Genomic DNA, 119485 nt, shown 5'->3' on the forward strand with positions numbered 1-119485 from the left:
TCGTTTTCTTTTATGTGGCTAAATATAAGGGCCTTGTGTAAACTTCGCTAGCAAATTGAGTCTCTCCGTGTAAGTGACACCCCATAATATATTGATGTGTGATGAATCAACTTTATATATGAAGTTCGTCTATTAGACATTCGATATTATTAAATATTACATAGGTAATATTATCATCTAAAGATAGTCTGTAGTTATTTAGCTAGCATAAAACAGCGGGCCGTTCGTTCCTTGAATAATAACTAGAGGTACAGATCTAGTTAATGTTTTATGGGGTGGATATGTGAGAGTTTTATTTGAGTTACATTAAAATCTTTTTTATTTGGTAGTAGAGTCATAAAAATAATCTTCATCTTATACGTATCTTTTACTCTCCAAAAGGTTTCAAAATAGTTACAAGTATTTGAAAAAAATATGAAAAGTAAAGTACCCAATCTATTTCCATCACATTTGACGTAAAATTATTTAAACCAATATTTTTAATAAACATGAATATAAATGTTCCGCATAAATAAAATAATTAAAATATTTTTAGATTCATATGTATGTATATAAGTCAAAAACTCCAGAGTCGTCACTTTCTAACAAATCCTGAAAATATATACATATTTAGAGAAAGTTTAAAGATGGCAGTGAGCCAAGAATTTTAAATGGTACGTCGCTGGTTCAAATTTGAGAATTTATCCGTGAATTTATATATATTAAATGAAAAGACTGCTAGGAATTCTGACACCTTAATATGCCAATAAGTCGCGTTGATAAGGTTTTCTTACCTTCGTTATAACGAAGTCTTAAGCCTGTTATTGGACAAATGTGGTTTTCTTATTTTGTTTTAGTAAAATATGATCTTTGATGTCTGACTGTTTTCGGTCATATTCGTCCTATATTGGGATCTATGTTGTTTCTTCATTTTGTCTGTAATTACACTGGCTTACTCACTATTCCTGAAACACTGAATAACACAGAATATTGTTTGTTGTTTGAATAACCGATGATTGGATAACGTTTTGGTAAATGTCATACCTTCATATGACATTTACGAACAGCAATACTTGAAGAAACAACAAATCACAACAATTAAAACATTTTTGTTATTCACACTATTGAGTCCATATCTACGTATATAGATTATTTGTATATTCCTTGATATTCCTGTTGTATAAATATAATTTCTCATTAATGAATATAAAGCTAACTTACGAGTGTTATTTGGTTAAATGATTCAGAAAATAAAATCTCAAGTGAAAACGAAAACTTGCTCAATTTATTATTTCTAGTTGACAGAGCAAAAAGTTTAATATTTGACGAGAAAGCTCCAATATTCTCAGGATGAAAGTTATAACGGCTGTCAAATACTTTCGGCCCACGAAATAAAATATGAGCTCGGGATTTGTACCGGATGTTGAAGTTATATTATTAAGGGACCTTTTAAATCGCAGAATAAGAATATTAAATAAACATATAGTTCTTTTTTTCCATTGTTGTATAACATAGAACCGTAAAGTTCCAAAAGATGGATCACGTCCACTAAGGTTTCACGAGCTTTATTTATATTCGTCTAGTCCTTAACGATGAAGAAAAATAACGAAAGTGGATTTTTTTATTTAGAATGATATTCTAGTATATTTGTCAACTAATTGGCACTCAAAGTAAACCGAGATGGCCCAGTGGTTAGAACGCGTGCATTAACCATGATTACGGGTTCAAACCCAGGCAAGCACCACTGATTATTCATGTGCTTAATTTGTGTTTATAATTCATCTCTTGCTCGGCGGTGAAGGAAAATATCGTAAAGAAGCATGTGTCTAATTTCATAGAAATTTTGCCACATGTGAATTGCACCAACCCGCATTGGAACAGCATGGTGGAAAATGTTCCAAATCTTCTCCTCAAAGGGAGAATAGTAGCCTCTTCTAGTAGAGTCCTTTCTCTTAACCCAGCAATGGGAAATTTACAGGCTGTTGTTGTTAGCACTCAGATAGTGTGTTTGAGTAAATCACACAACATTTGCCCAGATGGTAAACTTCCTGGCATTTTTTTAACAGTACGAGTATATATTTTATAATATTGGTGAAATAATTGCACCTAATTGGAAACCAAAGAGCTGAAAGCTCCTATATTTGGTCAGCCTATGATTTTAACATTTTCTGGCATCAGGAGGGCCCATTTTTTCCCAGTGTCTCAGAACTGTGATTCAACGGAGAAATACTGCTAGCATTCCTGCTAGCATGAAACGCGGTCATGATTTATATACAGTAACTATTTTTAATTCTTGTTTATGTATAAGTAAGACATGCTGAAATTTTATTAGTAAGATAAGTGGCTGTATTATTTGTTTAGAGAAATTTTATCAAAAGAAATACATAACTTTAGATTCCTAATTCCAACTACGTTGTACTTTATGATTGACTTATCTCTAGTATATCTTACGAGAATATATTATGATGGTTTATAGGTATTATAAGTATTTCAAAGTCAGTCAGACAATTTATTGGACATTCAGTATCAAGGACAATACATGCAGTCGAATCTATTTTGTTAGTTGCTCAACTTCCAAGTTTCGGATAACGCTATAACGGACGAAGTTTTGAACTTGGTTTCAAGATCCTTTAAAGGACAGAACGTGAGCAAAGTTCTCTTAGATCGTTTGCGATATCAAAGTTATAAGTAAAATAAAATAAATTGTAAGGTTTTGGGTGGGATATTTTTTTAGAAATGTTATCATATGCATAATGGATTTAGTGATGAAACTATTTATGCTAATTATGTTTTTGAGTTTATTGAATGAGTTGTTGAATTTTTGAGTTTATGAGTATTTGAATGATATTTTTATGACTTTTTGAATTAGGTATAGTGTAGTATAGGCTGACAAGGAATGGGTAATATGATGATTAATTGTCACTACTGCCTATAAACAATTGACATGATTTTTTTAATATACTTATATACCTAATATTAACAGAAAAAGTACTACTTTTTTCTTTGTGTGCAATAAAGTAGAAAGTATCTGATGAGAGGATGGTACCAACGGGCGAAGGCGAGTTGCGAAGACTCTACCACCGAGACAATTAAACTTGTGTTTATTATTAATAATTTATTATTATTATTAATATATATTTAAATATATTTCAATTATATAAGATGAAATAATATTAAAAAAATTAGAGAAAAAAATATAGTATTAATTCTCTGATAAAGATGTGTCGAAAACGTGCAAACTCACGCTCGAAATGATAAAACTAGGTATGTCGTTTAGGGTTAATAAATAAAAACGTATTTTTCGTAACGAATTATTTTATTTGATCAGACACGTGACGCTCTTGAAATATAAATATTTTTAATATTCAAATTTGCACAACCCTAGTTCGCCCTTCAAAATTAGAATTTATTACCGGGGTCACCGAACTCTATATCAATACCAAATTTCATCTGTTTTCGTCCAATAGATTCGGATACTTCTCATGCATACATAAATGAACCTACATGTTTTTCTCCTGAGTATTTTCCCGGCAACTCGCCAGCATCTGTTTAACATTCTGGTCGAGCTCTGTCAGGTTTCTAGTATTTATGTGTAGCGATTGGCATTTGACCTCTGAGACATTTATGAGCGACCAACTACGTAAATTGAGATAGAGTAATGTTACTACTGACAAAAAACGATTAGATATCTTTTTTTTATGTTATAGGTTGGCGGACGAGCATATGGGCCACCTGATGGTAAGTGGTCACCATCGCCCATAGACAATGACGCTGTACGAAATATTAACTATTCCTTACATCGTCAATGTGCCACCAACCTTGGGAACTAACATGTTATGACCCTTGTACCTGTAGTTACACTGGCTAACTCACCCTTCAAACCAGAACACAACAATACTGAGTACTGTTGTTTGGTGGTAGAATAACTGATGAGTGGGTGGTACCTACCCAGAAGGGCTTGCACAAAGCCCTACCACCAAGTATTTATATTTTTTTTTTGTATTATCTTATATATAAAAATCGATATTGGTATATCTTTTTGTGCCGTGATAGTTCAAAAGTTAAGACGTGAATCTTAACCCATGAAGATTTGAGTTCAAAATCAAGTAAGCACTACTAAATTGTTATGAGCTTAATTTGTGTTTATAAATTCGTGCTCGGCGGTGAAGAAAATCACCGTGATTTAGAAAATGGTGAATGAGTTTACGCCACGCGTATTCACCAACCCGCTTTGTAATGGAGTATCACTATCACAGTTGTAAGTATAATGGGCAATAATTAATAAAAAAGTGTTATTGTTGATTTTTATTATAAACTATGAGATTTAATATTGTGATACGATATAAAGTTATTCAAATTACTTTTTTATTACATTTTCTGTCGAAACGCTTGGCCCTTGTAGTAGTGGTGCAAAAAGCTTCATCAAAAGTATAACACGTTTTTTGCCCAGAGGATCGGAATTGCGATTCAACGGGTAAATGCTGCTAGCATTCTTGCCACCATTCCACGCGGTCAAGATTTATACAGTAACTTACATACGTTTTAGTTCATATTTGTATGCATTTAAGCATTTAATGTCATTAATTCTAATGTTAATAAATTACTTTATTTGCAAGATTTTCTAATGTACTCTAAATAAGCCGATGAGCTAAAGTGATTCATAATGGGAATTAGTCACCTATATTGATACTGTCATGACGTACAAACCAATTTATAAGCCGTAATGTAAGAACTTATCTAACATACCCATACCTTAAAGTCTATATTTGCACTTGGTAACTTTTTCAGGTTAAACTGAAATATAGCTCCACAAGTGATTACCCAAGCGACCATTAAAGAGCTTAACACGCAATTTTTGTGTGAACACAACGATTTGCATAGCAATTTTAATCGCTTCATACCTGGCTGTTTAATGTTTTATGCAAATGAATGAATGAAGTTCACTCATTCAACACGGGACAAAAAATAACGAAATGATGTTCGATTAAACAGAAATTGAATGAAACCGGCTTCGCAAGGGTTATGTTCACGTACATACGTACGCTCTATTCTGAATCTAACAATATCATGTCCTTAATGGAATCGTTCATGGCAATGGCGGTCCCCTGCAATAAACGTCACAAACCTTTTAACTCTGTGCCATATTGCACGTATTCGCGCTGACTTACACTGAACATTTAGCGCTTAATTCGATTTATTTCTGAAAAAAAAAATGATTCCGACGAATTGAGAACCTCCTTTTTGTTGTTTAAAAAAACTATTGAACAATAGGAGCATAGCAAGCTTAATATATTTTTTTTTCTTGGACTTCGATAAACTTATTTGAAATATCATTTAAAAAAAAAGAGTGTTTATAAATGAATATGTAATTAACAAACAATATATGATAAACATGCTATGTAATTTACATGTTAATTTACTTTATTAGTATTTAGTATCGTATTTACACCGCAAGTAGAAAAAATGTAACGTACTGTATAATCAACAAAGCCGGACATCACATACTATTTTTGAGTAATCAAGATGCAAAAAGGAATGAGGTATTGAGGTTTTATTCAAATAAAATTTGGATGGCTTTGAATTTTTAACTACATATTCAGGCAAATAAAATATTGAACATACAAATAACATCGGTTATTAATTTAAATAGCCATGATGAGCCAATGTAGAATACGTGGATCTAAATTGAAGATATAACTAGATGTATGAGATAGATTCAACAAATGCAAGCCGGCCCTGCCACTGAGTTGCTTACAAATGCAGTTGTGGTTAAAATTCATCTCTTGCTTCGGTGAAAATATCGTGAGGGAAACTGCAGGCGTTGAATGAGATTCGACCATTATGTACAGCCACTGATCTGCCTTACAGCGACGTTGTGAAACACACTTCAAACCTTTGAAATAAGAGCTGATTACAAGTTCCAAACTTTTTCGTTAATAAAAATTTTAACATCGGTCACCGACTCCAAATATAACAATAATTATAACTACATGATATAATCGTTAATCGACTTTTAAGTAGTCTAATATTTTTCATTTCATTTAACTCAGGAAGACTGTAAAAAATATGTTGAATACGCAATTATTTTTATAACTTTTTCGTGCATATTCATTTGTTTTAAAATAGTGTTTTGTTTGAAGTCGGTTTTTCTTTTTGTTAAAATTTTTATTTATTTTTTGATTTTAAGTGAAGCTGATGTTGACTAACTAATTTTTTTTAATATGGATAGATTAAGCGTTCCATTTATATGAGTCAGAAACTACTTCGAGGACAATTTCAAAGGAAACTTGCGAATAAAGCAAAAATAGACTTTCGAAAATGCGGATTTAATACGTCACGCGGCGTAAACTACAAGAATCCCTCGAAAGCGCTGTAATCGAACTCAGCAAAAAAACTTTGAAAAAGACCAACTATATTTCGTACATCAAATGACATCACATCACATACACAAAATTTGATTAAAGATAGTAAGAAATTCTGCCCCATATCGCACCCTAACTGCGAGCCGTATAGGAGTTCCATCACTACATAGTATAAAACAAAGTCGCTTTCTCTGTCCCTATATCTTTAAATGTACGCAACGGATTTTGATGCGGTTTTTTTTAAAAGATAGTGTGATTCAAGGGGAAGGTTTGTGTATATAATACATGAACAATATAGTAAAGAAACACTGATAATTTTAGAAGTTTGCAATGTGATGTCGTAAATAAACAAATTCTGTAGTATATGTATTTAGTATCAGTATTGCACCCGTGCGAAGCCGGGGTGGGTAGCTAGTTGATTATAATATTCGACTATGATAATCACATAAACATAACCACATTACGGAAGGTGACTCAACTATCCAAATAACCTATAAATAAAAGATTCGACCGAGTATCGTTAACGTGCTCCTTAGAATTGTTCCGTTCCCTTCCGTTCCGTTACTTTGTCATGGATCCTATGCTTAGAACCTTACCAAACTTTCACGAAACTACCCTTGAAGTATATCCTGTATAATAAAAAAAGAATCATCAAAATTGGTTAACGTTATTTTCAGTTATTCACCTATTTGTCGCGCATATACATAATGCAAATTTAAGACTTATGTCGTTTTCATATAGATACCATCATCGGAAAAAAATAAAAAAAAAAATGGGACCCCACGGGAAGCACTACCTTTCAAACAAAAAAAAATTATCAAAATCGGTCCACCCAGTGAAAAGTTATGAGGTAACAAACATAAAAAAAAAAAAAAAAATACAGACGAATTGATAACCTCCTCCTTTTGGAAGTCGGTTGAAAAGGAGGACTCCGCTATATAAGTTGGACTGTTTTATTTAGTTTTGAAATTTTTTTCGCTTTGCTCGTATTACAAATCTTTACTCAACTATAAATCTACAGGTTATTTAGCTAAATTATAAATTTCAATGAAAATTACTTTAATAATTATTTTAGTTATCAGGGCAATATTTTTCGATTCATGTACGTTAAATGAGTTTTTGCCACTTTCTATATAATTTTACCAACATCCTGGGTCCAACCATCGTGTAAAGATAATAAAATAATTGAAGTTGGCGGATATTTAGTCTTATGCACCGAGAAGCAGTAAATTGTCTCGCTCCGGAATTTGCAGTCATGTTAAATTTCCAGATTCGGTTTTACCTGATTTTGAGAGTAGCACTCGGGCACTATAATATGTTGTATTCTATTATTAATTTCCTGGTAACATCTACAACTCAATTCAACAGTATCAAAGTACATATATTAACATAAACATTACATTTAGTTTAAATCGGCCTTCTATAGTTTACATGCTGACTTTGTTATTTTTTTTTTAAATATTTATGAAGAAATAATAAGCGTTCCTTACATCACAACAATGTGCCACCATCCTTGGGATGATACGTCCCTTGCGCTTGCAGTTACATTTGCTCACTCACCCTTCAAATCGGAACGCAACAGTAAAAAGTAATATTTTTTTCGGTGGAATATCCTGTGGTTTGCACAAAACCAAGTAGACCTTGATTGAGAATAGGAAGGCTTCGGGTTGGCTATACGATGTTATAGTAAAGCTTAGCTTTCAGTGTACATTCATTATACTGAACAATTATTTTCAGCACTGATTAGATCCTATTTACTTTTCCTTACATAGAGTTTAAGATAGAATTGAATTGAGATCAAGGTACGTTAATGTTACACGTTTTTAGAATTACTTTTTTATTATTCAGATAATTGTCGTTATATACAGTTTTCTACTGCCATGTTTTTGAAAAGTTTTTTTTTTTTTAGTATCAAATAATCGAATAGTAAATTGAGTAAAATAAAGTAACAGCCTGTACATTTCCCTCTGCTGAGATAAGGCCCCCTCTTCCATTAAGGAGAGGGTTTGGAACATATTCCCCCACGCTGGTCCAATGCGGGTTGGTGGAATGCACATGTGGCAGAATTTCGATAAAATTGGACACACGCAGGTTTCCTCGCGATGTTTTCCTTCACCGCCGAGTACGAGATGAATTATAAACACAAATTAAGCACATATATATAGTGGTGCTTGCCTGGGTTTGAACCCGCAACTCTATTTCTACTCTATTAAAACAGCTTTCGCCGGCTGATTAGATTCATTTTGACATAATGATCTATTATCACGTAACCTGGAACAGCCTTCCACGAAGTTACATAAGTAACGTTATGACAATAATAATTAATAGAATTTAATCAGTTAAGTGCAAACATTTTAAAAGTTAATTTTGCAAAATACATTCTTATTTATTAATTTACAATTATGCTTTAGTGTCTTATTTATGATCTGTATTATTATTATATTTCTATAAAGAAAGTTTAAAATAAAACAAAAAGTGTAAAACGTGTATTCGTTCGTATTGGACTTGTTTATTTCGTCAAGACAATGGTTGTATAAATGCATCGCTTGAGATACACGCATTCTAAGCATCTCACCTCTAATAATCGAATAGTCGTATTGTAATACATAAAACGTAATAAATATTTGAAAAGGAAAATTATATGCTTATCGGATATTAGTAGTTGCTACACAGACCTTTGCGATTACTTTGTATATTTAATAAAGTGACGTTTATAAAGAAGAAAGGAAACTTTCAGTTTTATCTGAAGTATTAAAAATGTAAAAGTTATAAAAAGTTTTAAGTGTCTTTTAATATTAGATAGCTGCTATAATCATTTCTACATAAAAAAACTTGCATTTTTATTTATAGATCAGATGGTGTTTAATGCGTTTTCATTATGTAATGGGTTTACTAATCAGCTTGGCACAGCTGCTGCTGCACTGCGGAGTATAACTATAACTTCATAAAATAGCCTTTGTGTGAGTCCGTCTGGGTAGGTGACACCTACTCATCAGTATTCCACCAAACACCAATACTTTCTATTGCTGTGTGTCGTTTGGAAGGATGAGTGAGCCAGTATAACTATAGGTGCAGATAGTAATCACCTTCACTCATAAAGTTGGTGGTGGATTGGCGATGTGAGTAATGGTTTATATTTCTTACAACACCAATTTTTATAAGCGTCTGTAACTAACTTACCATCAGATGACTTCGTCCCGCTTTGTAATGGAGTATCACTATCACAGTCGTAAGTATAATGGGCAATAATTAATAAAAAAGTGTTATTGTTGATTTTTATTATAAACTATGAGATTTAATATTGTGATACGATATAAAGTTATTCAAATTACTTTTTTATTACATTTTCTGTCGAAACGCTTGGCCCTTGTAGTAGTGGTGCAAAAAGCTTCATCAAAAGTATAACACGTTTTTTGCCCAGAGGATCGGAATTGCGATTCAACGGGTAAATGCTGCTAGCATTCTTGCCACCATTCCACGCGGTCAAGATTTATACAGTAACTTACATACGTTTTAGTTCATATTTGTATGCATTTAAGCATTTAATGTCATTAATTCTAATGTTAATAAATTACTTTATTTGCAAGATTTTCTAATGTACTCTAAATAAGCCGATGAGCTAAAGTGATTCATAATGGCAATTAGTCACCTATATTGATACTGTCATGACGTACAAACCAATTTATAAGCCGTAATGTAAGAACTTATCTAACATACCCATACCTTAAAGTCTATATTTGCACTTGGTAACTTTTTCAGGTTAAACTGAAATATAGCTCCACAAGTGATTACCCAAGCGACCATTAAAGAGCTTAACACGCAATTTTTGTGGGAACACAACGATTTGCATAGCAATTTTAATCGCTTCATACCTGGCTGTTTAATGTTTTATGCAAATGAATGAATGAGTTCACTCATTCAACACGGGACAAAAAATAACGAAATGATGTTCGATTAAACAGAAATTGAATGAAACCGGCTTCGCAAGGGTTATGTTCACGTACATACGTACGCTCTATTCTGAATCTAACAATATCATGTCCTTAATGGAATCGTTCATGGCAATGGCGGTCCCCTGCAATAAACGTCACAAACCTTTTAACTCTGTGCCATATTGCACGTATTCGCGCTGACTTACACTGAACATTTAGCGCTTAATTCGATTTATTTCTTTAAAAAAATGATACCGACGAAATGCGAACACTCTTTTTTAACGGTCAAAAATCTTTAGTAATTAATCTTTTTTATCAACAAAAAGAGGATAGCATAAATATTTTTTCTTGGATTGCGCGAAATAAATCAAAAATCAATTTAAAAACAGAGTAATTACAATAGCTATAATGAGCCAATGTAGAAAACGTGGATCTTAACTGAAGATATAACCAGATGTATGAGATAGATTCAACAAATGCAATCCGGCCCAGCCACTGAGTTGCTTACAAATGCAGTTGTGGTTAAAATTCATCTCTTGCTTCGGTGAAAATATCGTGAGCGAAACTGCAGGCGTTGAATGAGATTCGACCATTATGTACAGCCACTGATCTGCCTTACAGCGACGTTGTGAAACACACTTCAAACCTTTGAAATAAGAGCTGATTACAAGTTCCAAACTTCTTCGTTAAAAAGGAGGACTCCGCTATATAAGTTGGATTGTTTTATTTAGTTTTGAAATTTTTTTCGCTTTGCTCGTATTACAAATCTTTACTCAACTATAAATCTACAGGTTATTTAGCTAAATTATAAATTTCAATGAAAATTACTTTAATAATTATTTTAGTTATCAGGGCAATATTTTTCGATTAGTTAAACATAAAACTTATTATGAATCATGTACGTTAAATGAGTTTTTGCCACTTTCTATATCATTTTACCAACATCCTGGGTCCAACCATCGTGTAAAGATCATAAAAATTAAATAAGCTCTTGTCAAGAAATTCACAGTAACCTCTTAGAGTATTGAAGTTGGCGGATATTTAGTCTTATGCACCGAGAAGCAGTAAATTGTCTCGCTCCGGAATTTGCAGTCATGTTAAATTTCCAGATTCGGTTTTACCTGATTTTGAGAGTAGCACTCGGGCACTATAATATTTTGTATTCTATTATTAATTTCCTGGTAACATCTACAACTCAATCCAACAGTATCAAAGTACATATATTAACATAAACATTACATTTAGTTTAAATCGGCCTTCTATAGTTTACATGCTGACTTTGTTATTTTTTTTTTTTAATATTTATGAAGAAATAATAAGCGTTCCTTACATCACAACAATGTGCCACCATCCTTGGGATGATACGTCCATTGCGCTTGCAGTTACATTTGCTCACTCACCCTTCAAATCGGAACGCAACAGTAAAAAGTAATATTTTTTTCGGTGGAATATCCTGTGGTTTGCACAAAACCAAACAAGTAGACCTTGATTGAGAATAGGAAGGCTTTGGGTTGGCTATACGATGTTATAGTAAAGCTTAGCTTTCAGTGTACATTCATTATACTGAACAATTATTTTCAGCACTGATTAGATCCTATTTACTTTTCCTTACATAGAGTTTAAGATAGAATTGAATTGAGATCAAGGTACATTAATGTTACACGTTTTTAGAATTACTCTTTTATTATTCAGATAATTGTCGTTATATACAGTTTTCTACTGCCATGTTTTTGAAAAGTTTTTTTTTTTTTAGTATCAAATAATCGAATAGTAAATTGAGTAAAATAAAGTAACAGCCTGTACATTTCCCACTGCTGAGATAAGGCCCCCTCTTCCATTAAGGAGAGGGTTTGGAACATATTCGACCACGCTGGTCCAATGCGGGTTGGTGGAATGCACATGTGGCAGAATTTCGATCAAATTGGACACACGCAGGTTTCCACGCGATGTTTTCCTTCACCGCCGAGCACGAGATGAATTATAAACACAAATTAAGCACATATATATAGTGGTGCTTGCCTGGGTTTGAACCCGCAACTCTATTTCTACTCTATTAAAACAGCTTTCGCCGGCTGATTAGATTCATTTTGACATAATGATCTATTATCACGTAACCTGGAACAGCCTTCCACGAAGTTACATAAGTAACGTTATGACAATAATAATTAAAAGAATTTAATCAGTTAAGTGCAAAAATTTTAAAAGTTAATTTTGCAAAATACATTCTTATTTATTAATTTACAATTATGCTTTAGTGTCTTATTTATGATCTGTATTATTATTATGTTTCTATAAAGAAAGTTTAAAATAAAACAAAAAGTGTAAAACGTGTATTCGTTCGTATTGGACTTGTTTATTTCGTCAAGACAATGGTTGTATAAATGCATCGGTTGAGATACACGCTTTCTAAGCATCACAACTCTAATAATCGAATAGTCGTATTGTAATATATAAAACGTAATAAATATTTGAAAAGGAAAATTATATGCTTATCGGATATTAGTAGTTGCTACACAGACCTTTGCGATTACTTTGTATATTTAATAAAGTGACGTTTATAAAGAAGAAAGGAAACTTTCAGTTTTATCTGAAGTATTAAAAATGTAAAAGTTATAAAAAGTTTTAAGTGTCTTTTAATATTAGATAGCTGCTATAATCATTTCTACATAAAAAAAACTTGCATTTTTATTTATAGATCAGATGGTGTTTAATGCGTTTTCATTATGTAATGGGTTTACTCATCAGTATTCCACCAAACACCAATACTTTCTATTGCTGTGTGTCGTTTGGAAGGATGAGTGAGCCAGTATAACTATAGGTGCAGATAGTAATCACCTTCACTCATAAAGTTGGTGGTGGATTGGCGATGTGAGTAATGGTTTATATTTCTTACAACACCAATTTTTATAAGCGACTGTAACTAACTTACCATCAGATGACTTCGTCCGCATACATATATACTAAAATAATATAAACAAATAGGTAAATATAAAGAGTTCGCAACTAGGTACTTGAAAATTAAGTGGTTTTTTGAGCGCAGTGAAAGCGATCTTTGGTTTAAACATTTATATATTCAGATTAATTGTTAAGCCAACAAATGAGATACAAAATTACTGATTGACTTCTATTTTCAAAACGATTTTTTCTCATGCATGTTTCATTTCTCATTTGTCACTTATACAAATGTTTGATGTGACAACAGATAGGTTCTTACGATTTCCGTTGAACTTCTCTGACCTATTTCCTTTGATGTAATCTATGAAATGTATACAAATACAATTTTTTAGAATACATACAAATCTTATGTTATAATTGACGAGCTCATAGTTGGCTGATGAAATATTTTTGATTTTGAAATTTACATCGATTGGAAATAATACTCATCAATCAAGAATCAAGGGACTTCTACTGCTGTAATCTTTTTTTGATTAAGAAAAATTTAATTTGTAGTAACACATAACTAAAAATAATTTAAAACATTCCACTAACACAACTACAAAATAATTTAACCTAACGAGCGCCGGTACATTGATATATTCTCTTGAATTTCAACGTTTGGTTGGTGGTCTCATGCATTTTATATGAATCCATTCGCCCTACTTCTCACGATATGTTGTTTGTAGAAAACCTTAATCTTTGTCCATTTTCTAGGCGATACAACGAAAGAAAATACATTTTCAGGTACGTAATTATTTTTAATTCAATTTACTTTAAAGACGTAAATAAAACTTTATTTACTTAAAGTTTTCTTAATATTTATGTTTTGTCAAAATTTCAAATGTCATTCAAAAAGCCTCGATATCCGAAAATCGAAAATCCAAGAGTCATTTAAAGCATTTTCTACTCTACTAAAACAGCTTTCGCCGGCTGATTTAAGACATCTGAAAATCAGGATATTTGTCTTTTAGATTCATTTTGACATAATGATCTATTATCACGTAACCTGGAACAGCCTTCCATGAAGTTACATAAGTAACGTTATGACGATAATAATTAATAGAATTTAATCAGTTAAGTGTAAAGTTATTAGTTACTCTTGTATAAGTTTACATTTTAAAAGTTAATTTTGCAAAATACATTCTTATTTATTAATTTACAATTATGCTTTAGAGTGTCTTATTTATGATCTGTATTATTATTATATTTCTATAAATAAAGTTTAAAATGAAAAAAATATGTAAAACGTGTATTCGTTCGTATTGGACTTGTTTATTTCGTCAAGACAATGGTTGTATAAATGCTAATAGATCAATTACTCCTTACTAGTATGTCAGTGTTTATTATCTCAATGTATTGCAAGGTTTCAAACTACCAATTTCAATTAGACACATGTAAACTTAGCTATACAAAGTTGGAATTAGATAGCTAATGTAATTAGATTGTAATTAGTTCTTAGATCAATAAGTAGTTAATTAATAATATATTCTATGAATGTGTGCTGTTATATCACTTATTGTTTTGTTGACCATTAAATACAATACTGACAAGTCGTAAATGTATCACTGCTGAAAAAAAAGCTTCCATCCCAAGAAAATATGTTAAGTAATTTCAAAGATTTAAAATGAATGTAAAGTATATCTTTTATTAGAAACATGGATTATATGTTGTGGCACATCTTTAATCCTCGAGTGAAAAGTATTCCTTGATTGACATTATCTTATTAGGAGTTCTGTTTGATTCCTAAAATACGATCTATATTTTAAAAAGAGGTATTTAAAGATACCTAAAGACAAATCTTTTATTCTTATGTAACTATTGTTTAATGTTAAATTAAAATTTTTGCTACCGTACATCAGGTGAAGCATGCAAAACACTACAATTTCACAAATACTATGAGAAGATCATTTATAAACACTAAAAAAACAAAAGGTCATAAAATGTACCTTGTGGAACACCAATTTAATTATAGGTAGACTTTATTCTGTTAGTGAAAAATGTTGAATTCTTGGTTTTAAATTAAAAGTAATCATGCGAAGAATTATTCAATATTCAATTCAAGAAACCTTTAAGGAAATAAACCGAAATCCGTTTTACATTTTGTTCAATGTTTAGTAAAATACAAAAAAGGTTTTTTTTTATACAGACCAAGATTTACCCTGTATTAAATTACGTACTCATCTCTTAACGGTATCTGAAAATCTCATTACAATTTATCTCATGCTATACGATATCTTAGAAAGGAATTAAGAAAACCTAATGATTAAAACCTTTTTATAACCGAGTTATAAAAAGATACTGATCTTGTATACCGGAGATCTAAAAATGATCCCCTACGCTTCATTAATGTAAATCTTATTTACGCGCCATTTTAAAATATGAAACCAAGGAAAAAAGTTTATAAGTCTATATTAAATTAATATTACTTTACTTATTTATGGAATGAAAAGTAAGAGTATTGATGTTAACGAAAGAGAAATATTTTTTACCACATTTCTAGAAAAAATAAATAAGAATCCTGGTTATATAAAATCCTTCCTCTTACTTCCAATGACGAAAATCTTCCTTTATTTGGATCGCAATCCGGACTCATCAGAACTGTCAAACGCATCCTCAGAGTTGTCTGATACAGGAGATGCAACGCTTCATAATCAAGCGCAAGAGAACATAGTCATGTATCTCAAGACCAAGAAATATCTTAAGACTTCATACATACTCAAGTCTTTTTTTTAATATTTGATTTTAGGCTAGGCGTATGGATGATCGTCACGGTAGCATGCGTAAGCGATCCCGTGGCGCCCACCGAAAGACGGGGAGGATACCGCTGGTTTTTTAATGGGTAAACCCGGTGGACCTGGGCGCACTTGGCGTCCAGGGAACCGGGGAGTCACATACACCCCCCCCCACCTTCCATCACGTGGAGGAAGCGCGTAACGCGTTATTCCAGCGAGAAAAAAAAGGAGTATGGATGATAATCTCCAAAGCAATAGAATTTAATTCCATAACGCGGTTCGTTGTGATATTGAGATTCAAAACTTATTAAACATTACAATAAAACGAAACCGAAATAAATTTAAATATAATTTTGATTTGTATTACTATCTAAAAATCTTCCCTTACACACAAATTTGATGGATGATATATTTTAAAATATTGTGATCAGATTAATTACTTCCTTCAGAAAGACGTTAATTACATTATTAAACGATTATTTTATGTCATCAATCAACTTCATAAATTGTCTGAAAAGTCTATTTCAACTCAGACGTATAAACATTTTACATTCCCAAGATACAAAAATGATTTATTAAGGACTGTTCCCTTGCTATCTCTGTGACGTCATATTTAGGAATATGACAAGTTACGCACATAAATATTCATTTTATATTCTGTAACATGGAAGGATTAAAGTATTAATTTTAAATAAACACAGATGATTACTTTATGGACACTGATTACGTGAATAAACTAATTACCTAAAAACCTATTCGTTCTGAAATCGAAAAGTTTGTGATGCATCACTATTCCAAATTTTAAATAAATTTAAGATGTTGTTACATAATTAAAAAATAAACTAAAAAATTTTTTAAAATAGAAATTTGTTGATATAAAGATTATACTCTCTACTATAAGACTATTCTTCTTACATTGATATTTGGATATTTGGACAGTCAATGTAACTAGTCACCCAACTAGTTACATTGCCTAACTCATATGTTAAATTGAACTTCAAAATACTAATTAATACTGTGAAAGGGAATATATGTTGATTGGTGAAACCAGGCGGGCTTGCTATTACCTGATCTATCTATATTTTTCAAGCAAAGATTATTATTAAGAGTCGAGATGGCCCAGTGGTTAGAAGGCGTGCATCTTAACCGATGATTGCGGGTTCAAACCCAGGCAAGCACCGCTGATTCATGTGCTTAATTTGTCTTTATAATTCATCTCGTGCTCGGCGGTGAAGGAAAACATCTTGAGGAAACCTGCATGTGACAAATTTCATAAAAGTTCTGCCACATGTGTATTCTACCAACCCGCATTGGAACAGCGTGGTGGAATATATTCCAAACCGTCTCCTCAAAGGGAGAGGAGGCCTTTAGCCCAGCAGTGGGAATTTACAGGCTGTTGTTGTTGTTGTTTGTAATTGTTATTATTATTATTGGTTTAGCTGTTATGATAAGGTTTGTTATTATATTCGATAATTCGTGGATCGTGTAAGATAGCTGAGTTTCTTTCTCCGGTTTTCTCAGATCTCAGGTGCTTATTACCGAACCGATGGTAAATTTTGGAAATATAACAAACATGTTGGGCGATGAAGTATTATTGAATATAACGGTTGTTGAAATCGAATATATTCTAAATTTGAATCATAACAAGCGAGTAAATATTGTGGAATCGTTGTTGTCCTAAATATTAGTATTCAATTTTTTTCAAAACTCGCCGCTGGTACAATTTATTCAGAAAAACATCCCAGAGCGAGTTACTAACAATGCCTCGGGGTCGGACATACAATACATGCGCTTCAAATAAACAGAAAATGTATTGTATTTAATTTGAAATTGTTTGGATGAGACTGTTGTTCTCTTCGTGATATTCAAATGTTAAAACGTATTGAAAACTTTGAGTATATTTATTTTATCTCTATTTTGTTTTATTTCATTATTCCAATCATTATTTAAGTACAAACTCACAGAATTATTTATGGAAAACTGGGGTATAATATAATATAATGTTTGAATAAGATAACGGGTGTGTTGTGTAATAATAATAACTTTTTTTAATTCTCTTTTTTTAATCATTCCTATTACTTCCACACCTTATAACTATAACGTCACTAAATAAGAATTAAAACAACATTTTTATTTGTATTTGTGAGTTTATATCATTAAAATTATATCTAATATTATGTACATCATCTTTTAGGTTTTTAAGGTGCGTCGTCTCCTCTCAATGGAAGGTAATGGTGGCGTCTGCTGTACATAGGCCTCCGTTGTTGAATCGTTATTACTTCAGATGCTGATCTCGATTGAGCTACCTGGTTATTTGTTTGACCAACTGGTACGGGCGTTACTGAGTAGCCAGCAGCTAGCAAAGCAGCAAATTCCTCTGGAGTGTACGCTTTATTATTTCTTGGCGGAGGTAAGTGTGCTCTTTGCTCTTCTAGACTTTGAGCTTGTTGTTGCTCAACGTTGGCTTGTTCTGTTGCCTGATGTTGTTGTTGCTCTATCCTATAAGCTTGCTCTCTCTGAGCCTGCTCAACTTTCGATGATTGATCCACTCTTATGAGAGGCCTCAGAACTTTCTTTGGGGTTATATTCTTGCTGACATATATCGCGGATAGTGGTGTCTTTACTGTGTCAATGCTGCGAGATTGTTCCGTAGGTCTAATAGCCATACCTTGCAACTCATAACGTGATCTTTGATCATTTGTCCTATACACTGGGCGAAGGTAGTATTGCTCAGGAATTTGCGTGGGGCGCTGAACTGATGACAGACCTTCCTGAACATTTTGATCAGCAATGGCTCGCAATTTTTCTGGCTCTGGGAAGCGTTTCAAATAAGTAACTGGTCTTTCGTTCGAAGTTAAAAGTCGAGGCTGCTCTTGCCTAATAGGCTGAGGTCGAGGGCTTTCAATAATCCTATATTGCTTGGGCGATGCTTCTTGTTGATACTGAATCCTGTAATTGTATTGTGGGTTGAGCTGCTGAAGCTTAGGCGCAGGTACAATTTTAAGGCCTTGGGACTCTGGACGTTCATATAAGGTCTGTTGCAGAGCTGATGGAGCTGTTTGAATAGGAACGTAACGAAGAGTCTGCGGAACCCTCTGGTTTTGTGTAATAGGTCTAAATTGTTGTTGTTGTTGTTGTTGCTGCTGTTGTTGTTGATGATGTTGCTGTTGAACGTTTGTTGTTTCAATTAGATATTGTTGTGGTGCCGCTGAAGTTGGGGTTGGTGTCATTTGTACTTTAGGTCTAAGTTTAGTCGGTTTCTTACTGGGTTTGGGAACATATGGTATATCCACCTGTAAAGATCAAAACAATGATGTTATATGACAGACAATTATGTGTCATTATTTAACTTATTGGTTTCTAAAAAGGTCTGTTAAAAATATTGATTGGCTTTATGCCTAGGTTTTTATAGCTTTAATATATAATAATTTATACATCTTTACACAAAAAAGTTCCTAATTATATAAGGTGTTACCTGTTGATATTGAGGGATTGAATTTTGTGTTGTCAAATGAGGTTGCGGTGTCTGTTGTAGCTGAGCGAACGCTTGGGGACGGCCATCATCCTGTCTCAATTGGTGTCCCAATAGAGCCAATAATTCTTGATCCAATGATTCAGCTGAGTTAGCACCAGTATCACTAACTGCCAGGGCTGCGCCTACCGAAGCTTCACCTCCATTCGAGGAATAGCTTGGTCGAGCGATTACAGCATGAGATGGTTGAAAAGCTACCTGCAATCATAACAAGAATACTTTTATACAAAATCTAATTATTAATTTTTTTTTTTGAACTTATAATATGAGACAACATCACAAACATAACTCTGATCTCAATGTAAGTAGCTAAAGTACTTGTGTTGTATAAAATGAGCAGTAACGACGGTACCAAAACACCCAGACCCAAGACAACATAGACAACTAATGATAATCTATATCGAATTGTCTGCGAATCGAACCCGGGACCGGAGTGGCGTACCCATGAAAACCCGTGTACTCATTGCTTGACCACGAAAGTCGTCATAATCATAGTATATGTATACAAATAAAAGGTGGTGTGAATTACCTGACGACTTAACTGCGGTTCCAAATAATAGAACTGTTGTATATTCTGTCTTTGTTCCTGTTGAGGGCTGACGTATAGCTGTTGCAGCTGTTGGCTATTTGAAAGGGGTGCTTTTCTCTCTGGCTGTAGTTCCAATAGCTCCTGGGCGTTCACAGAGAACACTTGTCCAGGGCGGTATTCCTGAGGATCCCTATAAACAAAAAAAATGTGTTTTAAATATCGAACATATTTCTGACTGTCAAAATATTTGTCTTAAGCGGAAATTTGGCTGAATCAGAAAACGATACTAATGCAATTTAAATTCATAAAAAAGTTATGTATATCTAGAGGAAATATGTTTTCTCTGCAAAGTAAATTAATCGTCTAGTAAGTGGTGTACAAAACACGCAATTTTGATTCGGTTCGTTTGTTAGAGAAAGGTTCGTTTATTTCATAAGTGAAATTAATTGATGTTTCCCACACAATTTCTTTTTCGATATTATTTAGTCTAAAATCTATTAAATCTTCCTAAATTAATTCGTCTAATTATTTTACGCTTTGTATTTAGCACCACATTGAATAAATATTAATGTTATTGTATATATATTCACGAAATAATTATTTACAGATTGGTTAATTATGGCTTTGATTTGAAATATATTATGTATGTTTATTAATACATATTTATATTAAGATTGCTTTTTTACAGGTTTCTATAAGTTGTAAGCATATTGTAAACACAGATGTTACGTTAATGTTTATTAATAAAGACAATCTATAGGGTTGATTAAAACATTCAATTAAATGACTGACTAATTATATTTGTAAAAAATAATTAGTTTAATAATTTCCTGTAAAATCATATATTATAACATTTTCTCACGCTATTACGACTGACACTTCGTAAGTTAGTAATTTGCGTTAAAGATATATTATTAGTACCTGTACCCGCAACCTTGTACGCGTTTGAATTTAATAACAAAAATATTGTAGCCCAAGTTACTCCCTATTATATAATTTATCTGCCAGTGAAAGTCCCGTCAAAATCGGTCCAACCGTTCCAGAGATTAACCGACCGACTGACCGTCAAAAACTATAAAAAATGTTATTTTGGTATATGTACCGTGTTTATATATATGCATTGAGTAAAAAAGGGCTATTTTAATATTACAAACAGACACTCCATTATATACATATTATATGTATAGATAACTAACAAATTGACATGCGACGTGCACTTAATTATTTATTAAATAATTATGTCATATTATATATGCAATCTAATTCACTATTCACGTTGATAATATTATACCGGATAAACCAATCAGTCACAAGACAATAATAATTGTACAAAGTTTCAATTCGATCGGACAAAAAATGTGTATAAATGAAATTCGAATAATTAGAACTAATTTTTATATAAGACTAACATTTTCACAAAAATATTCTTCATACTCCAATGTATACAGATCGTTATGGCGACTGTTTGCACATTTTGATGAACTATTGATTGATGAGCATCATTTAGCGAAGAATTCCAACAAACCGGAGAGTAGAATCTTTTCCATGACAAAATAAATACCAGTATATGTTTCAATATTCATGGAAGTTTATGAATCTTTAAAAGGTATACCAAAATTCATTTTTATACATAAGGTATGTTTGATACGTAATATTGGAGTTTCAAACTCAATTTAAAATGTAAATTATCAAAATTAATATATAAGTCATCTTAAAAAAATTGCAGAAAGATTTTTTCATTTTTATAGATTCATAAATTTTTCTCTTCATTAGTGTAGTATACAGACTCTCAAGTGATTTGACCTATATTGTTATTAAAAAAACCGTATCGATATATTTCTCTCGTTCATCGTATGTTATTTTAATTTAACGAACTACCAGTAATTCATATTTTTAGAAGCCCGCCCTCATTGATGATCTAGAAGACAAAAGTGATAAGTCCAAAATTTTGCCATTGTAATTTCACATGTACTACACTGTAACATTTGGTTGCGTTTTTTGAATTATATCTCTTTCTATATCAATTTAAAGTGTACTATTGCTTACATATAACAACGGCAGTTATAACCTATCACAATATATAACAATCACGTAGAGCGTCTTCATACACAAGTGTCCAGAAACCAGCTTTAGATGTAGTCCAAGATTTTTAGATATCCGCTCTGCATAAAATCCTTCTACGTGATTTTTCGATTGGATTATGTCGGAGGATGCCCCCCAAGTATAAAACCGAGTTTCTGTCGCCCGAAACCGTGAGCGTTAGCCGGCATCTTGGAAAACGTTCTTTTTTTGCATATATCTCGGAAACGGTAAGTTTTACGTTAAAAACCGAAGCAATCTTTTTTGTAGAGAACGAAATTTCCCACCTTTTTCATACGAAACTTTTCCCCCTATTGTTGATATTCTTCGATATATTTAAGTAAAAAAAAAACATATTTTTTTTGTTTTTGTACTAATATGTCCCTTGTGCCTGTAGTTACACTGGCTCACTCCCCCCTCAAACCGGAACACAACAATACTGAGTACCGTTATTTGGCGGTAGAATAACTGATGAGTGGGTGTTACCTACCCAGGCGAGCTTGCACAAAGCCCTACCACCAAGAAAAAAAATACTAATGACTTTTGTTAAATAAAACATTACTATATGGCTTGTAATTTCGTGCACAGAATTTTATTAATTATGTATATTGTATACTTAAAGATGCATAAATTCAAACTGCTATCAAGTGATACATGTTTACATACGTATATGTGATACTTGGACATAGATCTCATCTACATATAGTTCTAGCCCAAAATCACTATCTAGGCATGAATTAACACACAAATGGTCTCAGAGCAGACCCAAATCCATTAGTAAGCAGGTGTACGTACGGAATAGCAACACACATGATAATAGATTACACGGTATGTTTAATAATTTAATATTAATAACTTAATTTAAAGACTATTCAATTTCATTGGATATTAAAAAATGTTTGAATTTTACTTGATAATTATATTGATTGGTATTTGTATAGTTAAGCATTAAAGTTAAAGTTGAACAAAAACACTAATTGGGAAGTTACTGGCCCCTAAGATCCGTATCTTAGGGGCTAGTAACTTATATGGCTTCTTTGAAATATGTAAGTTGATATAATAATAATAAATATATTTTGATTTTGATGTTAAACAGAGTTTAAATATTCTACTCATATTCTCCATGAAAAAATACTAAAATGTTATTTTTTATGTAATGTCATATTAATTAAACTATATTAATATTTATTATTGCAGAACTAACCTGAGTCCTTTATCATCTTCCTGATTTTCTTCAACCGGTGCAACTTGTTCCTGGAAAAAGAAATGTTTTCTTAGTAAAAGTTCATATTTAATCATTTTCAACATCTAACATTTCACATGCAAATATGACGTCATCGTGACAGATTTTAGAGAGGCTGGTCTAGCCTAATGTGCAGGTCATATACACAAGTACAGAAACACAGGTGAATTCCATCCCAATCGGAATAAATCAGGCGCTGTACCAACTTTACCTGCTGCTGCTACAAGTTCTAAACTCCAAGCAACTATTGAGATATTTTCGACCGAAAAACCAATGGCTTAGTATTGGCTTATTGGCCCAACACACAGTTTGAGAACAACAAACCAAAAAAATACAACATTTAATTATGGATACTATGAAAGCAAACTATTTATAAAATAACTTGCAATGTGTATAAATTGCTATATAATTTTTTACTTAAATGATGTCAACATTGCTAGATTTTTTCTTACAAAATACTTTTAATGAAATGTACAAAAATTATAAAAAAATCCGTATTTTGCAACGTAATGTTGTCGCCGTAACATAATATTAACAATAACAACAGTGCATGCAACGAATAATACAGTAATTATGTATTACATTAGATGCGCGTGCGCCGGTGAAAGGCTAGGAAAACGAAATAACGTTGGGACATTTGGAAATAGAAGGCGTTCCTTTGCATTTCCGTTACCATTAGAACAAAGGTAGTATTTATGTTGTTATACAAGGCATTTGGTCCAATTAAAGTATGCACAAAACCGCTTACTATGTAAATATGCTGTATCTAAAAATAAAATCTCTTGATTGAAGGCTCTTACAAGCTTTTTCTACTAAAGCTGAGAGAGAAGAATCGAGTAGATATTCAGATTAACTTTTTCTTGAAAATAAATATAGTGCAAATTTATTGCGATAGCCACATACGAACTCCAGGCTTTTAATAATAAAGTTATTTAATGTCATGTTATGTACGTATACGTAGGGTTTAGGTTTTTTTTTTTTTTTTTTTTTTTTTTTTTTTTTTTTTTTTTATGGTATAGGTTGGCGGACGAGCATATGGGCCACCTGATGGTAAGTGGTGACCATCGCCCATAGACATTAACGCTGTAAGAATTATTAACTATTCCTTACATCGTCAATGTGCCACCAACCTTGGGAACTAAGATGTTATGTCCCTTGTGCCTGTAGTTACACTGGCTCATTCACCCTTCAGACCGGAACACAACAATACTGAGTACTGTTGTTTGGCGGTAGAATAACTGATGAGTGGGTGGTACCTACCCAGACATATTTGCACAAAGCCGTACCACCAAGAAAAAAAATACTAATGACTTTTGTTAAATAAAACATTACTATATGGCTTGTAATTTCGTGCATAGTTTAATAAGCAAATTAAAAAATATGTGCTGATTTTATTTACAGTGATTTAAGCAAAAAAAATTAAAAGCATTTTGTCTCTGCAATACATATGCTAATAAGAAAAGATAAAATAAAAGATATTTTTTTGTTTTACTTTTCTAATTTGCATCATAAAAATACGTATTTATTTATTGCTACAAAACTATTTCTTATTTTTATTTTACAAATTATATTTATCTGCTTCTATATATATATTTAAAAAATACAGTAAGCGATTTGTCTTTGATAAGACAAATTGCTTTCGATTTTTAAAAATATATTTTCGAATGTCATAAAAATTGTTTATAATAAACTTGGCACATAATACAAAAGTAGTTACAGCTTAAATATTTATCTGCAGCTTAAACCTGACAAACGCAACATGCCGGCCACGTTATAAATGCGATGGCTTATCCACGATATTTTTATGAAAATTATGATAATACTTGCAACATTATGCCAAGGTCTAGTGTATTTTATATTTATAGACTGACCACTGCAACCATTAAATTTGAATATGGAATATAATATCGGAACTCGTCGTATCTTGCGGTTTCATCTGCACAGATCTGATTACATACAATAGAACAATTACGATATTAATTATTTATCTGAAACAGCTTAAAACAACAATGGTAAGTACACAATACGTTATGTGTAGTATTGCAAGTATTACCCTAGCACACTCATTCTAAAGATTTAAACAACCACTGCTAAGCACTGCTTAGCAATATAGTTTGTGTTATTTGAAGTAAACAAGCCAATGTTATTACTGGCACAAGAAACATATTCCAAGGTTGGTGGAGATGTAAGGAATTATTTATATTTAAGCAGCGCCATATCTATGGACGGCGGGGTCACCATTTATGAGTGTATGTTAAAATATGTATAAATAAATAATATGATTATATTTATTATTTATATTCATCCCTTGATCCATAAGCTGAGATGGCCCAGCGGTTAGAACGCGTGCATCTTAATCGATGATTGCGGGTTCAAACCCAGGCAAGCACCACTATTTATATGTGCTTAATATTGTGTTTATAATTTTATAATCTCGTGCTCGGCGGTGAAGGAAAACATCGTGAGTAAACCTGCGTGTGACTAAAAATTTCATCGAAATTCTGCCACATGTGCATTCCACCAACTCGCATTGGAACAGCGTGGTGGAATATGTTACAAACCCTCTCCTTAAAGGAAGAGAAGACCTTATCTGACCAATGGGAAATATACAGGCTGTTACTTTATTTTACTTTTACTTAATCCAAAAATAAACATGATAAACGAAACAAAACAAAATGGTAGTTGTTATCACTAGCTTTAGCCCTTGCGATAGTTCTCTTGGGTGACTCATCATCATCCAAGTATTGAGACGGAGTATAATCTAGTTACACTTAATATAACGACAAGTGCTTAGATTCAATGGCTTATTGATGTTAGAAATTGTAATAGGTGTTGTTTTTTTAAATTAAAATTGGTCATATTTACTTTTCCTCCATTGTTCTTTGATGACAAAATAATGCGGTATATTGTTTCACGAATTAAGTGAATCAGATACTGTGACATTGGTTTTATAGAGTATATATAAGTTGTTGAAATCAAAATCTACAGTACTGACGTCAAATATGTACACACCTTGTAAATAAATATTTGTTTTAAAACAATTTCCATATAAAAAAAATATGCTATAGGTTGGCGGACGAGTATATGGGCCACCTGATGGTAAGTGGCCACCATTACTCATAAACAATGACGCTGTTAGAAATATTAAGTATTCCTTACATCGTCAATGTGCCACCAACCTTAAGAACTATCCCTTGTGCCTGTAGTTACACTATGGATTATATTTTGAAGTAAATAATAGTCAAACTTGAAGATTGGTTTTCTAGTACCGGCCTGTATAATTGTATATGCTTGAAAATTAAGTTAAGACAACCACGCTTGTATTTTCTAGAAGTTTTCAAACTTGTATACTTTACTGAACTGAACGCTAGGTCTCCCAATAAGGGCGTTTATTTATATTAATAAGTTTTATGTATAAGTGTCAAAGTACAAAATCATTACTTTTCAATAGAGCCTCTCAAAGTTTCGATCTTATTAATAATATAAATGCGAAAGTTGTATGAATGGATGTTTGTTTCTTAATCACGTCAGAACGGATCTGAATGAAATTTAGCGCAAATATAAATTATAGTCTGGAAGAGAACATTTTATCGTTGAAAAAAGTATGTTCATGTAATGTTTATAAATATACATAGAACAAAATTCACGTATGTAAAAACATGTTAAATTTAATTAAATATTTGTTGCTAAGTACTTTTCTAAATACGCCTTACATATTCATAAGAAGACAAATTAGTTTGAAAATCTTTCGATATCTTGTAATATTATTTATTTTATTCATTACAATATATTAATATGTAAACATGATACCAAAATAACATGCTTTTAATTTCCCTCTGTCTGTTTGTCTATAGCTAAAAAAAATTCTAATTGACTTAGTTGTTTTAATAATGTCATTTCAATAATTGTTGACTTAATGAGAGATTTAATTACAAAATAACAAATGAATACTATGAAAATATACTCACATATATTTTAGTTAAATTATAGATTTGGTTGTGTCATTAGATTTGTTTTTTTTTTGTATTCAATATCGTTATCAGAGTTATTGAGAGCTGAGATGGTCCAGTGGTTAGAACGCGTGCATCTTAACCGATGATTGCGGGTTTAAACCCAGGCAAGCACCACTATATATACGTGCTTAATTTATGTTTATAATTCATCTCGTGCTCGGCAGTGAAGGAAAACATCGTGAGGAAACCTGCATGTGTCTAATTTCATCGAAATTCTGCCACATGTTCATTCCACTAACCCGCATTGGAATAGCGTGGTGGAATATGTTCCAAACCCTCTCCTTAATGGAAGAGGAGGCCTTATCCCAACAGTGGGAAATTTACAGGCTGTTACTTTTTAGTACTTTTTTTAGAGTTATCAGTCACTTTTAAATTGTATATTGATCCTGTGACGCAATATTTATAATATTTCGAATATTTTTTCCTTTGGGTCACTTAGTAAATCACAAATATTTTATCGTATTAGTAAACCAGATCTTTTATCGATATCTGTAGAAGTCGATAGTAGTATCTTGTACAATATTTATGTATAGGTAAATATCATACGGTCGTTAGCTTTGTAGCGACAGTCAAAGGAAGGTGATGAAATCTAGGTCGGAGTGAGAGGCGATAGAACAAAATATTAGCAAAATGAACATTAGGCTGAAAAACCAGTTAAAGTTAATAATATCTTGCCATACTTCATTAAGTCATATTTATAATCAACCTCAAATACACTACATTAATCAGTTACTTTAAATATCGATTTAAAATTTTATAATACATGCTAATATAAATCTCTATTAAAATTATAACAAAGTGATCATAATTATATATTTCGTCGATTACGAATTATTAACTCAGATGATTTTTTTGTATCTGTGAGATGTGAACGCCGTGATATAAAGAGTCACGTGATCGGAATCGTTTGAAGGGACAACTGTCACATTCTATTTATTCTTTTCGAGAGCGACGAGTCGGAAGCTAAATATTATTAGAAGGAGAGATACAGTTCGGGCCTTCCAAACGGGACCCTTGGTTCCCGCTACTGTGATAATTACTGCTAAAATGATATACCTACTTTATAATTTGTTACTGAATAGGAATTGTCATAATTGTCATACTGTATCGTTGTACTAAATTTGCCTGAGACCTGAACCTTGTACCAGAATATCCTAATCATGACGAGCCTGCCACTGATTTATCGCAGCCTCCATCATAGTTATTTTTTATTAAATAACTTTCGATTTCTTAGTGTAAAATGTCAAAAAATACATAAGTATTTAATTATTATTTAAATAGATAAAAAAAATCATACATACAACATATCTAGTTATACTACATACTAGTTGTTCCTTCCGACTTCACTCGCATTAAGGTTTGGCCGTGTAAGCATAACAAAGTTAAGAAACAGAACTACCATCGCATTTATAATGTTTGTTTAGATTAATTAATTTTGAGTTATTAATTATTAACAATGTATACAGTATCTCAATAGGGTCATTGGGTATTGTGTGATGCTCAGTCACGCAAAACTAATAGATTCTTACCTTGTGTGTAGCCCATTAGCCGTTGCTCTCAACCTTGTAGTTTATCTTATTGATGAAAATTCTGATTGAATCTAGAAAGGTCTCGGATTGGTCACGTTTTTAACCGACTTAAAATAGGAAGGTTCTCCATTCAACCCATACGGTATTTGTTTGTATTGCACAATTTACTCAAATACTACTTTTCGAATATGGATTACTTAACATACTCGAGGCGAAATTTCGCTTAAGTAGCACATGCTTATAAAATATTGAACCGCAAGTTTATACAATTGTATTACTGTTTTTCTATTTCAAATAGGAAGGTAGACTAGCCAATCCAACTGGTGGTAATTGGTAACCATCGCAAGTACACAATAGCACTATGTGATACTATATTGCAAAGCATCACCTCCATGCGAACTAAAATCCTAAATCCCTTGTGCCTATAGTTTTAACTAACTCACCCTTTCAACTGAAACTAAACAATACTTAATATTGTTGTTCGACATCAGAATATATAATGAGTAGCTAGAATCTACTCAGGCAGGCTTGCCACCAAGTTTATAATCACTTTATCATAAAGACTTTTAAAAAAATATTTTAAAGTTCTTAAATATACATTTTTTTCTTTACATTCTTAATTGAACATAACAATGGTGTACAACGTCTGCGAACATTTGCATTTTCAGCTCATTAACAAATGTTTTGTTTAACAAGCAGTTAGCTTATCAGTGAAAGCAATCTTTTGATTATCCAACACCATCGCTTATAGAAAGACATGGCATTTTAGGTGGAAGTACCTTGGACTGAGCTAATGCTTTCCTTCTGAGAAGTTTATAATTACTATAAATATGTTTTAAGGGCTCATCATATTGCTTCAATGAGTGATGGATAAATTGATAACTTATATAATATAAGTTATTACCTACTCGCGCCTTTGCTAGCGTTTTAGGAGTTGTTGTCAGAGGTTAGATATAAAAAAGTACTTCCTTCCCTGGAGTTCCTACATAGCCAACGTTATCTAATTCAATTCAGTGGTTTTGTCGTGAAACAGATAGAGAGTTATTTTCGCATTTATAATATTGGTATAGATTATTGGCGAAAATTTTGATATTTGTGTACAAAAACAACAGAAAATAAATGAATGATACACGATACAATTATCCTGACAAATTACATTGACATCGAGTTTTTTTTTGTTTCGAGAGACCTTTTAGGTTACGCATTTGCGAAAAAAGAAACAGTTACTAGTTATTATTCCTCACAGTGAATATATGGGCGCTTGTGACATGATGCCTCTGACCTATTTGCAGGTCAGCTTGCTTATTTTAAAAAGAACATAATATTTCCTACATGTATATAACATAATGACATTATCTTTTATCAGTTTAAGTTTTAGTATTAGTAAACACTCATCAATAAGATGGAATTTATCCGCTGCCGATATCTATTGCCGAATCTTCTCAGATGGTATGTTATTTCCGGGCGTGAGGAAGTATATAATTTATTGAATAATGGAAATTCGATTTGATTTTATAAGACATTGATATGTTATGACAACAATATAAGCGTCAATATAGCAGGATCGATCCTGACCTTTTGGACTATTATCGTCAACTCCCAAATGATAAACTTAAAAGGGAATAATAGGAATATTAGTAATTCTTTAATAATTAACATGAGGTATTGCTACTTATATAAAAAAAATCAATATCCTCAGACATTATTGTCGGCATATAATAATAGCATCTATAGTTAAAACTCACCTGTTTTCTAGCTGTTCTGTAAACAAGATGGGGAGCGCCTTCCTCGGTTTGTCTTTTGTCCTTGTTTTGAGTTTCAACTTTTTTGTTTGCGTCTTCAGAGCGAGCGCACAGGACGAGAGCTGTAACAAACCAAGTGAAACGTTGAATATTTATGTCTAGCTTTAGTTAAACTTTTGCAGTGGAGATGTGTTAGTAGTTTGAACAAGTCAATGATATTAACAAAACGGGTTGAAACCCGGGTAAGCACCATTTAATTTCAATGTGCTTAATTTGTATTATTATCCATCTCATGCTCACTGACGGAACAAATAATCGTTCGAAAATACTCGCTATAATTGAAAATCTGCCTCATTCATTTCCTCTAGTAGAGGAAATTCGGGCCAGTATTGAATTTTAAAATTGTTAATTCCTTTAAATTTCAATAGGTCCCAATGCGTACGTTAAGCGTTTTCAAATAACACTTTGTTTCGTCAGTCACAATCATAGGCAGCTTATACAGCTTAACTTAAAATTATTGTTTAATAGTACTTATTATAATGGGGTTTAAATTATATCGTTAAGAAGTATTTTATATCGTTTACATTTCTATCTTTTGATATTGATTTGTTGTAGTTCTTTTTCATATCGAAATCATTAAAATATATTTAATGATTTTAAACCTATGTACAAGAAACGCAAACCAGCATCCTTTAAGATTTAATTAACAATATTATATAAATACGTAAACGTAATAATAATTCGCTTCGTTCGGTTTCCGTTCCAGATAAAGTTTGTGCAAGCTTTGCTGTGGATATTTAATTTAAGTTACAAGAGCTTTTGCAATAAAACTAACTTGATATTTGTATTCATTTATTATTCATAAATACTGGTATTAAAAAGCAATAGATCTCATTTCGAAATCGGTTGTGGAACGTTATGCTGACTCATCTGAGTGGCTCCACCTACTCAGCGTGTTTTCCTGTCAAGCAACAATTGAATTTGTTGTGGTTTTAAGTGCATTTATTCGAAATTCAATTTTATCGATAATCGGCTAGTAATTACTCAGATAAAAGCATGTAATCTAAGTCAATATATACTTTATTCGAGTATTATTTTACAAGCACTTTTGATCGTCGTTTAACAATTATCTTAAGTGAAGCTACCAACCATTCGGAATGCAGATTATACCGAGAAGAACCGGCTACTCAGTAGTGACTCCTTTTCAGCAGTTAAAAATACAGAGTCAATTTATATATACCTATATGGAAAAAAATATTAGCCACACAAATATATTTATTATATATTTATATTATAAAATAATACATCTCATTCTACATTTTTTAAATAAAACAATCAATTTATTAATTTGTGAATTTATCTGTTATTCTTAATTATAGACTAAGACCTAATTACACTGCCACACGAAGGATGCATGAACTTCGCAGAGTCAGAAACTTGTTATAAGTTTATCTTTAGTTCTTGAGTTTGTGCAGTATTTTGTCCTTGTTTTATCAAAACTAATACTCCGTGACTCACTAGTAATGCGACTCTATAAATATTACGTAACGGTAACTCAGTAATAACTCAAAAGTGAGCATTGTTTAATATCTTTCACCATTCACTTGGTGGTAGGGATTTGTGCAAGACAAGCCTATCCATATCAAACAAAAAACCTTCTAACTATACTTTATCAAAAACATTCAGGAGTGAATTTTGAGGTTTTAATACAATATATTTATATGTATTCTTCATAAGACATTATAAGAAATGAAATTAGACTTATTATATTTACGGCTTATTGTCCGAAACTATAGATCCGTTTAACATAATATGTATGTACTTCTGGCTACAGTATCCCTGAGTGCTAAAGTGTCATCCGTACCGTATTAATGAATAAATCCGTGCGAAGCAGAGACGGAGAACATAAAATTAGCCAATAACTAACCAATCTGTTTAATTAATGTGATTTTTTTTGTTCATATAAAGCTTAAACATACTAATCATACAGGGGTATGAGGAGGCATTTTTATTTGTTTTTCGTCCGATTTACGTAAAACTGATTAGTCCGATTGTGATGAATCTTATATAATATTTTAGTTTATCGTTTCAGTTCGAATATAAGTTTCATAGCAAGTTGCATATTTTTGTTACATAGTCATGAAAATATATAAATGTGACTACATGCATTAATACAACAACAACAACAGCCTGTAAATTCCCACTGCTGGGCTAAAGGCCTCCTCTCCCTTTGAGGAGAAGGTTTGGAACATATTCCACCACGCTGTTCCAATGCGGGTTGGTGGAATACACATTTGGCAGAATTTCTATGAAATTTGTCACATGCAGGTTTCCTCACGATGTTTTCCTTCACCGCCGAGCACGAGATAAATTATAAAGACAAATTAAGCACATGAATCAGCGGTGCTTGCCTAGGTTTGAACCCGCAATCATCGGTTAAGATGCACGCGTTCTAACCACTGGGCCATCTCGACTCTCGACATGCATTAATGTGAGATGAATATCTAAATATATACGTAAGGAAGTGCCTCATCAAAGTACAGAGAAAATCGAATCAATTTACATCAAAATAGGAAGTTAATAATTTCCCTCCTATAAAGATGGCGTAATATTACATCACATGTGCCATAATTTGTGGCTAATTAAGTCTTATGCAAAGATGCAAAAAACGGTCACCATTAATGTTATATCACTAATGCGACATCGAGTAAATTCCACAAGGCAATGTTTTCAAAGCTATAAAGTTCAGGTAAACCTGTTACAGAAGGCTTACCTTAGACCTTTTAAACTAGGAAAGCATACACTACTTGTTAACTTTGTCCCACTAACATTTTACCCAACAAACACTGATATCATCTTTTTAATTGTAATACTTTTATACTAATAGCAGGAAGACGCTTATCTTTCATTGATTTATCTTTTGGCTGAGTAAACGCTTTTGACATTTAGACTGTGTTGTGAAAAAATGTTCTAAGTCACAAAAATACACAAATACACTGTTATGTAAAAAAAAACATTGTACAGTGTCACTACACTATGCAATATGTATGTATGTATACACGGTGATTATACTAAATTAACATATTGTTCAATTTATTTTTTGTATTTATGCCAGTCTGTTTGTTCGCCTAATCTCAGGAACGGCTGGACCGATTTTGACGGGACTCTCACTCTCACATGGCTGATATAATTAAGAGTAATTTAAGCTACAAAATTAACTTTTTTGTTAGATTCAAATGCGCACGAAGTGGAAGTATTAAGTAAGCTTGGTGATGTAATTAGACACATGCAGGTTTCCTCACTAGGTTTTCCTTCACCGCCGAGCACGAGAAGAATTACAAACAAAAATTAAGCCCATATATACAGTGGTGCATGCCTGGGTTTGAACAAGAAATTATCGGTTAAGATGCACGCGTTCTAACCACTGGACCATCTCAGCTCATATACCTATCCAGATGGGCTTGCACAAAGCCCTACCATTACGTACAACTCAAAAGGACTATATTGCATATAAAAGGTACTCCGATATTTACTGCATAAAGTCGTGTAACTATTACGTAAAATTTATAGCAAAAGTCAAACGTGCTGTAGCGTGACGTATACAATAGTAGGAACCGTATCTAAAGTATTTACTAGAGACAATTTTATTTCACAGAGCATAATTGACAGAACAACATGGGCACTTTGCCCAAAATATATGGTATCGTTTATGCTATGACGCATCCTTGCTTTAAATTTTCAAGGTCCAAATAAAAGTTATACTAAATAATACGTGCACTGAATTTCAAATGGAAATATAATACCCAAATACACTTAAATAAACACGATTGAATCATTATTTTTCTAGCCGCTATAACAAAGTCATGTCATGATACAAATAAATATTTGTTACGGGTTTTTGCTATAACAAAGAACGAGCAAATTTGCCACGTCACCCCGGAAGGATCCCTTGGAGTTGGAGGCCCGCATAGGCAGGCTGACTGTCAAGGCGTCACAATAGCATGTGAAAGCGATCCTGAGAGGTTACCGCTCGTTTTTTGGTGGGTATTCCGGTGTGACGGAGTGCATCCGACTCTTCATAGTGGGGGAAACGCCTAATGCGATTTTCCAGCGAGAAAAAATGTGAAGTGGTCGCCATCGTTTGTTGCAATTGACGCTGTAAGAAGTACATCGCCAATGTGTAACCCTACCAAGGGAACTAAGATGTTATATCCCTTGTGCCAGGTATGACTCATTCATCCTTCAAAACCAAAACAAAATAGTACACAGTATCGCCGCTTGATGGTAGAATAGTAGTGGGTACCTATCCAGTAGGTGGTACCCATCCAGACTTACATTCCCCATCAAATTACACTAGCCCTACACTAACGTCTTTTCGCGGTTAAAATGAAGTTAATTTTCCATAAATTCCCTATTGATGTTTTAATATCCTTTAAAACAATATTAAAACACTCGGAAAGCCCAGTATTTTAATCCTAGTTTAAAACCAACTATTTATGGTTATATCCAGTAAAATATCCCGTGCAATCATTTTACTAGAAGTGAAGGCACTTAATTTATCTTCAAGTTTTTTTACAAAAGCTTGTCGTAAGAAAATTCCTTGCGAAAGGAAATATAAATAAAGTCTTCACTACGGAAAAGAATCATAAATCAACAAGTACACTTGGCAACAAAATTGACTATCCGGTTAATTTTTCAACATTTTCAATTTGCTGCAAATTCTAAGAAATAATAAGTCATGATGTGCGATATGTACTTTTCATGACAATGGGTAATATTTGAGAACCGAGATGGCCCAGTGGTTAGAACGCGTGCATCTTTACAGATGATTGCGGGCTCAAATCCAGGCACTGCTGAATCTTCGTGTGCTTAATTTGTATTTATAATTCATTTCGTACTTAGCGGTGAAGGAAAACATCGTGAGGAAACCTGCATGTGTCTAATTTCATAGAAATTCTGCCACATGTGCATTTCACCAACCCGCATTGGAACAGCGTGGTGGAATGCATTCGAACTTTCTCCTCGAAGAGAGAGGAAGCCTTAGCCCAACAGTGGGAAATTTAGAGACTGTTGTTGGGTTATATTCGAATAATCTAGAAGAACTGTTCAAACCCTAAAGTTATGTATGAAGTCACGGATAATTTATAGTTTGTAGACATTTCAATATTTAACACGATCTTAATCAAATCATCTTATTCGTGTAATGAATTTAGCTGACCTTTAAATTCGAAGAACATTTTACATTTAAAATGGATAGGGCAACATTTTAGCCCGAGACCAGCTTAGAATTCTAATAGCCCGTTTCCTTACACCAAGGCCAGGAACTGTCTCTTACTTGGACGACTGAAATGATACCGAAAATATTAATCGTGGGAACTGATGCAATCGCTTCGTCAGTGGGAATGTGAAAAACAGTAGAACAGCTATATATTTTGAATGATACTTTATCAAAGTAGTTTCAACACTATTAATATTAGTAAAAGCGTGTGACAGTGTCAAATTCCGTGTGTTTGTTTTAATATAAATCTCGTTTGTTCTTAAATTTAGTAAATGAAGTAAAGACTTATTGTGGACATAAGATTTTTTTTTTTATATTTTTCATTTTAATTTATATATTTATGTTTCATGTCGGCATGTTTAACAACTGTCGTTATATTTCAACTTATTTACTCGTAAACTAAAACCTTAATTATAATTACACCTTCCTCATGAATCACTCTTAAAATAAGTGAAATCCAGAGTTTACCACGAACATAGAGTCAGACAGACAATCAAACTAGCCATAGAGTAGATATCTTGTGGAGTTTAGAACACCATTTAAAGAAAACATAAGTTGTCGTGTTAGGAAAGCACGTTTGTGTGTCTTAGCTTGTCATGACGTCACTCGTTTTGGTTCGTAACGATTTGTGTCACAACGAAACAGATCCCAGGTTAGTAAGGATCTCGAACTATAGCAACTTCGCTAGCGGAAAATTAAATGTTCCTTTTTTAGATCGACACGATGTCCATTCCCCAAAATAAGCGTGTATCAAAATCCTATTCCATCACTGAGCATGATAACACCTAACCGTGTCAATGTGTGTGTGTCTGTGCATGTAAATGTGATCATGTGTTCAAACACTTACAAAACAGAACATATAATAGATTAATTTGTTGAGATAAGATCGATAAAACTATTTCGAAAAGGTTTTTTTGAATTTGAATTTACAATGCTAATTAATTTCAAAATGACATTACGAATTTTATGACCAAGATCTTAATGGTAAATCGTCGTGGCCCGTTTCTCACGACTTTGCATAACGAAAAACATCACTTCGAACGACATATAATAATTTCACGTTCGCATAGTATGAAATACTTCTAAAATACACTAAGCTTGAAACAATTATCTGCTGAGTCATACATATATAAAAAAATTATGTATTAATTGATGTTCCTATAGTGCTAGTATATTGTACTTCTATTTTAATTTATTTGTATGTATATCTAAGTAGTATAATTGGGGCTTTATTTATTTTATTTTTATTTAATGTTTACAACTGAATTAAAACATTTTATTATATGAAAGAAAATACATCGATTGCTAATATTACTGATCTCTCTTGTATATCTAAATAAATATTCGAAGTTATTGCTTTGCAATAGTCGATAGCAAGCGTTCAAATCAGATATTGAGTTTTGTGATGGCGCACTAACAAAGTGAGTTAGCAATTGCAGGCGAGCGGAAGAGTTCAAAACCATCCATGACTTTCTGCAGATTCAATCTTAGTAAATTTCCACATCAATTTCAAGTTACAATGCAAAAATACCATATTTATTAAGTAAGCTTACAGATAACAAATTTCAGATTCAATATGAACATTTAAACAATTAAATAACATCGAATAATACAAACAACTGGAATGGAAATACAGATTAATTAAAATCAGAAACATAATTTTGTTGACCACTTTTATATGAATGTTTATATTATAAAACATAAATAAATTCTTAAAGCAACTCGCAAATAAAATTTAAGAGGCCATTTTATTTTATTTTTTTAACTAATGGAAATGATAGCAATGAATAGCAATTGCTTGTTTATTTTGTATTGCTATTGAGAAGTAAATATTTTAACTTAAATATTAAAGTGTACAGAACTGATAGAAGACGTCTCAATCACGGAACTCAAGTTTATTTGAATCTAAAAGCAATTATGTTGTACTTGGACGATATAAAAGTAATAGCATTCGCGTTCCGTGATCGCCCCAAGCACTCAAGGCTGCGAGTTGCAAGTTAAATGTTAAAGTGCAGTAAGCAGATGCGAGAGACGAACACAGTCATGACTTCGTAATTGCATTACTTTCCGCTGCAAGCAATTTGATTGTCTTCCCTTTTGAATATTTAGGTGATTCACCGGTTTTATTTTTTAAATATTCATGATGAGGTTGCCAGTATAAAATAATACTAATGTTTACATATACCGGAATAAAATTAAAAAATATAATAATAATAAATGTTTAATGTTTAATTGCAATTAAAGTCCCAAACGATAGTCAAACAACCGAATATATTAAACGCTAAAATTGATACGTCTTGACTCTTTAGTGCAATGGCTCGCTTATAAGCTTGATTCTAACGCTTGGTTCAAATCCTGGGTCGGACTGGAAATTAAAGCTCAGTAAAAGTTAGTATAAAAAAAATATAATCTGTTTAATTGGTACAGGTGGCGCTCTCAATCAATAAGCGTGTTTTATTTACAGAATGTTTAATTTTCGATAGTTCAAAGGTATCGTAGAAAAAAATAAAAATGCATAAAACGCTGAGGCCACATAATACAGTTATAGCTGGTTTTATTTGATTACTTCACTTTGCAATCAACAAACTCAATTTGCTTCACTTTAATGCCGTGAAACAAACAGCGCTTTTTCATAAGCTTTTTCATGCAGTCCATTTAGTAAATAGAATTTTGTTTACAAAATGCAGAAGGTTAGTTGATTTATATAATATTGTGTTAGACCTTTTGAAATAAAAAAAATTTAAGACCATGTAGCTTTTCTGCTTTACTATTTTAAAAATATGTTATTTCATTTGTACATTTGTTAAGTAAAGATTTGAAAATGACTGATGGCTTAGTAGTTTGAACACGTGAATCCCAAACGAAGGTTGCAGGTGCTTTTATGTATACGCCATTGTATTTTGATTACAATTTATATCATTCACAGCGTTGAAGAAAAGGTGGGGATAATGGATGAAAATCTGACTGACCTACTGACGCAGAATGTAACAACGTAAGTGTAATAAACTCTGACTCATACTTCCTAAAATGAAAGTGTTTTTTTTTTTTATTTAATTTTATATCATCCACGGGCTTACAGTTTCCCGTGTCTTATTTAAATGTTACCTTAATACAATTTAGCATTTTAATGTTTTCTTTTATTACTGAAGAACTTAAGAAGATAGACCATCGAGATGTAGATCCAGCAGAGAATACGTTACATTTTATGAAAACATTTGTCTGCTAAATCATATATTTAAAAAAAAGAATCACGGCAGTATATATGTATTTACGCGGGTAATAATTAATTCAAGTGGCTGATGTGAATATTTCACGGACACAGGTTTTGGCCAGAAAAGGTCATGGGTCACCTATAGTCTATAGATTCTGAGGAATAAGTTAGGTTTGCCCTTATCACTGTCTCCCTTCCGCTAAAGAGAAAGGCGAAACCAAAACATTGTTTTACTGCTACTCAAGATATCAATATGCAGATATATATATATATATATATATATATATATATATTTATTATTCTAATCTTTTTAAAGGTGTGTAGATTTATTCATGATATTTTTATTCATTCGCGTATTGGCACGATTCCGATTGCATGAAAACTTTAGAACTACTAAAAATTCAATTGCCTGTACTTGAAATTCTGACAGTTACCCAAGCTGTATAATTTATTCTCTTAAATATAACAATAATATAAATTTTAAAACTTATTTTCTTTTCTATTATAATGACCCATATACTAATGACGATAAGAATCAAAATTCAATAGAAATGATTAAATGCATTCCTCAGTCCGAAGATATTCACAGATAAAAACGTCATGTCGTGTCCACACTAGCGCAGAAAGTCGAAAGTGTTGCGTGCATCGTCGTCGCGTTCCTCGCCAGTAAAAGTAAACTTCCTAAAGGCGTATCATACACAATTGTACACTTAGTCACGAGTATTTGGTACACTATGTCAGTTTTGATGGTCAAGGCGTTCTCTAGTGATGCTCTTACAATGTCGCACTATTTTTTTTATATAAATATTGAACTCGTTACAGTTTTATGTTCAACTATTAATATTTAAATTGTGTTATTTATAGTCTGATACTTTGATTAATGTATAATTGTGGAGATAATTTGCATGTGTCATTGATTATCACTACATAGTATTAGTACAGTAACTTTGAAACTACGAAACTGATTTTGACATTTTAGGGATACTAGCCATAATAAAAATAAATTTATCTGATACTTTATTTTAAAAATAATGTCTTTTATACTCTGCGATTAAATATTAAAGAAAGTATCTTAAATACACGATGTATCTTAAATGCCCTTCATACACATAAATATGACCCTAAACTGATTGAAAAGCCGTGAATATTTTACAAAAAAGATTCTATAGTATCTGTCAATATCATAATTCGTTCGTGCAAAAACGGAGCGGGTTGCTAGTGTAAGTATAATATGAATCAACATTTAATTAAAACTTTCGTCGTTTCGAACGCGATAATTTCTTATTGTCTTTACTGTAATGGAATTTCTGAGTACAAAAAAGTATACCAGATTTGTAAAATGATATCAAGGCAATACTAATGCTCTTATACATATATGTCTTCCAAAAATACTTAAGGCTTGTACTAGAAGTGTGAATGACCTTGAACCTTTAAATATCAGGATCCAATTTGCTAATTTTAATCGCTGAGGGGTCAAAAACTACGTATAATTTATACATATTAAAATTATGTCAACTGAATAATATATCAGCGAATTCCGAAGATTTAACATTACCTTAAAAACCAATTAATTACATTTAAAACCAAAATATTGGTATAATTAGAAGGACGATTTGAATACATCCGATTTACCAAAAACAGTCGTTCTAGTTTCCCAATTATGTTTGGTATTTCCATATTTTAATTCACTTAACATTATTAGGAACTGTTTTTAGTGAGTCATTGCTTTTCGCATCTGCTTCCTATCAATCAGAGAGGTCATCAGCACCTCTTAAGCGCAATCTACCATCATATGAGAACTAGGTCAATGACTTGCGAATTGTTAAATCTCCTTTTCTATTCTTTATATTGAAGAATATTACGAAAATCGGAAAACGTCAGATTTATAACGTCTTATGCGCATTAAATATACACATGGTATATTTACGTTTTGGTTTTGAAATAAATAAAATTCAAATGACATTTACTGAGGAACTACATCAAAGTCATTTATTGTTTGAAGACAGTTCACGCTCAATTATTGGAAAATAATATAGGTTAAAGTAGTATAATGTTTGAGTTAGCGTGACCCAAGCTAGAAGTCGTTTTTATGAGCTTAATTTAATATATAATTTGGTGCTATTTTTTGAAGGGAAACACGAGGAAACCTGCACGTGTCGCTGGAAATTGTCTCGCTAGTGTAACCAACGAACCGCATTGGAATAGCGTGGAATAAGTTCAGAAACGTCTCCTCAAGAAAGTAGTCCTTAGTGCAGCTGTGATATATAAATCATTAAGTAGTTATTATTTTTAACTTTCTAAACTATATTATAATAACCTAAATTTAAATATTGACTAATAAAACCTAATTTTCATCAGACTCGTTAAAATTTACGTAATCATTTCTCCAGACCAAAAGTTTATTTCTCAGAAATTTATATCGATGATAATTATTTTCTTAATATTTAATAATTATAAATAAGAAGCACATACAGTTTTCGTATACGTATATATGTATATATGCAAGTAACGTTTATCACTCAGAACTTCGTGTAACATAATGTTAATCTAGTTTGCATGTAATTTCAAAATTGCTACATGATCTGTTTAGGAGGCATGTTCAGGATTATATTGTTAAATGTAATCTGTTTAGTGCTTTGTGTTAATATTATTTTTTATCTAATCCTAGTAGGATGTTTTAAATTACTTGGCCGTTTTTTAGGTTTGACGACCTCGTTTTACTCAAGGTTCCGATTTGAAATCACAATGATATGTTATTGGGTTTTGTTGAAAAATTCACAATAGCAGTCTGGAGTGTGAAAAGCCGTTGGGAGCGCTTGCACCTGAAATCTTTCAGATAGAGCCAGATTTGCCGTCCCATTGGATTATGATGTTATCTACGTTATAGTTTTACTATGCACACTTGTGTCGGTACTATAAAATGAAAGATGATTCTTTTGAAAACTGCTGTCATGGCCCACATCGTTTAGGATTCATCATCGTCATCATTATATTTTACGTCGCACATGCATTCAAAACAAGTGAGTGTGAAGGCTGAAGTTTGACAAGATTTTTTTCATTATTTTTTTTAAGATCTCACTATCGTATATAATACGAATAAACTTTTCACCGCACGTAACTGAGATAGAATTTGTTAATGTGATTTTTAAAGTGATGACTTGTTTTGGGGATAAACCGATTCGTTACGTAACGCGTTACGATCCCTTAGGTTTAAGTTATCACTTTTTTTGAGCGTTCGAGACGCTCACCTTTATTGTTTAAGATTTTAGACAAAAACAATGTGACCAGATGTTTAATAGTATTAAAAATTACATTTAGAATGTGCATATTCTGACTAGAGTGGAACCAACGTCTGGCTTACATCACATTACGCGGTCCCCCAGTGATACTGTCAAGACCAATCACGACAAGCACAACCGCGTTTCGAAAAAAAAAAAAACATTCCAAATATTTTCTTTATAATTATCATTAATAATCAAGGTGCTTTTTAATCTTGAAATTAACTTTTGAATCTCGTAATAATAATTTGTTTATCATTCTATCTCCTATTATCCGACTGCGGCGTCAAGATAGTTGTTTGCTAAGCATTCCCTCCCTCTTTAAAATTTACTCAATGATAAAATCTGTGACGTCATTTGATAAGTACCTTTTATGTACATATAATAATAATAATAATAATAATAATCTTTATAATAAATATATAATAAAGAGGTCAAATTTGTCTGTTTGTATGAAAGAATAGATCACCGGATCTAATGATACAATTGTAAAAAAACACTGGTTGAAAGCTAAATAGTAGACTATAATATATAATATATATAAGCTAAATACTAGAGTACTATAGAGTATACATTTTTTATATCAATGACATATTTGAGATAGTATAATTAATTAAAGCAGTAAAAAATTTAACTAAGGCATTTCGCTAAAGCATATATATGTATATCTTCATATGTGCCACTAACCATCGACATTGATTAATTATTTACTCTGTCCGGAAACCGTGAAAGCCTACATCGAATACCGAAACGTAATCTGATAACATTATTCCGTTAACAAAAGCGATTCATCAGACTAATTAGAACTAAACCAGTCATTGGTTACCATCCGATATCCAATCAGTTATGTAGGGCATAAGTAATCACTTAAAAACAATTACTTAATTTGATTTAATATATTGCGTCTACAGCCAATAATTATTTTCTGATATGCATAATTTTCATACTATTCATAAGTGAGAATTACAAAATGTATTTCACCAAATTATATATAAAAATATTCAGTGTATTAATCAAAATATATTCAATTATTGATATTTTAAAACAAAACACTAATGAAATTATCAATGACTATTAAAACGTTTACAATGTTTACATTCAATAAATTTTATAATACAATATAACTCCAATATATTTTATTATATTATGAATATATAATACAATTTTCTAACGCAATATTTTATATAATTATAATCATCTACTTAATTGTAACGTTTAATAACAATTGCTAACAATTGATTGTAATTTATATAATAAAGAAAATCAGTCGTTATTTATAAGCACTTCCTGAGTTTACTTCCGTGCGGGTTTACATAAACCATAAGCATGTAAAATTGAAACGCATGTAATGATAATTAGTACAAATTAAGATAACAATTCATTAAATCATTATAATGTAACGGTACGTAACGGTACAACGAATATCGCTCATCAGCCTATCTGAGCTTTGAGGTGTGTTATTTTGAGCTGATGTATATAAAAATTATGATGAATGTAAACATGACATATCATAACCATGATTATATAAAGATGTTGTCACTGTTTGACGTATTAGTACTAACCGAATATATGGCATTATATTATAGTACGACACAAATTAGATGTAGCATCGGAAAATGCAATGGAATGAAAATAAAACCGATTACTGCCGATTTACATGACCAATACAAATAGCTTCCTATCGCGCCATTCGACGCTATTCGTCGCTATAGATTCACGCGTCAGAGAAAGCAAGTGCATGTAAATCGACGCGTCAATTTGACGAATATATTAGGTCATATGATATTACAAGTTATTACGTTTGTGTAAAGATCATGTTCGCATTAGAAATAAATATTGATAATTTGGGATAGCGTACTCAATTCTGATGTGATCGGTTTTACGAATTTTGCCGATGCGACATCTGAGTTGTGTCGTACTAGTGAGAAATTACACTTAAACTATTAATTTCCAATTTTAAACTGTTGTGGGGCGAATGTAGGATAAAAAGTAGAATATTAATAATATTAGTAAGGACCTTGATATAGACCATCATTAAAAGAAATAAATTAGTAAAAATAATAGCGCATGTGTATCCAGCAGCATAATGCACTTGATATTGAACACATCCACTCGCTGGTTCAAAAATATAGAGTATTGAACGTGCGCATGCGCGCCTTAACTTAGGACGCACAGTAAATTGCACACCGTTGACAAATACCTCGACTTTCCTTATCGAGCAGTTTTGGAACTTAGCCCGCTACACTCTATTGTGGCTTGATAGACATATGGGGCAGGTACCACACTGTATTTATTGCCGAAAAGAAAAATCCATCACAAAAACCCACACACACAAAACTCACAATCATTGTTTAAGGTTCTGTGTACTGGAATAGCTAGCCTCTTACGCATAAGGTATATTACGTTAATTAAATGGGAGCTTTCCAGGTTCCAAGAGGCCATGAATTTAATTTAGACGTGCTTCCAACTGCTTTCACACAGGTTTGATACTAGTTTTAGAAAGGGTGAATCCGATCTGACCCTACAACCTTTAATATTAAAGTGTTTATCTGATTTCCTTGAAATCACCTAGGAACCTACAATTCGATCATATGATGCTCTTTTAGACGTAAAAGGGACTAGACTAGACTAGACTACTCGGTTGACGGTGAGTCCCACATTCCCGAAAGCTACTTACGGGAAAACGCTTACACGTTTTGCCAGAAAAAAAAGTAACTTTTACTTATGAATGAACTCTGTCACTAATACAATCTCAATATTGACGATCTATTTCTACTTAAATTAATGTATCTAAAGTTAGAATATATTATAGAAAGAATCTTTGTATATCGGTAAAATAGATTTTTTTGTGATTTCATATAGGGAGAAAAGATACTGTTAATGGATACAATGTTTTATAGATATTGTAAAAAATTTAATAAAAATATGTCACAACTTCGAATAACCAACAATCCCGACGTACTAACTGTTTATAATGGGCTTAGTTGAGCTGATCAGTAATATGTACAGACATACATGGTCTTGAAATAATCTTATCACGAAGAACAGTTCCCACGATTGATGGCGAATTGGTAATGTAAGGTATGTTTAATGTTTCTTACCATCAATCTCGCTCAATATCATGTAGTCCATATGATAGTCCACCAATCAATTTAAATAATTAAAAAATAATAATTCTATTAGAAGTTTTGGTCACTAGAAGTCAAAACCACTATTATCTCTGTGCCCTATTTTTCAACGACCCAGGATAAAATACCGATCAGGAACCAACTTAGAGAGGATGTTCACTGAAGGCTTTAATAATTTTACATTGTACGGTAGCGTAACTGTTGATTTCTTAGCATAATAACTATATACATTTTGGCCTGAGTCGATTAGCGGAACTACTAGAGCGACGAGGCAAACCGAAGCTAACAGAGGTAAGTGAATAAAACAATAGAAAGTACAATTAAATCTTATGACTAAAGTTATATCATTTTAATGTTAATGTAGTTCTAAGCTGGTTATAATATCATAAATTAATTATTTAGCAATATAGTTTGATCTTAATCGTTCATTTGTAATCCTGATTAATGGTTATCAAATAATAATTTCACAGAAGATAAATTAAAATAACGATTACACTGTCGTATAGGCTTATGTTATAAATAGATTTAAGCTATGATCAAAATTGCGAAAATTGTTTCATCCGTAAGCTATCATTACTTATGGTCAAAACGTCAAATTATGATTTAAGCACTAAATTTAATATCCGTCAATATTGATTTTATTACAGGTAATCATGTTTAATTTGAACTATTAATATTGCGGAGCATCTAAATTAAACATACTTTAAATACTAATATACTTTATATATTTGATTTTGTGTTGACATAAATATGTCATCATCAGCCCGTTCCCGTCCACTGCTAGACATAGGCCTCTCCAAGTGCACGCCACTCTGGTCTTTCTCCGGCTACTCGCATCCAGCTCCTGCCTGCCGCCTTGCGTCAAATATGTGATCCATACTAATATTATAAATACGAAAGTAACGATATCTGTCTGTCTGCTGTGGTGCTTTCACTGACAGACCACTGAGCTTAATAAAATTTGGTGTGAATCAAGTTAGAGCTTCATAGAAGGACATCTATTATCATGTATTATCAATCTAGCTTATATGTAAATTGTCTGTAAAAAATAATTCTTTTGTCTCGCTAAATTAAATTTATTATTTTAGTACTTATTCGTATATTCCGAGCCAACACTATTTTCATTTAATTCAACTGTCTCAAGGATAATTTTTTGAAGGCTAAATTAAAGTATCGCCCAGACTTTTGTCTCAATGACTATGTTCAGCTAAAAAAGACAGCCTACCATTCTTTATATCGTTCACATCCCAATATTTAAGTTATAACCGGTAAATTTTCGTCTTCATCAACTATAATTATATTTATGTAAATACATTCGTATATTTTTTTGGAGAGTAAAAGTTTTCGAAACGAAATATATAAATTTGGTACATATTTTAAATATTTTCTTGGAGAACGCAAATGGACAAACTGCACATCAGCATCCATAACATTCAACCGGTCGCCACGACAATTGTTAATATGTATGTACAGTCAGAGTAAGAAAAATATTTCTTTGACAAGTCGTAGACTCTTAGTACCTTTTGAAACTAAAACGCTAAACAGACAACTGCATATAAAGTTAAACTTACAATACGTGTCTTATAATGACAATGGGACGCAATATGTCATTCTCAATCGGTAAAGCAAGTTATCTCTCATACTGAGCACACGAAAATAGATCTTAAGGTGACGAACCTATTCTTACCCTGACTGTATATATATAGTATGGCCATCATTTGTTTGGTTCAAGTACTTTAACGGTGCAGGTGTGAATGGACTTGCGTTCACGCTGGATTAACTTAATGATGCTTTGGAACTTTTGATGTTTGAATAAGACTTAAGAACAGTCCACTTCTCACCTCCAAGCAAAGGTCATGGTTAGCAGAAGCTAATATATCAGTAACTATGTTCATTGAGCGTGTGAACTAAATCGAGCTGAAATTATGCACAATTAATAGTGCGACGATACATGTTTTTTTAACCACGTCGAGACATAATCGTTGAATTTACAACCTAACATACGCAAGTGTCTGGAACCCGCTTTATATGTGTTCATAGCGCGAGTGCGGAGCCCACATAAAAAAAGGTCACAGACATATCATTACGACGAGAATATAAATTGTTGTGTATATTTTGGCTATTGTATTGCGTGAATAATAAATGCGTGTCTGATTTTAAGTTTATAGCTACTGCAGATATATTTAGTTATAAAACCATTAGAGGACAAATGTCAAATAAAAGAATTTTGACGTCGAATTGACGCGATACCATTGGTCGAGAGCTTATTAGATCTATGATATTTATTATTGATTTGCTAAGAAAAAGCATTTAAATGTCGACAAAATTATTATAGAAATGTATAACAGAAGAGGGTATAAATTGTTTGATTTGGTGGATTATAAATGTTATCAGTGTACAATATATCTATTAGCAAAAAGTTACAGCCTGTAAATTTCCCACTGCTGGGCTAATCCCATTAAGGAGTGGGCTTTGAACATATTCCATCACGCTGTTCCAATGCGGGTTGGTGAAATACACATGTGACAGAATTTCAATGAAATTAGACACATGCAGGTGTCCTCACGATGTTTTCCTTCAAAGCCGAGCACGAGAAGAATTATAAACACAAATTAAGCACATTTATATAGTGGTGCTTGTCTGGGCTTGAACCCGTAATCATCGGTTAAGATGCACGTGTTCTAACCACTGGGCCATCTCGGCTCACACTATTAGCAAAAAGGTTTGTTTAATTTTCATTCTTTCATGGATTGAAGAAGCCTAAAGCCTTTGTACTTCGTATTTTATGAAACCTCAAATTCCATATGACTATCAATTTATCATATCCCTGTATCGTAAATTATATGAGTATATGAAAATATCAAAACCGTGACTAGTATTTTCTGTGTCAAACGATGCAAACCAGTTAACCATTTATCTGACTAACATACAGTGAACATATAGATGGAATATGCTAATTGATGCCATTTAATATTTTATATTATCATGTACAACTTATTATAATTATTTGTATCAAAGCAAAAAGGCCATAAGTGAGTTAGTTTGACTAGAAACACAATTACATCTTCGTTTCCAAGGTTAGTAGAGCATAAAGGGTTAGTATATCTTACAATATATGGGCGTTTGTGACCTATTGCCAATGGTTCAACTTTTTAATATTACTTATATGTATGAAAGTGTTTGTAAAAACCTTTTTTTATGGATCAAGGGACATTTGCCTGACGTATGAGTTCCAACTTGAAATGTTAAGCGCAGAATTTTCAGGGAAGCTTAAAAACTAAAGTGGGAGTTATATAAAAGCCGTGGACTTCTCACCGAGACTTAATTAAACACATTTGAAAGAGAGCCTTTTGAAAAGAAAAACATTTCGTAGTGTGGTTTGACGAAAAGGGCGACTCGCATGTGAGCGACCATTAAAACAGGTTTTACTCATTCAAACTTTATCAACGAAACAGCGTATTTGAGTCCATTTAATTTTAAAAATAAAACAGTCTTTTACATATGAAGAATTATTCTATTTTTTTTTAGGTTTTTTAATAGCATTTGATATTTAATTATATATATAATTAGCTTTATAATCTGTAATGAGCAAGTTACAGTAGACATAGTCTATATATACATAAGGATACGTTGATTTTTATCGAAGACGAAAGATTCAAATTTGAACTAGCAACAATGAGCACTTCGAATACCGAATTATAATTCATGGCATCTTTATTTGAATTGAATTGACACTTGATGTGAATTGGTGACTGTCAATATTGGCACTGTTAGAAATTTTAGTCAATGTAAAATGTGATTTATATTTTTTTTGTCAATATAAATGTGGATCACTTTTACGAAATATTGTTTTTCTAAAAACATATTAACACAAGTTAATATACGACGTTAGCACTGACAAAATAGATCATATATATTTATTGTTGAACGCTCAAAGAAATATTTTAGCTTATTTTCATTATGACGTGAATATTATTTTCTTCATTTATTTTCTGTTCTTTTATTCTGTTTTGTTTTTATTATCAAAATATAAGAACGAAGGTCATATAATCAGGGATGATTATATGTGACCGCCGGGGACACGAAAAGCCTTTTTTAGCCTTATTTGTAAAGATAATTTACTTTCCTTTTGACAGCCGACAAAATGTTTTTCGTATTTATTGTAGTGTATTTTGCTGGTTAAGTTAAAATATGTTGATAGCAAAAATAATGATACGTTTTAATATATTTCTATGTTTATATATCAAGTAATCTTACTAAGATTATCAAAGAAAGCCGTGATATAATATATAATTATCTGACAGATGTTTTCGAATCTAAATGATAATAAGGTTGTTATTGCCTTCATATTTTAATATACTTATGTTACAATATATTCTATATTTAATAAATTAAATTGTTTCAGTGCTGGGCAAAGGTTCTCCATCCAGTGTTGGGCAAATTTTAATTGCAGGAACAATTAAAGATTAACAATTAATTAATTGTTAATTGTTACTACTACAGTTAACAATTAATCAATTGTAATTGTGGAAAATCACAACTAACAATTATTTAATTGTTAACTGTATTATTAACAATTAACAATTAATTAATTTTTAGTTGTTTTGTTAATTTTAATTAAAATTAACAATTAAAAATACTGCTGTAAAATATAAAGACTTGAGCGAAGACGACGACTTGAAATGTTTTTGTTTTATACCTACGCTGAAGAAATATTTATCAATGCAACTTTATATTATATAATATAAAAATAAACACTTTTTTTAGTGGAAAGAGACATTTAGAAAAAATAAGCTTAAAACTTAGAGCCTTTGACCACATTTTTATTCGTCTGAAGTATAATACTTGTAGCTTAATTTTCCTAAATATTTACTAATTTCATTTTGATATATAAAGTTAATTGTTAGTTTTAATTGTTTTATAAAACAACTAAAAAAGTTAATTGCAATTATTTTAATTGTAAGCTGCAATTGATATACGTTAATCAAATTAATTTAATTGCAAGGTGCAATTAAAAATGTAATTGCGATTAATTTAATTGTAATTAATTTAATTGCAATTACTTTTTTAGTCAATTAATAAGATAATTGACAATTACTTGATTAATGCCCAAAACTGTCTCCATCATCTCTTCAGGACAGTCTAGTAATTGAATGAAGATGTCGTTAATTCGTCACGTGGGAGTTTCCTTACCTTATGTCTTTTACCGCAGTTCATGAAATCATTTTTAAGCATTTGAAATGTCAAAGAGGCTTGCTTTGGTTTGAAACTATTATGTATGGGTTAAGATTCACGATTATTATAATTAAGGGACCTGGCTCTACATTTTAGTATACAAGTTACATCGATGCTACAAATATTTTTAGGAGTTGTCAACTCGTTAAGCCTTCCATGTCAGGATCACCAACCATAAACATTGCAGCTGCGATAAAATTAACCAATATTTACGTCCCTAATGATAGAATCTATGATCTTACATCTCTTATGCTTTAATTGCCCTGGGTCGTCAAACTTTCGAACCGGAATGAAACAATGGTAAGTATTACAATTTGGCGGTAGTTGAGTGTGTGATTCCTATCTAGACGGTCTTATGCCAAATTAAGAGTAAATACGAATCAATTAGAAATATTATTCGAGTACCAATCAATAATGACCTTAATTTTTTTTTTGTATTTAATTTATCCATTTTTTATTAAAAAACAGTACGTTATACTCGAGCAGCCGATAATTTATAAGCGTGTTAAACATTTTCGTTATACAAAAATGTACGTGTTCAAACAATTTTACTAAAGAATTTTAATTACAATGAAAAAAATCTATTTAAAAGTTACCTTCCTTAATTGAGGAGAAGCGGGCGCATGAAGCCAGCGTGAAGCTCGTTCGTGCATATAACAAAGTCTGTTATCATATTTAGTGTGAACAGACGTTTTTGTTAATGACCCCTTAGAGATGAAAATTAAAAATTTATTTTGATTCATTTAGCTTCGATTAAATTTGAATGTTGTATTTTTCTTGCACGATTATATTCGAATTTTGAATTGAAAAAATAATTTTCACAGAAGCCAATATGCAATATTGTTGTGTTTCGTTTTGTAGGGTGAGTGAGCCAGTGAAATTGTCACAACATAACATCTTAGTTTGCAAAAAGGTGCCCTACGTACAATGTGTGATATTATATGTAATATTCCTTATAGGCCATTGTCTATTGGCGTTGGTGACGTAGCACTAACGATGGCTGACCATTAGGTGGCTGTTCCGCCTTACTATATTCCATAAAGTATATAAAAATAATTTTCCGTTTTAAATATTTATTATTTAAATTAAAACAAAAAACGTTTAATCATGTCTTTTCCTTATTATCCTAACAAAACAAATGAATGTCAAAAAAAAGTGGTATCTATCTCAAATATTTCGAAAACCCTTTAAAAATTAGTTTATCATAAAAATTCTTAAAAACGATTGCTTAGATTCAATTCTTGACCGTAAACATAGAATAGGATACGAATATCAAACTCATCAAACATAAATATCACTTATTTAATTATATAAGTTCCATTTATTAAAGAAAAATATCCACTATTATTATTAAAAAGTTAATTTTTAAATTCAGAATAAAAATATAATAACACAAAAGAGATATCAAGCTGTTCTAGGATGTGAACATCACTTTATATAATAACGGTGACAATCAAATGTAACCAGCATTACACTTTAAGCATAAAATTGCGCAAGTCATTTTACCTAATAGAAAAACTTTCTTCGTGGTAAAGATGTTATTTTTCCGTAAAACTGGCTACCACAAACAAACGTGTTTGAAATAAAAATACACAAATTGCATGATAACGTTCAAGATATTATAACCCTTGTTACTTATTAGTTAAGAGCTAAAATAGTGTAAAGAAACTTAGACTTCTATTAACAGGATTGCCATTCATATATCGTTGATCTAATGTCAAATTTGTAAGGTAGACCTAGGACTTCGAATTGTTTTTATTTATTACCAGTCACCCGCACGCATGAAATGCTGTCTTATACTGTTCTTAGCTTTTTTCTTATTAGACAATACAAACCGTTATGCCCCTGCATTTTAAAGCCGTAATATCTTCAAAAATATTCTTTCAAAATACACAGTACAAAAAGCCATATTGATCTGTATTAAATGCACAATGTTTTTTAATGTAGTGATTTGAATAAGGATTGATGCTGTATTACTTGAAATTGCTTCATAAATAAACCATTATTTCTCGTATAATACGTATTTAATATTACTTATATTTAATTAAAATAACATCTTTATGTATATTCAGTGTAAATGATTACACGATTAAATAAATAAACAGCAGTCAGAAGAGCAGTTGCCAGCGCCTAGTCTTGCTTATCGTGTCGTATCATATTGCTCACCAAACTTTCATGGGATTATAAAATTGAAAGTGTGTGTGTGTGTGAGTGTGTGTTAATTGCACAATAACGCATTATATACACAAACTTCTGCATCATATCTTAAACGAGTGTCAGGAGATGACAATTATTATTATTTATGTTAATTGTTCATGATTATTATAATGTGCAACATAAAATACCTCGAAAGTGGAAAACATTTATATTTTTGACCTTGTGTAGATTACTATGAGATATTACTGGGAAAGTGTCACAGCGGCTTCGTGAAATTTAATAGTATTTATATAACATGCTGTTTATATGAATAAGTATTACACGTACAATTTGTGTGGATTATTAAACGTATATGTTAACAAGGAATTGAGTTATGTTCTTTATTATGTTTAATTTAAGAGATTAACTTTTTTGCCTGATTATAATGGAAGGGCTGTGTTTTTCGCATTACTTTGTATATTTTTAATAGTTTTTATTACCTTTATACAATCATTGAGGTATTTTTAAACAAAAGTAACGTGATATTCATCTTACTACCCAAATATTAGCAAGAGAGGTTAAAAAATAGTAGTTAACAAGCTTTAAGAGAAGTGACGCGTTTTCATTTCTTTTATAATTCCCGATACCTTAAAAATCATCGATGCTAAATTGTATTATTTTAGCGAAGATAATTCAATCATATATAATAGTAACAGATTTAATTTTCCGCATTTTAATCCAATATGTTCACAATAATAATGTCTTTATACTGTATTGATAAAAACATTCCTAAACATTTAATAAGCACAATTAATAACAGCACTATTTTGATCTTAATTATTTCTTACATCGGTCTAATAATTTTGAAGGTTACCGGGTTTTAATTTATTTTATATATAAAAAATTCGTAACAACTTTTATAACAATTGCATCCATATAAAGTATTGTCATATTATTATGATAAAAAAATTATATTCTTATATAAATAATCGTTAGAATATATTCGGATTGGAGGGAGCTGGAATTGGTTCCAAACGTACTACTTTGCCAAACAATTGAATATGTATTATACTTAAGGTAATGATTACTAATATGTAAAACATATTATAAGATATATAACATATTTGATATGTCTTCCATTTAAAGAATGTCTTCAGAAAAGCAATTTATCGAACAAAACATTCTCACATCCGACAAATAATTATTTCTGTTAACAAGATGTCACTAGCAGAAATTTAATATGGCAATACAATGACATCAAATTAAACTCAAAGAATTCCATGCAGTTAAAACTTTGTATGCCGTAATTATGTTCAAACAAGCATGTGAAATATGTAGTTTGTCGTTAGCAAGCCGCTGCCATTATAAATGCGGTGAACAGTGAAAGCATTATTATATTGTAGGTTCGAATTTATTAGCGGAAATTATGGGCTCCGAGAGTAGTAATAATAATGAGATAGATAGATAGATACTTCGTAAATACTTTACGTATCTTTCTTTATTTCTGTCAATTTTCTCATTGTTCTTGTAACCATGTTATAAATTACAGGTTATGTCAATAAAATATATTTTTTGCCGTTTTTGATGAGCAGTCCAGTGTTGTGAAGTAGGCAACAAGTAGGCGTTATTTCCGTGGAAGTCTTACCGGTTTATTCTGCGCTTTATCTGATTTCTATCTTATCAGCGAATCTTTCTATTTGGCTTTCATTGTGAAGGAACAGTGAGAGCATCAGTAATATGAATACAACCTGTTTTGTTTCCCGTTATGGTTATTTACAATTAATCATAAATCGATACAAAACAGTATAATATATTCTCGATTATATTTTCTCGATTTTATACTCAGTATAGCAATGTATTTAGTACTTATTATACTAAAATTTATTTTAAAGATTAACCTGAAAAAAAATAATCGAGAGAAACAAAAAAATAATGGTCTCACATGAATTCACATATTTTACATTCAAAGCAGGACAGAATGCCGAAAAATATGACGTAAAACAAAATATAAATCCATTTTAATCCCAAAAATTTAAATTAAGAACACAAAACAAAATTTAAGCGCATCACATCACTACACTAGAGTACAATAAATGAGCTCAAACATTCACGATCTATTAATGAATTCTATACATTCATTTGTTCCATGTTCAAACAACAAATAGTCGGATTCTATTGAATTTCTAGAATGAATATGACCTAAATATACAAGTTTAAATCAAAGGATTCCATTCCATTCAGCAGCGGTATTGGCTTTCGAACGTAAGCAAATGGATAATGGACAGAGAATATTTGCATTTAATTGAATTTTCACCTTCCATTTGTTCATGGGAGTGATATTCTCTATAATATGTGTACGAGTACAAGCTTAGCATAGATTTCGTTCAGCTCGTTATACTATTAAGTTAAATGCAATCGTCTTTGCTAATATATCGAATGTGTGGTTTGTATTATGGTTTATGTGAGTTACTAATTTACTGTGTTTGTATTAAAATATTTTAAGGATTTGATAATAAATATACTATCCAAGTGCGAGTCAATCTCGCGTACGAAAGGTTCCGTACCACTGTATAAAAACGGTTAAAAAACTTTTGTTGGATGCCCTTAAATATAGCGGACAGACAATGGAGTCTTAATAATAGGGTCCCGTTTTACCCATTGCGTACGGAACCCTTAAACAATATTATTAGTCCATCATAACTATTTATGATATGAAACTGAACTAACATAGTAATTAAAAACCTACCTAACCTATTATCCTAATTTGAATTAGCGAATTTCAATTATAAAAACGTATTTTCTCTTAAAAATCTCTCTTTTGTTTATATACAAAAAAATGAAAGGAAATATAAAAAAACAAAGGCATAGTAGGGAAATCTCTCATTCATGTGTATAAATGAGCCGGTTTGTCTAGCCTTACGCTAAAATTATATTGCCATCAGACATTGAGAACGAATGAAGAATGACGTATTATAAGTATAAAGACGATTTTATAAGTGTGAAAGAAACTCTGTGTGACTGTGTATCTCTGTTCGTTACTCTTCACATTCTAAACCACTGAGCTTGGTATCAAATTCTAAATCCAATGGATATAAGCTACTTTTTAAGCTTACCATCTTACCGACCGCCAGCAAGCTAAGCCGCGTGCATCTACTTTTATATATGTACATTAATTATGATATTATATGATTTCATAACATGTTTAGTTTTATCAATATTACCTATGAGAAAAGCATGACCCTTTAGATTCTTAAGGAAATTAATTATCTTAAACGATTATCGTGTTAGATTTTATTTGTGTTATTCACCTTGTGTTAGTTAATGTCCGTTTTTCTTGATATACTATCTTCATAAACTACAAGACTCATAAATGTAATTTTATTATTCAAGTAAATTTTATTACATCCATCATTTACTACAACAACTATAATTTTATTTGAATGAGAATATTTATGCTTTTGACTTTCGGATCGATAGCTTTTACGGTTAGTTCTCGCTTAACGCATTTGATATTAATAGATATTCTAATCCATTAGCCTATAATATCTTGATCGAGAGAGCAGAAAGTTAAGCCTCTTTGATCCCGATTCGATCCTTAATATCAGAGAATGAGGTATCATTAAATAGAGTAAATAAAAAACTGACCTGTTTTTTCACTTAGATTTAGTAAGCAAAGTGGGTGCGTCTAAGTGATTAACCGCTATCGGCTTCTAACAAATGGATTCGTTTTACTCTTAATAAATTAGACCAGTTTGCCAAGGCACTGTAAATATAGTTCAGGCGCTCCAATTTTATTTCAACCCAGTCTCTAGAGATTTATTCAAGATAGTTGAGTATGAAGGAGAGTTTTGAAACAATATCCACGATCTAATGAGGTATTTGCAGCTAGTAAATAGTTCCAAATTTAAATTATATAGTTTAGAGACAAAGTTTGGCCAAAATGTTTCCAATGTTATATAGGATATATTGCATAGCTAACTCATTAGGTAAGTAGATACAACTTCACAGTTAGGTCAGGTTTTGGGTTCAAAAGTTTGGGTTGGTTCTAGGTCGTGTCATAAAATATGTTGAATTTGTTATAGATATTTTGACTGGTTTTATACTATGTAATTTCGAAAGGCACAACAAAGGTTGTCGTTGAAGCTGACCCATCTCCAGTCATTACATGGACACTTGGTGCTACATCTCTTATTAGATATTCTACCGTTAAGCAGCGATATTTAGTTGGGTTGCGTTCGGGTGTAAAAGTTGAATTAGTCAGTGTACTAAAGGCACAATTAACTTCTTTGCTCAAGGTTAATTGAGCATTGGCAATGTTAGGCATGGTTGATGTTTCCTACAGCGCCAATGTATATGGACATTGGTGATCACTGAATAATCAGGCTCAAACAAGTGTTTCTGTGTGTGCACACTCACACTCTCATTTACACTCGTGTATAACTAGACTAGAGTGAGTGCGTATGTGTCTTCTTTTGTAGTTGGGCAATATCCGTTGACAAAGGCCGCTGCGGCCAACGTCTGCAGGGCGTCGCATTACTCGTTATATACTGCATTGAAAGCAACGTCTAATAATACATTAAAGATGACTACTTATTAATGTTGACTAACTCATTACTAGTAAAATCTTCTTTAGATCGACAATCTGTGCATATTTTGAAGGAAAATATCGTAGGAAAACCTGCACGTGTGTTATAAAAAGTGAAAATTTTTATAAATAAAAAAAAACCGCCTTCAAAAATGAACTAAAAAGAAAAAAATAATCAGTTACATCCATATCCAATTTACGATTTTTTAATCACCTCTCAAAGTCGGTGCCAACATTGCTAATATAGGTACCTACATAATACACAATACATACATACAAAAACTAAATCTATTTATTGTATAGATGACACCATTAGACAAACCTTACTATCGATACAAATTAAATGATTTCAATATAGGAATTTTTTTTTACTTTATTGGCACCGACTTCAAAAGGTGATTAAAAAATCGTAAATTGGTTATGGATGTAACTGATTATTTTTTTCTTTTTAGTTCATTTTTGAAGGCGGTTTTTTTTTATTTATACAAATTTATTTACTGCTTTTCAGTGTTGTTTTGCTATTTATAATTACAATTGGTAGTGTTTGTCATTCACTTTATTATACTCAGTACATTTCGGCTTTCGACTCCAAACATAACTGAACGCCGTGTCAATACGATGTGGACTGCAACTCAAATTAAGCGTTACCTAAGTTATAATAGCCTAATGTTAACTGCTTATCGCCAATTAGGCAATACCATTTTTTCCCGATGCAATGCTGTTAATCATTGAGGAGTTCTCCTGGTAGTCCACCATCAGCTAGACTTTATCATAGGCATGTTTACTAACATCAATTGTTTGACGACTATCTTAAAGAAATAGAACTAAACCCGTAAAATAGTTACTTACTAATAGGTTCTGATTACCAGTTGTGGTCTTCATCATCAGTTCCACTTCATCAAATGTCACTTTTCGTGAGCATATGACTAAGGCACTTCGAATAAAACCGAAATCACTATAGGTTTGCCTATAAAATTTGAGGAGTTCCCTCGATTTCTCCAGGATCCCATCATCAGATCCTGATCTCCTGAAAATAGGACCACCTATAAAACATGCCCTTTCAAACAAAAAAAGAATTGTCAAAATCGGCCCAGCCATCTTCGAATATTCGGTAACATACATAAAATATAAAAAAAAAAAAAAAAAGGCCCCGACGAATTGAGAACCTCCTCCTTTTTTTGAAGTCGGTTAAAAAATGAAGTATTGGGAATTTGAAGTGGAATACCAGAATGTTCTTGAGACGAGAGCCTAAGCCATAAGCTGGCAGTAGAACATTTACAAATTGGTACTTTACTATGCCTTATATATTAATAGCGGTAGTCGATTTTTGTCCTGTCAATTATGGGATGATGATGATGCCTTAGATGTGCAGGAAAATATAGAGGAATCTCGATTGCAATTCACTACATTGTTGTGATTTAACAGATACATAATATTATAGAGCGGAAAAAAGTTACTGGCCGGACGGAAAGCGGAACTATATAAGAAAGAAATTGTTAAATGTGGCAAAATTAAAAAATAAATGTCATCGACAAACTCAAATTCTTTTGAATAAACGCAAAGTTTCGCGGGACACCGACTAATTTATAATAAATAACCAAAATTACCTAATGATTAATATAAATATATGAAGGTAAATTTTGGTATTAATATGATTGTTAAAATATCTGTAACAAGACAATGAACTGGGTCGTTCTCGTACCGCAAAACCGCAAATTAATTCCCACAAATTTAATATTATACAATATTAAGAAACGCGAACGAGAGAATACAAAAACAATACCGAGGTCACGGAACACTACCAACAGAACACATTGTTGGAACATTCTCACACCAGTTAACAGAAATTTGAAGGTCACGTGAACAATTGGCTCATATTGTGGTGTTTCTGTGCTAATTATGTTTCCTACAAACCTTATTATATATCACGTTTGATACGATGAAATCGCAAACAATTTTTAAATCCGTCACAATATTCTGTAAGTAGAATCTCGAAACTCACCTCAGATCACAAGAATTGAATTGTCAGAATTGATATTCGGCATTGTCTATAATAAATGTAAAATTTACAAGACATATGTGTATCAAAACGAAGAACTGTTGGCAATATTGCACGAGTGAGATACGAAGTAAGTACAGAATCGTATTAAAAACAACAATCAACAAAGAACGGGCAACAAATTCTATAGTATTAATTAGCACTTTCTTTTGTTTTTAATTAAATACACTTCTGTATTGATTGTTAAATATCAACTACCTTAAAATATAGACGGTGACGGGAATTCATCGGCATATTTTAGTCAAATATTTCTTTTTTGCTCACAGGGGTTATTTAAAAAGGCAAATTATTTAAAGATTATTTCCAAGCGATCGATTAACTCACAACTTCATTTTTGTTATTTTTTGTTATATTTATTGAAAGTCATGAAACGTTTTCCGGAAAAGCTTATGCATTGTCTCATAACCGTTATTGTACGTATTACATTTATTAGCATTTTATTAGTCTTATAAATGTAGTACTAGCATATTATATGTCTGACTTTTATTAAATATTCTATGATTAAGAACGTAATATTTTTGCCGCTATTTATTTAAAGGGTCATTGAACTAGAACTATTAATAGATACAAGAAACTTCACCCAAGATATTATAGTAATTATGAATGGGGATTGGTCAATGTTGACTTAATATTAAACGCCTATTTGCAAACCTTATTTCATAGTCCCACTGTGAATAACGAACGCCGTTTATCCTTACACTTGTACTAATGAAAATATCATATATATTAACATGAACGTACATTATACAGCATACAGACATTATATAAATGAGTGTGGTGAGAAAAAAATGCATTCTTAATTAAATTAATTGAGTGTTAATTATTATGAACTGATAACTACTATTTAATAGTTTGATTACATCTTACATCGTGGTTAATTGGTGATAGGGCTTTGTACAAGCCCATCTGGGTTGCTACCATCCTCTCATCAGATATTCTACCGCCAAACAACTCAGTATTGTTGTTCCGGTTTGAAGGGTGAGTGAGCGTGTGTAACGACAAGGCACAAGAGACATAACATCTTAGTTCCAATGGCGATGAAAGGAATAATTAATGTTTCTCAACGCCATTGTCTATGGGCGATGTACAATGGGTGGTGACCACTTACCATCAGGTGGCCTATATGCTAGTACGCCAACCAACAGCATAAAAATATAAGATGTTATATATATTTTTTATGTATGAAATTTATTTAAAAAAAATCCAAGATTTAACAATTATAATCGAATTAGCTGTTTCTTTATTTTGGCTTCATTTACCTTTATATAACGAAGCGTTAATTATATTACGTGTAATTATATTTTTAATGATTCAATTGAAGCGTGATATTAGCGTAATTAAGTTACCAAATTACGGAAGTTGAGTTTGATAATAGTTAATAGAGAATTATAATTATGAATATTAATCCCCTGAAATTGTATGATAATTAATTTACGTGTAAATACATAAACCTCCTCCTTATGCCTCAAACTGTAAATGCAAGATAAATCTGTAAAGTAGTATTGTATCAGAGAATAACCTTTCAACCTTTTAAGAAAAATATTGGGACTACACAAGTGGCATTTTATATGTTACATGCAAGCGAGATCAAAGAATTATTTCATCTTTCACTGAGCGACGAGTATATCAGCTTTTACTGCGTACTAGATGTCTTGTTGCAATTTTATTTGCTTCAGAGAATAACTAACAAACAAATTACTCGAAGCAGAGACATGTCTACTTATGACTTGATTGACACATTGGTGATGATGATGATGATGTCCTTTTGATTTACATTGGTCACGGTGGTCAATTTAAATGTGGGAGATATTATAGTACAAGGCTGTGACGTAACCGATTTCCTGTACTTTATAAAAGTAGTAAGTATTAATATGTGACTTGGCATCAAATAGATCTGGCCTAAAATGCATTCTAAAAAAAGATATCTTTATGCATTCGAATTTTAAATTTAAAAATTCCTTTATACTTAATCAACCCATCCTGGAACATTAACCTAACAAAATTTTATGATTATTTTTTGCATAAATCCCTCATAAACTGACCAGTCCAGTAAAAATAATTCCACAAAAATCTTTAATAAATACTTATATCATATCTTTTAATTTCTACAATGATGCATTCCAATAATTTTCAACCGACTTCAAAAGGGACGAGGTTATCAATTCGTCTGTATTTTTTTATCTTATTAGTTTTATAAATAAAATTTTATGTTAATTAGTTATGTAGATGCAATATAATATATACTATAAAATATAGACGTAACTGTTAAATCTTGTAATCCCAAAGCCACAATATTGCTGTACAGCTTTGGGAAATCCGTAATTCCAAAACAAGCAAAATTAATCAAATCAAGAAGGATATTCAGAGTAACCCGTGAACGCCTGTCTGTAGGGCTATTCTATAACAAGAAACTCGAATCTCACCTCAGAACACAATTTTAAAATATCGCAATGTTAAATGTGACATTGAATATAAAATTTATAATAATACGAATCAAAATGGCGTACCACATAAATTCAGCTGTCAAGATTTCACGAGTGATGATAACAAGTGATGTTTTACAGAATTGTACTGCTACTACCCTACTATTCCATTCATATTAATTAGTTTATATTTATTTTTACAATTACATTACTCGACTTAATAATGACTAATATCCATCAAAGTTTACTTCCACTGTTCCGTAATCTACCTAGATTATTGAGATCTCTATCATTAATCTAATAATAGGTACACCTACCTAGTTACCGACTCCGTAAAGATTTCTATTATAAGATACCAAATCTTCTTTAACTTCGCCTATAAAAATTATAAAGCTCATGTTAAAAAAATATTGATACTTAATACAAGATTTAGATTATGTTTAAGATAAAAAAGCGTAATTGTACTTTACTGACATACTCTGTAATTAAAACGATGGAAAAGAGTAAGTACTGAGTTTATTGGCGTTTCTTCTCGGTTGAATCTATTTTCCGAAACGATGGTAACTTCACTTGATATAATTGGTAAGTGACGATTCAAAAGTGCTTGTACTTTTACAAGCACTTTTAAATCGTACTTGAATAAAATATATTTTGACTTTGTTTATTTTGCCATTGGTAGGTTATATAGCCTCATATACGTATATACATATTGTATATATACATATTGTATTGAACAGGAAGCTTATTATTGACTTCTAAATGGCTTGGATGCCATTTAGAAGTTCAACCCGCAAACCGCTAATAAATGAGAATTTTACCGGTTTTTATGCGTGAAGGAATGGGGGATTATTATGTAAGCATTGGATAGCATTGCGTAATAACAAAGTACAGACGGACGACGATAATTCCTGGACCCCGGTGTTCGAGAGCTGCCTCTCCAACTGACACATCGCGTGAAATAGCATAGCACTGCTCAACATCGTATCGTTCATTACTCTGTGCTATCGAATGCTAGAATTAAATATTTTTATCTTAAATTTTCGCGATTTTTACACATTGAAATAAAACTAGTTATAACGGATTTGAATCGCGCATATTAATTATTTTTGACATATTGACGATTTAAAGAAATATTGACTTTTGACTTATCCGTTTGACTTAATATATTTCTTTTGTTCGTCAAATAGACAAATGCCACCTTAGTCTACCCGTGACCACGAACGCTGTAAAGTGCTCGAAACGTCGGGATGTCAAAAATAATTAATATACGCGATTCAAATCCGTTATAACTAGTTTTATTTTAAATATTTTTATTTGACAAATTATTTATTGTTGTAACTTTCTCCTAACTCCTAGCTATCTGCCAGTGAAATTTCCCATAAAATCTGTACAGCCGTTCCAGACACCAAAGCAAACAGACAGACAGACAGAAAAAAAAATGTACATTTACCGTGTATACCTTGTATTTTAATATGACAAACAGATAATCCAATTTTAATATATGTGCAGATTATATATTTCAAGGAATAGTTGTAATATCTGTTTTTGAAATGTTATTTGAACCAATTTCTCAATAACTATTCAACTTGTACCAGGAATAATATGGATACCGATCCATCGTTTTAACAACTATATTCCAATATCATACATACAATCCTTTTTATATATTTGGACGATATTATGTAATTAGAAAAGGTGAAATATTTTAAGTATGCCTAGTATTATAAAAATATTTATAAGATTGAGTTCTATATTTTAATCAGTATATTATTATATCATTGACATAAATTATTACTGACCTGTTTTTCTTAAAAATACATTAAATAAAAAAATATTACACTAGAAATTCACTTGGTAAACACCGACTGCCGTGAAAGAAAGCCCAAGCACAAAAACTACAAAAAGAAAATGCCATTTTTGTATTACCTACATATATCTTTACATCATCTTCGAGGTAGAGCATTATCTTAAACGCAGAAGATCCCAATCGTTACTAGTTGCACAGGATATTACTTTACTAACCTGTTATGTCTTATTCACTTACTTACTTAATAAGGAAGCTAGTAAGATATAGTTTATTAATTTTAAACATTTTTGCTTCAAAGTTCTAGTATGTGGTTATGATATTTAACATAAACAGTACCTTGTTAAGTAATTTATTATGATAATTTAATATACATACCTATTAATTACTAACATTTATGGATAGATAGAAGGAGAATCAGAAAAAGTTTATTTGTGAGACGATTTTTGTATGATTGAAAAATATATACATAATATATACATGCATGATAAAAAAATTGACAAAGTTTACATTACTTAATCTAAACAGAAATAAAACAATAAAAGAAAAGAAAACAGAAGCAATGACTTCAATCGTGTCAGATATATTTATTATATCTGACACGATTGACAATCGTGTCAGATATATTTATTATATCTGACACGATTGAAGTCATTGCTATAGATATATATATTAGGTTGGGGAAAAAGTCTTTTCGCATATAGTATGTATGAACTTGTAATAAAATCTCTTTGGCTATACCATTTGTATCTGGCTGGTTTTGGTATCATTAAAAAGTTTTAATTTTAAAGAAGGCACTTCCAAATTCAAATTAGTAATTTGTGTGATTTTCATTTGTTTTTGTTGTTGTTAAAATGAGTGAATCTAAAGAAGAAATTCGATACATTTTAAAATTTTACTATAAAAAAGGTAAAAATGCAACTCAAGCCGCGAAAAAAATTTGTGATGTTTATGGACCTAATGCAGTATCTGTGAGAGTAGCGCAAGTTTGGTTTAAGCGTTTTCAAGCCGGAAATTTTGATATCAAAGATGCATCTCGCTCTGGTCACCCTGTTACGGACAAATTTGATGCCATTTTTGAAAAAGTGGAGCAAGATCGGCATATTAGTAGTTACGATGTAGCTGAAGAACTGGCAATTGACCACAAAACGGTTTTGACTCATTTGAATAAAGCTGGGTACACAAAAAAGCTCGATATATGGGTGCCTCGTGAACTCACTGAAAGAAACCTAATGAAACGTGTACTCATTTGTGATTCTTTATTACGACGTAATGAAACCGAACCATTTTTGAAGAAGCTGATAACTGGTGATGAAAAGTGGATCACATACGACAAGAACGTGCGAAAAAGATCGTGGTCAAAGGCCGGTCAAGCTTCACAGACTGTGGCAAAACCCGGATTAACTCGCAACAAGGTAATACTGTGTGTATGGTGTGAATGGATTGGAAGGGCATCATTCTTTATGAGCTGTTACCGCCCGGCAGGACCATCGATTCAGAAATGTATTGCGAACAATTGATGAAATTGAAGCAAGAAATTGAGAGAAAGCGGCCAGAATTGATCAACAGAAGGGGTGTGGTTTTTCACCATGACAACGCTAGACCTCACACATCTTTAGCCACTCAAGAAAAATTACGAGAGTTTGGCTGGGAGGTATTAATGCATCCGCCGTATAGTCCTGACCTTGCACCTTCAGATTTTCATCTGTTTCAGTCTCTGCAGAATTCCTTAGGCAGTGTCAGGTTAACATCACGAGAGGACTGCCAAAACCAATTGTCGCAGTTTTTCGATCAGAAGCCCCAAAATTTTTACAGCAATGGGATCATGTCACTACCAACAAGATGGCAAAAAGTTATGGAACAAAATGGCACCTACATACTTTATTCAAATGTAAATAAACTATAAAAAAAACTTTTGAATTTTCATATAAAATACGAAGAAACTTTTTCCCCAACCTATTATGTACATAGGTGTTCCAATTAGTTTCGAATTAGGATTCTTTAATTGTACGCTGATAATCAATGTTCAAATGAGGTTTGACTATCATCTTTTAGTAAATATATAGTCACTCATTTTAGCTAAATATAAATCAATTACAATATTGAATCGAAATTTTAAATTCGAAAAAAAAATCTCGAACTCTATTTGAGTCAAAATGAAATTAAGTGATTGAATGATATGAAATAAGATCTTACATCTTATTCAATTTTATGTGGCATTTTTAAAACTAATTTCGCAAATGCAACGGAAATGTGCAACAGGACATATACAGAAATATGCGCTATTAAATTTAATAAATATGGTTGGTCGCGGTAATCAATTTCAAGGACAAACCATCTGCAAAGGAGGTTTTATAAGACACAATTTTGTATACATACAGATATACTTTAGTCTTGCAATCTTAAGGCATAGCGGGGTTGACACGTCCGGAAAGTGTTGAGTTACAGCATCAACGGATGTACGTGCTTTTCAAGACTGGGGGCTATTAGTTAGAGATTCTTGATAAAAAATGTAATCTATACATGAAGTAAAACTCGAGTGTCTGTTTGTAATATTATTATTTTAATTATAATATGTAATATGATTGTACGTAGAATTTGTAGCAGCAAGCGTGAGTTACATTAATATTATGCTAAAAATATATTCATACGCTGAAGCATGGTAAGCGTGTCTTGGAATATGTTTTGACATCCTCTCGCCTGAGGCGAGACTAAGGATAAGATTGTTTTTAAAAAAAATCCTTAAATATGTATACTTTCTTTTAATTTTGACAAGTATTTGATGTCTATAAAAACCAAATTGTATTCCATGGATATAAATAAAAAATACTAATCCCCGTGTTATATAGTTATTATAATTTACCAATTCGTAAAGTAAGACAATTTATTACAAAAAAATAATAAACAATTTTATTCTATATTCATTCTCTTTCATTCATCAATATTAATATTCATATTTTCATACCTCATTTAGTACATCTGAGGGTTTCTTCTTGCCACATAAACTTCGGTATTTTCTATTTATAGTTTTTTCCCATCTATAAGAGTAGCTAGTATGTTATACCTATGTATACAATTTTTTGTATATTAAATTTATTCCCAACGAAATATGATTCAATTTGAATTCCGTCTTATCGAATAGACGAAATTCCTCACGAAATATTTCACATCTTAGCAGCGTCTTGCAAAAATGTACGTCACGTCGTATCCCACGTAACACATTCCATGATATTTCTCATAACTTTCTTACATTTTTCACAAATTACGGGATATTAGCGTTTAAGTAACTATTTATCAAACTAAATTTATATTATACATTTTTATTCGAAATATAATATACACGAAAATTGACAACAAACACTGACCAAACGTAATTCAGAAAATTGTTAAAACCATATTAATTTTGAGCAGAGATGGCCTAGTGGTTAGAACGCGTGCATCTTAACCGATAATTGCGGGTTCAAACCCTGGAAAGTATCGCTGATTCATATGCTTAATTTGTCTTTATAATTCATCTCCTGCTCAGCGGTGAAGAAAAACATCATGTGGAAACCTGCATGTAACAAATTTCATAGAAATTCTGCCACATGTGTATTCCACCAACCCGCATTGGGACAGCGTGGTGGAATATGTTCCAAAGCTTCTCCTTAAAGGGAGAGGAGGCCTTTAGCCTAGCAGTGGGAATTTATTGTTGTTGTTGTATACTAATTTTAATCGCGATAGAAACATGAAATAGAATGTATCAGTAACTATTTACGCTTATTAGCATATTCTGCAAATTCTATGAAATTTATATATATAAATCTTCATACCACGAAGAATTCTGAATTTCATCAACCACAATACATACGTGGAAATACTAGGTAAACGCGCTTTAGAATTTCCAACGACAAATGCAGGAAATCCTCGCGATATATTCCTTCACCGCAAACCTGAGATAATAATGATAATTAAACATGTATGCTAAAACAATTATATAGGATTACATTATATACATATTCTCGGTAGAATCTTGATTACAAGTTTTGCTTTTTGAATCGTTAATATAATGATTCTAAAATCTTTTATGGGCTACTTGAATAAAGAACACTTTGTTTCGATTTGACCGGCTTGCTTTGGTTAGATAATGAGGCCGTAGCTTAAAAGTTTGTTTCAATTCTTATTAGCAATCCTGGGAACAAATATTTTGTATATGGAATTGTATAAGGAATTGGTTATACCACAATGCATCGAAGAGCACACAGAAAGCAAAGCCGTTTTTCCGTTAGCGTAAGTTTCACCGTCTCATTATTCTAAGAGTGAGTAAATAGACTGTGCTCTTGGGTAAATAGTGTGCAAACAATTGACTAGTTCATCTTGAAAATGGTCGCAGAAAATTAAGACAACATCATCATAAGTATCAAGATTACCTCAGCCAAGAATTAAAAGAGATAACGATGGACTGTTTCACTATTTTATAATGAAATTAATTAAAGCTTCAATTACAAAACCTCGACATAAATATACTAGCTACCCTAATCAGACCCGTTACCAAAACCTATTTGTATGTGTAATGTCCGTTTAGAATGTCAAGATCGAATATGCTCAAGGGAAACCAATAGGATCTTCAGTTCTTATAATATCAGCATTTCTATTTTTAAACCTGTTTAAATAAAAATATAATAGTGCTCGAAGCTTTCGCCGCAAATAAGTCGATTAATCTTTTAACCTAAAAGGATTTCAATACTGTAGGTATAGAACGAATGAATAAACTTGTATCAAACCTAGATTCATTATTTTACAAAGTACTTCTAAGTTCTTTGGCACTATATCATTCATTTAAATGTAGTCAAAAAGTACATAACAATTAATTTCATTCTTTTTATGACGGCTTATACTGCTTTTTATTTATATGAACTAAGGCTTTATTTTTTCATCTTCAATTAAAGTTAAAAATAAATATTTTATTATTTTAAAAAACAAACATACATTTTATTGTTCCTATTTGGAATAAAGGATTTCGAACAATAGTAAAATAAAGAAAAACAAAAATAACCGTTAACAATAATTGAAGGTTATATTTTATGAGTATTACTATTGTATATATTGAATATTGTGCATGCATCTGTCTGTCCAAGGATCACTAGATATCTGACATTGAAAGACTTAATAAAAAGCCGATTTATATTAACCGTGATATTTGTTTGTATTACAATTTATTCGATGCATCGTCATGAGCAATTATGCTATAATCAATTATTTACGTTCGAAGTTATTGATATGATGAATCTTTTAACAACTTCCCTGTCTAAATAACAGACACGATAGTTAAACAACAAACATGAGTCATGTTTCTCACGAATCGGGGAAATGGTTGAAATATTTATTTTAGGACGTTTTTAAAACTAGAATTATACTATTATACTAATATGTATAAAGTTATTTTCTGCTCACCGATTTCAGCCCTGATGACCATTCATTAAGATGAATAATGAACTGTGAGAGATATATAAATAAATCAATCTCAGTTCTCTCACTTTCTTCAGAATAGTTTTAAGTTTAAATCGAATAAAAATAGATTTTTTATGAATACTTTTTTGAGTTTTTTTTTTCTACACAAAACAAGCAGTTTCACATTTATTTATGTCAAACTGTGTTTCATTCATAAAACGCAAACGAAATTTATTGTTTTAATATTCCAAAAAATATAAATTACAAGTAAGTATAACTAATAGTTACTATATAAAAGGAAGCGTTAATTTATTAGCCTTCAAATAAAACATACAAAATCCTTTTGAAAGTACTGTAAGACCTTCAATCCGAAGGCATTTGGATTTCGTAAAACGTCGATGCTCTGTTGAATTGACAGCTGATTCGTATCAGATTAGGATACCCGTACAAGGTTGGCTTTGTGTATTTTCGGAATTATTATTTCGCAATTTGCTTCTACATATTATTTTCTTTGTTGTAGTTTTTTTTATATACACGCCATCTTTTACTGGACAAGAGACTAACCTACTCTTGAGGAGAAAATGTATGATGGATAGATGTGTGGTAGAATTTTACCCCACACATTATGAGATGAATTATTAATACTTCTTGATTCTTGCCTTGTTTTAAGAGCAATCTTGAGTGAGCCCTCAATTTTTTTTCTAATATTTTTATATATATATGGAATACATATAAATTTAACACATCCACTAAAGTTCAAACTACATATTTCTTTTGGTTTTACTATACTTTATCCAGTTAAATTTTTCAGCGTGTTTTTTAATTAATATCCTAATATAATAATTATATTGAATTACGTATCAATTTCGCCACTACTCAGAGATTAGGAAAATTTAGACATTTTTTAGAATCCTCCAGTATTCCCTTGAGCACATGATATACATATATACTATATTCCTCAATTCTTGGTTACGTTTAAACTAAATATCTCTGAACTAATTTTATCAATATTAAATTGTGAGCGTCAGTAAATTGTAGCGAAAATATAAAAACAAAGATCTAATGATTGGTTTAACCTAAAACATTGATCGAAAGAAAATTCAATTAAGAATTTCCTTAACCCTAGTGATTAGATAATAATACGGCCGATAATTATTTTCCAAACAAAAAGCAGGAATCTTGAACACGCATACAATACAAGGCCCGACATGAGAACGTGATCAGTATCTTTTAATTGTTACACTATTACTGACACTTGTGTATTGTTCTTTAAATCGTTAAGGAAATATAATTATTAACGATTGATAATCTCACCAATTTAGACAGCTTCCGTGCAACTTGCAACGCAATATTGAGAATTTATGAAACACGGTACAATTAATATTCCAGTACTTCAAATTTAATTGACAGGATAGTCTTGTCAAATTATTCTTCCAAAGTACTTATCGAAACATATTGAAGATATATATGTATACTCATTTCAATTAAAAATTACATCGATTGTTTATTATATTGCTATCTATATTTTGTTTGGAATAAATAATTTTCATACCTCGTTTTTCATTTGTTTTAGATGACCTATTTTTTGGTACCGATACCATCGTCGTTCCAATTATTTTCTAAAAATACTTATATAGTCAGTTTAGGGTTTCCCAGCGCCATGGTGATCCAATAGCTAGCAGATCTTAACAAATGATCTGTATGTGTATAACCAAAATTGGAGTAGCATGGTGGAGTAAGCTATATATCTTCTCCTAGAAAAAGATACGAGGAATTAGTCCATTTATTGGGAGATGCCTAAAACAATTGTCTTGGTTTCACGTCGTCTATATTTATTATTGTGCCATATCGTCTTAAATTATGATATATTACACATTATGTCCATCATCATATCTATTGCGGCGATCCAATTTAGACGGTGAAGAAATAAAGAGTCGACACATCTTTGAGTACTTACTTGTCCAGGATAATATATACATATTGCAGTCTCTTAATTTAAACTGTAAATAGTCCATGTCACCAAAATCTTTCAGGAGGACATCAACATCATCAGTAATGAAAACAAAATAGACCTTATAGAAACGAAAATAAAGGCAAAGCAGAAAAAACCCAAATTAAAATACACGGATTTTGTTTTTCGTAAAATACAATCTGATATGCTTATATTTTTAGAGTTGTGCCTAAGAACTATTCTCCGAAATATCTTCGATATATACGATACGGAAATATCGATATGTCGTATGAAAGCAAAATCGAATTTAGTAGGAAATTTCATATTTGTTCAAAGGAAATTGAAGTCGAAATGTTTTGGAGACGATTAATGAAAGGAACCAAATTCGGACTATTATATTTCGAATTTCGAATACGAACGTATCTCGAATATTCGTCTTGTATTTACACACCGTTAATAATCATCATATACTGAACCAGACCTGCATTGGTTTCGATTAAAACCAGGGCTGTACTTATTTCAATTTAGATTTGAATGTATGTGTGTGTGTGTTGGATGCTTATTTATTAAAGATTACGATTCCGAGCTTATTTCATAACGCTGAATTGGGAAAATATTTGATATCACATATTTTCGCAATGCCACAATCATACGAGTCAAATTATTACCACTAAAGTATATGAAAAATCCAATAACGCTTTCCAGGATAAAACCTTATGATATTTTAATTGAAAATTACGTTCTCTGTTTATTATACTGTGCTATCTTTATTTATATTACAATGATTTATGTGATAATTTAACTAGAATAGATCGTTTGTATTTTTCATCTGTTTTAGATGATCTTTTTTTTTAGTGATATAAGATCTTCGTCGATTAAATTATTCTTAATATTACTTTTATTCTATGTAAGTAGTTATATCGTTCTTATAAACAGTTACGCGTATGATTGCATTTCTATCCCACTTAATGTTATTTGCTTCAAATGAATTATTTACACGATCATTTTCTTCTCAATTTCGAGTTTCGATTATTCGCTGCAGTTTAAAGTTTTCTTTAAAAACGATTCAGAAATGTTTGTATTTATGGGCATTCAATTTGAATAAATCGTGCTTTGCATAAAATTTGTGTATACCTTAATTATCATTTATATAAATTTATAAGTTGCCGAAACTTGAAAACTATTAAGAATTACTACAAAACGTACAAAATTACACATGTAGATTTTCATTTATAATAAAGTATTCCAATATTCAGTGTTCGTTGTATCAAAATCCTTATATATAACCTTTTCAAAGTTACAAAAGTTTAAATATTATACGCTTAAAACAGTTTTTGTTATATTTAAAATTCCATCGGATAGTATATAAAGCGTCGTTTTGGGTGCATTCCTATTTTGAATTTCTTAGAATTTACTATACTTAATGATAATTTGAATAAAAACAAAACTTACATGAAAATCTTACGCGATTTAAGCTAACTGCTACTAAAATAATAAATAGATATAAATAGTTAGTCACCCTTGAAAAAGGATTTGACAGTTCAATAATATTGGCATTTTAAGAAGTATCATACATTGTCATCAACTTGATAACATCTGTTAGGAACTAAGATTATAAGTTCCTGCTGCCTGAACTTTATTTCCTTTTATAAAACGTCGTACCGTTGAAGCTTTATTTATAAATATTTGAGAACAAAACTTTGTATGTCCATTAAATATTTGACTTGATGTTCGTTAAAAGTTTTGCAGCCAGAGCATTCCGCCTGGAGCGTATTAATAATAAAATTAGTTTCATTTCATCAGTCAATGCTATTTATATTTTTAAAAAATGTATATAATATTTAATAAATGACAAAAGCAAATTGATAGTTTAAATGGAAGCGTCATGTTCAATAATTTAATCTTATATTTAATTTAGCTACGTTCAATAATGAAAAAAATTAAAATAAATCGATTTTATTTATTAAAAAAAATATATATTTCTTTAAAACAAATGCCACTAGAAAAATAATGAAATTTTTAAATTCATTACATATTTTAAAGTATATGTCGTTAACTTTTTTTAACAAAAACAATCCTACCATATTTCTATATCTACAAAATAATTTTTGACCATCCATAACTACCTTTCTTTTTTTTACATAAGTAGAGGATTTATTAACATAAGAATTAATAACATTTAATGCTTAAATATAAAAACTCATTTACTAGATAAAAAACAAATTATTTTCTTCGTTTAAGTATCAAGAACATATAAAAAATCCTTTCTTTTGAATTTTGTTTAAGAGAAGAAAATAGCATTTTAAAATAAACGTTATTTGACTAAAGTTTTCTTTTAAGATAACATGACAATACTTGTACATAACATGACACTATGAGTCTGAAGGCCTTTAAACTCATAGTGATGTCGAATAAGAAATCACTCGGTCAGCCATTGTTCGTGCGTAGTCGATAAAAAGCATGCGTTGTATTGTTCCGATGTTTCCTACATATAGTGTTTCTATTTTCATATTGTTAGGAAAATACCAGTACTAACATTGTACTTACAACCTTTGTATGCATGAGATTGGTAAATTATTATAAAATTAATCTTATAAGAATGGCAGATTTTATTATATTTCAAATTAAAAAAAAAAATAGGAATGGTTGGATTAGACTGCTTTGGTATATTAGCAATGATTGTTACACGTACTATCCGAAAAAAATCGATATCGAATATATTATTAACATTTTAATTTGACATATTGTAATTTTAGGTAGTCAGTTTTGGCTTCTGATATTTGTAACAGTAAAATAATACATAATATATTCTCTATTGCTTCAAGCGATTTTATTATTTCTCCCATTCGAATACATACTTTGATACAATTAAATATATTTTGAAAATACTTGTGACTAAAAAATTTTTAATCGCGATTTATATTGGACAATTTTATTTCATACTGGAGAACGTAAGAATTTAAAAATAAACTTATGTTGTTACACACAAGTATTTAGTAAAAACTCATTTGCTATAAATATTTAAAAACAAATTATTTTCTTCGTTTAAGTATCAAGAACATATAAAAAAATAATAATAAGATTTATGTGCGCTGAAACAAAATACTTGTGAAGATCTTTTAACGACAGACGCCTTCCAATTGTCGTAAAATGTACGATAAAACTCGTACTCGTACTAGTTAATGTGTTAATAGGAAAAAAGGACATAACTCCATACCTAAATTGCCCATTAAGTAGCTAATAAACATATAAGAATCAAATTACTTTTGCCTAAAATGCAATAAAATAAAATATATACCTACAACAATTGAAAGCAACAAATGAAAATATATATTTATTAGTACACTAGCAACCGGCCCTGATAACTCACGGGACAAAAGAAAATGACATGATAAAATAAAATTTAAACCTACTTAAAATTAATTTATCTACGAGTATTAACAGTGAAAAAAAAATAGAATTAGATCATTCGTTCAGGAGATTCCTCCTTACACTCAAAGGAACCACATTACCTCTTTGTAATATTTATATAGATAAAAAAATCCTTACTGAATTCGCTTATTTTTTTTTTTAATTTTTTAATGTGCATCCTGTGTCAACGTATTTAGGATGGATCTAAATTTCATTTAACAATTTTTCTAATTTAAAAAAAAAATCATAAATTTTATTATTCACGTATATATCCACGTATAATAAAAATAAGTAAAATCACGCTAATTTGTGAAAAATTAAAATGTATTTACTTATAAACATCCCAATTAATACATATAAAGTCTTATAATTGTTAAACACAGATAATAAATAAAAAGTTAAGAATTCCTTCAGCGGATCATAACACTTTCCCGCGCATTTTCCATTGAGTGACTACGCATTCAAGTGTACTGAGTCAAGTTCTTCTTAACTAATTGAATAACAAATATGACTTTTATTGATGTTGTTGTGCAATATTTTTATTTATTATTATAATATAATATATGTTAAGAAAAATATAGACCGATTTTTAATAAGTTCTAAAGTGTAAAAGTATAAGACTATTTTTTTTTTAATTCTAACTGAAAAGTCACAGGTCGCTCACAGTAGAGCCAAAAAAAAAAAGATAATAAAATTATATAACTTACCCAGGAGCAAGAAAACAGTCTTCATTTTTTTTCTTTGAAATGGAAACACTAGCACAAAATACTATGAAGATTTGAAATTAGGAATTCGTTATTAGCGGCGGCGTACGTCGCGCGTGACCGCCAATCCGCGTATGTTGCAGCCTCGCGTTTGCCTGCGCGGGCGCATTCACTTTCTACGTGGTGGGGTTGTCCTAGGAGACGACCGGGAAGCTAAGGGTTTGTTGACACTGTATGTGTGACCATTCATAATCGGTTGATTTAATAATAACTAAGAGACACGATTGTTTTATCATGATCAAATACATTCTAAATGCTTACTGGGATTTTAGCTAGAAGTGATTTTTATAATTTATTTTATTATTAGATGGTTTTAATATAATATGAGTGTCATGGTGACCTTACCCTTATTTTATACGAGGCGCTCTGTTCCTGGCAGTTATGACATTTGAATTTATAAAATAAATGGCCATGTAAATAATATTTTATACCAAGATATATAAATTAATATTGTTGAAATTGTATGCTGATATATTAGATTTATATTTCCGTTTTCATTCCAATATAAAACTTGAGAATGATATTTACCTAATGGACTACAATTACGTGCGACCTTATAATATCATTAATTCGTTTTTGAGGTCAACAAACATTATTATTTTTCATTAAATCAATAATTTGGGGGGAAGGACAGTCTGATTACAGTCAGCCTAATGTCAGTAAGTAATTATAAAGTTTTCTACACGTGATATTAATTACCAAAATGACGGGAAAAATAACGCGAATATTGCGTTTGCGTTTATTTGTCGCATGCAGATGTGCCCTTTTTAAAACGATTTTAAAATCGAAATATGTTTACAGACTACGAAAATACACACAGATTGATATGACAAAATAAAAAAGAAACCAGAACTGCAGAAACCACTAGAGAAATAACTTTTATACGGATTCAGCCGCAGTTCAATTTGCTTCTGACAGGTCTGTTACTGTCGTAAGTCTATACCAGCCATTGGTTTCGTTCATAATTTCATCTTTCAGATATAAATAGTTTTATCCTATTGCTATCAATTGTTTATTACGTATTAATCTTATGATTTTATTTATAATATCATTTTGTATTAGCCATGTAATATGTATTGGTATAATATTATTATGTCACACTAACGCGCCCAGTTTTTATAACATTCAATCATAAACAGTCCAACGACAAGCTACTATTAATAATCAACAAATTCATTCTTTCAACATAACCCTCTCCGAAAACGGCAAAAGTTTGAATAGATTGCAGTGCGCCCAGGGCATGCACCCGCTTGCATGACCTGGGCGATCCCGTTGCCTCACCACTCGGCGGCATGGTGGAAACCTGAGGATGGTTTTAGTGGGTAGGACAGGGCATTAGGCCCTGGCACGGGGCCCTCATGGCCTCCGTTGAGTCCCACATATCCGTCCCGGTCTCCCGACCGGGCGCCATACGTAAACGCATTTCCTCCTCGTTAAACAAATAATAAAGGACTCAGTACAAAACAGACGATTTTTTTCAAAAGAACCATCAAGTTGTAAACTGTATAGAGTACACGCATACAGACACGTAATTTCATACACACATACATGAAATTTTCGTCACAAACAAATGTGACGGTATTTTTATGACATTAATGTACTATCCTTCCGCGTTGCATCGTATCGCGTGAACATACTCATACTAGTAAAGAACATTACACTGTTGCTGAAACCTAAGATATGAATAAACAATGCCACATGATATACACCGTCTTGCGGATATTCGTGATTCATTAAAAATTAAGCCGTATATTGTAATGATATATCATTTAAAATACGGGTAATTTACACCGACAAAATAATAAGGCAGCTGTCAGGTGATGTCGTAGTGGATATGACGCCTTTACAAGAAAAAATCTCACCAACATTTTAGTTTTCCAATATTTGAATTATATACCTGAAGACAGCGACAGAAAATACCAATTATTTTTTAGAGTTTAAGATGACGGATTGATGGCCATAATCGTTATGCCTTTAAGAAATACTAATAATCCCTTGCATCGCCAATTGCCACCAACCATGGGAATTAAGATGTCCCTCGTACCTATAGTTCTGGCTCACTCACCCTTTAAGCCGGAACACTAAGTTTTAAGTATTGCTATTTGGTGATAGAAAATCTGATTTGTGGGTGGTACCTAACCGGACGGGCTGACACAGAGCCCTACCACTCAGTACAGTTTTTCAGTGGAATATTGAATGTAACAAAAATGGTCGTGATAACGCCTGTCATTGAAGTTTAAATATAGAACAATTAATAGAATACTTCGATTAAAATGCTATATGAATGTAATACATAAAGATTATTGTATTAAAAATAAGATCAGCAATTAGCGAGTGGGGTTTATAGGCGGCCATACTAATTAGCGGACGTTATATTTTGTGTTCGTGACAGCCTATATTTTTTTAATTAATAATTTTCGAAAAGTCACGAAAATCATTATACCAGGCCGTTCCGACAGTTCCTAATTGCCGCAGATTTATTAATATAAGAACATAATTTATTAGTTTAATTAAATATTAATCATAACACAAAAATAGTGTCAAATATTTTTTGACGCATTCCTGGCTATAAGTTCATCTAGACATATAATCAATCAAAGACCGATCTAGGTAACGAAAAACCAATATCCCTAAATGTATTACTTCGCCTTGAACAAAACAGTTTTTCAACCGACTTCCAAAAGGAGGAGGTTATCAATTCGTCTGTTTTTTTTTTTTTTTTTTTTTTTTTTTTTTTTTTATGTTTGTTACCTCATAACTTTTCACTGGGTGGACCGATTTTGATAATTTTTTTTTTGTTTGAGAGGTAGTGCTTCCCGTGGGGTCCCATTTTTTTTATTTTTTTTTCCGATGATGGTATCCATGCGAAAACGACATAAGTCTTAAATTTGCGTTATGTATATGCGCGACAAATAGGTGAATAACTGAAAATCACGTTAACCAATTTTGATAATTCTTTTTTTATTATAAAATATATACTTCAAGGGTAATTTGGTGAAAGTTTGGTAAGGTTCTGAGCACAGGATCCATGACAAAGTGACGGAACGGAAGGGAACGGAACAATTCTGAGGAGCACGTTAGCGATACTCGGTCGAATCTTTTATTTATAGGTTATTTGTATATTTGAGTCACCTTCCGTAATGTGGTTATGTTTATGTAATTATCATAGTCGAATATTATAATCAACTAGCTACCCACCCCGGCTTCGCACGGGTGCAATACTGATACTAAATATACTACAGAATTTGTTTATATACGACATCACATCGCAAACTTCTAAAATTATCAGTGTTTCTTTACTATATTGTTCATGTATTATATCATGTAGTTATAATTATTGTTATATTTGGAGTCGGTGTCAGCCAATAAAACCCTACAGTATATCTATCAAAAAACAATACGAGAATACTTTAACAAATATGTTTTTTACAAATTACCTTTTACACAATAATATACTGGATCAATCAAGGGGCTCGTATCGCTTCTTTCTTTTGATTGTTGGGGCAAGGGCACCGTGGCTGACACCGGCTCCAAATATACCAATAACTATAACTACATGATATAATCGTTAATCGACTTTTAAGTAGTCTAATATTTTTCATTTCATTTAACTTAGGAAGACTAAAAAATATGCTGAATACGCAATTATTTTTATTACTTTTTCGTGCATATTCATTTGTTTTAAAATAGTGTTTTGTTTGAAGTCGGTTTTTCTTTTTGTTAAAATTTTATTTATACAGTTACAGCCCTGTCTATATTCTGAGTAGTAACTTAGTGGAAATGTTGCCATCTCTTTGAGCACTTACCTAGATTCAAAATTCTCTAGGACATTATCCACGACTGCCTTGGTATTTCGTAAATAATGACAATTCAAAATTGCTCACAAACTGCTTAAGTATTATTTGTACTTCACACGGTTATAAAACTTTTTTTTATATGTAACGCAGTATGGAGACGTATATTTTACTATACTTAGTTGTAGTTTATTTAAAATATTCATTGCTAATGAAAATTTTAATTAATCCCATTTGTATCTAAAATAAATCACTCAGTTTACACTATAAGCGAATTGAGAGGAAATGACGCTGAAACTGTTTTTCGAAAGGCGTGATCATCCTTAAAATGGTCTTATTCGATTTGCATTAAACAACGGTAAATTATTATCATCGGAAAAAAAATGTGAGTTAATAATATTTGCGGCATGTCCCCATTTTCAAAATTGAAAAATCCAAAGTACATTCTGATATTTTTTTTAACGTTCGGATTTTATTTCATAATATTTTTTAAATCTTTCATTTTACATACATTTTTGCTCCTTGGATATGATGAAATGCAGGTATTTTAGATTACATAATTTATTATATCACCTATTTTTTTCATTTCATAATAACTATACGTCTATAAAAGAAAAATGAAATAATTTATTAATTGCAAGAAATCTTAAATATTGTAGACAAATCTTAATATACTTCCAGACAGAGCTGTTACAGCCATTGACGACAAATTATAAAGTAATTTAGATTGGAAGCTATTAACTTATGTAATAAATTTGCAAATGACTTTGAAATGAATGTAAGAAATATTCTAAACACTTCTGATGAGCTATTACTTGGCGAGACATTCTATGTGATTACGACTAACTTATCATAAGATTAAACAAAATTACCTAACAAAATGTAATGAAAAATATTACCCAAAACATTTTTTTTCCTATTTTTTTTTATGTGCCCTAGGCACGATATTTTATAGGATAATACATAAATTACATATTATGAAAATCTCAGTGGTCTTTGTTCAGCTTTCAAAGAAGAATCTTTAAAAAAGGTATAAACATATATAACTAAACTAGTATTAGTACTTTATTTTAAGTACTTTATTATATTACACACATTTTTTATGATATAGATAGGCGGGGTATCAGACAATGGCTATGAAAAAATATTAACCATTCCTTACATCGCCCATGTTCAACAGTCTCTTGTGTGAGTATATACTGCCTCGCTCGTGATTAAAAACCAGAATACAACACAACAGATTCATATAGCTGATTGGCGGTAGAATATCTGTTGAGTGGGTAACTACCCAAACGGGGTTATGAAGACAAGGCCTACAAACACAAGGCCTACAAACTAACACTTCATTTATACAATACAGTTACACAAAAAAAAACAACGAAAAAATTAAACCAGAAATGAGATTATTTAATTTTTCATTCATATTAAGCATATTTTTAACAAATTCAAACATTGGCATTTTATTAAATTCCATAATGACAGATAAAAAATTTTTTTTAATCAATTAGTACTGAAAACAATCAACGTAAAAGCTGTTTTATTCGGCACTAATTAATTAGTATTTCGTTGCGTATAGATTGGCATTTATGACAGCCATACACCGCGCAAGCATTGGGTCAACCAACTCCTGAATACGACCAACCGGGGTTTAGCTCCATTCAGTGCTTAATGTTTCGTATAAAACATCCTCATTTGAATAGATGTCACGTTTTAATTACCCTCCTTAAAAAAAACAAGCTACGGAGGTTTTATTGTGTTTAAATCTTTACTTCTTATATGCTTAAATTTATCACTGGCTGGAAATTGCAATTTTATCTTTAGTATTCTGTGGCATTTGATTTTCATATCAACACCTCTATTTTAATTAAATTTCGAACGACCTCCCACGTAATTCCATGTACTTACAAGCTGGCGAAAACGGAGAATTGCAACACCTGACTGCATCCCTGTTTTAGGGATGTTATAATGTTTTTTTAATTATAGATTTATTATTAGACAATAAAATATTCTTTACACTAAGTAAATCGGAAACAAATGATAATTGAATAATTATCAAAATACTTTTGAAAGTACGTTTATTGGAACACGTTAATTGGAATTCTTGGGAATTAAACGAACAAGTTCTAACTTGTTTTATATATTATTTACATATACATAAATTATATACGACAGCTAGGTAATAAAAAAACAAACATACCTAAATAATTACATAATTATATAACTATAAACGTACATATAGTTGTATAACATAACTAGAATCTAAACAATGGGACAAATTATCTGATTACAATCAATAAGAGGGAGAGGAAATCCCAAGTTCACTATCTCTGGTCATTATTCGAAGAGCTTCAAGTTAAGTATTCTATCCACATTTCTTAGCGAGATTTACTGTAATGGGTGAACATTAACAACAAAATACCCATTGATACGAATGCCTGGTTCCGTTTGATATTTAGATCTTGTTCTCTCTGAGGCTTCAAATTTGCATAGAATCGGATGTCCTAGAGAAATATTGTAATGGCAGCAACAGCGGTTGCTTACATTTAAAGATTTTAAATGAGTTAGTAACTTTAGTTCGTATTAAGTAATGTCCGGAAATTATAACAATATTTCCAATTGATAAATTCATTAAAATATTTGTCTAATATTTAATGCGGCAGGCATTTTAATGTATATATTAAAAATCCACGCTTCGATTATAGGGGTTGACTAGCTGTGCACGCGACTTCGTGCGCGTTTCAAATTAAAAAAAGCTATTATTGTAGCCTAAGTTACTCCTTATTACATCAGCTGTATGCTAGTGAAAGTCCCATCAAAATAGGTTCAGCCGTTTCAGAGATTAGCCAGAACACTAACTTTCTATAAAAAATTCCTTTAGTCCCGTATAAACTCTTTCCTATGCATGCTAGTCTCCTTTTAGAATCCTTTTAGAATCCTGATCGATATCAGTAATGTTGCCAACATTACTGATATCGATCAGTAGGACAACATCAATATAATAAAAACAAAACAAAAACGTAAGGATATCTGAAAATAACTAACTTTTGAAACATCTATTTTAATCAGTGATTGTTGTTAGCAGAACTTCTTACCACATTCAATTGAAAACAAAAAATAATTGCCTATATAATTATAATGTAAGGTTATGTAACACAGATGACACACCTTCTGGCGAAAATGTTCTTGAGACCTAGATTTGCAAAATATAAGCATAATTTTATTCAAGATAGATTCAATTTGCAAGTATACGAAATATTATAATCCAAGTAATCTCATGTTTAAACTTTTCACCGTCGTTTTCTATATTAAAAATAGCCTTTTGTGGTATTTAATGAATATTATAAAATGTACGTACTCCAATTCCAGCTTCCTTGTAACTAATATACTAAAACCTCATATAAATGCCATTAAGAATTAAAAGAATATTTTTATACGTTTTTTTTTTGTATTTAAAAATAAATACGTCTTAAAAATTACTGGTACCAGTAAATAGGGGAAATGTAAGTATTTCTCGACTTCTTTATGTTCTCGACGACTTTTATGTGACATTTATAGGACCTAAGAGCCCAGTAAATTTACTTTAGTCTTTACTGTTAAGGTAGAGTAAGTTGTAAAAAATTACGTTTTATTTGTAGACTGTTATGTATAGCAACGTCGATTCCGAGACTATAAACGCTCTCCAACGCTACGAACACACGGTATACTGTTTACGTTTTATGGTGTAGCAATTTCCTATGAAATCTTTATTAAGCTGTTAGGTTACTTGTTTATGAAACTCTATCGATCTTTGTGGTAGTTTGAGGTAAACTCTGTTAAGTATCATTTTGTTCATGATTAATCGATGTAGTTAAAAAAGTTTGATAACTGATTATGGTCTGTTCGAAAATGACCTCAGTATTATTAATTATGCGACATTATTTTTCCGTAGTTGTTTCAACTTTTGCTGAAAGTTTTTCTTGTAAGTCTTACAGATAAGAACAGAAATTTGAGAAACTATACCTGTTTTCTATGTTTTTTTATGGTATAGGTTGTAGGACGAGCATATGGGCCACCTGATGGTAAGTGTTCACCATCACCATAGCCACCAACTATACCTTACATCGTCAATGTGCCACCAACCTTGGGAACTAAGATGTTATGTCTTGTGCCTGTAGTTACACTGGCTCACTCACCCTTCAAACCGGAATAGAACAATACTGAGTACAGTTATTTGGCGGTAGAATAACTGATGAGTGGGTAGTACCTAACCAGACGGGCTTGCACAAGGCCCTGCCACCAAGTAAATGTATGTGTTAGGTACTCATAAGTGTGGTATTTTTACATTTAACCATCTCTCCAGAATTTTTCACAATTCAAAACGATAGTCATAAACATTACATTTCAAGTGCATTGCGTTATTTGTAAAAAAATTACATTCAAAGCATCTTGATAAATACCAGCGACAATTGTCTATTAATTAACGTTTCATACTAAATTCGTTCTTTATATGAAGAATGAACTAAATTTGCCTTTCCTATCTCAAGGTTGGAGATTGTCGATGTATCAAATGTGACTGCAAAGGCATTAAGCGATATTAAATTATATGGGGAGCCAGTCGTTGGTGCCGAGAAGTTTTGTAATGAATATGTTTACGTAGCGACCCGCGACGGCTCCGTTTTTTTTCTAGTAGAGTCTGTTGTTATATGTAATTTTTAAATAACAATGCAATGTTTTATGAAATTATTTCTAACATTTTTATATTCTCAAAGTCGAATTTATTGACTACATCTATACACATAATAAAATTGGAGTGTCTGTTTGTATTATTAAAATAGCCCTTTTTTACTCAATGCATATGTATACACGGCCCATATATCAAAATAACATTTTTGTCCGTTTGTGTCTCTGTCTGTTTGTTCCAGCTAATCTCTGGAACGGCTGGACCGATTTTGACGGGAGTTTCACTGACAGATAACTGGTATAATAAGGAGTAACTTAGGCTACAATATTATTTTTTTTGATAAACGCGTACAAGGTCGCGGTCACAGCTAGTTCAATTTATGATCATTACATTCGTATTGATTGTCAAAGAACTACCATTGATTCAGAACAAAACGCTATTTATCATTAAAAGAATTGGCAAAAACTAATCGAGCTATTTTCAATAGAAATAATGATTGAATGTTAATTTTTACTCATCTCAGATATAGTTGTTTTTTATGATTTTGGTTTTTTTAAAACATTCAATTGAAGTTCTTTCGAATCATTTTAATAAAGGCATTTCATCACGTAATTTTCGGATTCAGTTTAATTCTATTTAATATTTTAGCTTCATAGCGTATTTATTATTGATTGGGTCATTTAGTTTTATGAGATATATAGTAAATAGTACGATACATTCCTTTAATTAATCAGTTATTTGTCAACATTTAGGTTTTGAGTACGATTTAGTTTAACAGTTACTTCGCATCTTGCATTTAATTTCGAAATAATAAAATTGGCTCTAGAATCTTTATTTTGTAACAGAATGTTTCATAGTCTTCTTTTTTGTCATTGCCGGTGTTTATATTTTTTGTTCTTAGAAAAATCATTAAGTATGTTGATGATTACTGACACACACATTCGTACCGGCAAGACTAAGCGTATTTGTTTTGATCATTGACCTAAATTTTATAGTTATTAGAGAATTTATGTCAGATGATGTCTAGAGCGACGTATGTTTCAAGACCATGAGTATATCTATATCAGATGATGTCTAGAGCGACGTATGTTTCGAGCATGAGTGTAACTATATCAGACCATCTCTAGAGCGACGTATGTTTCAAGATCATGAGTATAACTAGATCAGATGATCTCTAGAGCAACGTATGTTTCAAGATCATGAGTATAACTAGATCAGATGATCTCTAGAGCGACGTATGTTTCAAGATCATGAGTATAACTAGATCAGATGATCTCTAGAGCGACGTATGTTTCAAGACCATGAGTATAACTATATCAGATGATGTCTAGAGAGATGTATGTTACAAGATCATTTGTATAACTGTATCAGATGATGTCTAGAGCGACGTATGTTTCAAGATCATGAGTATAACTAGATCAGATGATCTCTAGAGCAACGTATGTTTCAAGATCATGAGTATAACTAGATCAGATGATCTCTAGAGCGACGTATGTTTCAAGATCATGAGTATAACTATATCAGATGATGTCTAGAGCGACGTATGTTTCAAGACCATGAGTACAACTATATCAGATGATGTCTAGAGAGATGTATGTTACAAGATCATTTGTATAACTGTATCAGATGATGTCTAGAGCGACGTATGTTTCAAGACCATGAGTATAACTATATCAGATGATGTCTAGAGCGACGTATGTTACAAGACCATGAGTATATCTATATCAGACGATCTCTAGAGCGACGTATGTTTCGAGACCATCAGTTAATTTCAACCGCAAACGCATATGCTTGTATCTATTATTTAGACCTTTAACAAAGACTCGCCAAAAAATTAAAACAACAGAAAACATCATGAGCAATTTGAACATTTTAGTTTCCAGCGTCCTGCTATCGTCAGCGGCCTTCTAGTCGTAGATGTGGACTGCCTTTCCACCCGATTTGGAATTAAATTTTAGAATTTTTACCTCAATACTTAATAATTTTTTACATTAAAAAATCCATTTAGATTTATTTATATAATTTTTGGTTACTCAAGTCTTAAAAATAAGTGATGTTATATGTGCTATAGAAATATAATAGTTCATTAATACTATAAAATAAATTACATACAATAAAGAAGAAGACCAACATAAATAAACTATTAGTGTCTCACTTTTCCTTGCTTTACAGTTCAGTCAAGTTAATAATGTGACCACAAGGTGTGTTCACAACACTCTTTAAATGTCACACAATTGGGCTAAGTCCTCCTCTTCCTTTTGAGGAATTTTGTAGGCTACTCTGTTATACCATGCTGTTCCAATGCGTTTTGTTGGTATATACATGTGTCAGAATTTCATTTAAATTAGACACATGCAGGTTTCCTCATACTGTTATCCTTCACCGCCAAACACGAGATAAATTACAAACACTAATTATGCTTATAAAAATACGTGGTACGTGCCTGGATTTGAACCCGCGATCATCAAATTACTACAAAGGTTATAGTATAACATATATATTTAAATAAGTTTGATATTTACAAGCTGTTACTTTTGTGTAACGAAGAATTTTGTTCTTTTTTTTATTCATCTCAAGGTTCAAGAGATAATTAGTATCATTTATTCTAACTTTTCTGGGAATTTTAATACTATATTTAATTTAATTAAAATTTAGAAACATTTTTAGAAACAATGCCTTAATTAGAGCAATAATGTAAACGTTACTAAATTAACTTGAGCAATTTTGACAATAATTATGTAAACATTACATATAATTAGTTTTTGTTAATTATTTATTTATTAAAAAATGACGAGATGAGTCGTAATTTAATTACAAAATCATTATTACATATCCATTGTGTACTTTTCATAAATAATATTATTGGTTTCAAAAAGGAAAGTTTTATCAAAATCAATTAATTATTATTTTTCTACTTTCAAGGATGATATTTCTATCATTCAGTATACAATTAAACTAACTTTCAGAGGTCGAATCTTTGAGCTATAAACACTATTTAACACCAATAATTTCAATGTTTAACTTTTCGATGGCAGAAAATACTATCACATACCATTCCCATGATATAGAAGTGTATAGGCGAAGGCGAAACCATTTTGTATGTATCACCATTTCATAAGCAAAGATTTTGATAAATCGCTAGATTCATAGCGTCGCAAGTGTCATAAACTACAAGACACATGTGGAGTACATAATATGATGAATGGTATCCGTAATGCAATACTCGTGATGGGTATCTATAGAGCAACAAAAACTCATGAATCTAAATATTTATCATTTTGAAATATCATAGATGCTTTGTATAGTCGGATATATAAAGTTTTGTATATCAAATACAGTTATTTACAAATACGAAGGTCGACAAAAGTGGTCACCATTAAGAATATAACTGTATAAATTATTTACTATTTCTTATATCACCGATGTGCCACAAGCCTTGGGAACTAATATGTTCCCCTTGTGTCTGAAGTGATACTGGCTCAAGTAGCTAAATCACTTGTGTTTTGGGAAATCAGAAGTAACGAAGGTATCACAAACACCCAGACTCAAGACAACATAGAAAACTAATTAACTTTTTCTACATCGACTCGGCCTGAAAACGAACCTGGGACCTCAGAGAGGTGGCGTACCCATGAAAACCGCTGTACATACTACTTGACCACGGAGGTCGTGAGGTAATACCAAGTTCAGTATTAACATATTATATATAGCAGTTAGTAGTATGTAGTTATTAATTATAATATACATAAGTGATAAGTCATATGGCTAGAACAAATCAAAGGCACACATACAACACGCAAAGGTATACAATAAGATCAATAGGGATAATTAACTCTACAAACGAACAGTTGTGTCATATACAAGAGGTTGCCAAATTTTGGCGATTATAATATATTACAAAACAGATGTAATTAAGGAAGCAATCCGAGTCTAGGTATGCGAGGGTGGCCTCATTAGAATGTATGTACCTTGGGAATAGCGGACTTGTTACGATATTTAATAGCTAGTCACTTTATTTTAATAAACTGGGTTCGGTCTCATTTATAGCGTTTGGAAATACTTGCATTTTAATGCTGGTTTCATTAACAATATTTATTAAGTTATTACATTACTTACGAATGATTATTCATGATTAATTTAAGTATTAGTATCACGTGATTTTAATTTATAAATTTACTGTAATGTACATTTTGGTCGTTATGTAAAAAAGCACTTGACTATCAAAGTAATTGTTATGAGCAAGTCGTGAAAGAGCTGAGATGGCCCAGTGGTTAGAACGCGTCCATCTTAACCGATGATTGCGGGTTCAAACCCAGGCAAGCACCACTGTATATATGTGCTTAATTTATGTTTATAATTCATCTCGTGCTCAGCGGTGAAGGAAAACATCGTGAGGAAACCTGCATGTGACAAATTTCATAAAAATTCCGCCACATGTGTATTCCACCAACCCGCATTGGAACAGCGTGGTAGTATATGTTCCAAACCTTATCCTCAAAGGGAGAGGAGGCTTTAGCCCAGCAGTGGGAATTTACAGGCTGTTGTTGTTTTATTTTATAAATTTACTGTAATGTAACATTTTGGTCGTTATGTAAAAAAAGCACTTGACTATCAATGTAATTGTTATGAGCAAGTCGTGAACGCATGCTTAAGAATGTAATCTAGCTCAAAATTGTGTAAGTTCTCTTTTTACACATTCATTTATAAAGTTTATTACGAAATACCTTTTTATAATATATTTGTAGATATTTTATCTATATCTCGTAAATCTAGTGAATTTGATGTTCTATTGACAATATTTTTTAGTAGCTCCTCAAACTACTGCATAGTTTAACTAGCTGACTGGATAATAATGTCGTCCTGTCCGTTGTCGTAATATCTTTGTCCTGATGATAAAGAAAAGGTGGCCAATCTCAAAGAGACTAGTCAACTATGCAACACATAATTTAATACGCAAGTGTACAAAACTAGATTTACAGCCTGTCCCCTGTCTAATTCGTTATCTAGTGGAATAACGAATCCAACACGATCGGAAAGAGTGCAGTTTCAGCCTGCTTTGCGTGCCTGCCTTATAAACTCTAGACGATATAAAAAAAAGGAAAGTTACAAAATAAATGTAATAATCTTTAAGTAGATGCTACAAATAACACCATACCTTGTTTTTTAAAAAGGTTATATCGTGAACGTGAAAACAAAAGCGAGACCATTCTTTGCGAAATATTTACAAATGCGATTCGAGGTCCAAACACGTGGGCGTTAGATTAATCTTTATTTGTTTTCATTAACGAGTTTTTGCGCTCGATGTTTATTGTTAACATATGAAATTGTTGTTATATCAATTATTGTAAACATAAAATTATACACATCCCTATATTCGAAGTTGCGAATCAGCCGATTAGATGACCAAGCAGAATTACTTGCTGGTAGGGCTTTGTGCGTGTCTGTCTGAGTAGGTACCACCCACTCATCAGTTATTCTACCGCAAAATAACAGAACTCAGTATTGTTGTGTTCCGGTTTGAAGGGTGACTGAGCCAGTGTAACTACAAGCACAAGGGACATAACATCTTAGTTCCCAAGGTTGGTGGCACATTGACGATGTAAGGAATAGTTAATATTTCTTACAGCGTCATCGTCTATGGGTGATGTTGATCACTTACCATCAGGTGACCCATATGCTCGTCCGTTAACCTATACCAAAGAAAAAGAAAAGAAAAAATGCCTGCATGCATGCATGTGTACACCGGTTTTCATGGGTACGCCACTCCGAGGTCCCGGGTTCGATTCCCGGCCCAGTCGATGTAGATTACCATTACTTTTCTATGTTGTCTTGGGTCTGGGTGTTTGTGGTACCGCCGTTACTTCTGATTTTCCATAACACAAGTGCTTTAGCTACTTACATTGGGATCAGAGTAATGTATGTGATGTTGTCTCATATTTCTGTTTATTATATAAATCATGTTAAGTCAATAAAGATTTTGATAAAATTATACTCTTGTTCTAATAATAAGAATATGGATTATATGTAATGTTGACAACTCTACAATTATAAGATATTCCTCGATGAAATAGTAGTAAATATACAAGGTTACAGATACTGTGTTTAATAAGTTTGAATCATGGATCAAACCAAAAATGCGAATACATTTTCAATAACGGCACTGCGTCAGGATATAAAATCACATCCCGCCCGTCACAATCTTATTACAGCTGGTTTCTTTTCAATTGTGTCGGATTGCCATTCGATCATTAATTTAATAAAACAATGCACCTGCACCCAGCCTACCGTAATTCGAAATTTGTTTAACAGTTACTTTTTAAAGCATAACAAACTTCAACAAAACATAGGAAGGTTATGATGTAACGTCATACATAAAAATGTTTTAATATTATGACACTCGAGATTATACACAACGATATAAAAAGGGAATGTTGGTCTTGATATATTTTTAAAGAAATAAAACAATTACTTAACCGTGTAGGTGAATAATCTCGAAAGTCACGTTAACACGTAGAGTGAAGTGATCACGATTAGAAGTGGCTCATTAACAATGGAAGTTGAAGAAATTTCAAATGATTATTTATCATTATGACATATGGCTGGTTCCGCGTTTAAATAACATATCAGGTTAATTTTTTTTATGAAATAGGTTGGCAGTCGAGCATATGGGCCACCTGATGGTAAGTGGTCACCATCACACATAGACAATGACTCTGTAAGAAATATTTACTATTCCTTACATCGTCACTGTGCCACCAACCTTGGGAACTAAGATGTTATGTCCCTTCTGCCTGTAGTTACAATGGCTCACTCACCTTTCAAAATCGGAACACAACAATACTGAGTACTGTTGTTTGGCGGTAGAATAACTGATAAGTGACTGGTTCCTACCCAGACGGGCTTGCACAAAGCCCTACCACCAAATAGTCTCTTTATAAATATAATAAAAATAACACAATACACTACAATTGTAACCTGCGGTATGTTAAATTGATATTAGTATGTTTAAAACGTGACCAGCGTTGAATGCGGTTGATACTTTGAAGGATTGACCGCATTTACAGATTTTCCTCTTATTATTGCAATCGTCTTCATGCAGCATTAGAAAATGAAGCTCTCATTCAGATTAAAAACCTTTGTAAAAGTAGAAATCGTGCTCGTAATCAAATATTTCCTCGTTCGTTAATTCCTTTGTTTGTTCATTTGAACGCCCTTACAAATGAATGCAAAAAAAGCAGGTATGGCTGCGACAGATTTTTATTATTATAAAATTCAAACAAAACGAAAAAATCAAACAAAGAAAAAAGTCATATACAATTTCGATCGAATCGAATCATAATTTATAATAAAAAACAAATAACAACGTACCAGTAATACGCATCTGTTACGATTTTTTTTTCGTTTAATAATATTTCATCAACGACCTTTTTTAATTGGCAAGAACATTATTCGCGCTGTTGTGTTTTAGAATTTGCTTAAAATAATTTCATGTACTCTCCTCTATATTTGATAAATTTCATTAATTCAATTATATAAATATAAATTCTTTTTATAAATTAATTCTTTTTTTAAATTATTTTTTTTTTAATAAATTAATGATAGTCAATAATTTAGTAAATATACTAAGATTTCGATAGGTTTCGTCATTATTTTGTTTCTTAATATAATCGCTTTGACTCCCAATATAGAGCCCGAGTCATTTTGCAGCCACAATACTCTGAACAAGACAAGCCTGCATATACCTATAAATATATAAGGGTGATGGGTTTTTCAAATTAAGCAATTTGATTCATCTAAAATAGAGTTTAATTTTGTTAGTAACAAATAAATTTTACAATTAAAAAAAAATACAATAATAAAAGCTGAGTATTACAAACCTAAAATAGAGAATCGACAATTGCAATGTTCTTGCTTTAATTTTTAAACAACAGAGACCAAATGAACATTAATTAATAAAAATAAATACTTTTATAACATGATTGTCTTAAATCAATATTTTAAAATTAATTGACAATTCTTATGTCATTAAAAAAATATAATATCTTTTTTACTGAGTCAACCTCCTTCGACTCAACTATTAATTACTAACTACTAACACAAAGCTTACATCTCCCCCCTTCGAAATAATAAAAGAAAATATATTTAAATTTTCTTCCTCTTAAGTTAAATATTTATCTGTGAGAAAAAAAAAACTAAAAATCAGTATGTATAGGGATTAGCTTTGTGACATGATAAAGTCCAGTTGATCTTGTTCCACGACCAGTATTTAGTTTAAAAACTGAATCGGATATTTTCTTTTCTATTTCAAATGGACCAATTCTAATTTCATCCATCTTTTTTTTGTTTAATTTGTTCCCGTAGTCAACATATACCATATCTCCTTTTTTAAAATCATATTGTAATCTATTTTTGGCAAATAAAATTTTATTATAGTCGTGCGATTTTATTGACCTTTGGAGTGTTATTTTCCTGTCTTCTTCCAAATTGTTTGTTAATAACTGTTTTTCTTTTAATTCACGTGGTAACAAGTCTGTAGATTCCCCAGATAGCAAATATTTAGGAGAAAATCATGTTACAGAATGATTTGTTTCATTATATCTGTTTCTACATTCTTCAGCTATTTTTGACCAATTTCTTTTTTCCTTTGATTCATTCATTTTGCATCTTATTTTCTTTACAATAGTCTGATTTAGCCTTTCGTTTAAACCATTTGAGAACGGTGCATCTACCGCAGTAAATATTAATTGAATGTTTCGGTTCTTAAGATAATTTTTGAATTCAATCGAATTAAAAGCTGGATATTGATCAGAAAGTAAGATGTCTATTGTTTCTTCTTTAGGAATTTTTTCTATAAGTTTAATAAAGTCTCGAGCGTGTTGATTCTTAGAACATAAGATATATGCATATCTAGTAAAGTGGTCAACTAGTAGATGTAAATACTTTTTTGTTGATCTTTGCCCACCAAATCCTCCTATTGTATCCAGTGACATTATTTGAAAGGGTTTATTAGCTGGGCCTAATTGCGATATAAAGCCATATTTTCTATTTAACCTTGTTTTATTTTTTATACAAGTCTCACAGTTTTTGCATATATATTTAATATTTTCTGATAGATTCGGTGCAGTATAAAAGGGTTTCATTTTAGATTCTGTTTGATTTATTCCAGTATGACAATATTTTTCATGGGTTTTTTTTATTATAATTTTACTGTAACTTTCACTTAGAAGTATTTTTTTATTTCTCTTACCATTTTTTTATAATAAATTCCATCTTCTAACACAATATTCTTTTCGTGTTCTTTTATTTGCAAATTTTGTGCTTGATCACATTTTATATCATGAATATCAATAATATTAACCGTCCTTAAATTATCTTCATTATTAGCATCCATGTCCAATACTGGATTTCTGCTGAGACAATCAGCTTCTGTATTATTTTTTCCTGGGAAATATTTTATTTCACAATTATATTGTGACAGATAGTATGACATATCGCCTAATTCATCGTCAGGTCTGTTTCTTACATTTAACTTCTCTAAGGGTTTGTGATCTGTATAGACAGTAAAATAGTTTCCAATCAAACAATGTTGCCAAAATTTTATACTCTCTTTTATGGCTAAGCATTCCAAAAATATAGCTTTTTTATTTCTTTGTGATTCATTTATTTTTTTAGAAAAATATGCTACCGGCTTTTCTTCGCCGTTATGTTGAATTTGTTTTAAAACTGCTCCTATTCCCACAGCACAAGCATCTGTATAGATAAATATTGGTGCTTGTGGATTATAAATGGCTAGTATTGGTTTGGAACACAAATAATCTTTAATTTTCTGAAATGCATCCTCACATTGTTGTGTCCAATTAAATATCTGATCTTTTCTCAATAGTTTGTGTAAAGGGTCTAGAACGATTGAAACATTTAGAATGTATTTTCCATAAAAATTAATTTTTCCTAAAAATTGTCGTATTTGTTTTCTATTTTGAGGTGCAGGAAAATCTTTAATTGATTTTAAATTGTCTTTTAGAGGTGTAATTGTATTCTTTTGTAATATATGCCCTAAATACTTAACAGAATTACTTGCAAATTTGCATTTTATAACTTTCAACCTGAAACCTTCTTCTTGAATAGTATTCATCAATTTTTTTAAGTGTGTGATATGTTCATCAAATGTCTTAGAAAAAACCAGTATGTCATCAATAAAATTCACTGCAAATCCCGACAGGTCATTTTTCCTTATAATATTTCCCAAAATTCGTTGAAATATGGCTGGTGATGTTTTAAGGCCAAATGGTAAACAAGTCCACTGGTAATGACCTTCCTGTGTTACAAAACCAGTTTTGTATTTGTCTGTAATTTTTAATGGGATGGACCAAAAAGCTGAATTTATATCTAGAGTTGTAAAATAATTACAATTTATTGTTTTTGTTATTAAGTCTTCTATGAGGGGAAATGGTTGTGATTGAGGTATGATCAGTTTATTTAAATCCCTGAAGTCTATGCATAATCTACTTTTTTTTCCTTCGTCCCTTTTAAAAGCTAAGGTCACAGGTGACGCAAACGGACTGTATGATTCTTCAATCAATCCATGTTTTAAAAGTTGTGAGATTTGACTTTCTATTTCTAGCTTGTCTTGAACTGAACATCTGTATGGTCTTTTATAACAATATTTTTCAACTTGTAAATCTATACACGCTTCATAGTTTTTCACTTTTCCAGTGTCAAATTTATTTTTTGCAAAGATATCGGTGTAACTATCCAATAATATGTTTATCTGTTTTCTTTGATGAGTATTTAAGTGTTCTGTATCTATATTAAATTTGTTTGTGTCTATGCCTTCATTAAAGTTTACAGCATATTCTTTTTCTTCTATATTTATTCCCATTTTTTCAGTTTTGTCATCTTCAAAATTATTTTTATTTCGTATTTTGAAATTGTCTGTTTTTTGTATTTGGATATTTAAATTCTCATCATGAGTCAACCCAAATTTATGTATTGAATCTAACCCTAGTATTAAATCAAACTCAAAATATTCATTTTCAAAGATAAATGCATTTATTTTAATCTTCTTATGCATTACCTCCGCGTCTAACGTAATTAATCCTTTTGTTTTGCCCTCTCCACTTATTGTTTTTATTGTGTTGTAAAAATAATTTGTTTTCGTATTCATCACCTGAACTAGTTTTGAATTTATTAATGTTATTCGTGAACCAGGGTCATACAGTGCCTTGGTTTTTAATGTATTATTTAACGTCACTGTAATCTCAATAAGTGGAGGAAATTTTAGTTTTTTGGATCTTCATCACTTAGTTCAACTTTTAATATTGAATTAGAATTAAGTTTTTTATCATCTGTTGTTTTTTTTTATAGTTATACCAGCAAACACTCTCTGGATGTGATCTATTCATTTTTCCTTTATTTTCACAAATCCTGCATGATTTTTTTTCAGTTTATTTTATTTCTGGTTTATTGTATTTATTAACAGTGTTTAAGGTCTTCCTTGTGTCGTTTTTTCTTGTTAAACTTTCTAATCCTCTTATACAGTTAAAAAGGTCATTTACTTCTTTAAGGTTTTCCCTGTCAATTCTATCCGTTACAAAGTTCGGTAGACCGGTGGCAATTAAATATATTAAGGTTTGTATATCTATTGATTTGTTTATTTCTAGTAACAGTCTCTCCTTTTTTAGAGCGTATTCTAACATTGATCCTTGTATATATTTAAAGTTCATAGCGTACCTTATTGGTGACCAGCCTTTATCAGCAAATGTTTCACTTAAACTTTTCTTCCATACCGACCAATCTGAATCTACAGTATGTTTAATAATCATTGAGCTGTACCAATCTACACAAGTATCTTCCAATAGCAATCTTAGAATTTCTACTTTTTGTAAGTCTGTATCTATTTGTAATCGTGAACATTCACTTTCAAAAGTATCTAACCATTGTTTAACATTTGTTGTATTTTTTGAAAACTTCTCTATTGAAAATTCTGATATTAATTTCATCTTATTTTCTGTTTTTTTTAACAATATTGGTTCTGTTGCTAAAGACTCATTTCTTTGTTCTAATTTTTCAAGTAAAAACCCATCAAACTGTATGTTGTCATCATCTAAATATGTTGATTTCATATCCTTAGTTAATGTTATCCAAACCTGTCTCTTATCGTGCCTTTTCTGCAGAGATTTTTTTATTTTGTCAAATATTTCATGCTTTATTATTTCTTTGTGTAGGTGCACTGGTTGGTACTCTCTAGGCATAACATACGCTTGGTTTTGTGTATCCGTAATTGAAGTTATGGCATAAATACTTGTCTTATTATCATCTGGTTTGGCTTTTATTATAAATTCAAATCTTAATTTCTCCATTATGTAGGTAAAAAAAATGTTACCTTTTTTTTACATGCAAATAGAATTGTCGATTTATAAGGGTGATGGGTTTTTCAAATTAAGCAATTTGATTCATCTAAAATAGAGTTTAATTTTGTTAGTAACAAATAAGTTTTATTTTTATTTTATTTTGCAATGTTCTTGCTTTAATTTTTAAACAACAGAGACCAAATGAACATTAATTAATAAAAATAAATACTTTTATAACATGAATGTCTTAAATCAATATTTTAAAATTAATTGACAATTCTTATGTCATTAACAAAATATAATATCTTTTTTACTGAGTCAACCTCCTTCGACTCAACTATTAATTACTAACTACTAACACAAAGCTTACAAATATAATATACAACCTGTACAATTTTTTCTCCTGTATTCAAAAATATTCAAGACAAGATTAAATTAATAAGTTATTTAATATGAATGAAATAAGAATCCAATATCAAATAAACTTTAATTAGATGTGTCAATCACATAAATTATTCTTGGCAATTTAATTTCCAAAAACCGTATTTCGTTTTTATTCTGTACTAAAAACTATGTTTTTTTAACAGTAATTTCTATTAGACAGACCTTAGTTGGTACCTTAGAGATGTTATAAATTCATGGAAAGTCTCTTAAGACTATTTTCTTTTAGCTCTATAACCGTTAAGGTAGCCTTGATGTCCCATTTCATATTTACTTTCTTTACATTGAATATTAAATATAAGAAATTCAACTATTTTAATTCAATTTAATAGTACTTAATAATAAGGGAGATTTATATTTTGTTCGTATCATGATATTAATGATTCCAATAATACATAAAAATATCACTCGAAAGTAAAATGATCTTTAAGTATAGCTTCTTTTGAGTTCAGAATTCTGGAGTAAAAGTGGAGACCATAGTTCTGCAGTGGTACTTTTACAGGCCTTTATTTTACTTTTTAATTTTTTTATTATGATTATGTCCTTGTTAACGATTGTGGTAATTGTAGTCCAGCAAACTGTGCAGAATATATTTGCACAAGTGTGCTAGCACAGGCTCTATATTTCATCTCTCTCATAGTGATGTTAGCTCTACATCAACGGAGAGAAATAAGGCGTTGGACTAATGGCTCTGCGCTTTCCGAGAACCGGAAAAAATATACAGCAAACCCTTTTTGGCTTGTCCAACGCTCTTTTAATTCATTTAAAAGAATGCAGTACCATATGTCAAAATATAAATACTCGGCTACTGACGAGGCACTTATATATCATCTACGCATGTTATATCATCAGCAAACACACATCCATGACGCTGCAAAGCCCGTTAAAGCGTAAAGTATGGTAATATATGTACATCCTCCCTTTATTTATGGCTTAAGATAACCCAAAGGATGGCAGGTTAATCTTCTAATTTGTACTTGATATGACAAAAATGTACAATTAATTTTAAAAATACTTTGTTACGTATAAACAAACTTACAATTATCAAATGAATTAGAGTTCATCAACGTCAATAAATCTATGACGCGTATTATTCTTTTAATCATAAATAATGCGAATCAATTTTCTTTATTTCTATAATCTGTCAACACCCTTTTTCTCTGTCTAGCTGCATAATTTAGTAGCAGTATTTTGTTTACGTCGTAACACATACTTACATCTTTAGCTATAGTTAAATAATTGTAAAAGATTTGAAAAATCTTGTACTTTCTTCTTTCGTGTGTCAAGCCAATGATGATAGAAAGAGATAGTGTTCCACTAAACAACCGCTAATTAATAATTAACATTGGATAAGGAAGATAAAGTATCGAAATTGTGTAATCCAAAGACCTACATTTATTTGTTTCGATTGTGCGCTTCTTAGCTCACTGGAAGATGATGATGATGTATGTGGGCATACTCGCATATTGGTGCCGAGAACGCCTGATGTGCCCCAAATCACCGCCCACTAAAAATCAGCTGTATCCCGTCTCTTCACGGTGAGGTACCCTTATATCCCAGTCAACATTATAACTATAATAAATAGATGTCAGGCAAATTAAAATGAGTTTTATTATTGTAAAGAAGCTATCAGTTGCTCCATAACTATTAAACTTGACTTAGAATTTATATTTATGTATATATGTATTTATGTTTATTTATATATGTATTATTGTATATATAAGGCACCACCTACCTTTTCGCTGCACAATTTCCCCAAATCAAAGGTTGTCTGGCAGAAATCGCTACTTAGCGATAAGACCGCCTTTTTGTACAATTTAATTAATTATTTTTGTTTCATGTAAAGTTTATTGTTTGTGGTGTACAATAAAGTATATTCTATCTATCTATCTATCTTGAGATATTATAAATCGAGCTGGTTTCATTCGCCATTTTTTCTCAGATACGAGAAACTCATTCCCGAATCAATGATAGATTTTTGATATTCAATAAACAAGTGTAACAACGCTTCTATAATTAATAAAGATTTTGCTCTCGATATTGAAATTGTATCGCTCTTCTTGTTAATCTATTAATTTGATAGCTTATATGAGATCCGAAGCCCCGGCTTCGAATACCTGGTAGGGATCGTATCGAGTCGCAATCATGTAGTGTTTGGAAAATAGTTTCGTTATTGCTTATTAATAACACATATCAGTGATGGAAAATTAGTTAAAAGCTATTACGAATATCATTTTAATCGATTTTAATATGATAAATAAAATCGATTCTTTATCTCTTACTAATTACCAAGTCATCAAAAGAATTAGGTCAGATATTAGATCAAATAAAAATTAGATGTTTGAATGTTTATTTATTTATACTAATGTTATAAATTCGAAACACTGTCTGTTCCTTTTTGTACTCAAACAGCTGAACCAATTTAAATGATATTTGTTATGGTGATAGTTTGATTCCGGGAAAAATACAAGCTTCTATTTTATTTACCACACGTGGTCGTAAAATGATGTATGATGGTTTTTGTGCTAAGGGTTAAAGTTTTATAAATTTCGAGTGAGTAAAGTTGCAAAGTTCAACTAGTAGTAGGCCAACAACAGCATGTAATTTTCCCAGTGCTGGGTTAAAGCCTCCTCTCCCTTTGTGGAGAAGGTTTGGAACATATTCCATCACGCTGTTCCAATTGGTGGTGGAATACACATGTGGCACAATATATACACATGCAAGGTTTGTTCACGATGTTTTTCGTCACTGCTGAGCATGAGATGAATTTTATTATAAACACAAATTAAGCACATAAACAATCAGAGGTCCTTGAACTCGGTTAAGATGCACGCGTTCTAACCACTGGACCATCTCAGTGGTACGCCATCTAGTTAATATCAAAAACATTACAAGAACTATTCGCCGTCGGACCTAGAGAGAAGAGAAAGTTTCACCAATTATAAAATAGTATCTAGTAACACCGTCTGCCAACGACAAAACCTAGCAGTGCAAGCATACGCTACTAGATGGCGCTATAAATAACTAAGCAAATAATTCAATATTTAATGAAAAATAACATATTTATTATCTAAAGAGTAATTTAAATTTTCCTGAATACTTTATTTTTTTCATAATATTAAAAATTAATGCCTGTAATTAATAATATACGATTCACTTTCAGAGCCTAGTGGTAGGTAAGTAGTAGTAAATAGTATCCATGCTACCTAATTATAGTATCTACCTATTAAATATCTACATATAATTATTGAAAACTTTAAATGGGTAAATTTTTATTAAATTGAAATATATTTAATTGAGAATTTAACAATTATTAATATTTTGATTAAAAGTGGGTCATGGTACAACAATAATTAAAACAAAATTAACAGTAAATATAACAGCATTCAGCCATGGATTTACGGAAACCTTCTGACCCTTCCGGTTACCTTTATAATATGTTTCAAAACATTTTGTAATTAAATTAATGTAATATTAAATACGGTTTTTTAATTTATAAATTCAGGCAGTGAATGGTAATTAATATTAATACTTTTAATCAGCGAATCTTTAAGTACACCTCTTTTTAAATGAAAATAAAATGATACAAGAAATTGTAATTAATTTTTATTTTTATTTCGATAAATTGAAATAGGTTTTATCACTTATAGTGATGTCTCACAGAACACTTGGTGGGTTGGGTTGGCTCGCTTATAGTGTACCCCGAGAATCCACCCTAGGCGTTGGAGGCCCGCATAGGCGGGCCGACCGTCAGGCCGTCACGGTAACATGCGTAAGCGATCCCGTGGCGTCCGCCGAAAGACGGTGAGGGTACCGCTGGTTTTTTAGTGGGTAAACCTGGTGGACCTGGGTCCAGAAAACCGGGGAGTCTCCCCCCCCCACCACTTTCCATCACGTGGGGGCAGCGCGTAAAGCGTTTTTCCAGCGAAAAAAAAGGGTCGCTTATAGTGTAAAAGCTTAGAACGTAAACAGTTGAATGCAGATATCTCTAAAAAGAGGAGATAATAACCATACAAGAATATTTATACTAAAGGGACGAAGGTATCCGTATTTATAGTATTTAAGTATACCTTCGTCAATTTTCAAATTAATGTTCAAATTCAAAATATTTATCAATAAACTCTTAGTACCTTTTGAAATTAAAGCACTAAACTGGCAACTGTATATAAAATTAAACTTACATAGTATCATAACTCGGTTCAAAATAGTGTAAAATCTTTGCCAACGTCTAGTTTTATATCACATGAAATCATTTTTATGGCGTAAATGTGATATCTTCTACTGAATTGTCAAAATATGTCTGTCATGTGTCATATGCTCGTTCGGTAAAGCAGATTATCGTTCATACTGAACACACGAAAACAGATCTTCAGGTGACGAACCTTTTCTTACTCCGACTGTACATCCCCATTATATACACAGAATAATATATTCTTATAGACTCCTAAAATATATGTACATAATTATACAATACATATTATTTCATACTTGCATACATTATTTTGATACGGATAGATAAATAAAAATATGTATGTAATAAAGAAAACAATTTAATAAGTAATGAATTATTTATTAATTATATAAGACAGCAAGTATTGTTTTTATTACACCAATACTTATCAGGGTTTTTCACGCGTAGAAATTTAGATCCTAAGACAAATAAAGTGGCAACTTATAGGAAAAATTCACGGTATCAATTTGTTTAAACAAAAAACAATATTAAAAATAATGACAAAGAAAATGATATCTTTTAAAAGTAAGAAGACAAGATTAAATATTCCTTTCCACATTCAATTTAAAAAAAAATATCTAACTAAGAATTAATCAACCGAATTACAATACACGAACATTATCTATTTATATTATATTCTCTCGTGAGATTAAACTACAAAATTATTGCATTATCATCCCATTCCTTTAATAATAATAAAAAATTTTCACACATCCATTTACATTAATACATAAGAAAAATTACTGCGATAAGCCCAAATACCATACCATATTAAAGTCAAAAATACAACAAAATTTATACTAAAATATTTTATCAATACTTCAACAGATTCTCATCATTTTGAAATTAATAAAGACCATCAGTGCTTGCGTAAGAAACAAATTTGTATGTGATTCGTAAAATGCAGTAAGTCAACGCATGGTGATACGCTATTTTGATTCATGATTCCTTTAAATGTTATCATTATTTTGATCAATATTCAATATAACTATCATACATTTGTTCTTATAGCATAGCTCCTGTTAAATCTATTAGAAGGTACATAGGCGACAATGAATGCGCGCAGATTATTTATTTACCATTTAACATATTATAATATATTATTATAGTTTATGTTTCGTATTATTTTAATAAACAAATAATAAAATTTATATGTTTCATTGTTGAAAATGCTCATTGAATATACCCATGGAAAGGCAGAAAACAATATTTGCCTCCAAATAAGTGAAAGGGATCTGGAGGGTATCTCTTACTAAAACATAGTTTTGAGAGTTTAGACAAGTTGAACGAAACCTATTTAATTTACCTTAAATTTAAAGATAATCCTAACTAAGTAAACAACAATTACTAGACTAGTTTCCAATTAATTATCTACTAACTTTACTATCCAAAGAATAAAATTACTTTCTAACCAATCATTGTATTCTTTCTTTCGTGTACCCAGACATTACAATTTTTCACAATTCAAAATTAAAAAAATATAATATATTTTTACGAATTATTATAAAAACATAATTATACAAAGAGAGGCAGGCATGCATGATAAGTTATGCATGCATGTCAAGCATTATCAATGCAACTCTTGACTATTTATGAGTCTAAAGATATTGCATTTTAAGCGTTCTCCCAAATAATCTAGATTAAAAAGTAATTTTATTATTTGTAAAACACCATGTTATTGCAAAAGATTACGTGCAGCGTTCCAATTAAAATAGAAAATACAAATTGATTATTTCATGATGTTTTATCATAAAACGTTATAATATTTATTCCTCTGCCAAAATATTATTTCTAATCATGACGAACTTTGTTTAGTGAATATTCAGTTTTAAACAATTTCTCTCTTTTCATAGACGATACGACTTAATGTTCTTAATTTAAATTTAACATAACTTACGACCTTTTGCAATAACATTAGCGAAATCAATTTCACGCAAAACAGTCTGCTATTATATATTAACTTAACAACGATCGTGGTAACAACTCTTCATTTATTTGTATTCTATACTTATCATATATGACATCACGTTGATTGATGTGGTAACTATCAACCCGGTCTATCATGCGGGTAAATCTTTTTCTAGTATAGTATAAGCCTCTATTAATTTTGTTTTTAAAAATAAATCTTTAATAAGAAAACAATACCTATCGAAGTAGAGATACAAAGATCTTATAGCTCAGATGTTATGCTTAGTTCTCGATCTAGAATAGAATCTCGACTAATTATGTAATATAAATTTAAATTTTTTTTATTTTTATTTGCATTTACTACTTCTGTTATATACAGACTATAAGTGTAAAAGGACGTACGTTTAACTAAAAGCACACAAAAAAGAACCCTTTTCTTTAATATAGTGAATTCTTTTTTATTCCATCGCCGTTTCAACTGTTAGTAATAATCAGTAATGGTAAAGGTCATTAGCATTCATTTTATAAATAAAATTGACAGTTTTTGTTATTTAAATTTTAAATAAAACCTTTTTTATAGTAATTTAAAACGTATATGTTTTTATAATTATTACATAGCCTAGTTATTGTCTTTTTAGTTTTACACGCAGCTATACTACTGTATATTTTCTTTTAAAATTTATAGTCTAATCATATTTGTATTCTTCTGCCAAGAAATTACCTAAATATAAATTATAACGTCAATCAATTTGTCCGACACACTTTTGCATTTATAAAATTAAGTAAGGATTAATAAAATCGTATATCGAGTTAGATAATAATTCGACAAATACATAGTTGCTTTTAAATCAACTTTAAATTTTTGAACACAATGGGGCATTGTATCGTTGAATAAAAGTAATTCTTAAAATAAACAACAAATAAAACAAAAAAATCTCCAATTCCACAAGGGTAAGTAACATACTTACATTTAGATTCAACAATTAAACTCATATTAAATTATAAATTAAATTGTTATAAATTAGTGTTTCCTAGAAGATTTTCATCGCAACCTCTTCTCTTTCCGAGCTGGTGGCATAGTTGCGGAGATCCAACGATGTCACCGAGGAATACACTCAATAAATACAGCTCCTTGGCTTGGTCTGGCGAACGCTTGTATTGGCTGTAAAAAGCACAACATTAAATTGCTATAAACAAAAACTGTCTACAAATGTTCCATTACGGTGCCTCTCCCTTAATAGAGAAAATTTAAAATGGAAATAATAAATCACAATGGATTTTATCCCCAAATACCTAAACTTATATAAATGTTTAGTGAATTTGGGTAAATCTTAAGTGAACTAGAATCATTTGTGAGATATTAGGTACACAATTCTTACGGAAGTTATCAAATGTAACAATGATTCGCCTTCCTACTTTCAATAAATTGCCATAAATATTGCGTCACAATAAAATACTGTAAAAAGCATCATAATCTTCTTTATACGGAACCATCACCGATGTTCATAATCGTAACCACAAAACTATGGCGACGACACTATGCGTACATTGAAAAGTAAATTCTTTTATAACTCAATAAGGAATAAATTTAAACTATTTTATATGATCTTCAATTTCAATGTAATATCATAATATAGAGCTAATTATTTAGTGAATAGAGTTCAAAATCAATCGTCACGATTTAATAACACGATCAGTGAAAGTCTCTGTGGTCTTGCATAATACCGGCTCACCTCAGCTGAGCCTAGACCAACTAAACCCCATTATACACTAGACTGGAAATGCAAATAATTGATATAGGTTTTAGTACCTCACTTTCCCTTCCAATAAATAATATGTTAAGACTTTATACTAATTAAATTACATAATATTGTATTCATAAATGTTACGTATTCTTAATGTTTTCTTGATAAGTAAATAATATGGTTTTCGATTAAAAAGTCATAAAGTATTAACGTTCTTTTTATTAGATGATAATGGTACTAATTTTAAAAGTACATCTATCTGTATTAAAAAGGGATAGACTGTATATAATAGATGTAAGTATTGGTGTGAAGGTAATGTCCAAAGCGATCGTCCGATTGCAGAATTGTTTTACCGATAATTAACTACTGGATATTATCCTGTTAAAATTAAGAGTTATTCGTGAAGATCAATCTATACTAATATTATAAATGTCAAAGTAACTCTGTCTGTCTGCCACTCTTTAATGAACGAAAATTTAAAGTAACGATGTCTGTCTGTCACTCTTTAACAGCCAAACCAAAGAACCGAATTTGACGAAATTTGCTATTAAATAAACTGAACTATAAGGAAGGAGGTAGGCTCCTTTTTTCGCCTAAATTTTTTTTATGGTATATGTTTGCGGACGAGCATATGGGCCACCTGATGGAAAGTGGTCACCATCACACATAGACAATGACGCTGTAAGATATACTACCTTACATCGTCAATGTTCCACCAACCTTGGGAACTAAGATGTTATGTCCCTTGTGCCTGTAGTTACACTGGCACACTCACCCTTCAAACCGGAACACAACAATACTGAGTACTGTTATTTGGCGGTAGAATAACTGATGAGTGGGTGGTACCTACCCAGACGGGCTTGCACAAAGCCCTACCACCAAGTAAAATACCACCAAGTAACATGCGACAGCCAACCCCTAAAACGCGAACGAATCCTCGGTCGACATCTAGTTTGGTAATATAAATCGACGAAGAAGGAATGCATTTCGTACGAACACTGCCTTAACGATATAACATTATATGAATGCATTCTATGGAAAAGTTATAGCGCTCAAAAAGGTCTGCAATTTATCAACCCTAGCTTATGTTACAGTTAATTCACAAATTAAGTAAATATGTTTAAAGTCCATTTCATTATATTTTAAAGGAACATTTCTGGCGGGTTTTCCTAGTATTATAAACAGTAGTGTTTAACGCACTGGATGGTCAGGCGTACGTGACGAGACTTCGCGGCGGTTGCGTAGTCATTACATCACTGTCCCACTTATCAGTCTTGGCGAATTCTTTCTAGCTATTACTTGACCCGAATCAAGTGTCCTTGAAAAATTTATTCAAATTAGTGTCGAAACCAAGAACCTATGGATTCGGATGGGTTGCCGGGTCAAGGTTGCAATTTATGAATGTGAATGTAAGGTTAACGACCTTTATTGTCTTAGTAAAGAATAGTGCATAAAGAAAAAAACCCCTAAGGCACTTACGTAATTTTTTTTATTTCTTTGCTTATTGCTCAACTTTGAAAGAAGTGATAGAACTCTTTATTGACTTTTTTTGTTCACCGATAAACCTATTTTTAATTATAGTACACTAATTTATAATAAAAGTGTATGTATTTTGACGTGTACGCCAATTTTCATGGGTACACCACTCCGAGGTCTTGGATTCGATTCCCGGGCAAGTCGATGTAGAAAAAAAGTTCATCATTTTTCTATGATGTCTTGGGTCTGAATGTTTGTGGTACCGTCGTAACTTCTCATTATACATAACACAATTTCTTTAGCTACTTACATTGAGATACAGAGTTGTCCAATATTTATTAATTATACTCAAACTTCTTACCTAAATACATCAGGCCAATCCATTTGCGGTCTTGGTTGTGTGCGTGCTCTTGTCGCATAGTGCGCACAGACACGCTCAAATACGCAAGCTCGTGCGCCGAATTCGGCCGTGATATATTTCTCCACCTCTTGCGCGTCAAAAGGATCAGAGGTCTCGCTTACAAACGTGAGCGCCCGGCGATTTCTGGATCGGTATGTCGCTGTAAAAATGAAAATAAATACAAGTTAGTTCTAGTCTGTAAACATGCCACTTCTGGACAAAGAGCATCTTCAGAAGAGAATCTTCAGAAGAGAATATCACGTTTATTTTTGGGACAAATATGGAATGACCCATCTAATATATTATGTGAAGTATGGACCAAGTTTGAACCAGCGACCATACATATCTATCTTGGTGGCTTTGTGCAAGCCCGTCTGGGTAGGTACCACCCACTCATCAGTTATTCTACCGCCAAATAACAGTACTAGTAGTATTGTTGTGTTCCGGTTTGAAAGGTGAGTGAGCCAGTGTAACTACAGGTACAAGGGACATAACATCTTAGTTCCCAAGGTTGGTGGCGCATTGACGATGTAAGGAATAGTTAATATTTCTTACATCGTCATTGTCTATGGGTGATGAAGACCACTTACCATCAGGTGGCCTATATGCTCGTCCACCAACTTACCTTAAAAAAAAAAACTCCACTTCAACGATAATGAAATGTAAAATTAAATACAAATTTTTTGAAATACATAAACGTTCGTCAATAAAAAAGTTAATAATAATGCAGCTTATTTGTTTAATTTTCCCTCAACATGATACCATATAAGAAATGCATGTAAGAACTAATAAATTAATTCAATTGAACTGGTTTAATCCAGTTTTTTCCGGCATATCTAATATGCGATGAATCAAGTGCAAACATTTCAATACCTATTACGAAACTGAACCTGTATAACACGCTGCTTAATGCATGCTAATGTGACAGACGAACATATTTATTAATTGTAATAGTTATGATATATTTATCGAAACAGTATCATGTCTTATATACAGAGTTACGTTACGTTAAGTAGTAATACTGGATTATATAACAGATTTTTATGAATGCGAGCTATACCGGCCTTTATTTAATGGAATTTCAATGAGAAACAGATTTTTATCATAGATGTTACCCTATATGACAACCAAGGAGAGTTATTTAACTTTACCATAGTTTTTTAGAAAAAGGGTTCGAAATTTAAAAATATATCTTGTCTTATGGTCTTGAGTGTGTTTAAATTAAACAATCAACAAACAAGTGTCAAGCGGCAATCGTAGCACACGTCAAGCTAGTTTTCTCGTTCTACCGAAGATTTGTACAACAACATCAACAACAACAAATTCTGTAAATTCCCACTGCTAAGCTAAAGGCCTCCTCTCCCTTTGAGGAGAAAGTTTGGAACATATTCCACACTGTTCCAATGCGGTGTGGTGGAATACACATGTGGCAGAATTTCTTTGAAATTTGTCACATGCAGGTTTCCTCACGATGTTTTCCTTCACCGCTGAGTACGAGATGAATTATAAAGACAAATTAAGCACATGGATCAGCGGTGCTTGCCTGGGTTTGAACACGCAATCATCGGTTAAGATGCACGCGTTCTAACCACTGGGCCATCTCGACTCTCCTTGCTCGCTAGACTCGCTAGATTTGTTCAAATTACGGTAAAACAATGATCACTTTTGAAGGTGCAAAACTGTATAATGAACTACCCACACATATAAAAAAATGTAAACTCATTTAACGGATTTAAAAAAAGAACTTGCTAAATATATTTTAAATAATAAATAATTAAAATTAAGACACTACGTTAAATTAGTACTTAATATAGAGAAATGTCTCTTAATTAAGCGTTATATTTGAAACAACTACTAATTGTCATTTCATTTATTTTATTTTTCGTTAGAAGTGTGATGTCGAACTGTTTATTCATAAATGTTTTGTTATAAGTATAATTCTCATTTAAGTGACAATAGCGTCTTAATGGGAATAAAATATCTTAAACCTAAATTATTACGGACAGATATATCGTTTAATATTATGAAGTATCTAACTGTAAAATTTAATGTTGTTACAGTTATTAAGTACTAGTTATTAAAACGACTAGTATTCTGCATAACGTCTTCGGTATTACGTATATATTATATAAGATAATATTTAATAAGATAATATAGGTATCATATAATATAACATTACGCTTGGGTTATTAGAGTATCTTGATTGATTAATTGGGCTTGTTAAAATAATGCACAACAAACCCCAATATAATATTAATACTTTTAACAATAATTATTTTTTTACTTAAATTTTTTAGTAGAAGAATCTAGAACTATCTAGATGCTGAGATATATTGATAACATAGCATTCCTCCAGCATCGGTGCTGTAAGATATATAAGCAATTGGCTATATCCCCAATGCGCCCCCAATCTTGAACCCTAAACCAAGAACCAAAAGTCTCTGACGCCTGTAATATTTTGGACCCAAGTCTCTAAATAATTTTCAGCCACCCTTCAGACCGTAACAATACATAACTATATATATAACATAGGTGAAAATAAGGCAAGTAAATGCTAATTAGTTAAATGGAAATCTGACATGTCCTAAAATTTATCGAAAGGTACAAAAGATCATACACTAATACTTTCTTATTCCTGCCCGTGTCCCGATATATTTGGTGACTCCAAATAGATCGGGACAGCATAACTTCTCCTTCCATTCTCTTCTATTATTTGTTATCTGATCGTTCACATCCTCTTATATTCCTCCTCACACATTCCATCCATATCTTTTTTAGTTATCTTCCACCCCTGGCTACCTTTATACTCATACTCATCACTCTTTTAGTTTCGTACTAATACGTGTAGCAATCTAATCCATACTAATTTTATAAATGTGAAAGTAACTTTGTCTGTCTGACTGTCGCTCTTTCACGATCAAACCAATGAACCGAATTTAATGAATTTTTGGTGTGAAGCAAACTTAAACTCCAAGAAAAGACATAGACTACTTTTTTGCCTAGCACGTAACCACCAACCCCTAAAAGAGTGGTACAAGAGCAAGATTTTTGTACATAATACCTTGACAATATAGTAAAGAATCACTGATAAGTTTAAGTGTTTCTAATGTGATGTCGTAAATAAACAAATTCTATAGTATATTAAGTATTACTATTGCACCAGTGCCAATCCGGGGCGGGTCGCTAGATTTTACATACTAAGTTGTCTGTAAATTTTATTTCACTTTTGATGTAAAATACCATAAAAAGTATACAACAAATAAACTATGCGATGCTTTTGCACATATAATAAAGCACTTAATGTACTTTTTACAGTTTCAAACGATTCATGGATACTTGGAAGCTTGGAGAACATTTTATAACCACTCATCTGATCTTCCTGTTTTAAATATAATTCGTCCCAAATAAAGAAGTGCGTATATATTACTTGCTTATTTTTTGGTGAATACTTATTAGCTCACATCAAATACCGGAATAAAAAAACTGGCTAATGCACCAATTCAAATATAATTTTAAAGCTTAGTACTATTGAATTAACGTATCACTAGAATTAATATCATTAAATATATGTTGGTCTAGTAGACCACGTACGAATTGCAGATTACGAGTTCCCGATGCTTGAACCAGATAGTTGAGTGTATTTAATTTTTCTATTCTACTAACAACGCCATATTTTCTTTCCTATGCCTCAAAAAAACAGTAAAACCATTCTCATGCCCCTACACTCTCCTCGATAAGATTTAGAGTTGTTACACTCAATACTCTAAATCTCACCAGAATCTGTTGAATTAAGAGCGCGCTTGAGTTTGTAAACAAACACGTGTAGTAATATCACCGTTATTAGTCAGGACATTATCATCACATAAATTATTATCACTGTTAACTACATAACCAACTTTGAAACAGTAAAAACTTACAACTAAACATATATGCTCACTTACCAGGACTGAGTGAATAGGAAAGTTTTTTCAGAAAGTTAGTCAACCTCACACTTCCTACAATAAAAGGGAATCCGACCAATTGTACCGGCAACTCGAAGTACATATCTTGTCCATCGACAAGAATAACGAATAACAAAAATACGAACACGAAAATCTTACACAACTCCATTGTTTAAAAACAAAACACAACTACAAAGGATTATATATTCGAGAACCTCTTTAAATATGTATATTTTGCCCACTACTTAAGTTTCATAATATTCAAAACAAACTTTAAATATATATAATTAATTTCGCGTATTGTAGGTACGGTGTACATAAGCGTAAGGCTGTGTTTAGACTGGACGTCACGAGACTTCGTTCTCAGGTTCATTTTGTTGGTCAATCCACTTGGCTGTTATGTCATAGCGGTCACTTGCAAGTAGGTTGTCTTGTACACAATTCTATGCAGTGAACTTAACGTTTACGTTAAATAAATAATACATTATACGTTAAACAGTCAACAAAATTTCAAAAGACTAATTAGAATTCAACAATTATTTTAAGCAAGTTTTTTTAAAATACCATAAACAGTATTTATGATCATTTTTACTTTACCTTTTTATAGTTACCAATACGGAAGAAAATATTTATTAAAATAAATAATATAATTTATATTGTAAAAACTATTTTAATGATAAAAGTAATAACTCATACTATGAATGGTATAATAAGATGATGTACTTCAATTAATTATGTAATATATTCGATTCTTTCCATTAGATTCTACATATAAGTCAATCGTCAAAAATTTTATTTTATAGTGTTTCGAAGATATAACACAAATAATGTGACCTTAGATTTGCTATAATCCGATATTAATCTCAAATTATTAAACTTATATCAGAAAGGCTTTAAAGTATTCAAAAATATGCAGATCGAACCAGCGACCTTCACATCTTCAATTCGCCATTAAACCACTGAGCTATCGAGGCTCTATTTCGTTAGTATGATTAATTCTCAGAATTGGTAATAAAAATGTATTTAAGTAATTGAATGAGTAATTAAAGAGATATTAAATAGATATGATGAATTAAAGGGTTTTAGTTTGTTATCATCGTCACATATTTCCTTTGCCTTTATGTTAAATTAAATATATAATAATTACAAATCTTAGAACTTAAAAAAAAGGTTTGGTGTTTTGTACAACCCTGCTTATTCATCTCATTCAGACAATCCGATTTAAATGAGATTTAAAAACACGTAATATAAGGACGGTGCAACCATAAACTAACAAACAAATATTTACACAAGAATCTTCCACCAACCCGCATTGGAACAGCGTGGTGGAATGTGTTCTAAACCCTCTTCTTAATGGAAGAGGAGGCCTTATCTTAGCAGTGGGAAATGTACAGACTGTTACTTTACTTTACTTTACTTCTACTTAATAAATATGTGAATTTAAATATTATAAACTACTATTATAAACAAATAAATATTTTAAAATACAATACAGGGAAGTTCATTAAAGTCGTCCAAATTATTATTTAGGTAATTATAATTTTATAACTCATATATTCCATGGGAATTATTTTGCCTGTGATTATTTCACCACCCTTATATGTTAAGGCACTTTATTCATACATATCTTAACATAATATCCTTAGTAAACTTTTATGATGAGATGGCTCCACTTCACTCACCCAGAAGCATTGCGAAAACAACAGCTGGCAATTTTAAAAGTATATCTAGTAACAACATTTAAAAAAACATTATGAAGTCTACTTGGAAATGTTTTTAAAGGGGATTCCGCAATGTTGCGTCCTCTATCGAATGTCAAAACAATAATGACAAAAGTAGACGCACAATAAACAGCGTATATAATTAAGTCCATATTATATTGTATATGTACAGATCTTACTGTGTTACAGATGCTACAAATACGAATGTTTGGATAGATTTTTGTTACTCAATCACGCCGGAACGGTTGATCTGATCTGAATTACATTTGACAGAAAAATAAATTATAGTATGATATATATCAAAGCAGAATCTTAACCGATGATTTCGGGTTCAAAACCAGGCAAGCACCGCTATATGCTTAACTTGTGTTTATAATTCATCTCGTGCTCGGAGGTGAAGGAAAACATCGTGAGGAAACCTGCATGTGTCTAATTTCATCGAAATTCTTCCACATGTGCATTCCACCGCTCTTTCACATATGTTCCAAACCCTCTCCGCAGTGGGAAATGTACAGGCTATTACTTTTATGAAATATCACATATGTATAATTTTACTCTTTATCCCTAGCACCATATAACTACAAAACTAACTAACAAACTACAATTCCCTGAATCACGAGTGAAGTCACAGGCGAAAACGGTTAACGGTTTTATAAACGTACTTAAATCCCAAAGTTTCTTAATCGTGACAATTTAATGTGAATCAGAAACTGCGAAACAAACTCCGTCTTGCCCAATATATCGTAAGTCGCTCAAGGCCGACTGACCATGTTAAGAATTTTATATACAGATATTTACATGTCAAAACATTTTAAAAATAATTCAAAGGTATATTCATATATACATACGGAAAAAAATTGTGTCAAATTACTATACTTTCACAATGATATGTAAACTACTAATAATTCCCGAAAATATAAAAAGGTATATATGAATAAAACAAAATAGAGAAACGACAGTATTGTTGTTAGTTATAACGTAAAAAATCATTCACGTTATCTATACTTCATCACTATCTTTATTAAAGGATTATTGATTTTTTTTTAAATAAAAAAAATTACTGTACCTGGATTCAAGGCATACGAGAGCTTCTTGATGAAATTTGTGATCCTAACCGCTAATATTATGAAAGGGAATCCCACCAGCTGAACCGGCAATTCGAATGCACTCTGTTCCGTTCCAACCATCGAACTTTGCAGCAAAACAAACGACAATACAGTCCAAATGTATACAATCTTCATTAACTCCATTTCTTAATACTATAAATTCACTTTTTTAATTGAATCACTTCTTAAGAACTTGTCACTTCTTCGGAGCAGAAGATACGAGGTCACGTGGCGTTCCGAGGGTAGAGAATTCGCTGCGTCTAATCCGTTTCTAATACACGACGACCTTAGTGTGATATTCAATTATAACTGACCGTGTCTAACACAGCCTAGTTGGGGTAGGTGTTGTAATCATCTAACTACGCGTTACTAAATCACCGTATCGATAATTTGTTACCTGTTTTAGTCATCAGGAGTTGTGGTAACGATTAAGTAACAATGCTAGAGCATTCCATGAATTTTTAAAATACAATACGCTATGACACAAGTTATAATATTTGATTTAAATCCGGAAGGTTTCGATAATTGCACGTAGAGTGCTGATTGCTTACTGATGTAATATATATGAACTAATTCATTTACACGATATAACCTTGCGTATGAATTACAGGTTGAAAGTTCTTTACGTCACAAATAATTCTACAGTCCTTGAAGCCACGAAACATAGATATAGGAAGTTATTTAAGTCTTAAAATCATGAATAGAACGCAATATTAACATGTATTCACCACTGTAAGTATCTTCACTTAATTAAGACGCTGTGAACGCGTTTTTTCGTACTACCTATAAACGTTATTCTATGTGAGAGACATCGAGATTACTGCAGTCGTGTGCAACTGTGACTACCCCACTATTTTGTCTCCGACATGCATTATTTTTAAATGCTCTTTAATATGGTCCCTTGATAAGGTTAGCCGTGTAAATTAATATGATGTAACTGTATAAAGATTTTCCAAGTGAATTAGTAATTGACCGAACATTGTGTCGCTTTTTTAAACATTGTCCAACTTTAAATTAATAATTAATTAAAGTTATATAGATCCCGCTAGCAATTGCATGTGTTTGTAAATGTATTCCTTTAAAATTTATACAATTGACATGCAACAAAGGGATTTAACATTTATTTGACATACTTTTGACACACCCTCACACACGTACACACAGAAACAAACAAACACACTCACACATTCATGCTTTCATCACTAGCGCTAATTTGCATTTTCACTCATATAAAATTGAGTTCTATTTTTTTGTTTTATTTTTTTTAATTTTTATTGAACTTCTTCAAATGACTCTGCTACGCATGTATTTAATGTTATTTTTTTATATATAGGTTATAATCACATATACAAATGTAAGTAATACACATATAAAGGATAATAAGTTTCACTGATTGTAGTAAAACATTATTGCATACCAGAAGATTATTTAGAAGATATAAAATAAATGTAACCATATTAAATATATCATGATTTAGCTAAGTGATAATGAGTTTTAATGATGAATTCATCATCAACACATAGATCAACACTAGTTGCATCAACAGTTCAACCCTAGCAATATATAGAGATTTCACCGTCATCGCTCACCACAGACCGCCTGTGTCTGAATTGAATGTTACAAATTCAAATCAAAGCAAGCGAGGATTTCGAGTAACAAATTGATGTTTACATTTCATCTCCTTCAATGCGGAGCGGAAATAGAATTATTACAAATTAAAAATACTAAGAGATTAAAAATTATTATTATTATTGAAAACTTTAGTTTCGTTGATAGTATATAAATTGAAACACACATGTAAAGCCTATAAATTTCTTGCTCCTGGAGTTATTTATAGGCTTTACTTTGGAACCTATTCAACCACGCTGCTCCAATACGGGTTGGTGTATTTACATGTGGCAGATTTTTTGTTGAAAATAGACACATGCAGATTTCCTGACGATGATTTTCTTCACCGCCAAGCACGAGATGAATTAATAAACACAAATTAAGAGCATGAATATTCAGTGTTGCTTGCCTGGGTTTGAACCAGGATTAATCGGTTAAGATGCACGCGTCCTTACCACTGGGCCATCTCAGCTGACAGTTTTAATATAAAACAGAAATTTATCTTTTTAATTAATACAGCTTAAAATCGCTTTACGCTATTAAGCGCGTTGCCTTGCAAATACTTGCAAGCTTGATTAAGAAAGGCTATTTCATAAATTGAGGCCATGCGGAGGCAAATGCCTTTGATTCCCTACAAGACAATGGAATTACCGTCCTCTAAGAGATACGCATCTTTGAGGCTTTGTAGCTAACGACGAGTATAATTTCGGATGAACACATCAAAATTGCACAACAATATATCGTTATTTATGTTTTTTTATATATCCGAATCATTAAACTATTTTTATATATCACTTATTTTTTTTTAAAAGGTAGATTGAATAATACGTGTGCCATTTATGATACACGGGTAATCGGTAAGTACCCACAGCTGGGCTAAAATGTATCCTGCACATATTTTATTTTACTGTAAATAATTTCTTAATATAATTCAAATGACTTTTGACATGATATACTTAGTAATTACTGTACTTTTTAAGGTTCTTCTCAATAGTATATATTTCATCTGCGAAAAATTTGATAAGTCTCGTAATATTTTAAAATAGAATTGCATGTATGAACCTATAAAAACATATTGTTTGTTTTTTTTATCAATGAAAATATCATGAATAGTCCAGGAATTTTAGCACCAAAAATCGGTCCGCTCTACATAAAATTCTCCTACGTGATTTTTCGATTGGATTATGTCGGAGGGTGCTCCCCAAGTATAAAACCGAGTTTCTGTCGTCCGAAACCGCGAGCGTTAGCCGCCATCTTGGAAAATGTTTTTTCGCATATATCTCGGAAACGGTAAGTTTTACGTAAAAAACCGAAGAAATCGTTTTTGTAGAAAACAAAATTTCCCACCCTTCTTATACCAAACTTTTCCCCTTATTGTTGATATTTTGTTTTCTACAAAAAAGATCTCTTCGGTTTTTGACGTAAAACTTACCGTTTCCGAGATATATGCAAAAAAACGTTTTCCAAGATGGCGGCTAACGCTCGCGGTTTCGGACGACAGAAACTCGGTTTTATACTTGGGGGGCACCCTCCGAAATTCAATTTCATTTCACAACATTCTCCAAAAATATGATAATAATTCCGAGAAAAGAATATATTTGTGTAGCGTTAAAAAGACGATTCGTTGTTATTAATTTTATCTTAATAGTTATTTAATATTTCATTTATTATTTTTTTATTCAACGTAATTCATCTCCACTATTTACTATGAGAGGGGGCTGGTTAATTGTTTGCTCAGAGGATCGAAATTGCGATGCAATGAGGAAATGCTGTTTGCATTATTTGTATCGTTCCAAGCAATCATGACTTCAGTTCACTTAATTTTCACTATTTGTAGCTATATATAAATATAGTTTTATATTTAATTAAATAACAAATTTAATGTATTAATATAGAACGATATAAAAATTAGATTTTTGTTAATACAATAAGTTACAATGAAAATTATTAAGTCTAAATCTTGATTAATTTTGTGAACATATAGTTCTCATACCTACTATATATGCCTCAAAAATCTCAGGTTAAAGTAAACCGCATAGCCTTTGTAATCTAAGAACCGAAAGTAAAGGCCGACCAACTTGACAAGGTTAAGAATGTAGTTATTTCCAACAAACTGAGAGAAAAAACAGACATTTTATATTCGTATAGGTTTTATATTAAAACAAAAGATTCCATTGTTCTAAAAAATAAATACATTAAAGAAGTTATGTGACGTTAATTTTTTTAATGAACGAAAATTTAATTGAAAAATGGAACTAATTTTTAACATATGTTTCTGATAATAAGTTATGCACTGTGTACTTGTATGTATACACATTAAGTTCGTGATCTTTTATCGATAATATTCGTTAAACAATAATAATATTACTAAGATACGATAATATAAGTTTACCGACAAGTATATGTATAAAATATTTCAACAGTCTAAAATATACATTTATAGAATATAAACTATAACTATAGAGTTACATCAATAGTACATAGTTCCCATAATTCTAAAACCAAACTAACAATACTTAAAGTGCACTTTTTTTCACTCATTTTAATTTAAAAAAAAAACTAATTTAACTTTTTTCGTACCGGAACTAAGAAATGTTATTTATAAAACAGACTATGTTAATTTTAATTCGTTGCAGTCTGTGCGGTATAACAAATGTTTAGTCTTCAGAGCCGACATTTTAAGCTTAAAAGTTAAGGATTTTGTAATCGCGAGAAAACAGGATTTTTAAAAGAATACAGCTGAAAATTTCAGGCTATTCGCATTAAGGTTAATTATGACAAAGACCTCTTATGAAACAATTTCATGCAGAGTAACCAGAGTAGCCCAAAGACCATAATAAAAAATATATCTTAGTGTTTGTTTGGAAAACAAAATCGATTTTTATAATTTATTGATATTACTATATTAATCAATTAAGAGTATATATATCCATACATACATACAAACTTTCGCCTTTATAATAGTAGTAGGATTAATCCATCATCACCTTTGTTCCAACAACTTTGTGAACTAAGATTTTATGTGTGTAGTGCCTGTAGTTACACTAACTATACCCTAACCAAATATCAAGCATTGACATTAATTTTGCATTAGAATATATGAAGAATAAGTAAAACCTTACTAGGCTTATCCTAACTTATAATAAAATAAATATTTATGCACAAAACTTTTGAAAATTGTATTTTAAAACTTTAAGAAGTTATACCTAAAATAATAAAAAAAAATACAAAATGGTAAAATATAATCTTCGCGACCCTGCCAGGATTCGAACCTGGAATCTTCTGATCCGTAGTCAGACGCGTTATCCGTTGCGCCACAGGGCCGATGAATAACTTGCTCCAATTTTCCATTCGTTAATAGCACAAATATTATCTAATTATATTTTATACGTAATTTAATAATTGTTTTAATAGAAATATGTATATATTTTCATTAAATCATTTAATTATATATAGCAAGAATATTAATGGCATAAAAAATTGGATAATCCCAAAAAAATTGATTCAAAAGAAAAATCCAATATTGTAGGTTGATTAAAAATAACAGATAAAAAATACTTTAATTATCTGTGCATGACAGAACTCACCTTGCAATGTTAATTGACAGAAACAAATCACTAGTAAAAACACGAATTTTATTTCCATTTTCCGTTTTGAATATTAAAAAAAAACAATTAAAGCCGCTTCACACTGTCACTCTATTAAAGCGTCAAAGCTTGTGTGTCGGTTCAGAGCCACGGAATAATATTAAGCCGTTACGAAACTTATAGTCGAACCGAATCAACCATTTCGTATCTCAGAATGTTTGTGAAACAGTACCAACAGACATTCTGAACATTAATGGTTTATAAAAGCCACAATTTCTTACCAATTTGCGACACTAAATGTAGCAACTTCAATATTTGAAAGGAAATTCTTATATGAACTTATGATGTTGATTTTAAATGTAAATGTTAATTGGTGTAAGGGTGCATTTTACGAATTTCATTGCCATAACGTATATGATTTAAAAAAAAAACATCAGTTATTATTTATGTTTGCAACACTGAGTAGTAAAAACTATCTCTCAAAAATTGATTTTTTTAATACAAATTAAAAAAAAAAATTTTTTTGAGAGTAGGTTAAAATAAAATATACCCACATAGACTGTACCTATATCTTGTGCCTTAATTAGGTAATTAAAAAAATGGTAAAAATTGTCTCATTTGGCATAATCATTCCAGGTTATATAAATATAGTAGGTATTACCGGCTTAAATGTAAATAAATATTTCATTTTAGCTCATAAAGTTGCGTTCGTTTTTGAGAATCAAATAAATTAAATATATTAAATATTAATATAATGTTATAAGTAATCGACAATTGGATATAAAAATATTTTTTTAATCGCAACGCTTAAGCCCGGAATTAAAGTCGATAATGCCACGGTAAACGATGATAAAAACCAAATAAATGTATGAAGTGTAAACAACAGTTATTTACACTTGTGCATTTAAAATGTTATGCAATATTATACCATATGTTAATTACAATAAGAGTTATATATTTGTTTATAAAAGGGCAAGTATTATCGCAATAAATTTGTTGCGTGTATTACATGATCACACGTAACACTCCATACGTAACAGGGAAATTGGGTCGCCAGTTACGGTCCGTAGTCTTTTAGTACGTTAAATTAATTATTTCTATACGTTAAGTACTGGAATCGGTATTTACAGGTTTCTACGTGTGTATAGAGGATATCCTTTTGTAGAGAAACTCTCTTACGTATAATACCTTAGTATGTTTAATCTGTGCTTATTA

The 119485-nt window shown here is 31.3% G+C and overlaps 2 protein-coding genes and 1 non-coding gene across 4 annotated transcripts; all 3 read right to left on the minus strand.

The window, feature by feature from the left end:
* Nucleotides 1-18069: 18069 nt before the first annotated feature.
* On the minus strand, nucleotides 18070-75392 carry LOC124539010 (alpha-protein kinase 1-like). The gene is made up of 6 exons (XM_047116313.1): nucleotides 75246-75392; nucleotides 30613-30731; nucleotides 23287-23336; nucleotides 20004-20193; nucleotides 19418-19672; nucleotides 18070-19235 (listed from the first exon to the last, which is right to left on the minus strand). Exons 1-6 carry the CDS (start codon nucleotides 75268-75270, stop codon nucleotides 18141-18143), a joined length of 1734 nt encoding a protein of 577 aa, XP_046972269.1. The 5' UTR covers nucleotides 75271-75392; the 3' UTR covers nucleotides 18070-18140.
* A 25709-nt stretch (nucleotides 75393-101101) lies between these two features.
* On the minus strand, nucleotides 101102-113900 carry LOC124538956. Of its 2 annotated transcripts, none has more exons than XM_047116239.1 (3): nucleotides 113036-113900; nucleotides 106269-106467; nucleotides 101102-103848 (listed from the first exon to the last, which is right to left on the minus strand). In XM_047116239.1, the coding sequence occupies exons 1-3, from the start codon at nucleotides 113217-113219 to the stop codon at nucleotides 103701-103703; spliced, it is 531 nt and encodes a 176-aa protein (XP_046972195.1). In that variant the 5' UTR covers nucleotides 113220-113900; the 3' UTR covers nucleotides 101102-103700. The 2 variants fall into 2 exon arrangements, with proteins under 2 accessions (XP_046972195.1, XP_046972197.1); XM_047116241.1 differs by lacking the exon at nucleotides 113036-113900 and adding an exon at nucleotides 110249-110603.
* A 4034-nt stretch (nucleotides 113901-117934) lies between these two features.
* Nucleotides 117935-118007, minus strand: Trnar-acg. Its single transcript has one exon. It is a non-coding gene; the product is annotated as a tRNA-Arg (tRNA).
* Between the last annotated feature and the right edge of the window lie 1478 nt (nucleotides 118008-119485).

The sequence above is a fragment of the Vanessa cardui genome, chromosome 21 (assembly GCF_905220365.1).
Source record: "Vanessa cardui chromosome 21, ilVanCard2.1, whole genome shotgun sequence".
NCBI lineage: Eukaryota > Metazoa > Arthropoda > Insecta > Lepidoptera > Nymphalidae > Vanessa > Vanessa cardui.

Coding starts and splice junctions, on each gene's coding strand:
- LOC124539010 (XM_047116313.1), bottom strand. CDS start 75,270: ATGAAGACTGTTTTCTTGCTCCTGG. Junction 20,194..23,286: donor GAAGATGATAAAGGACTCAG/GTTAGTTCTGCA, acceptor TTTTGTTTATAG/GGATCCTCAGGAATACCGCC. Junction 19,673..20,003: donor AACCGCAGTTAAGTCGTCAG/GTAATTCACACC, acceptor TTATGATTGCAG/GTAGCTTTTCAACCATCTCA.
- LOC124538956 (XM_047116239.1), bottom strand. CDS start 113,219: ATGGAGTTAATGAAGATTGTATACATTTGGACTGTATTGTCGTTTGTT. Junction 106,468..113,035: donor CTCGTATGCCTTGAATCCAG/GTACAGTAATTT, acceptor TCATTTTTACAG/CGACATACCGATCCAGAAAT. Junction 103,849..106,268: donor GATTGGCCTGATGTATTTAG/GTAAGAAGTTTG, acceptor TGCTTTTTACAG/CCAATACAAGCGTTCGCCAG.